Below are 144,179 nucleotides of genomic sequence, written 5' to 3'. Positions count from 1 at the left end.
GGAAAGACGTAGGCTGGGAATCAAGGCAGGCTCTGCATGGAGCAAAGCAACAGGACGGGTTAAATGGGCTGAATGGTGCTTATTGATTCTCCCTTCTTAGGCTCCAATCTGAAGCTATTTTCTTAAATGAATCTGGCTGCAGTTGAGATTTAGTAAATGAGCATTGGGAAGAGAGATGGCTTATTATTGGTGTTCCATTCTCTGCACGTCAGTAAAGCTTCTCCTTTTTAGTTCTCCATTTCTTCATCCTCCAGGTTGGAACTCACATTAGTCATAATGTGCCAGCTTGGGGGAAGTAAAGAGCAACCCCCAAGGAATTGCAGAGCATGTACAACAAGGAGAGCTCTCGAGAAAAGAGCTGAGGGGAGCTGCTTTAAATGTAGCATTATTTTAATTCTGAAGGTATTTAAAAATATACTGTCTGCCCTCTCTCTGGAACCCATACAAAACACAGGTTACAAATGGGGTTCTGAAGGAAGCATTTTATATGGCTTCTCTATTAAGTGGTAACTATAAGAAATATGTATTTTTAGAACAGATTTGTGTGAAATAAAATAGTATGCCATATCGTATGTATCTCTATATAATTTTACTCCATTTTCTGTAATTAATAGTTCCAGATTAATGTCTTGAAGCATTTCTTAGTTATAACCCTTTACTTTGCCCCAACCTGATTTTAATGTGCCCCTTCAAAGATAAAATATCTCCTTTTATACACAGGTTATAATTCATTTTGTTAATACAACATCATATTGACAGAACTGGCTGCTTGGTAAATTTTTAATCCCTCATCAGCTTACAATATTTCTGTAACCTTCCTCCTCACATCTGTGCTGCCTACTCCATTTCCTTACTGTATTTATGGAGGCTTCGTTTCACAATCTTGTGAATGTTGAGAATCTATGGTGATGCTTTGTCTGTAACAATAAAAAATACTAACCAGTCTCTCATTGCTGATTTTGTGTAGAAAATACCTTGCATATAGAAATTTGACTGATAAATATGTTTCCTTTGTAGTATTCAACACTTCCAGAATATCAGCCTGCATACAGATTTTGAAAGTTACCATGGCAATGTGGTATTGAAGTGAAATATCTTTGTAGTTTTGTTTTTAAGGTGTTACTGCCGTGAATTTGACAAACCTTGTTGAAAATGTTCACAGGAGGTTAAGGGCTTCACTCCTTTCTGCCTTACTCAAAAATGACCTATTGAAGTCTGGGTCTCATTCTTTGAAAATGAGAACCAAACCTATAACTGGATGTAGCAGTCCTCTCAATTACAGTCAATGTCTCATTCTGGTTAGTGCACTCAACTAACATGGGTCTGATTCCAGAATACAGATGCCTTTCACCTACCTTGTGTAAGGAGACAGAAATTCACTGTCGCCCCAGGCTCCCAATATATTAGCTCTGCTGCTACGTTGCAAATGTTGAGTTCCCAGATTGGAGAGGGGGGGGGGGGGGGAAGGAGGAGGAGAAATTCGATCCAAGTTTAACATATTTTTAAGAATATTTTTGCAGAGTTTGAATCTAATATTTTCTATCACAAAACTCCACACAATAATAGAAAGAAGCAATCAGAGTTCAAAATCATTGCTACAAAGCCATATTCTTCATCAGAACTGATAGTTATATAATATCAGATATTATAATACTAATAATATTGAATTAAGTAACGTTGCATTTTCATGCAGTAAACAACATAATATGCTTTTGAATTATTTATTTCCGATAAGTCACTGTCTTCTATATCATCAGAGGTATTTATCATTAAACTCTGGAATCAGTTCAATCCATAGTGCGATTCAAACCCAAATTCCAAGTTGCAGGCTGCAGTATAATTCGTTTCTGAGTGTGGTTGCACAGAAGGATATCTGTTGCACATGCTGTGTCATGATGTGATGACAATTTGGCTACTAAAATCCCCCCCCCCCCCCACCCCCAATACAGATGGTTGGTTGCCCTCACACATCACATGTCGATGGAATGCTCAGATTCCGGAATTTGAAAACAAATGTTGAGTATAACTCTGGTTTCTGCAACCACTGCACGCTCAAAGACCATCTGCCTGCAAATTACTTTGTGCAGCATTAAGGCACCATTAATCTTTTTCTCCATGAATTTATGTATGCTTCCTTTCAGCTTGTATTTTCTTATGGATTTAAACTTATTAGGATGCATTTAGACTGTAAGTTTAGTGTTGGTGCAAAGCAATTCTGCTCCTCGCTATCTCTAATCTGGCAGTGTAAACCGGGAATCAGGACCTGACCTGACCTGACGCCAGGGCCAAGCAGAGTGTGAGTCCTTGGAGATGGTAGCCTCACACTGCTTTGGTTTGACACCACATGAAGTGTAAATCTAGTACAGTGTCACAACTGGTTTTCAAGATGTATGGGACTGTCTGGGTATATTGCAATTTAAATGTTTAGAGCAGGAATTCCCTTGTCCGCGCTTTAAACATTTACATTCCTAACTATTGGGAGAGAGCTCTGCATGTATCTAGGCTTGCAGAGTGGTCTCTTCTGGAAGGGTTTGTAAAGCTTCAGACAGGAGCCAAGCAATATAAATGCTGCTGTGCCTGGCTGTCTTTCTGCAGTTGCAGTGTAGGTTCACCTTTACACTTAGGACAAATTCGTGAATTTATTTTAGGCAAATCAAGTCACTGATTTTTAAGCTCTTGTGTAATCCACTATAATTGCGTGGCACTGTTAACTCTACCTAAATTGTCTTGATCCATCTTTCCCAGTATGTTACTGTGCTCAAATTCTTTCTGCCACCACTTCTCTTAAATATCAAACCAAGAGCTAATGTGCAGTTGCCGTTAAGCTGTGAAACACTCTGGTTCTGCATAAATATACAATTATCTTTCAACCACTGATGAAACCCTGTTTTTATGGAATAATCTGATTAAAAAAAATATCAGGTTGCTTTTATATTTTCTGTAACTTATGCTGTCTTACACTGCAACTACAATAAGACAATCAGAGAGGCAGGTAGGCTTGCAATGTACCCAGGCAGCCCCGTGCATCTTGTAAACCAGTTGTGACATCATACCAGATTTACAATCCATATATTCGAAGTACGCAGCGCTTTAGTGTCTGTCATGTTTACATTGTGGAATGGAATATGGAGTACCAGTGGTAACAGCTGAACAATTGCACATGTGCAGGCAAACAACAACAACTTGTATTTATATAACACCTTTAACGTAGTAAAACGTCCCAAGGTGCTTCACAGCAGTGTTATAAGACAAAAAAAAAAATTGCCACGCAGTTGTGTAAAAGCTCAAAGTTCATCTTTGAGGTTTCTGCCGATGGGTCTTCCCCAGTGTGCTGGAAAAGTCATGTCGTTCTTCCTATGGTCAAACTATGTGATCAGTCTGTCTGTCACTAGAGAAATTGCAACTTGTGTTGTTGGCTTTTGCCGTTGCCTCAATGTACCTCAGAGAGAAACTCGCTCCATCTATCTGTCTATCATAGTATTAAATATGGTATGTTCCATTCAAAAGTCCATGTTGACAGTGTCTATGGATTTCTCCATTTAACTGTGTCCACACGTGTTAAAACCTGCCTTGTCACATCTTTAATAGGATTGTCCCCTCAATGTGCCAGCCTGTGATGCTGCAGTTGCATGCTGTAGCCACTGGGTGGTTGTGCGAGCAGGCTCTGCACCACAATTCCTGGTGTTCCCGACAGCCATCTAAGTAAAGGTGAGTTACCAGGTAGGTTCTTAGACTAATTACAGTTTAATGAACTTGTACCATTCTTTTTCATTCTTAAATCGCTAGCAGACCAACCCTGGCTGCAAACCCATTGACCCAGAACACAAATTTTAATTTGACCATTGAATAATTGACTCCCATCATTCCATGAATATTTCCAGAGGCCTCTGGGTTAAAGCAGAGTTGTTACAAAGTAAAAACTCAAAAGGCAAGTTCAAACCATTTTGGCCCAAAAGGCACATGTAATCCATTCGGCCATTATTCCCTCACCTCACAAACTCATTTTAATTGTACAGCTGAGTTATAGTTTGTGGTGAAATAGACTCCCAGAACTACGCCTCTTCTCTGCTTCAAAGCCCCCCCCCCCCTCCCCTCCCCTCCCATAGCAGTAAATGTTGTCTCTAGAAAACTCCCTCAACCTCCCCCCACTCCCATTGAAAGAATGAAGAACCTGTCTGGTGGGCAGGAAGCAGAGAAAATTGGAGATCAGGCTGTAAGAAAATAATGTATCTCCCCACTCCCGTATTGGCAGAGAATTTAACATCTGGCAGTGGAAAGGGTAATCCCTGGGCGATAGAATTATCAACTCTCCCTGCCCCTGCAATAATGTTTCTCCCACCTTTACTCTTCTCTCCCCATCCACCTCCCTTCCATCCTCTCCTCCATCCCTTTACCTCTTCCTTTCTCCCTCCCCACCTTCCCCTCCCCTTCTCTCTGCTCCATTCTCCCTTCTCTCCTTCCACTTTCCACTACTCTTTCTCCCTCCTCTTTTCCCTCTCCCCTTTCTCTACTCGTTTAATCCTCCATTTCCCCCTCCTCTTTACCACCCCCTTTCTCCTCCTTCCCACTCCCTCCCCTGTCCCCTCCTCCAATTCCCCTTCCCTCCCAATTTTGACCCCTGTCTTTTCTCTGTTGGTCTCTCAGTGTTCAAGTGGAAAATGGGGATTCCTAGTAATAATGTTTTGTGGGAGATGGAGATCACATAGTGTAAGTGATTAGAGGATACAGGACAGTTGAGCAGAAAGTTGCAGGGAGGAATGACAAAGGGAGCAATAGGGGAATGGAATGAGGATAAGAACATAAGAAATAGGAGCAGGAGTCGGCCATTCAGCCCTTTGAGCTTGATCCGCCATTCAATAAGATCATGACTAATCTTCTCCCTCAACTCCACCTTTCTGCACTATACGCCTAGACCCCAAAAATTGATCAATCCTTGACTTGAATATAAACAACTGAGCATCCACAGCTCTCTGGGGTAGATAATTCCAAAGGTTCACAATCATTTCAGTGACAACATTTCTTTTCATCTTAGTCCTAAATAGCCGACCCCTTATTCTGAGACTGTGACTCCTAGTTGTAGACACCCCAACCAGGTGAAACATCCTCGCTGCATCTACTCAGTCAAGCCCGCTAAGAATGTTATATGGGGATATGGGTGATGGGAAAGGGAGCAGATACAAGGTGAGGGGAGACAATGAGCAGAGTGATAGACATCAGCAAGGAGGACAACTCCTCACTGCCCATCCCCCACCCTCGAGGAGTAAATAAGGGATAAAATGAATGGACGGAAGAAGTGGGAAGGAGGCAAAAAGAGGAAGATATAGGACTGTGGGTAGTTCGAAGGGAAAGAGGTACAGGAGGTGATTGGAATGAGGGGGGGGGGGTGATAGAAAGGGGAGGAAATAGTTGGAAAGCAAAGAGATAAGAATGCACAGGAATGCGGAGGAAGCAATAGTAATAGTGGGAGAGATAGAAAGAGTCTGGCTGAGGGCTCCCGGTCACATTTATCCCACAGCTGCCACCGAAATGCAGCTATTAGCCCTCAGCAGTTCCCTTCCCATCACATAATGTCAGACACCAGATAAGCAGAAGATGAAAGAGAGGGATAAATAAAAAGAAGTGATTGTGACAGAAACACAAGAAAAGAAAGGCACACAAGGTGAGAAGCAGGAACAGGAAGATGGGAGACAGGAAATGTCCTTGTGCAATGTGATAGATCCATCAATAGTTCACAATCTAGATTCACATTTATATATCACCTTATCACAGGCTTAGAAAAGACTCTGATTCACACAGATTACTGTTGTCATGTAGCTAGCTAACTTGCACACAGCAGGATCCCACAACCAGTAATGAAAAGTTTTCGTATCTTCACACACTTCTCTTGGACAATAGTGTGAAGGAGTGGAAGGCTTCGCAGGCTGCTAACAGTCTGACAGGCCACAACTTGAACACTCCTTCCATGGCCTATGACCAACTTTATAGGGTGATTAGTCCTATATGGCAGGAAGATTATATGGGCTCCCACAACCCATACAATGATGGGTGGGGCCAGCCACAACCACCGGACATGAGTATCCCACTGCATGTCAAACCAGAATTCAGAGCTGAAGCTCTGCTCCCCACTCGCCAGGACTGACTGGTCTTCAACAGTGCTGTGGGATCTCTGTAATAGCCCAGGTTTAACATAGAAACAGAAATTTACAGCGCAGAAGGAGGCCATTTCGGCCCATTGTGTCGCCTGATGAAAGGTCATCGACTCAAAACGTTATCATCATCGTGGGCGGTCCCTTATATCGAGGATGACTTGCTTTCATGCCAAAAAGGGATGAGTTCGCGGGTGTTTTGGTGAAGGGCCTGATGTTACAGATCCCGGGCTGCATGTTGAGGGGTGGAGGAGGCCTTTGCATGGATTTTTTTGGCGTGTGGTGGCCATTGCACACCTGCCGCTGCGCGGGCTTGGCGTTGCTGGGTCTTGGTCCAGTGGCTGGGATTAACCAGGACGACTGGAGACCAGCTTGCTGCACGGACCTAGTGCACACACACATCGCAGTGTGGGCTGGCCCATGCTGCCCCTAGGCCCTCCCCTCTTCTGGGCCCTGAACTCGTGCCTCTCCCATAAAGATCAGCACCTCTAGCACTCCCTCAGTACTACACTGAAGTGTCAGCTTAGATTGTCTGTTCAAGTCCTGTGGTGGAATTTGAACCCATAACCATCTGACTCGGTCACAAGTACTATCAACTGAGCCAAGCTAACACTAGACTCTATGGGCCTGAAATTCATCGACATACCGCCCACTCCCGCCCGCTTACCACCCAAAAATGCAAGTTTGGTCAAAAAACCGGTACATACCGCCGACATACCGCTCGGCAGAAGATTCATCGTTGACATACTAGCGAGCAGTATGCACACCGTCCAACATGCAGGACTGCCCGCATACTGCCCAAAAAGTACAAGTTTCATGACATACCGCTGACATACGACCGGAGCTGCATACCGTCCTGGAGCAGGTGGTTTTACTCGATCTTAAGTGGGTGGGAATTGGCAGTAGTGCTCGGTGCCGCCCTTTTGAAAACGGGAACAGTCAGCAAAAGTAGCACCTCAATATTTCAGAGGTGAACAGTGACTTTACAGTGGGAAATGTATTTTTATTGGTACTGAGTACATTATTAAGATAGAAGGCATTTGAGTTATATTTTTTTCATTGAAAATTCATTTCAGTTTATCTCAGGATAGTTGAGGAGATTCTGGAGATTTAGAAAGAATGGGGCCTGTACTATCTCAACCTGTATTGCTGATTACCTGTCTAATGCAGGATCCAGATGGGAGAAAGTTTATTGAGCAGAGTTATCGGGTAAAGGAGGAGGTCGCTGACAGACAATACATATATACATATGCATTGCGTTACATGCCCCCAACATTGCAGTACATCACATGAGCCCAACATTACAGTGCAATAAACTTATATTACATTACACGAGGCCAACATTACAGTTACAGTTACATTACATGACATTACACGACTGCAACACAGACCTGGGATTGTATTAAACTGAGCATCCTGTGTGGGTGGGTCAGCTCCGTCAAGGGTTCTTGCATTGGGGGTCTTCTGTACATCACTGATCTGTTGTTATTGCAGATGTCTTCTTCTGCAGAAAATGAAGTAAATGAAAGTAAAAATCTTCAATCGATTTAACATCGCAGACACACAGGTTCACACACACACACACACACACACACACATCAAAACACTGGATTGATCCTCTTGTCTTTGCCTGAAAGCTCAAATACATCACCGTAACCTTGGGATAAGTAACATCATCCATGTTACACTGAACCTACATTTACATGGTACATGGCACATGGTGGGTGCATAAATAAAATCATTACTTACTCTTGCTACCCTCACAGGGTCGTTCCACCTCTTACGACACCTTTCTCCAGTGCGCACCATGGTATTTGTGGAGGAGACAGCCTCCCTGATCTCATCCCATATTCTGTTGTATTCCTTTGGTGGGGCTTTCCACGACCACTCTTCGTTAAGTCGGAGTATTCCTCCATAATATTCTCCAGCAGGGCAGGTAGCTCCACCTTGTCAAAGGCGAGAGTGAGAAGGTGCAGCAAGGTATTTGAGGGTCAGTTGGTTTAATCAGAGATTCCAGAGTCAAATAATATTAATAACAAATAATAATTATACAATATCAACAATAATAGCATTTCCATTATATTTATATTTATTATATTTATTATATGATTTTTTATTTATCAAATATGTATTATATTACTGACCCTCGAATACCTTGCTGCTCCTTCTCACTCCCTCTCCCTTGAATTCAACTCTCTGCGCATGCAAGGTGACCCTTGACCCCCAAAATCGCGGGAGTAAAAGCATCTGTGGGAAAGAAAAGCAAAAAAAAATTGCGCATGCGCAGTGCAGTGCTGCACTATCCATCGACAAGAAGGTCGATCTTGATCAATTAGAATACTGCATACCGCCCGCTGCACACCGCTCGCATACCGCTGAAAAAAATGTCACCAAACTAGCGCTCTTCGGTCTCCGTGGTATTCCAGCAATTTTATACAATGCACCACTGGAATACCGCTGAGAAATGGGTGGACCTTATGTCCTGATGAATCTCGGACCCTATGTCACTGGAGATACTAACGCCATCTCATTTATATTAGAACGTTGTTGCTGCAGTTGGATTTGGTGCCCTGTGATAGGATGCAGTGTTAGCAAACAGTAGCCAGCAGTAGGACATCACCTGGTAAGCAAAGAGCCCCTGTCATCTCCCTGCAGAAATTGCCAGCTGGTCTCGAACACTTTGAGACTTGTTTTCTGACGTAGGTGAAGTGAGAAGAATAAACTAATGCTGGGTTCCAGATATTGGAAGAGTGCTCTGTGTATTAAACACAAGTTACCATGAGCCTGGAGTTCCACTTTAATTGATTGCAGAGCTGATATATAAAATAGCTTATACTAAAACGCACACTTTTAAATTGAGAAATCTTGGCCAAATAACTTCATAAAGGCCACAGAAAAATCTATTTAATAGTTTTCTCTAATATAACTCATTTGGACACAGCTAGGATCCTCTTGTATCATTTTGTGCTTCAGCAATTGAAGAAAGTCTTGTGTGTAAAAGGGCAACTTCTTCCGATCAAGAATTGTAATTGTTGAAATGAATAGAAATCAATAGCTGGGGTCATTTTCTGAGTACGTCATGGGAAAATCAATATGTACTGGGGGCAGGAGATGGTCCCCTGCCCACACATACTTTGGAAAATTACCCCGCAGAGCAAACAGAGGAGTATATCTTAATGGGGAGACTCCTTAGTGGTGTTGCTCCAACATAAAACTGCATTTCTCTCTACATACAGCCGAGCATTAATTCAATGTATGATTAATTCAATGTATCATTTACAGCAAAACTAGTGGTGCCATGAAGTGGAGGGAAGAAGCTTTGAGTGGCCCTCCTATACTGCATTCAGAATCTAAAGTGTAGGATGGGGAAAGGGATGGGACCACAGGTGCCAGATTGTTGCATGCCTCGCAGCAACTGGCGGAAGAGCAACATTGTCACAGGCCTGAAAGTAGCTTACAGAGGAACAGGAGTGGGCCATTCAGCCTCTCTCGGCCGTTCCGCCATTCGATTAGATCATGGCTGATCTGTACCTTGACTCCCTGTTACCACTTTTGAGCATTATCCCTGATACCTAATAAATATCTGTCGATCTCAGTCTTGAAAATTTCAAATGTCCCAGTATCCACATCCTTTTGGGGGAGAGAATTCCAGATTCCCACTGGCCTTCGCACATGTTCTCTCGGGAGGTGTACACTACCTTTCGCTGGAACCAGTGCTAATTCATTTGTTTAATTTCATCCACACAAGAAGACAAATTTCATGATGATGATTTTCCCCTAGGAACAGCTGATGATTTATGTGGCAAGGCTTGTATTACTAAAAGATATCTTGCTGCTTGATTCTGCTGGTCAATGCTGCAATATTTCAGTGCTGCTATCATCAGCCTGACTTCAGTGGCAGTGCTGTAATCTACAAGTGGAGTGACACTAACCCCACTAGTGCCTCTAGTGGCACTGGGAACAACTACAGGACAGAATAAAAGAAAGCCTTGCATTTATATAGTGCCCTATCGCATTCCTCTTTGGTGCATAATAGTTTGAAATGCAGTTACTCTTGTTATGTAGTCAAACGTGGTATTCATTTTACACAGAGCAAAATTCCACAAATTGCTTTGAGATGAATGGCGAATTAATCTGTCGTTGGTTGAGGGAGAAATGTGGACCAGAATCCTAGGAGGCCTCACAACTCTTCTTTAACAAGTGAGATGGGACCTTTAATGCGCACTTGAACCAGCGGAACATCTATATGGGGCTTCACTTAATATCTCATCCGGAGAATAGCCCCTCCAATACATAGTCCCTCAGCACTACATTGGAGAGTCGTCTAGATTATGTCAACAAAGCCTGAACTGGGTTTGTACCCATAACCATCACATTCAGAGAAGAGCGTTACCAACCGAGCAAAAACTGACACAAGGGATCAAAATAGCAACTGTTATACCTTTTGAACTGGTAGGTTATGAATTTTCAGACCCTCTGTTTTGATGACATTTTGCTGAACTTTATAACCCCGGCAAACAATGCCCTGTAGTCTTCCAACCCCAGATAGGGCTGTCAGTAACCATGCTAAAACCACTGAGTCAATAAACTGTGAGATGGTTGGGGAACTCTTTGAATTGCATTGTGCAATCCAATTCTGTTTTACTGCCACAAGCATTGGCATTTACAGAACAGTAGAGTGCTTGTTTAGGGAGTCTCGTGTTGGGCATGCGGATGATGTGGCCCGCCCAATGGAGCTGGCCGATATACAGTAGTACACCATCATACAAGTATATTTAGTATCTGCCAATGAGCTACTGAAGGCTGCATTACATATTTTTAACTTAATTTTTCTATCTCTGGGTGTGGCCGATGCTGACAAGGTCACATTTATTGCCCAACTTTAGTGGTCCTGAGTCAATAAATAAATATTTTTATGGTTCTATCAAAAGCCAAAATGTAGCAAGCTTGTTATGGGCTTCCAGGATTGTGACATACAGAGAATTATGGCACTCATCCCCTTGTCATCCCAGTCTCCTCACCATCATCATCATCCAACCCCCTCAACAGGAAGTGATGAGTTAATAAGTTGATTGATGAATGTTTTACAAGTACGTGCTAGCCTAGTACCATAATCGGATTCCTATGTCAGTCCAAGAATTTAACCACCCAATAGTTGGCATGGGGAAAGATGAAGACAGGGCCAGGATTCTTCGCTTTCCCCGTTCCACCATTGGAATAGAAACATAGAAACATAGAAACATAGAAAATAGGTGCAGGAGCAGGCCATTCAGCCCTTCTAGCCTGCAGCGCCATTCAATGAGTTCATGGCTGAACATGAAACTTCAGTACCCACTTCCTGCTTTCTCGCCATACCCCTTGATCCCCCGAGTAGTAAGGACTTCATCTAACTCCCTTTTGAATATATTTAGTGAATTGGCCTCAACTACTTTCTGTGGTAGAGAATTCCACAGGTTCACCACTTTCTGGGTGAAGAAGTTTCTCCTCATCTCGGTCCTAAATGGCTTACCCCTTATCCTTAGACTGTGACCCCTGGTTCTGGACTTCCCCAACATTGGGAACGTTCTTCCTGCATCTAACCTGTCGAAACCCGTCAGAATTTTAAACGTTTCTATGAGGTCCCCTCTCATTCTTCTGAACTCTAGTGAATACAAGCCCAGTTGATCCAGTCTTTCTTGATAGGTCAGTCCCACCATCCCGGGAATCAGTCTGGTGAATCTTCGCTGCACTCCCTCAATAGCAAGAATGTCCTTCCTCAAGTTAGGAGACCAAAACTGTACACAATACTCCAGGTGTGGCCTCACCAAGGCCCTGTACAACTGTAGCAACACCTCCCTGCCCCTGTACTCAAATCCCCTCGCTATGAAGGCCAACATGCCATTTGCTTTCTTAACCGCCTGCTTTAGCTGCATGCCAACCTTCAATGACTGATGTACCATGACACCCAGGTCTCGTTGCACCTTCCCTTTTCCTAATCTGTCACCATTCAGATAATAGTCTGTCTCTCTGTTTTTACCACCAAAGTGGATAACCTCATAGTTATCCACATTATACTTCATCTGCCATGCATTTGCCCACTCACCTAACCTATCCAAGTCACTCTGCAGCCTCATAGCATCCTCCTCGCAGCTCACACTGCCACCCAACTTAGTGTCATCTGCAAATTTGGAGATACTACATTTAATCCCCTCGTCTAAATCATTAATGTACAATGTAAACAGCTGGGGCTCCAGCACAGAACCTTGCGGTACCCCACTAGTCACTGCCTGCCATTCTGAAAAGTACCCATTTACTCCTACTCTTTTCTTCCTGTCTGACAACCAGTTCTCAATCCACTTCAGCACACTACCCCCAATCCCATGTGCTTTAACTTTGCACATTAATCTCTTGTGTGGGACCTTGTCGAAAGCCTTCTGAAAGTCCAAATATACCACATCAACTGGTTCTCCTTTGTCCACTTTACTGGAAACATCCTCAAAAAATTCCAGAAGATTTGTCAAGCATGATTTCCCTTTCACAAATCCATGCTGACTTGGACCTATCATGTCACCATTTTCCAAATGCGCTGCTATGACATCCTTAATAATTGATTCCATCATTTTACCCACTACTGAGGTCAGGCTGACCGGTCTATAATTCCCTGTTTTCTCTCTCCCTCCTTTTTTAAAAAGTGGGGTTACATTGGCTACCCTCCACTCGATAGGAACTGATCCAAAGTCAATGGAATGTTGGAAAATGACTGTCAATGCATCCGCTATTTCCAAGGCCACCTCCTTAAGTACTCTGGGATGCAGTCCATCAGGCCCTGGGGATTTATCGGCCTTCAATCCCATCAATTTCCCCAACACAATTTCCCGACTAATAAAGATTTCCCTCAGTTCCTCCTCCTTTCTAGACCCTCTGACCCCTTTTATATCCGGAAGGTTTGGTGTCCTCCCTAGTGAATACCGAACCAAAGTACTTGTTCAATTGGTCTGCCATTTCTTTGTTCCCCGTTATGACTTCCCCTGATTCTGACTGCAGGGGACCTACGTTTGTCTTTACTAACCTTTTTCTCTTTACATACCTATAGAAACTTTTGCAATCCGCCTTAATGTTCCCTGTAAGCTTCTTCTCGTACTCCATTTTCCCTGCCCTAATCAAACCCTTTGTCCTCCTCTGCTGAGTTCTAAATTTCTCCCAGTCCCCGGGTTCGCTGCTATTTCTGGCCAATTTGTATGCCACTTCCTTGGCTTTAATACTATCCCTGATTTCCCTTGATAGCCACGGTTGAGCCACCTTCCCTTTTTTATTTTTACGCCAGACAGGAATGTACAATTGTTGTAATTCATCCATGTGGTCTCTAAATGTCTGCCATTGCCCATCCACAGTCAACCCCTTAAGTATCATTCGCCAATCTATCCTATCCTAGCCAATTCACGCCTCATACCTTCAAAGTTACCCTTCTTTAAGTTCTGGACCATGGTCTCTGAATTAACTGTTTCATTCTCCATCCTAATGCAGAATTCCACCATATTATGGTCACTCTTCCCCAAGGGGCCTCGCACAATGAGATTGCTAATTAATCCTCTCTCATTACACAACACCCAGTCTAAGATGGCCTCCCCCCTAGTTGGTTCCTCAACATATTGGTCGAGAAAACCATCCCTTATGCACTCCAGGAAATCCTCTTCCACCGTATTGCTTCCAGTTTGGCTAGCCCAATCTATGTGCATATTAAAGTCACCCATTATAACTGCTGCACCTTTATTGCATGCACCCCTAATTTCCTGTTTGATGCCCTCCCCAACATCACTACTACTGTTTGGAGGTCTGTACACAACTCCCACTAACGTTTTTTGCCCTTTGGTGTTCTGCAGCTCTATCCATATAGATTCCACATCATCCAAGCTAATGTCTTTCCTAACTATTGCATTAATCTCCTCTTTAACCAGCAATGCTACCCCACCTCCTTTTCCTTTTATTCTATCCTTCCTGAATGGTGAATACCCCTGGATATTGAATACCCCTGGATGATCATCCTGGAGCCACGTCTCCGTAATCCCAATCACATCATATTTGTTAATCTTAGGATCCGATGCATTCTTGGCATCCTTTCTCAGTGCTTTTCCTTTTGAGATGCAACACAGAGAATGGGAAAGGATGATTCTAGTCCATATAGTCTTCCAAAACAAAAATTGCACAAATATTTAAATAATATGTTTTGGATTGCCAGCAACATGAGCTGCTAGCGTGCAGTATATCTGTCCTGTTGTGTCCTGCTGCTGTTGTTTAATTTATTTATCTCTTATCTGCAGCAAAAATTGGCTGTTGGGCCATATATCTGGAAGCCCCGATGTACTGAAATTCAATCATGAGTTTGTTGTCTGACTCGTATGATAGCTGTCTTTCTCATTTTTTTTTTACACATTTTTCCATTGCCTTCTCCCTTAACATGCAGCTGGGAGGGCCATTGTTTCATGAAAGTAAGTCACTGATATAAACATGGTTTATTTGTACCTATTAGAGTTCCACTCTTGGGAATATATGCGAGGATTTTGTATATTTAAAATAAAATCAATGTGCAAATACAGAAAGACAGAACTGCACTACAGCTGCAATGAAAGTCAATATACATTTTTATCAGATTTATTTTTCTCTGCAAATGAAGGATTTGTAGAACTTGTGTATATTGAAAAAGTAACACTTACAAGCCATGTGTAATGTTTTGTTTTGATTCTCAATGAACTTGTTTTGTATCTCTGAAATATGTGATAATATAATAGATGAATATGTTATTAATTCCACTTTTGCTGCACCCAGCCCGTAGTTTGACACAATCGGGGGGAAAAAAAATCAGATCTTTTGTCATTGTTTTAAATGACCCAGGTTCCCAAACATTTCACACATGGTTTCCCAAACAGTAATGCGTTTCAATTCAGGAGACAATTAATGAAGATATTGACTGATCTATAAGATGTTTTATTTGTTCCTGGGATGTAGTTGTCACTGGCAAGACCAGCATTTATTGTCCATCCCTAATTGCCCTTGAGAAGGTGATGGTGAGCCGCCGTCTTGAACCGCTGCAGTGAAGGTACTCCCATAGTGCTGTTAGTGAGGGAGTTCCAGGACTTTTACCTAGTGACGCTGAAGGAACGGCGATATATTTCCAAGTCAGGATAGTTTGTGACTTGGAGGGGAACTTGGAGATGATGATGTTCCCATGCGCCTACTGCCCTTGTCCTTCTAGATGGTAGAGGTCACAGGTTTGGGAGATGCTGTCAGAGAAGCCTTGGCGAGTTGCTGCAGTGCATCTTGTAGATGGTACACACTGCAGCCAACGTGTGCCAGTGGAGGAGGGAGTGAATGTTGAAGGTGGTAGATGGGGTATCAATAAAGTGGGCTGCTTTGTTCTGCATAGTGTCGAGCTTCTTGAGTGTTGTTGGAGCTGCACTCATCCAGGCAAGTGGAGAGTATTCCATCACACTCCTGACTCATGCCTTATAGATGGTGGAAAGGGTTTGGGGAGTTAGGAGTTGAGACACTCGCCGTAGAATACCCAGCCTGTTGTTACATGTGTCACCTCAAACTAGACTCCCATAAAACTTATCCAAATTAGTGGCAAATATGAGGTACGCAGAACAGTTTCAAGATCAGCTACACAAGCAAACAAAACAAATTTTATGGGGATAAACCCATTATCTGGCACAGGCATGATGGGCCAAATGGCGGCCTTCTGTGCTTTATTATTCTATGATTCTAAGTTTCCGCTTTAGGCGCAATCAGGAAATTGGGAGCAAGTTGCGCTTGAAATTGCACTGGTTACAATTCAAGTTTACGCGAAAATGTATTGCATAATCACAAACATAAAATCTTCCATGAACCAGCGTAATCGTTTTTTTTTCTTTCCATTAAACGGATTGATTGATGTAGTTAGGAGTGGTAACCTGGTGTAGTTTTATTAATACAGCTGAAAATATGTTTATTACAAAACATAAACATTTTTAATAAGAGTGTCTAGTTTGCCACCTGTGAGTAACCTGATTTTAAATCACTGAGAATGAATTAAGCAAACGATATTGAACCATTTGCTGGTTTTGTTGGTGTGTACTAGTCAGTTTCTCAGTAAATAAAATATTTTTAATATGTAAAAACTTTAAAAATGTGCCTTCTAGTGCCTGTGTGCCCAAGGAAACAAACTCAATTTGAAGAACCTCCTCAAACGGCCACAAATGGGCACAATCGATGGAAACTCACCATGCTCGTTATTTCAATCTGGGGCGTGGGCAGGGCCGGCTTCAGGCAAAATGATTTTTAAACCAGCGTTAAAGATTGTGGAAACTCCATTTTTGGTTGACGCAACTGACGTTTAAAAATTCACCGGCCTTTTGTGTTAGTTCAGCCGATTTCACTCAGATTGCATTGATATAACTAGCAGAAGCTCTTCTCTCTTTAAGAGCATAAGTTTAATTATGCACCATTTGTGACAATATGTGCAGTGCATTAACTACTCCTATATTAGAAGGCAAGCAGTTGTAATTTTAATATTGTGTCGTTAGATTGTTATGCCAGTATAAAGGTATAATTTTATTCTCAAACATTATTCAGCAATTCTGTAATTACAGGTGAGGTTTTCTGGTTGCAACATCACCATTAATGTTGTGTAGTCAATTCCACTGATACATTCACATATAAAGAAGCTTCCCTATAACACAGATGTAGATAAAGAATTGCAACCAATATTGGATAACTGGTGAGGGATTGGTAACATATAAACAGTTCTTTATCAGCTTAAAATCTCTAGTTGTAAATATTAGTTGTTATTTCTCAGACTTTCATCCTCTAGTCTGAAGATTGAACTCTCACTGGACGCCATTCCTCAACACATGACTTTTTGTAACATTCTCACCCCTACTCAAGAACTGTAGCTATGGTTACCAGCAAGGAAAATACTTAATTGTGATAGAGACCAGTCAATTTAAATCTGCAGGAACCAGATACCAGAAAGAAAAGAAAGACTTGCATTTATATAGCGCCTTACACGACCTCAGGATGTCCCAAAGCGCTTTAAGCCAATGAAGTACTTTTGAAGTGTAGTCACTGCTATAATGTGGGAAACATGGCAATCAATTTGCATACAGCAAGGTCCCACAAACAATGTGATAATGACCATATCGTCTGTTTTTAGTGATGTAGATTGAGAGATAAATATTGGCCAGGACACGAGGGAAAATTCCCCATGTTCTTCTTCAAAATAATGCCATCCACCTGAAAGACAGCACTTCCAACAGTGCAGCATTCCTTCAATACTGCACTGGCATGCCACAAAAGAACATAAGAACATAAGAATTAGGAACAGGAGTAGGCCATCTAGCCCCTCGAGCCTGCTCCGCCATTCAACAAGATCATGGCTGATCTGGCCGTGGACTCAGCTCCACTTACCCACCCGCTCCCCATAACCCTTAATTCCCTTATTGGTTAAAAATCTATCTATCTGTGATTGGAATACATTCAATGAGCTAGCCTCAACTGCTTCCTTGGGCAGAGAATTCCACAGATTCACAACCCTCTGGGAGAAGAAATTCCTTCTCAACTCGGTTTTAAATTGACTCCCCCGTATTTTGAGGCTGTGCCTCCTAGTTCTCGTCTCCCCGACCAGTGGAAACAACCTCTCTGCCTCTATCTTGTCTATCCCTTTCATTATTTTAAATGTTTCTATAAGATCACCCCTCATCCTTCTGAACTCCAACAAGTAAAGACCCAGTCTACTCAATCTATCATCATAAGGTAACCCCCTCATCTCTGGAATCAGCCTAGTGAATCATCTCTGTACCCACTCCAAAGCTAGTATATCCTTCCTTAAGTAAGGTGACCAAAACTGCACGTAGTACTCCAGGTGCGGCCTCACCAATACCTGTACAGTTGCAGCAGGACCTCCCTGCTTTTGTACTCCATCCCTCTCGCAATGAAGGCCAACATTCCATTCACCTTCCTGATTAACTGCTGCACCTACAAACTAACTTTTTGGGATTCGTGCACAAGGACCCCCAGGTCCATCTGTACCGCAGCATGTTGTAATTTCTCCCCATTCAAATAATATTCCCTTTTACTGTTTTTTTTCCCAAGGTGGATGACCTTATATTTTTCAACATTGTATTCCATCTGCCAAACCTTAGCCCATTCGCTTAACCTATCTAAATCTCTTTGCAGCCTCTCTGTATCCTCTACACAACCTGCTTTCCCACTAATCTTTGTGTCATCTGCAAATTTTGTTACACTACACTCTGTCCCCTCTTCCAGGTCATCTAAGTATATTGTAAACAGTTGTGGTCCCAGCACAGATCCCTGTGGCACACCACTAACCACCGATTTCCAACCCGAAAAGGATCCATTTATCCCGACTCTCTGCTTTCTGTTAGCCAGCCAATTCTCTATCCATGCTAATACATTTCCTCTGACTCCACATACCTTTATCTTCTGCAGTAACCTTTTGTGTGGCACCTTATCGAATGCCTTTTGGAAATCTAAATACACCACATCCATCGGTACACCTCTATCCACCATGCTCGTTATATCCTCAAAGAATTCCAGTAAATTAGTTAAACATGATTTCCCCTTCATGAATCCATGTTGCATCTGCTTGATTGCACTATTCCTATCTAGATGTCCCGCTATTTCTTCCTTAATGATAGCTTCAAGCATTTTCCCCACTACATATGTTAAACTAACCGGCCTATAGTTACCTGCCTTTTGTCTGCCCCCTTTTTTAAACAGAGGTGTTACATTAGCTGCTTTCCAATCCGCTGGTACCTCCCCAGAGTCCAGAGAATTTTGGTAGATTATTACGAATGCGTCTGCTATAACTTCCGCTATCTCTTTTAATACCCTGGGATGCATTTCATCAGGACATGGGGACTTTCTACCTTGAGATCCATTAGCCTGTCCAGCACTACCCCCCTAGTGATAGTGACTATCTCAAGGTCCTCCCTTCCCACATTCCCGTGACCAGCAATTTTTGCCATGGTTTTTGTGTCTTCCACTGTGAAGACCGAAGCAAAATAATTGTTTAAGGTCTCAGCCATTTCCACATTTTCTATTATTAAATCCCCCTTCTCATCTTCTAAGGGACTAACATTTAATTTAGTCACTCTTTTCCGTTTTATATATCGGTAAAAGCTTTTACTATCTGTTTTTATGTTTTGCGCAAGTTTACTTTCGTAATCTATCTTTCCTTTCTTTATTGCTTTCTTAGTCATTCTTTGCTGTCGTTTAAAATTTTCCCAATCTTCCAGTTTCCCACTAACCTTGGCCACCTTATACGCATTGGTTTTTAATTTGATACTCTCCTTTATTTCCTTGGTTATCCACGGCTGGTTATCCCTTCTCTTACCGCCCTTCTTTTTCACTGGAATATATTTTTGTTGAGCACTATGAAAGAGCTATTTAACAGTTCTCCACTGTTCCTCAATTGTGCCACTGTTTAGTCTGTGTTCCCAGTCTACTTTAGCCAACTCTGCCCTCATCCCACTGTAGTCCCCTTTGTTTAAGCATAGTATGCTCGTTTGAGACACTACTTCCTCACCCTCAATCTGTATTACAAATTCAACCATACTGTGATCACTCATTCCGAGAGGATCTTTTACTTGGAGATCGTTTATTATTCCTGCCTCATTACACAGGACCAGATCTAAGATAGCTTGCTGCCTTGTAGGTTCTGTAACATACTGTTCTAAGAAACAATCCCATATGCATTTTATGAATTCCTCCTCAAGGCTACCACGTGCGATTTGATTTGACCAATCGATATGTAGGTTAAAATCCCCCATGATTACTGCTGTTCCTTTTTCACATGCCTCCATTATTCCCTTGATTATTGTCCGCCCCACCGTGAAGTTATTATTTGGGGGCCTATAAACTACGCCCACCAGTGACTTTTTCCCCTTACTACCTCTAATCTCTACCCACAATGATTCAACATTTTGTTCATTAGAGCCAATATCATCTCTCACAACTGCCCTGATATCATCTTTATTAACAGAGCTACCCCACCTCCTTTCCCTTCTTGTCTATCTTTCCGAATTGTCAGATACCCCTGTATGTCTAATTCCCAGTCTTGGCCACCCTGCAACCACGTTTCTGTAATGGCCACCAAATCATACCCATTTGTAATGATTTGTGCCGTCAACTCATTTACTTTATTTCGAATGCTGCGTGCGTTTAGGTAGAGTGTTTTAACACTAGTTTTTAAACCATGATTTTTAGTTTTGACCCCTCCTGCAGCCCCTTTATATTCATACATATTGTCCCTTCCTATCACCTTGTGGTTTACACTTACCCCAGTGCTACTCTGCTCCTGCCTTTTTCATTCTTTCTTGGGATCCTGTTCATCTGCGCTCTCACCCACTCTAACTAGCTCAGAGCCCTCTCCTGGGTTCCGAATACTCCTCGCATTGAGGCACCGAGCTTTCAGGCTTGCCTTTTTATTACACTTTGACCCTTTAGAATTTTGCTGTATAGTGGCCCTTTTTATTTTGTCTTGGGTTTCTCTGCCCTCCACTTTTACTCATCTCCTTTCTGTCTTTTGCTTCTGTCTCCATTTTGTTTCCCTCTGTCTCCCTGCATTGGTTCCCATCCCCCTGCCATATTAGTTTAACTCCTCCCCAACAGCACTAGCAAACACTCCCCCTCGGACTTTGGTTCCGGTCCTGCCTAGGTGCTGACCGTCCGGTTTGTACTGGTCCCACTTCCCCAGAACCGGTTCCAATGCCCCAGGAATTTGAATCCCTCCCTGCTGCACCACTGCTCAAGCCACATATTCATCTGAGCTATCCTGTGATTCCTATTCTGACTAGCTTGTGGCACTGGTAGCAATCCCGAGATTGCTACTTTTGAGGTCCTACTTTCTAATTTAGCTCCTAGCTCCCTAAATTCATCTTGTAGGACCTCATCCCTTTTTTTACCTATATCGTTGGTACCAATGTGCACCACGACAACTGGCTGTTCACCCTCCTTTTTCAGAATGTCCTGCACCCGCTCCAAGACATTCTTGACCCTTGTACCAGGGAGGCAACATACCATCCTGGAGTCTTGGTTGCGGCCGCTGAAACACCTATCTATTCCCCTTACAATTGAATCCTCTAAAACTATCGCTCTCCCACTCTTTTTCCTGCCCTCCTGTGCAGCAGAGCCAGCCACGGTGCCATGAACTTGGCTGCTGCTGCCCTCCCCTGATGAGTCATCCCCCTCAACAATACTCAAAGCGGTGTATCTGTTTTGCAGGGGGATGACCGCAGGGGACCCCTGCACTACCTTCCTTGCACTGCTCTTCTTGCTGGTCTTCCATTCCTTATCTGGCTGTGGACCCTTCACCTGCGGTAAGACCAACTCGCTACACGTGCTACTCACGTCATTCTCAGCATCGTGGATGCTCCAGAGTGAATCCACCCTCAGCTTCAATTCCGCAACATGGTCCATCAGGAGCTGGAGGCGGACACACTTCCTGCACATGTAGTCGTCAGGGACACCGGAAGTGTCCCTGAGTTCCCACATGGTACAGGAGGAGCATATCACGTGATCGAGCTCTCCTGCCATGACGTAACCCTTAGATACACTTAATTTGGTGACAACAATGGTAACAGGTTACTTACTGAAATGTAAAAAAAAAAGAAAAGCTACTCACCAATCACCAGCCAATCACTTACCCCTTTGGCTGTGACGTCATCTTTTGATTTCTTTCTACTTCGTTTTTGCTTTTTTCTCCCGGCTGGAGCTGTACAAGCTGGGCCTGTATAAGCCTCCCAACACCACGCTGCTCCCGCCTGCCGCCACCTGAGGAACACCCGCTGGGCCTTTATAGGCCTCCCAACACCATGCTGCTCCCACCTCTCACCGACTGCCACCCTAGATTTTTGTGCTCAAGTCTCTGGAGCAGGACTTGAACCCACAACCTTCTGACCCAGAGGCGAGAGTGTTACCCACTGAGCTATAGCTATCACACAATGTCAATAATAATGCTTAATGCTTTAGTGCCACAGAGGTTATAGTTGTTTTGTAACCTAAGACCATGGTCCAGAACTTAAAGAAGGGTAACTTTGAAGGTATGAGGCGAGAATTGGCTAGGATAGATTGGCGAATGATACTTAGGGGGTTGACTGTGGATGGGCAATGGCAGACATTTAGAGACCGCATGGATGAAGTACAACAATTGTACATTCCTGTCTGGCGTAAAAATAAAAAGGGGAAGGTGGCTCAACCGTGGCTATCTAGGGAAATCAGGGATAGTATTAAAGCCAAGGAAGTGGCATACAAATTGGCCAGAAATAGCAGCGAACCTGGGGACTGGGAGAAATTTAGAACTCAGCAGAGGAGGACAAAGGGTTTGATTAGGACAGGGAAAATGGAGTACGAGAAGAAGCTTGCAGGGAACATTAAGGCGGATTGCAAAAGTTTCTATAGGTATGTAAAGAGAAAAAGGTTGGTGAAGACAAACGTAGGTCCCCTGCAGTCAGAATCAGGGGAAGTCATAACGGGGAACAAAGAAATGGCGGATCAATTGAACAAGTACTTTGGTTCGGTATTCACTAAGGAGGATACAAACAACCTTCCGGATATAAAAGGGGTCAGAGGGTCTAGTAAGGAAGAGGAACTGAGGGAAATCTTTATTAGTCGGGAAATTGTGTTGGGGAAATTGATGGGATTGAAGGCAGATAAATCCCCAGGGCCTGATGGCCTGCATCCTAGAGTACTTAAGGAGGTGGCCTTGGAAATAGCGGATGCATTGACAGTCATTTTCCAACATTCCATTGACTCTGGATCAGTTCCTATGGAGTGGAGGGTAGCCAATGTAACCCCACTTTTTAAAAAAGGAGGGAGAGAGAAAACAGGGAATTATAGACCGGTCAGCCTGACCTCAGTAGTGGGAAAATGATGGAATCAATTATTAAGGATGTCATAGCAGTGCATCTGGAAAATGGTGACATGATAGGTCCAAGTCAGCATGGATTTGTGAAAGGGAAATCATGCTTGACAAATCTTCTGGAATTTTTTGAGGATGTTTCCAGTAAAGTGGACAAAGGAGAACCAGTTGATGTGGTATATTTGGACTTTCAGAAGGCTTTCGACAAGGTCCCACACAAGAGATTAATGTGCAAAGTTAAAGCACATGGGATTGGGGGTAGTGTGCTGACGTGGATTGAGAACTGGTTGTCAGACAGGAAGCAAAGAGTAGGAGTAAACGGGTACTTTTCAGAATGGCAGGCAGTGACTAGTGGAGTGCCGCAAGGTTCTGTGCTGGGGCCCCAGCTGTTTACATTGTACATTAATGATTTAGACGAGGGGATTAAATGCAGTATCTCCAAATTTGCGGATGATACTAAGTTGGGTGGCAGTGTGAGCTGCGAGGAGGATGCTATTAGGCTGCAGAGTGACTTGGATAGGTTAGGTGAGTGGGCAAATGCATGGCAGATGAAGTATAATGTGGATAAATGTGAGGTTATCCACTTTGGTGGTAAAAACAGAGAGACAGACTATTATCTGAATGGTGACAGATTAGGAAAAGGGAAGGTGCAACGAGACCTGGGTGTCATGGTACATCAGTCATTGAAGGTTGGCATGCAGGTACAGCAGGCGGTTAAGAAAGCAAATGGCATGTTGGCCTTCATAGCGAGGGGATTTGAATACAGGGGCAGGGAGGTGTTGCTACAGTTGTACAGGGCCTTGGTGAGGCCACACCTGGAGTATTGTGTACAGTTTTGGTCTCCTAACTTGAGGAAGGACATTCTTGCTATTGAGGGAGTGCAGCGAAGGTTCACCAGACTGATTCCCGGGATGGCGGGACTGACCTATCAAGAAAGATTGGATCAATTGGGCTTGTATTCACTGGAGTTCAGAAGAATGAGAGGGGACCTCATAGAAACGTTTAAAATTCTGACGGGTTTAGACAGGTTAGATGCAGAAAGAATGTTCCCAATGTTGGGGAAGTCCAGAACCAGGGGTCACAGTCTGAGGATAAGGGGTAAGCCATTTAGGACCGAGATGAGGAGAAACTTCTTCACCCAGAGAGTGGTGAACCTGTGGAATTCTCTACCACAGAAAGTAGTTGAGGCCAATTCACTAAATATATTCAAAAGGGAGTTAGATGAAGTCCTTACTACTCGGGGGATCAAGGGTTATGGCGAGAAAGCAGGAAGGGGGTACTGAAGTTTCATGTTCAGCCATGAACTCATTGAATGGCGGTGCAGGCTAGAAGGGCTGAATGGCCTGCTCCTGCACCTATTTTCTATGTTTCTATGTTTCTATGTTTCTATCTTTTTGCCAGTGGTGCATCGAATACAGGCACTGTTTATTTTTTTCCTGTTAATTTTAATCAGCTTTCTGTACAAAGTACTAGCGTGTAATAGTACTGCTGAACTCATTGCTAGGACATCAGAGAGTAATGGCCTTGCTTCCATTGCCTTCTGATCCCACTCAATGTGCACCATGGCATAATCAAGACTAATTAGCTCTGACTCGCAACAATTATTTTTAGCAATGGCTGCTTTCTAGTAAATCACTTTTAACAAACGCGGTGCCTCAGTGATGTTCCATATTACCAACAAATTGATCTCCAGGGATCAAACGTAAGAGCGTTTTTTCTTCACAAGTACAACAGTAGGCATCCAGAGATAGAAGGATCTTTTCATGGAATGATTACTGCAACATAATCAAATAATATAGCAGAAAAAGCAGTATCAGTACAGGTATGAGAAAATTATTCTGCATTTAGGATGTTGAAGTACAACACTTTATGAATATGCTAAATGCTTGATTTGCATTCACAATGGATTCAGCATGCTCTACGTTTTTCCCAAGCCTGGTTAGCATAGGCCATCCGCATTTGTCTGATGTAAGTCAATCTTGCGGTGTACGTAACAAGTTAGATGTGGAAGTAAAATCCCCCAATAATTTAGTGGATAGAGGCTCGACCTGATGTGGCCCCAAACAATACAAATGAGAAAGACCCAGGTTTGATCGTCGGTCTGTGGTGAGTCAGCTGCTAAAATGACCCTCAATGCCTATGTGCTGAGGAGGGGTAAAATTGTCCAATTTTCCTGCTACAGATTGCTGCGGACTGGCCCCAGCTGCAAAGTACACAAGTTTGCACTTTGGATAAAAACAGGATCGGTCTCGGCTGTGATGCCCCCTGTGTTGAATAACTGGTCAACATGCACCATCTGGGCTCACACATGAAGCATTACCATTTAAGTGAAGTACTGGAGGGTTGACAGGACCTGAAAAATTATACCTCAGCAATAGTCAGTGTCTTCAGGGACCAGTAGAGAAAGCTGGAGAAAGTAATCTTGCAGGATGAACTAATCTAAACTCACTCCACTTCTGTTACTCAAATTAGGTCAGAGTACTGTAATGATTTATAAAGATTTATATTTTTAAATTGTGGACCTGTTTCCAGACAGATTTCACATATGCAGGCATAGCGTATGTCAAAATATTAATATACTATAAAATCATTCAGAAAAATACTTTTCCCCTATCACTAATGTATACCATCAATTCAGAATATCATTACCAAATCTCAACACAAGAATGGCACAACATGATTATATGGGATTATATATATAATTGCCACCACCACATTTGTTAAATTCAGTCCTTCAGACATTAAAGAATTAATTGATCTATACGTTCATTATTTCAGAAAATAATTTACAATTTGTTGCAATCTGTGAATTTATACCATAAGTGCAAGAGCACAACCAAGTCATTATATCAATTTACTTCCACATCCTCAAGTAATTTTTATAACTAACATACTTTCTGATAGTTCCCATAATCATTTTAATGTTGAAACAAGTATTCCAGTCCCTCATAAAAAGTGGCTCAAATGGTTTTAGTCTTTAGCTGTTTCAATACAATAGAAATAATATCAAATCATAGAGTATCCAAAGTGTTGGTTTAGTAAACTTTCAGATTACAGGTCAGAGGTTAAGGCCCACTCGGGTTTGCTCTGGGGGTAGGTTTTCTGCTCACTGCCAGGCTAATTGGCAGGGCTAGGAAAAGTGCCCGGGAGTATATTTTACTTAAAAGGGAAGATTCACCATCAGTCATTTTTTTCAAAATTAAACAGTCAGCAAACATTATGAAGCAGAATTTGGTCTTGGGCGGTGGTGTTAAATGAACGGTGTCGTATCAGCCATCCATTATATGCCCCACCCGATATTCAGTCAATGGAACTGTCAGTCTGGACATGTTATAGGCGGCCAATTTGATACCACCTGTTCAGCGCTAATGCCCCAGGCAAATGTCTCGCCCAATGATTCAGGGTTCCTTAGGTTTTCTTGTCTGTTTGTGTTGATTTTACCTGTGTATAAATATGGATGGCTTTGCCATGAGTTCAATGTAATTGGCCTTTATTGCAAGGGGGGTGAAGTATAAAAGCAGGGAAGTCCTGCTCCAACTGTACAGGATGTTGGTAAGACCATACCAGGAGCACTGCATACAGTTTTGGTCTCCTTATTTAAGGAGGGATATACGTGCATTGGAGACAGTTCAGAGAAGGTTCACTAGGTTGATTCCTGAGAAAAAAGGATTGACTTATGAAGAAAGGTTGAGCAGGTTAGGCCTATACTCATTGGAGTTTAGAAGAATGAGAGGTGATCTTATTGAAACATATAAGATACTGAGTGGGCTCAACAAGGTGGATGCAGAGAGGATGTTTCCACTCGTGGGGGAATCTAGAACTAGGGGGCATAGTTTAAGAATAAGGGGTTGCCCATTTAGAACTGAGATGAGGAGGAATTTCTTTTCTCAGAGGGTTGTAAATCTGAGGAATTCTTTGTCCCAGAAAGCTGTGGAGGCTGGGTCATTGAATATATTTAAGGTGGAAAAAGACAGATTTTTGAACAATCAGGGATTATGAGGAGTGGGCAGGGAAGTGGAGCCGAGCTCAAGCTCAGATCAGCCATGATATTGAATGGTGGACGGAGCAGGCTTGAGGGGCCAAATGGCCTACTCCTGCTCCTAATTCTTGTGTTCTTCTTAATTCACAAAGTTGAAATGACTTTGAAGCACTGTGGGTTAATTCACCTTCTTGTGCTATCAGGCTCAGCAACTGCTTTTTGTTCGACCCCAGGTGCTGAGATGAATTTATAGCTTACACAAAAAAGTATATATTTTTTTTAATCAGAAGGAAGGCATGGTGTGAAGCAGTAAATCAGACGTCCTAGGCACTGTCGGATTTTAAGTCCCTTTTCTAAATGCGCCTCCTGGTGGAGTGACCAAGGAATAGCAGCCGTGCAGTCTCAATGGCACGATCCCTGAGTGTTCACAGAAAGAGCGGCTCAGGGAATCTGAGCTGTAATGTTGTTAACCTATTTCCAATCCATACTCCCATGTGTGGCTTCCAGGCTGGGAGCAGAGGATTGTGGAATAACTCCGACAGTGTTACTCGGGGCGTGAATCACTTGGATGGAATATTAAGAAGCTGTGGCAATCAACACTATTAATTACAGCATTGGGTGGGTCTTCCTTAAACGGGGGGCGGCGGGGAGGGGGGCAGTGCGGGAAGAAGGTTTATTATTCAGGATCTTACAGGCTCAGTCATTTTAACTTTGTTACCAATGGTGTTCTTTCACTTGTATGAAAAAGAAAACCCATCACAAGTCACCGCGTTTGCTGCGGTGCTGAGTTAGGAGTGTGTCACACAGCTGAAAGAACTCCCATAACTCAGTGTCACTACTCAGATCTCGTCCATATTGAACAGGTAACATAATAGCAACATCAATTGTCAGCATTGTCCCCGGCAATAAATGGCTGCCGCACTTTAATTACAAGCGCCTTGACCTGTAGTCTTGCGTTAGAACTGGAGCATTGCTTGACAAATGAAAGTTGTGGCTTTAAATATCAAATGGAGAGAGATGCTGGCCGACTGGTTCGGGCAAGTCATTTAAAGGGCTATTTGCATATTCTTCATTTTGAAGGGTGGAAGGGGAGGCTAGACAAGCATATGAGGGAGAAAGTAATAGAGGGTTATGCTGATAGATTTAGATGAGGAAAGGCGGGAGAAGGCTCGAATGGAGCATAAATACATGGACTGGTTGGGCTGAATGGCCTGTTTCTGTGCCGTATATCTATGTAATCCTCTGAAACGTTACACTTACTGCAAATGTAATGCTATCTTCACCGTGGAGAGACTGCAGAAGATTAGATTATTCTCCTTAGATTAGATTAAATTAAATTATTCTCCTTAGATTTTCCTACATTACAACAGTGACTACACTTCAAAAATACTTCATGGCATTAAAGCGCTTTGGCCCTGAGGACATGAAAGGCGCTCTAAAAAGTCTGTCTTTTAGTGAAGAGAAGTTAATAGAGGTGGTGAGGGCTTTCGATAGAGTAAATGTGCAGAAACTGTTTCCATTGACAAGAGGGTCAGTAACCAGAGGACACAGATTGAAGATAATTGGTAAAAGAACCAGAGGGGAGGTGAGAATTGTTATTTATGCAGCCTCCGATTATGGTCTGGAATACACTGCCTGAAAGAGTGGTGAAAAGAGGTTCAATAGTAACTTTGAAAAGAGAATTAGATAACTACTTGAAAAGGAAACACATGCAGGGCTATGGGGAAAGAGTGGGGGGATGGGACTGATTGGATCGCTCTAGCACAGACCCGATGGGCCGAATGGTCTGGTTCTGTGCTATATCATTCTCTGATATTGGGTCTAACACATGTTGGACTTGGTCTAATACGTGATGGACAGGAACTTTCACATGCTTTGTTGCTAGTGGTTAGATGTCAATGAATGAAGGTCCGACCCTCACGATTACAGACCAGTATTTGTGTGGAAACCCAGAGACAGCTGATCACCATCTGCTTTTATTTCCCAATGAAAAGAATACCTTGAAGGAGCTCGAGCCCGTATGCATGGGCGCCGTTTGCTCGCTTCTGCATGGTGTTCCTGTATCTGTGCTTAACCCACCCGGCCGTGGGGAAACCACCCGTACCATTGAGAATCCCTGCAACAAATATCTTTCAACAGACACACTATCGATCGGAGCTAAAATACAGCACTGGGGTTCCAACTTTATTTCAAGTATGCAATTACAAATAATATACTCGCTCACTAGAAGGTCTAACCAACACGCGGGAAAAAGCTAGACGTGACCATGACCCGAGGACGTTTTTTAAACGAATTGGAGCTGTAACTTGTTAATAAATGCATTGATAACAATATTCAGTGAAAATACATGACTGGCTTGCGCTAGAGACCCTTGGGTTCAGGGCTGATTCTGAGGGGGTGGCTGGAGGAGTGCACGCGTTGATTGCTGCATTAATGGAAGCTCTGACATTTGGGATATATCACGGAGAAAGAGACAGCTTTGTTCCCGGGAATAGACTAAATGAAGGATAGGTGGCAGCCGAACACAGCGGCGATTCGCACACCATCTGAATGGCCAGCACCCGAGAACGCTACAATCCCGGGATTAAATAGCCCCGATTTAAATAAAATCAGAAATTACACCTTTGACTATGTAACCAAATAATAAATGGATCTATATATATATATATATATGTGTGTGTGTGCGCCTCTCTACCTCGGTAACAGCCGCACTGTTTCTAGTATTTAAGAATAGTCCACGAGTGTTTCCGGTGCTTGCTGGAGCTGTTCCCCAGTGTGGTGCTGAAACCAAGCTCTCGGGCAGGAGATGTCAGATGCACCTCACTGTGCACACGCAGCAGCATCTAACGTCTCTGAGTACACCGCCGGATCAGTCTTATTTATGCAACTCCGAGTAGGAGTAGTTGTTGTGTCACTGCTGACCTGTGTTTCGCTTGTCGAGTAACAAGGTCTCGCCATGGTTTCATAGCATTGCGATCACTCGGCCAACGGTAGTGCTCATTAATATGCAATCACCCTAATTGGTGTATGTTCTGAACAGAGTCACTCTAATTGTTATTGCTAACTCTGATAATCATTCTCATTAAGTTAATTGTAAATGTTGTTTAATGTGTAACGAATGAAGATGATATTCTATTGTGTAGTTATTGGCCTCTGAGCCCTCAACAATACACAAGTTAAAGAAAGTTTGAAAGTATGAATTTACACACGTAACAGATCTAACTTCAGAAAGAGCAGTGGTTTGTGTGGAAAACCCCCCATCTTGCTCCTCGCCCCTCCTCCCTCCCTCTCCTCTGAAAATGTTGCTACCCTGGGCTCTCTTGGCTTCTGAAAGACAGGACAAATACAAAAACAATATTCGCACTGGAAGATCCAGTATATATCCACAGTCTATTTAATATAGGTCCAACAGTAAACGTCGAAAAGAAAATGCACACTTAAACTGTGTTAACCCTTAGACCACCCAGAAACAGACAGTGACATTCTCCCCACATTGTGACGGAGCTGCGTGGTTTTCCAACGCACTGTGTTTTTTGTTTCTGAAGGAGTTCAGGACACTGAAGGAGAAGTGCTAGATAGTTACGGGGAAACAGTGTTTTCCCTGCAGGATATTAGTAATTAGCATACAGCTCGTAGGTCAACAAATACCGAGATACAGAAAAGATACAAAGATCTGGCTGTCTCGCAAACCTTCTGAGATGCTACCATGAGCTCCACTGAGCTGGGAAAATTTATGAACTACCGTTCACAAAGTACAGAAGAACCCAAGGCTATTAGCTCATCAACAATATAACAGTCGAACAATAAGTGCTTTTTTTTATATAAAGACAAAATTGTGCCAGTAGAAAACAATTAGTCGAGGACGGTGGATGAGTTCCTGTTTGGCTATATATTAAACAGACAATGAATATGCACATATTTCCATTCTGTTCTCAAGCAATCTATACTTCAGTCTGTGTTGGGTATTATTCAGATTGACACGCCGGATAGGTAGCTATTTTGTCAGGTGTGGCTCAATGTAGCACTTTCCCCTCTGAGACACAAGGTTGAAGTCCCACTCAAGACACCTGAGCCCATAATCCAGGCTGACAGTTCAGTGCAGGCCTGAGGGAGTGATGGACTGTCGGAGGAGTCATCTTTTGGATGAGAAACGAGGCCTCTTCCCTCTTCGGTGGATGTAAAAGACCCATGGCACAATTGAAGGGAGGGTAACCTTTATCCCTCAAACAGATTATCTGGTCATTATCACATTGCTGCTTGTGTGAGCTTGCTGCGCACAAATTGGCTGCCGCGTTTCCCACATTACAACAGTGGCTACACTTGGCTATAAAGCGCGTTGGGGGCCCTGATATTGTGAAACGTATTATATAAATGCAAGATTCTATAAGTGCAAGTTCTTTCTTTAATGCAGCCAATTGTCTGACATTAACTGGAGACTCATCGCCGTGTTTAAGTGTCACCAAAACAAGCTACTGTGCACAGAAGCAGATTGCCATTTTCCTAATTATTCACTCTCTCATAGGGATGCATCTACTTACACAAGCCCAGAGAATTTAAATGCAAGCTCTAAGATTTAGGACTTCCGAGCATGGGTAGAGGTTCTTCTACTGTTTAACTGCCTCACAATGCTTATCTATGTTTTGATGCATTGATTTGCAGGAGGACAGTCTCATCATTCCCACATCTATCCCTTTAGATCCCATCAATGAGCCAAGCACTCTAGACCACCCTGGACTGTCCGAGACCTCTGCCATGGGGGATTGACTGACCTGTGCTCACTGAGTCCCAGAGATCTTGCTTTGGGTCAATATGCGACTGATCCAATGTGTGCATATGTTATCCGGGGCTGCAATGTTCTTTATGCGAAAGTTTGATCCTGTGAGCAGTGGCTCTGAAGTTATTATAAAGTACAACCCCCCCCAAAATAGACGAAGTGGATCCCTCCGCGCGGTGACCAGGCGCCCACGTGCTCAGCACCACTCTGTTCCGAGCGCCGCCTCCGCCCCACGGTGAAGTCCCGCAGAGGCAGCAGCTGCGAGAGATCAGCTCGCATCAGATCGGCTGAGCCATCGAGCTGTTTGAGCGGAACATTTCCCGGACCCGAGAGCGGATTTCTAACACCAAACCCGACTGATGTGAGAAACGCAGCGTTGTAAACAAGATGGGGATGTTTGGAGTGATTGTAGGAGCTTTGCATTACCTGGGGCTCTATGTGCAACTCTGTGCTTCTTCACAAGGTGAGAATCAGCACTTGGCTATTCTGTTAGAGCAGGTTAAATCCGAGCAGCCGCGAAGACTACCTTTGCACTTAGAATTACAAAGCGCAGGCATTGTATCTTATTCTTTCACAGTGCTCATGAATTACTCCTAGCCACGTAATGCAAATTAAAGTTTCGACTGTTATCAATGAATATGTTCATTTTGAATTGAGGCAGGGTGTATGGTTTAAGAATATTCCTGTTCAGGGGGGCTGCACTGCGCGATTCCATCGGTTTATTTATTTATATGAAGCACAGTCTCCAGAATTACAAGGTAGGTGAAAGTCTGGATTGAGGCTGCACCTCACTATTGAAATTGTATTTTTTTGTTACAATTTGTGTCTTCCATCAGACAGAAGACAGAATAATAAAATCAAATTGTTGGATTTTATTCAGAATAAAACTTCCTGCTCCCAATAGGATTTTAGCACAGGCTGTGGTAAGTAACTGTGGAATATATATAATTAATAAGCACTCCACTCTCAGCATTCTAGTGTGCCGTATGCACTCCCTTTAACCCATGCTGTAGTTCTGTTGTATTCTAAGTATTTAGAAATATGATTAACCCTTTGAACACCAATGAAGCATTCTGTGCAATGTCCGAATCAATAATACTTTTTGTAGTTTACAGTGAATGGCCAAGGTTTTGCCATTGTAATAATTAAACTTCAATAGAGTATTAATTCAGTAAGTACAAGGGGATCCTAATATATCATTATGTTGGAATAGATGAGCACTATGCTTATAAGCAGTTTGCATACAATAGGTCTGGTTGTATCAGTTCTGACTGTGAGAGGGATGCAATCAGAGAGTAACAGTTTGCTTAGATCAGGAATTTTCTTGATATTTTTGTATGCTCTATGTGAAATCAGTTGTAGATTTTTTTTTAAAGTTTGTTTCTGAGTTGTTTAAGGCTTAACACAGTTTAAGTGTGCATTTTCTTTTTGACTTTTACTATTGGACCTATATTATAAAGACTGTGGCTATATACTGGATCTTCCAGTGCGAGTGTTGAATTCTGTGGGTATTTTCAGTAGATATAATACTGGTGATAATCTTAAGTTACCAGTAGCTGGGATCATTAAACATTAAACATCAAAACTAATAGAAGCTAGTCTATAAACATCCACAAATCTGAGGTAAATGTAATTCAGTTAGATCAACACAGAAAATTGAAATTTTAATATAACAGACACCTGGGATCTTTTTACAACACTACCTCAGCATATAACAGTTGGACTAGACCCAGCTCAGGAGGGGAAATAACCTTGCAAAGTTGGATTGTTTCAGCTGGATGTGGTGACTCACAACCAAGAGAATTAGGGCTAGTATTTGTTTTGTACCATTTTTGTGGGCTATTGTGTGAGATAATATCTATTCTTTTCAGTTAAGCTTTAAAAAGTAATACAACCTGTACAAACGCAAGACTCTTCAGATCACTGCTGGGAACTTTTATATGCTGTGGAGTGACTGGGAACAATAATATATAACTAAGAAATATCTGTTCAGATTTATTAAATTAGCACAACTTAAATTGTAGTTTTCTTAGGAAATAGAGACTGGATCAGTCAACCAGGTTTGGAAATTTAATATGTACACTTAAGACCTGTATTATAGTGACAAATTAAGGTGTGAATTGATAAAGATTGTACTAAAAAATGTAAGTAAATTGTAATGATTTTAGATTCAAGCATGAATTTTAAGGAGGCAATGTCAAAGCAACAAATCAAACCCGTGTGTTTAAAATGAGTTAACAATGTGATTAAATAGGTCATTACTTAAACCCTTCAGAAATGAGAGTGACATTTCAAATCTGCATCAAAAACATATCAAGCTCCCTTTCCCTATCTCTCAGCATGATTAATGGTAATATAGTAATTAAAGGAACATTGCATTTCACTTCGGTCCTAACTACTTCTAGATAAGGGATGGTAGAGGTTACAGGTAATTCAGTGACATTCCTTTTATTGGAACAAGCCGACCGCAAAACACCATCCTCCACTGCTCCCATTTTTCATACCCAAAACTCTTCTTTTCAAACCCTTTCCATTGTATTGATTGTTCAAATAGTCATTTTGGTTCTTGGAATAATGTCCAGTGTGCACCAAATTCAACTTGCTGGAATTGGCTTTGCTGAGGAGGCTCAAAATGTCTTTCATCAAAACCATATTATATATAAATACTGTTGCCTATTTTGAAACCTTCAAAACCAAATAAGACAGATATACTATATTGTTTATGATGCCTGTTTCCAGTGTTGAACAATTAAACTTTTTCCTAACATTCGAAAATACGTAAATGACGGACAAGAACTGAGCCACTGGTACATCCAGCCTATCCCATATAGTTGTAATTCTCTATGCATCGTGATACGGACACTCCCTAATCATCCGGAGCCATGTAATCTTCTGGGTGAGGTGAAAAACCAGATAACATACCATGCCATCTTTTTGAATTTGTTTTTCAAATTTAGATAAATTGAAAGATTATTTCATGTCATTCGGTCTTAAAAGTGATAAAAGCTGAATGACTCTCTTGCAAATTGAATAGAACATTATTGAAAGCTCTTCCTCTTTTCCTTTCTTCCCTGCCCAGCTTAATGTTATAAGTGATATATATTAGGGTAGGCTAAACCCAACTCACAATAGGAATTTGTGAGTCCAAAGCTGTCCATACTATAATGTTAGTTTGTACTACAGACCTCATTACTCAGGGAAGCTCCACACTCTATCTATTAGACTTGGCCAGAGAGTGCTTGTTGTTTCCTTGGATTGGTTTACACTGGATAAAGAACAGTTTTCCCATTCACAGAAAATTAATTCGTCACCATGATCACCCTAAAACATGCTTAAAAATGGAAAAAAATTAAAGATTCTAAATATATTTTTAATTTACAGGCAGATATTTAGTGTTAAAATTATATATTCATTTTGAAAGATAAGATTTAGGATATTTCATGGAACTGTAAGATATCGGTAAAATCTGCTTCATAGCCTTCTGTTCTGTTTTTCTTTTTTTAAATTATTATTGGGACAGGAGGGAGACAAGTTGTGGTGCTTAATGGCAAAGTGAGGATGTGCCCTGCTGATAAAAGAAGAACAAATGTCCAGTGCATCGATAACACAAGCAGAAGCTGAGAGAAGTTCAGATTAGAAAGAGACCATTTTAACTCTTAGCATTGCAGGGACAGATATTTAATTACAAGATATTTTACTATCTGTGACGATAGTACAACCATAGGCCCGGCTCATTCATCTACACTTTGTCTTTTTGTCCATGGTATAAGACTCAAAATCATTTCTTAGAGCTGCGTGGTTTAAATAATGCTTTTTCTTCCTCCCCAGATACATCAAATATCTTTCCACAGGTTTACACAAATATTATTGGGGAAGAAAAGCAATTGTTTAACTCCTGTTTGAGCAAATTTTGTTCTAAATCAATCATTTTCTTAACATGCTCCCAAACCAAGAATGAAATAATAGAACGTTTAATGGAACATATTTCAATGGTATTTTCCCCCTAGAAAACAGGTATGAAACTAAATGTAACATATGACATCTGGATATAGTTTTGGAGAATTAAAAAAAAAAAGTATTTTAAGGGCGACTTAAATACATTTTAATTAACAAAATACTGTAAAGCTCTGTTATTCTGTGGCAAAATGTATTTTGTGCTATTTATATATGATCCATCTAACAGAAAAGATGGTTTGATGCAGAAGACATAAAGTGATGAATCTCTTCTATACGCAAATGCATTCCATCTAACGGAAAAGATGGTTTGATGCAGAAGACATAAAGTAATGAATCTCTTCTATACATAAATAAAGTCCAATTACTCGAGCCTGTGAAATATTACTGGAACTGAAGTATTTAATTTTACAGCCTTAAATATAATGCTTACCAATAGTACGGCCGACCTTAGACTAGAATATATCAGTGAGTTGCCCAAATACCATGTGATATATGGAATTCAAACTGATCAACATATCTATAGCATAGAATGTGTGAATCAAATGTAGTAAAACCACAACAACATTGTACCTTTAATGCAACAAAGCTTTCCAGAATGGCTCATGATACGGAGCAACGATAGAAGAGGATTTAGGGTTGGTGACCCAAAGAGTTAGATTTTGAGGAAAGTTTTCAAAGAGGAAAGAGAGGCACCAAGGGAGAGGGGTTCAACAAGAGTATTGCAGAATGTGGCACCAAGATTGTTGAATACTCTGACTGAATTGCTAAGTAGCATATTATTTATGGAGCTGTACCATATATGTGTTTACAAAGAAGTAACAGCCTGGTAAAAGATCTGAAATATTCTCATTGTAGTTTAAAAGTAGAATTCAGGTATTGATTAACTTACAGTTCAGTAAATAAACTGAGAAACTGTGCCCCTATTTTCAAGTTAGTACAAATGTGTACTTTGATCTGTTGAAATTGATTGTCATGTAACAGAGAAAGTGGATATTATATACTTTAGACATTTGGAATACTCTTCACGAAGATCTATAATAAATGGAGCATATTAAAGTCCGCTCTTCAAAGTTATCAACTGAAAACAAAAGTATTGTTAATGTTGGTGTAGAATTCATTTCTGAATGGAATAAAGTTGCACACTGTATTAATTTGGTTTCATTTTGTCCAAGTCAGTTCTGTTTACTGTGGAGACGTCACTCGCTGATTTACAAAAATCCATTACGTGATGAGTGTTGTCGCAAACCTTAAAATGTCAGTCATTTTTATTTGCAATTTTCTGCAAATATTTGATGAAACTCCCTTTTAACCAGACTACAAATGTCTGCCACGAATCACGGGAAAAGAGAAATGGGGAAATCATTACTGCATTCCATTCTGTATGTTTTCAGCTACATTCTGATTTTGTCTATTTACTTCATATATTCTGGAACACTTATGTGATGGAGAGTCAGTTAAAGGATCAATTGAAATGATCGATTAATTTATGAGAGTTAATATAAGGGATTGCTCCAATCGTTCATAAATGCACGTAGGAATAGTTTAGTTTTAACATATTGTGGGGAGATTTGCACTGTTGCTATGTGCAGCAAAATGATAAATGGGTTTACAAATTCATTACACATAGCAAAGGAAACCTTTCCCTAATGTCCTTACATCAATAGCATTTTTATAGCTTATACATGAACAAATACATTTTCTTAATGGGCACAGACTACTTTTCTTCTTAGATTAAAATATATCCATATCATCTTTTGTATTGTGATGATGTATTTGTGGACAACAACACCTTTTTGAATTGAAATCTAGGTCACAGAGGTGAAGTAACAGTGGACTAACCCATTGTGCCATCTAATTCCTGTGTTCATCATGTGCTTTCATCAACCAATTTAACTGTATGGCCTTTCCATCCCTCTGTAGGCAGATAACCAGCGCGACACGTATAAATAATTAACAAGTCATCAATGGCTCATCTACTGCGCTCCTTAAAGTCTGCTCAGGAGGGATAAATAATTAAATTTAGGGTGACTATCGCAATCCAAAATAGAGCATGTTACGATCTAGTCAAGAATAAAGGATGACGTTTTGGCTCCATTACCTAACATAAAGAAATAAGATACATACTGGAATAATGGTTTAGCTATTATAGGGAGCAAAACCACATTACAGAATTTAATAGAACAGTCAGACTCTTTCATTCTAATTTTTGAACATCTTATATCAGGTCTGAGAGCTAAAACCTCGAGATGATAGAGACACAAAACAGCTTGCACAACCTAGTCAGAAGGATTAAAGAAACCACTGTGCTTGTAATAAGACTTAATCACAATGAATGCAATGTAATTTATATTAATTAATTTTAAAACAGTAATTATGGATGAGTGCTGTCAGTATGTTACTTAATGGGAAACTGCAAAATGCTGAAAATCTTCCAATTATGAGTCAAAACTTAACAACTCATTAGTACACTCATCTTCCTCATGCAAGGAATGCATTCTATATTCAGCAATTCCCATTGTGTATCCCCAACTTTAGAGAAGGGGGGATTGTGCAAAAAACTGTGAAACGGCTCAATCCTGTGCTGGAGCATTATGTGGAGAATTTTAAAAAATGTCATCAAAAACTAAAATAAACCAGGACAGAAAATGCTGGAAACACTCAGCAGGTCAGGCAGCAACGTGGAGGGAGTAAGAGTTAATGTTTCAGGTCGATGACCTTTCCTCAAAAAGTTCTGATGAAAGGTCATCGACCTGAAACGTTGGGGGAAATTTTTAACTGGAAAAAATGGTGAGTTTGGAGTGTGGGAGTAGTTAAAGTGTTAAAAATCGGATTCCCGACCCCCCTCCAACCCGCCCTCCTCCAGTTTTAATGGGGGCGGGCAGCCAACCCGCTGCCAGAAGACGGGACTTCAATTTAAATATTACAGTGAGGCTTGAAGCCTCTTTAAGCACCATTTTGTTTTTAACTCTATCTTGACAGGTTTTACATACTTCGTAAAACCTGGCAGTTGCAGCAAGGCAAGGACTGCTGTATCCCGGAAGTAAATGCATTTACACTTACCTCCTGGATCCAGGGTCCCTGCCTAGCCCACCCCTCGCGATCAGAGACTCCCTCATGAGGCCTCCGATCACCTTCCCATCTCCCAATCGATCATCTTGAGGCCGGCCATCAGCTGCGATCTGATTTCCCCCCCCCCCCCCCCCCCCCCCACAACCAATGATGGCCGGCCCAACTGTCCTCAGCTCCCCCACCGCCCTAAACCACTCCCCCATCCCCCCCCCCCCAGCCTCCGGAGGACGCAATCATCTTCACCTCACCCACCACTGATCCCTCGTTGGCCACGACCATCCTCCTTTCCCCCCCCCCCCCCCCCCACCCATCAATAGCCGACATGTACCCCCACACAATCTCTCCCTCCCTCCTCTGTGCGGCCTAGTGCCTGCCCGCAGCCAGTCAGCCCCTCCATCTGGCTAGCTGTGGGTGTGAAACAGAGGCTTCAGTGCAGATCACATCCTGCCGTTAAAGATGGCAGGGCCTGGGGAAACTTGGCCTCCCGGGTTTCCGCTTGCATTGGAGCCCCCCCCCCCCCCGCCCTTCCAGCCCGAAAACTCAGTTTCTCTCTGCACAAATGCTGCCTGACCTGCTGAGTATTTCCAGCATTTTCTATTTTTATAACAGATTTCCAGCATCCAGAATATCTTGCCGCTTTTGTGCTAAAATAAACCAAAATGATCTATTGTGACTTGATATTTATCCATAAGACTCTCAAAGATCCCAATATCATGTTTCCAGAATCTTTGACTGATTCAGTGTCGGGTTGGGAGAGTTATATTTTATTTCAAACGTTAGTGTTGATCTCTTACCCAACACCAGAAACAAGGTCAAACCTATAGCTTTCTACAGGCAACATTCAACATGGATAATTCAAAACATACAAAAATATTTTTTCTGGTCAATTGATATTGAACATTTCTGAGAAAGATTATAGTTAGGACATTCTTAAAGTACAGGGAAAATACCCTATTGTTTTGGGCACAGTTTAACCAGTAATTTGCCAAAAAGACCAAGTCAGAGAAACATAAGCTGGTAGAACACAAATAAAATGTGATATTCCATTTACTGTAATGTGATAGATACTATTGAGTAATGTTACAACATGTAAAATAAAAAAAAGTCTTGTATTTATATAGTGTCTTTTATGACTACAGGATGTTCTGAAGTATTTTGCACCCAATGAAGTACTTTTGAAGTGTAGTCACTGTTGCAATGTAGGAAACATGACAACCAATTTGTACACAATAAGGAAACCAGGCAGAACTCCCCTGTTCATCTTCAAAATAGTGTCATGGGATCGTTTAGGTCTCGGAGCCTCAGTTTTACCTCATCCAAAAGACGGAACGCCCCGATAGTACAGCACTTCCTCAGTACTGCACTGAGTGCCAGCCGAGGTTTTGTGCTCAGGTCTCTGCAGTAGGACTTGAACCCACAGCCCCATTTGCAGTTGCTCCTTCACTATAGCACTGCTTTGTCCTACATCTCATAAGTAGATATTATACGAATGTTCCTCCAATAGAATAACCACATTAAACAACACTCAGACTGCAAGACATATTTTGAATAGCTGAAAAGGATTTCATATGGAGAGTCTGCTGTGATCGCACAAGGGATCAGTATAATTTTGGAAAGTTCATAGGATACACTCTTCAAAAGGAAATTGTTAATTTCAACTGTGTGGATAAAGGTGGTGCAGTGAACCATAGATCTAACCAGTAAGAACACATTCATACAATAAATGGTAATGCAGGACTGACCAGGTGAATTCTAAAATGATAAAACTCATAAAATGAGTTAATTCTTAATATTCAGCATTTAAGAACATAATAATTAGGAGCAGGAGTAGGCCATTCGGCCCCTCGAGCCTGCTCCATCATTCAATAAGATCATGGCTAATCTTCTACCTTAACTCCACTTTCCTGCACTATCCCCATATCCCTTGAGCCCCTTAATATTCAAAAATATATCAATCTCTGCCTTGAATATACTCAAAGACAAAGCCTCCACAGACCTCTGGGGTAGAGAATTCCAAAGACTGAAGAAATTTCTCCTCTTAGTCCTAAATGGCTGACCCCTTATTCTGAGACTGTGACCCCTGGTTCTAGATACCCCAGCCAGGAGAACATCCTCCCTGCATCTACCCTGTCAAGCCCTGTAAGAATTTTGTATGTTTCAATTAATCTCTCATTCTCCTAAACTCTAGAGAATATAGGCCTAGTCTACTCAATCTCTCTTCATAGGACAATCCCCCCCATCCCAGGAATCAGTCTGGTAAACCTTCATTGCACTCCCTCTATGGCAAGTATATCCTTCCTTAGGTAAGGAGACCAAAACTGCACACAATACTCCAGGTGTGGTCTCACCAGGGCCCTATATAATTGCAGTAAGATATCTTTACTCTTATACTCAAATCCTCTTGTAATAAAGGCCAACATACCATTTTATCATCAATAGATATCTCTGGTGTGAGACAAATGGTTAAACTCTGGAAATTCAAATAACTTTTGTAATTCAAATTGATTTTTAACAAGCTATGTATAGGTTAAAAATCTGAACAGTGTTTTGAAACTACCACTGAAAGGTAAGACAATTAAAACTTATGTCTTAAGCAATCATCATCTTTAGCAGTCTGGGCTGATTTGTAATGCTAAAGTGCCAATGAGAAATGGCACGCCATATACCCAGATATACCTTTCCGAGAAATTGCAGCACAGAAAGAGACCATTCAGCCTATTGTGTCTGTGTCGGTGTTAGCCCTCCCATCTCCCAACAAAGCTATCCACCTTTCCTTGTTGAAGCTATCTAACCCTGTTACCCTACTCTTTGCCTATGTCTTTAAAATATTTCTTCAAGTGTTCTTAAATGTTATTATTTCAACTTTCATAGTTTCTTATGGTAAAGCATTCCATATCTCTAAGTGTAAAACATTGTTTATATCCCATGATTCCCATAGTAAACGGTCCTGGTGACTAAATCACCCATTAGTGCAGATAATCTTTTACTATTGTCGCTTTCTAACCGTTTCATCAGTTTGAACACTTCTATTAATTTCCTTATTAACTTTTCTGCCCAGTGAATAAGACCTAGTGGCAACTTCCTCATGATTCTGACACCTTGGAATGCTCAAAACTGCTCAGAATACTCCAGTTGTGGCCGAACCAATGTTCCATACAGATCCATGGACACTTTCTTGATTTTGTATGCAATATATATATATATATATAAATCAGTTTGCTTTCTGTATGGTATTTTCCAACTGTAATACCTATTACTCATACAGTGTACTTTTTAAGTAGGATCATTCTCGTGAGATGGGTTTGCTGTCCTATCAAAGCAGCAGTGTTGAAATCAAGGACAGATACATTAATATGGTAACCTTGTATTGTATATATATTTTCATGGAGACAGATAGGCTTGTGTTCCAGAAACAGGCAACACATCATTTAATCTATCAGATTACTCATGGCAGACTCATTAACTGACTTGATTTCAACTGTACCATCCTCGGTAGGAAGAGGAAGCAGTCTACTGCCATATTTCACAGTGTGGGACAATTTAAAACCAATAAATGCTGGAGATGTGAAAGTAATATTGGCATCTTCATATATATTTATTTGACATGTTCTAAAGTGCACCAGCTTTGAATAGAAATAATTCAATCCCTCTCACTGATATGTGAAGTTAAGATTCCCAGATGCCCAACAGCCATCTTGTTTGTCCCTAGTTCAAGCTACAAATCTTCAGCAGTGATTTATTGATGTCCTATTCCTCAGTGCTCGAGGAACTGTCCTGCAGATGCATAAAGCCAACTAATCAATGTTGGAAATGTGATGGAACAGGTTGCCCACAAATCTTTGCCTTCTACCTTCAAGAGAAAAAAAACACAATTACATAAGTCTTGGAGCCTTTTCTTACTTTCTTTATCTTGGGATCAACTAGTGACATGTCAAAAATCATCTTGTTGTATTAACTTAATTGAACCATGTGCTGATAGAGCTCCAAATCTATTTTTCTATCTGAATTCAGTATTGATATTGTATTGTAATTCTGCAATAATGGATATGTGCGCTCAACTTGCATTTTAACACCAAACCTTTTATCTGCTACAGTGATGTAATATAGTGAATAGAGAATTAGTCGGAAACTATGGTGCAGCAGCCTTATAACAGGAAATATGATAATTCAGGTCTAATGGTCACTCTTTATTTTTTAATTAGAGTTAAAAAGTCTTTCTCGTGAAAACAGTCTGAAAATATTTGCCAGTTAGTTAACTTTTTCTCCAGGAAAGCAATATATCCTGTTGCATGAATTTCCTGTATGCAAAGTATTTATTTTTAATCTAAGAGAGCCCAATTAAGATCAGATCTGAACAAGTTATAATCAGTTCCCCTCATGCATAAATACATTTTTACTGCAGCGTAATATTTTGGAATAACATTAATATTAATTTCAAGGGACTAAAGGAAAATCTTCAGTAAATTGACTAAAGACAATAAAAAATGTAGATGAGGAGAAGTGGAATACCTTTAAAGACATACTATTGAGCATACAGTATAAAGACATTCCAAGGCTTAGGAAGCACTGACAGAACAAAGATGATCTTAAATGGATAAATAAAACAATATAAAATGAAATAAATACAAAAAATTCACTAGATGTAATTGTAGATAGAGACGTGAAGGAAACCACAAGGACTAATGCAGGAAACATCAAAAAAATGTAAAAAGGCAGTCAGAGGGGTAGAGAGGAAAGTAGAAATAAACATAACCATAGAGTTCAAACATATCAGGAAGAAATGTTTCTAATATTCCTGGGTACAAGGTATTCAGGAACGATGTGGAATTAAAAAAAGGAGGAGGGGTAGCAGTTTTGATTTAAGGAAAATATTACAATGCTAGAGAGAGAGAATGTCCTAAAGGGGTCAAAGACAGGGGCCTAGAAATTAGACAAGGCTCGAAAACAGGTGTGGGGATCGCAATGCATGATCAACCGTTCCTTCAGATGCAGGCAGCATACAAATTTTGTGCTGCCTGTTAATTTAAATAACAGTAGCTTGCAGCCCAGTGCTTAACATGCTGCTGAGTGGCCGCACTCCTCAGCAGGTGGGCCAAGCTGGTGTGAGGCTAGCTCCACTTAAAGCTCGCCTGCACTACTTAAAGGCCGTCTGCACCTCTTAAAGGGGAGGTGTCTTCTCGCTGTAGTAAGTGCTGGAAGTGGCTGGGGAAGAGAGTTTGAGCAAGAAAATGACATACCAATGGTGCAACAAGGCAGAGTGTGGGCTCCAAGACATTCTGACGCAGCACTAAGGACTTTGTGCGGGAGGTGGACAAGAGGAGAGAAGCCCTGTTTCCACAGGGGGCCCACAGGCCCTCCAGATAAACTCTGTGAAGGTAATGGAAGCAGATTGCCACTGTGGTCAATGCCAGCGGTGTAGCCCCAAGGTCCTGGATGCAGTGTCGCAAGATATCTAATACCTCACACGAGTGGCCAAGGTCAGTGAATTCATCCTCAAATGCCATATCCTTACAACCGAACCACTAGGCTCAGACACTGCTCAATTCACCACCACCCCCTACCCCACTTCCCTCAACCACCAACAATTTCTGTCAATCATGACACATACATTACAACAGTGACTACACTCCAAAAGTACTTAATTGGCTGTAAAGCACTTTAAGACATCCGGTGGTTGTTTAAGGCATTTTATAAATGCAAGTCTTTCTTTCATATCTGACATTCATAGCTTCAACTCACCCTCACACACTTAGCACTGCAGCAAGCCTCACACCCACATCTCACAGCTTGTACACACTGCCAGCTATTCACCCAAGGCAGGCACATGGTCCACACTCACCGACACACTTCCCGCTCTCCTGCAAGACAACATGGCAGCAGGGGCTACCCACAGGGATACAGGCGCGCCTGCATTACCTAACCCCCATGGAGGAGAGGGTGTTGGAGATTATTGAAGCGGTCTTCGCTGAGCCCATGGCCAGCGGCGGGGCTGAAACAATAGAAGATGACATTATCCTCGTACCTAATTCTTCTTCTCGCATCCCAATTCCCCTTTGTCCCACAATCTCTTCTGATTTACAAGCTGCAGATGGTGTAAGCATGCACCTCCTACTTCTCCATCACTCCACCCGCCCCCCCACCCGGACCCCAGCTCATTGTAACCCTACCCTTGTGCCTTTTTCCTTTCAGATGGCCAAGAACTGCAACCTGACCAGGCAGTGGTGGAGGAGCAGGATCTGCAAGAGGAAAAAGGCAGCGAAGCCGAAGACTCAACACCATCATTCAATTGCACACTCGCAGACACTCCGCATACATCGGAGGGGACAGGTTAGATATGGGATCTGCATGTGGAGAGGCGCTGGGCACGAGTGGCCTGCAGCCAGGACCGGACGAAAGTTGTAGTTGTAGGAATGATGCCTGCTTGCCAGAGGGCGAGGTTGCACACCAGTTCTGCTCCGATGAGGACTTCGATGGGGCGGCCTACAGAAGAAGGCTGACGAGTATGCACAATGAAATGCTTGGTGCATTAGCAGGCCTGCCAGAAAGCCTGTGTTTTTTCACAGAGCTTGGAGCCCAAACTTTCATGGAAATGCTGGGCGACTCCTTTAGGGCACTAGTGGACCCAACCATGATTCAGCGTCTGATGGACGATTTCTCAGCTTCCATTGCAGCACAAGCAGAAGTCACCCAATGTCAGAATGCTGCAGTGGAAGATCGGACTTCTGTCATTCAAGCTCAGCGTGCTGCAACGTAAGCTCAGACTGCTGCCATCGAGGCTGCGATTACCAGTGTTGAAAAGGTGTTGCAGCAGTCCAGCAATCTGTCCTCCCAACAGATTAGTAGGAATGCTGAGGCGCCACCCCGGGGGAGCGGCAGTGGCTCCTTAGAGCATGATCCTGCTGTCCTCGCTCAGGATGACAGCATTTGTGCTCCCACCACTGCCTCTCCGCCAGTGCCCTTGCTTTTGCCTGTCTGCCAGCCAGCCCAGACTGCTTTCGTCCATGCCGAGATGGTGCAGTCTGCAGCCGGGCCATCTAAGGCCAGAGCTGCTCGACGTCATCTGCCAAGGCCGCCTGCACTCTTCCCCCACTGAAAGTCTGCAGCCTTCCATCGGCCATGCTGCAGCCATTGGGGTGGCACTGCGTAGGAGCACTGGGACAGACAAAGGCACACGGAACACAGGCACTAAGGGAATGCACAAGGGTAACTAGTTGACTTTGGTATGTAGTATTGGATGGTTTAATTTATACATTTTGGTTTGGAATGTTTGTTTTGTGATGGCTTTTGTATCATTGTGGCCAAGAGGACGCTGTGATGGTCAGTTACAGAGGGACGGTAAGGTATGGGACTGTTGGTGAATGGCCAATTGGGGTTGAGGTCACTGGTACCATAGTTGAATGAGTTGATCATGGACAGCCCAGGGAGAAAGGGGCTGTGTTTGTTGCTTCTTCCTTTCCTCCTCCTTCTCTTCCTCCTCCTCCTCAGCTCTTTGCCTTGTATGTGGTGGCAAGTGCTGTGCCCTCATGATGGCGAGATTGTCGAGCATGCAGCAGACCACAATGAATATTGAGACGCACTCTGGCAAGTACTGCAGGGCTCCTCTAGAGTGGCTCAGGTAGCAGAAGCATTGTTTAAGCACACCAATGGTCTGCTCTATCAGATTCCATGTGGCAGCAGACTTTCGTTATATGCATGCTACCCATGTGTGCTCAGGTTACACCAGAATCATGAGCCAGGTGGTCAGCGAATAGCCCTTATCACCCAGTAGCCACCCTCTGGTTTGTCACGGTAGCTCAAATGCGGATGGTACAGTGAACTGCCGCAGAATGGAGGCATCATGACTGCTGCCAGGATAGCAAGCATTGACCTGCATGATACATTGAGTATGGTCACATGCCAGCTGGACATTGAGGGAGTGGAATCCCGGATACGGTACATCTCTGAATTCACATGCGGCGCCCACAAAATGATGTCTGCAGTCAATGCAACCTGCACCATGAGGAAGCCTGCTATTCTGGCAAGGCCACATACTCAATCTGCCTGCTTTTCTCTAGCGAGAGAGAATGAAATGCATTCACCTCTCTTTGCATACAGAGCCTCAGTGACCTCCCTTATGCAACAGTGCATGGCAAACTGGGAGATGTTGGAAATGTTGTCTGCTCCAGCCTGGAAGGAGCCCGACACATAAATTCATGGCCTTGCTCCCCTTCACAGCCACTGGTGCAGCCATCCTCGTCCTGCACTGAGGCAGATTTCAGTGAGCACCTCCTTAGTGAAGCGGAGACGTCGCATACACTGTTCCTCACTGCGGTTGAGGTAGGAGAAATGCTCCCTGAAGATCCTGAGTGGATATGCTGAGAGGCTTTCTTCTCCTCCTCTCCCTTCGATCAGCTTGTCCTTCTCTGTGTCACCTCTGCTCATTCTTCCTATCATGCTACAGGCCAAGGGGATACAAACTACAGCACCCAAGTCTGGGAGCAACTGGGTTATGAACATACGAAAAATGACGGACAGGTAAAAACCATTTGGTCCATCAAGCCTATCACACACAATTGCGATACCTTGTGTATCACAACATATACCTTCTACCCAACCCGAAACCATGTGATGATCTGGAGAGGCAAAAAAAACAGATTTAAAAACCCAGGCCAATTTGGGGGGAAAAAATCAGGGAAGTTCCTCTCCGACCCATCTCGGCAATCGAAACTAGTCCAGGAGATCACGCTGGCCATTAAATTCCCTTCTGTAAGAGGTAATCTCCGCCGCAGCCAGAAAAAAATCCAGCTTTGGCTTGAAGGAATTGGTGAGTCTGTATCCACCACATGAAATGGCAGCTTGTTCCAGAGGTCTACTATTCTCTGGGAAAAGAACCACCTCCTGACATATAACATGGATCTAGCCATATACAACTTAAATTTGTGCCCCCTGGTCCCACCTAACCTATTTAATTGAAATAAATGGTCAGCTGGAGCATGATCTAATTCCATCATTATCTTATAGACTTCAAATCATATCCCACCTAAGTCTCTAAGGTAAAGAGTCTCAACTCTTTTAATCTATCTTGATAACTAAGATGCTTTAGACTTGGAATTAGTCTATTGGCCCTTTTCTGCACCCTTTTCAGAGCCTAATATCACCCAACATGTGAGGAGATCAAAACTGGACACAGTATTCCTAGTGCAGCCTGAATAAGGTCTTGTACAAGGACAAAAAAGAACACCTCGTCTTATACTCACTTGTCTTATGGATATACTCCAACACTCTATTTGCTCTAGCTATCGGTGTACCTTTAGGGATGTATGCACTAGAATGCCCAAATCTCTTTCTATCTCCACCATCTTTAATGCCTTTCCCTGGAGGGTAATAGTCTGAGCAGAAGCTTTGAAGTAACCTGCCAAACAACTCCTTGGAGACTTCAACTTCAAATAAGATAACAACCCACAAAACACTTCTACAAACTCGCCAAGAGCCAGTAGAAATCAGTCAGCAACTAACCTGAAAGCAGTTGATGATTTAAATAGCATTGATGGGAGGGTCCTTCCTGCTGCTGAATGCATGTTCAGCTGTGCATGTTTAAAAGCAAGCATTAGCTCCAGCGTTGAGGTTGAAAATGGCAGCACTGGTGTCAAATCAGCATTACACTCTGACTGATGTTACAATCTCCATACTCTGCATACTTCTGGCGCATGCTTCCAACGCTTGACACCAAATATTGTCCAGCCTGGACCAGAAGTGTGCGCATGGCTCAGAAGTTATTTTGGAATCAGAATGGCACCTGTAGCACTGAAAAACCTGGCACTACAGAGACGAATTTAGCGGCCAGAATCTATTTAGTTGGAGTTAAGAAACAGTAGAGGAACTGATACATTACCTGATGTATTTTATATGCTGTGATTATCTGCACGAACATATTTGCGGCCTTTGCGCATTCACATGGTATCCTGGAGCTGCGCATGCGCAGTTGATCCCCTCTGCGCATATGCACTGTTTACCAAAGCCGCGCATGCGTAGTACCCAACAGTTGCAGCCTGCACCGTAAGGAGAAGTTCAATGGAATCGTTGGTGGCTGGGGGGCGGGGGGATGGGGGAAGAGAGAGGATCGAAAGGGGTGAGAGAGAGGGGGGAATTGGACGGCGGAGAGAAAGGATCAAAAGGGGAGCGAGAGGAGGGAATCGGGGGGGGGGGAAAGAGGGGTTGGGGAGAGGGAGAGGGGATCAAAGGTGAGAGAGAGGAGATCAGAGGGTGGAGAGAGAGTGATGAGGGGGAAAGAGTATCTGAGAGCAGGCATGAGGAGGCCAGGAACGCGGATGGGGGGGAGGGGCAATAGGTCAGGTACTCGGGGGTGGGGAGAGGTCAGGAACTTGGGTGGGGGGGGTGCAGAGGTCAGGAACTCGGGTGGGGGGGGTTATAAAGTGCACGGCAAGCACAGTGGGGATGGGGGGAAGAATATGATCTAGGTCTAAGGAGTGGGGGGTGGCGGGGGATGAGAGCAAGAACGTGATCCAGATGGTAAGATGGATCACGTTCTTCCAACCCCACCCGCCCCCTACATTCTCCCTCTCCAATAGCGGTAGATTTCTCAGAAGGCTCAGTGCGTGTGTGGCAAGTGACATCGCTAGACTGGGTGAAATCCAGAAGTCATGACACTGTCACTATTCATTTCATACCCAATAAACCTGTTAACAATCCATGACCCACACACAATGCCTCATCTATGGGGGTGGGGGGAAAATGATCAGGATCCTTGGGGAGAGGAATGTCAGGAATTTGGATAGGGGGAGAAGGTCAGAAACTTTGTGGTGGGGGAGGAGGGAGTTCAGGAACTTTGGTAGGGAAGGTCAGGAACCTGAAAGGGGTGGGGGAGGCGGGGAGGGGGGAGGCGGTGGTGGGTGCAAGGTCAGGAGGGAAAAAGTGATTGGCAAAAGAACATGACAAAAAACCTTTTAGGATTTGGAATGGTCTTCCTGATGGGACGATGGATACAGATTCAATAGTTGCTTTTAAAAAGGAATTGGATAAATACATGAAGGAGAAAAAATTGCAGAGATACGGGGAAAGAGCGGGAAAGTGTGACTGACTGGGTTGCTCTTTGAAAAAGCCGGTGCAGATTCGATGGGCCGAATGGCTTCTTTCTGTGCTGTACTATTCTACTTCTAAGGAAATGTTTTCAGTCTGGTGTTTCTGCTCATAAGTTGGCCTCTCCATTTGTTCGGTTTAATTGCTGCTTCCATTATCTGCTCTAGCTTTGCAGTGTTGAGTTGAAATAAGTGTTACAAGTTAGCTAGATACTTGGTGATCTCAGCCTTGGTGCTCTGGAAGATGCTGAGTAAAGGCTAGGCAAATGAGGAGTGAAAGTAGAGGTATAGTGATGTTAGGCTGTTGCTACCTGACATCAAATAACAACAGAGCACCATGCCTGTGATCTTTTTCATCTGAACCTACAGAGGGTGTTGAAGTTACTCCATCTTGCATGTCTGGACCATTTTACCTATACAATATTCCAAGTAAATTCTTGAATAAATGGGTTTTCTTTGGTGGGCCATTAAGGAGCAGGAGCTAGAGTCTGTAGCAATTCATAGCTTCAGAGCGTTAGATAATTCCCTAGAGGCTGTAATGTGCATGGAATGCTTGTGATGGGTAATTTATGTTTAATATTACATCAAAGAAAAAATTAAATACAGGTACTTCCTGGCCTTTAATATAATTGTGCAGTCTATGCATAGAGAATCAAGCACCGACGAGATAATGTAAGATGCGTAGTGGTTATTTGTACAGGATATATTAATGCATTGTTCACAACACCCTTCTGTACTATGTTTAATTGTGTATGTGTAACCAAGCTGCTGTGGATGTTCTTGGCAAGGGTCGCAGTGCTTAGTTGAGGTGAAATAAAACATTCACAGTGGCATCTGAAGCACTTGTAAACAATAAAGGCTATAGGTCACTCGACTTAACAGTAGCGCAGTGCAAGCCCTTGTAAAGGGTTTTACTACCAAGCAAAGCTGAGATTCCGTACAGGAAAGCAACGTTGTTAGAAGAAAAGATCTTTAACTCATCCCCTGTTTTTCATTAGGATCGAGTCAAATGGAAACCCAGTTTCTGCTTCTGTCAGGTCTTATGCTTACTTTTACTGAATTCTCATTGGGAAACATGCATTTATTGACCAGAATTCCTGATTGTTGTTTTCCCTCAAATTTACCATCTGTGTCTTTGCCCTTCTGTCACACCTCGTCCCTTTTCAAGAAGGGAAAAGTTCTTTGAGTCACTTGAATTATAACTAGGCTTCACGGTAGGCTGCTCAGATGTTGCAGTCATGAAGGATGCCGGGAGTATGCATACTTCCATGTGTCACAAGAATGACGGCAGGTTTCATGTTTTGACAGTAGAAAGTGATGCCAGAATCATTTATTTTCATCGTGTGATGTAATTCATCCTTTGTATTTAATTGAAATACAAGCAGTAAAACTACCAACATTTCACAAAGCATCTATTAATTATGCATCTGTATATTTATTTTTAATCAATAAAACTGCCTCAATAACAAAACTTTTTTCTTAAATCCTAAGGGCAATTACAGAAAATGCTGGAAATACACAGTAGACCAATCCGTGTCTGAAGGGAAAGGCCAGCCCTTCACCAGAACTTGCTATTCCTGACATGCTAATCTGGAACATTCTCTCTTTCTGATAACCTACTGTGTGTTTCCAGCATTTTCCATTTTTACTTCAGATATTCAGCATTTGCAAGTTCAATTTGCCAAGAAAATAACATCCAAAGATAAGGAATAGCTTTTATTAGAAATTCATCATTTTCAGTGCTGGTCTATGCAATGAAACTGACAATTATGTAAGGAGTAGTTACTTTTTAAAAAATCAGGAATAGTCCTATTTAAAAGAACCTTACTCTGACGTGCAATTTGTATGAAGCAGGATTAACTTTAAAGAGATAATATTTACTACTGCGTTTCTCATAAAACCAAAATATTGTATTTGTATACTTACTAGTGTCTCTAATCTGTGAACGGTATGTTGTGCTTTAGTACAGCTGCAATAGCAGATCATTTGCACAGAGCTCCCCTGATGTGGGAACAGGCAGGACCGTCCAATCATGAATGGAACCGAATTTCACAATGTCACCAAATGTCTGACTGCTTCTAACCAGTCATTTTAATACATAAAACATGGAAACAAAGAACAAATGAGAGACACCTGTAAATGCATAAATGTCTGTCTTTATAGCAGTCAGGATTTCTGGACAATTGAGAGGACCAAGCATTCCTTTAAATGTGTTAGCGAGTTAGTGATTTCAAAATGATTTCTTTTCCTTTGTACATTGTTTGAGATGTAGTTACTTGACGCAACCTAAGTGGAGGAAGAGCATCCGGGAGGGCGTTGAGCATCTAGAGTCTCATCACCGGGAGCATCCAGAAACCAAGCGCAGGCAGCGGAAAGAGCGTGCGGCAAACCAAGCTCCCCACCCTTCAACCACTGTCTTTCCCACCTGTAACACAGACTGTAATTCCCGTATTGGACTGTTCAGTCACCTGAGAACTCACCTTTAGAGTGGAAGCAAGTCTTCCTCGATTTCGAGGGACTGCCTATGAATGAATGAATGAGTTACTGAAAGCCATTTCTGAAGGATGTTTCCATTGTCTTGGACTTTTGTCAGCTGTAGTAACTGCCAAGTTTATCACAATGCTTAATTGCATTTCTCCCTTAATCAATTGGCTGGCAGACTGAAGTATTTGCTCTGCATTATCTATTGTGGGTTTGTCTCATTCCTGAATGGACTAGTTGTACAATTCAGCTGTCGTATAGGTATTTGATAGATGGTTGATGTTCAGCTATAAGTAACACAAGACATCAGAAAGTCTATTTTTCATATTATGATTTCAAAGTCCTCTTTATGCTTTTGGTATATTCAAGTTCAATAATTTTAGGAAAATGCCACGCATGATCCTGAATCTATTTTAACTTCAGCAAAATGTAAGTGCCAATTTTCAATTTAAAAAGTCCCAGCAAGAGCAGTTAATATGTCGAATAACTTTGTCAAAAAGGAGCTGGATATATATTTGGTTAGAAATGGATTGAGAGATTACAGAGTGAGATAATCAAATGCTCCTCATGAGATAAAGAGCCCCTGTGATACAGGTTGCTTTCTGTAGGGCTGGGTTGAATAAAAGAAATAAAGACTTGCATTTATATCGCGCCTTTCATAACCACCGGACGTCTCGAAGCGCTTTACAGCCAGTGAAGTACTTTGGAATGTAGTCACTGTTGTATGTAGGAAATGCGGCAGCCAACTTGCGCACAGCAAACTCCTACAAACAGCAATGTGATAATGGCCAGATAATTTGTTTTTGTTATGTTGATTGAGCGATAAATATTGGACAGGACACCGGGGATAACTCCCCTGCTTTTTCTTCAAAATAGCGCCATGGGATATTTTACATCCACCTGAGAGTGCAGACAGGGCCTCGGTTTAATGTTGTATTCGAACGATGGAACTCCCTCAGCACTGCACTGGGGTGTCAGCCTAGATTTATGTGCTCAAGTTCCTGGAGTGGGACTTGAACCCACGGCCCTCTGACTCTGAGCCAAGTGTGCTACCCCACTGAGCCACAGCTGACACTGTAGGATGAAACATAATAGGAATAGATTGTTTTGCTTGTTTCCTTTGGGAACCAATTAGTGTTTATGCAGACCATTCTGCCCAGGAATTAAATGGCCGGGATATAATTCACAATGCTATGAACGGTACATGATCTGTGGAAAAAGAACACTTGGCAAACAGAATAATTATTGCTCCGTTAATGCTTCTTATTATTATTATTATAGTTTGTATTAATAAACCCTGACTTGTTGCATTCCACAGATGTTTTCCTTGAAGAATTGGAAATGTGTGTCACCTCAGAACACAATATTGAAAATGAGTTTGCTGCTGTCATCCTATATTTTGATATTGGATCTTTTACCTCCCTATAAATTCGCAAACACAGTCTGTGAATTTATATGGAGGTGAATGATCCAATGGAGCAGATTCTGGTTTCCAGATAGATCACATGCAAAGCTACTGAGAGCCTTTCTTGTGAGTAGGAATTACACATGACATTAGCCTAGAGACAGTATCCCACTGCCAGGAGATATCAGCCGTGTTTGTTGTAGATAGTTGGAGTTCAATCCTGGAACAGGCATTTCAAGCCATACTGGACTGTGCCCATTCTCTCAGCAGCTAACAAAACGACACATAGCGGAGAATGAGATAAATACTTCGAAACTTTTTTTTTCAATCTACTCAACTGAATAAACGTAATTGATGCTAGAGTGAAATAATCTGTTTGCAAATAAATTAAACAGCTTTATTAGAAATATTATTTGAACCAGAATGTACAATAAAATACTGGCAAGGATTTCTGTTTCAATTTGTATCAGATACATTAATTTATGGTGGAATGTATATTATCATTTCTGTTAGCTCGCATGCTAAAGGCCGAGATTAACTTTTTTGCAAAAGATATGAACTTGAAGAAAATGTCTGCAGACTGTGTCTATTATGCCTGTTATCTTAAGAGAAAGACATTTTTTTAATCAATGGCTTAAGTAAAAGAGATAGTAGCAATTTTTAATGGATTTCTAATGGATTCATAATCAGTGCCTGAGTGTTTAATTACTCTGAATTAATCCTTATTGTATATCCTGGCAGGTGGGAACAGCTTTATAGACATTCCTTTATTCCACAAAGTCTAATGCGGGATAGCTCGATACTTTGAGGTATGAGATGGCAGCACCCATGGTGAAACAGAGGGGTCAGATCATTGGCGTGTCACAGAGTCAGGTTGCACTTTAATAATAACAACTCATCTATTATTACTTTGGAGGAGATGGATTATTGACCAATGCAATACTGATGGAAGGAGAAACAGGTTATAACTGAAAACATAAGAATTTAAATCTTTAGTGATTGTTTGGGTGAACAACTTGTTAGTCTAATGTGCCCAATATTGCATGTGTCTGTAACCCACTTGGCCATGTGTTGCAGAGTGAATCACTTATAGAACAATCAGCTGCAGGGTGTCTTGGACTTGTGTAAATCAATTGTTTGATTTTCCATGACTGTATATTCTGCTGAATGCAAACGTGTGAATATGGTTATGTTGAGCATAAACGCTAACACCATCAGCTGCTGATGTAGCTGTGGTGGCTGGTGTGCAATGGCCACCACACGTTAAAAAAAATCCACGTATTGGCATCTTCCACCCTTCAATATGTAGTTCTCGACCTGGAATATTAGGTCCTTCATCTGTGAACTGTGGTGTGGAAGCAAGTCATCCTCGATACGAGGGACCACCTATGAAAGACAGACAGACCACATTCTGTATTGATTCAAAGTCACAGCTTTACACCCACCTCTGCCAGTGGAACTTTCAGACAATATTGTAACCTGAGACTCTGCTCCTTGTATGCAGAAGTTCAAAGGCACAATGCTCATCGGGTGGAAAGGGCTATAAATTAAAAATATGTCTTTTGTGCTAAATGTAAAATGTTGTGGAGTGGAATACTCTCCACTGCAATAGCGGGCCCCTGTCCTTAGCATTGTGTTAGCTGAGCTCAACTGGGGTGACTGTAAGGACGATACAATGAGCTTCCATTATCTTGGGCATGGAGGGCAGACAATTCACTCTTAAATCACTATCCAGGGGCCCTGCTGGAAAATCCACAGGGTGGAGATAAATGAGCAAGGTGATTTAGCCAATCTCAGTTTATGCATTCAGAAAGAACCAATAGGTCTCTGCAGTGAAACCTCCACTCACAGTCTCCTGCTGTTTTTTAAATGATTCCACAATTTGTCTCGAGTACCCTCCCCAGAAGTCCAGTACAACTGTTTATCACTCTCTGTGTGAAGGAGAATTTACTGATATTAGACCTAAATTTGTCTTTTGCCAATTTGAACCTGTGGTCCTTTACCCCACAGTCATAATTCAGCTTGATTTAGTGTTACAGATGTCCCTTTTTATACAGTACTGTCTTGCATACCTCCTACGAGATCACTTCTAAGTCACTTTGTCAGGGTTAGTTTTCTGAAGCTAAGGATCAGCCTTGCCTCCAGGGATTGAATATTTTGTCTCTGTGGGACCAACTTTGCTCCTGATAGTCACTTCCATTATTTTGCCTCGTATTAATGTAAGACTGATGGATCTGTAGTAGCCTAGTTCTGTTTTCTCCTGTTTCTCACTTTCGCCATCAACTCCTTACAAATCTTAGGAAGAATTTGAAGTATAATTAAATGTAAGATGTTGATATTAAGTTAGTTAGTTCATAAATGATTAAACCCATAGGAGATCCATTTGCTGGGGTTGCGGTTAGGAATTCAGACCAAAACATCTATCCAAATTGATGTTTCCTGCATACCACAACATATTGAGACAATGGAGGTTCATTGAAAATGTTAGCAGGAGAAGGCCATTTAGCCCCTCGAGCCTATGCTTCCATTCAATAAGATTATGGCTGATCTATGGCTTAACTTTTTATACCTGTCTTTGAGCCATATCCCTCAATAATTTTGGTTAACAAAAATCTATCAACTTCTAATTTAAATTTAACAATATCATCAATTGCTGTTTGCGGAAGAAAGTTCCAAACTTCTACCAACCACATTCCAGGAAACATTTTCACGTCATATATTGGAATGGTTCCATTCATTTGAACACAGCATTGGTTGGTTGCCGGGAGCCACATTTAAGGGGTGTGATAGCCAGTTTGACTGGTAGCTCAGCCAGCCAATCCCCAGACACTGAGAGCTGTGGATGGTCAGAGGTCGTCTTTAACTTCCTTTCCAGCTAAAAAAGGACGCACAGTCTGCAAGAATGGGCTGAAAACAGTCACAGAGGCTGATATCCTTCATTTTATGCTCAAACAAGCTCAACAAATATTGACTTGTAAGAGTGAAGCTAAGTCTATAGCAGGGCGAAGTTTGCACAGAACCGGAGGTGTTCCTCCTTACATATTCTTGTGGAGGGAGTCAAAGCATGCAGGGGGATCCTCTTCCCTGCTAATGGGTGGAAGAGACCTCCCTAGGAGACTAAGAGAGCCTGGCTGGAGATAGTATAGGAGATCAAATGCAGAGATGTGGTGAGGAGGACCTGGGTGTAGTACCGGAAGAGCTTCAATGATCTCCTGAGATCAGGAAAGGTGAGTGCAAAGCCACACTCAACTTCATCCTGCTCTGCCTCTCATCACATCCCCAGCACTCTGCCTCCCCAACCCTGCTCCTGTACACCATTTCTCATACCAACATATGTTGCATGTCTACCTATCCCTCTCTATCTGCATACTCACATCCACATAGGACTAATCACCCCTCACACTCAACCTCATCCGAATGCAATCATACTAACTAACAACACACAAGGAGGAAGGAGACCACTCTGCATTGGCATTGGCACCACACACCCTTATGATCACCCTCTAAAGATGTAACCTACACATTCCTTACACTCATGCCATCAGTCTCACTCAAACATCTCTTTCACTCCTTGCAGGAGAAGAAAGGACACACGGGGAGGGAGAAAACCGGAAGTGGCCCTCCATCCTTCATCACGTTGACTCCAGTAGAGGAAGACACCCTGGAGGTCTCAAGCGGTGGTAGACGGAGAGTGGGGGATGTCTCAGCAACCTGGTGACAGAATTACATATCATACATCCACATGGCATACAGCAGTCACTCATTTGGGGACTGATGTCAGCAGACAGTGAATATTCATCATGTGCGTAATGGTATCTTGATATTACATTTCTAAATCATCTCTTTACTCTCCCACAGGTCCAAGAGCCCCCCTCCTCCCCCCCCACTGTCCAGGAGGAAAAGGAAGACGACGCATCAGTGGAGCCTCCAACCTCTGAGGGAAAAGCGTCACCAGGCATAAGCGCACCCAGCACCAGCATAGACATGCACACTTCGGCAGATTCTATGCGAGATAGAGTGGAGTTGTCACTTGGTATCTCACAAGTCACAAGTGAGTAATAGGAGACCAGGGCAGCAGTGGAGACTCCTCACTGGAGGGTGCAGGACGCTCCCAGTTCTGCTCAGCTGCATTCAAACATTGAGCCTTGGGCACCATCAAGAAAGAAGTACAGGAAGAAGTGCAGGAGGCTCTGGCAGGTTTTGCTACCGTGATGTCTGTAAATGTGCAGAGAATGGAGGATTCTGTCTCCAACATGAGCATCACCGTGTCTCAGGCAATGGCGACTGTTGGCTCTTCCATGGATAGGATGGCCACCTGAATGGAGCAGCTAATGCACCACTCACATGAGCACATGCTATCTATGGAGAATAGATGACAGAGACTGATAGACCTCTCTAGGAGGGATGGCAACATAGACTCAGGTCCTCATGGCCCTACTGCTGTGCAGCAAGGTGCTCTCCAGCTCTTTGCTAGCAGCGAAGTGCAGGTGACCCATGAGAGGGATGATGGTGAGAGGGGACATAGAAGTGGGGACTCCTCTCAAAGCGCTCACACTTCTCGCCCGTTGCCTCCCCCTCAGTCAGAGCCCCAGATGCCTCCTTGGATCACGATGGCTGAGTCTGCCCCTGCACAATCTTTGGCGGGCCCAGTACAGGCTCCAAAACCTACAGGGCATCTGCCAGAAGTGTCTATGGAGTCGCAGCATGGAAGTGAGCAAGCTGTCTCTATCTCAGCTGAAGCTACAAGGGTAGCACCTTGTAGATGCACGCGTAAGTGACAGATAACTCGGAAGTAGAGGGTAGAGGTAAGCACATGGGTGTTTAAAGAACTGTATCTATTAAGGTTCCGTTACTCTTATTTTCACCACTTTCCGCTCATGCCCAATTTTGTCTGCTTCTTTGGAAGTGGCTTAGTGAGTTGGAGTGACTGGTGAGACATAATGTTACCTCCATCAATGGCGATCAGTGTGAAAGGAATGACTTGGCCATTGTAGGGATGCTTTATAGGGTTGCTACGGGGAGGGGATGGTGACGATGGGAGGAACCTGCTATGGCATGTGGCAGCCATATGGTTATGATGCAGGAAGTTAAGTAAATCTGGCTATGATGAGGCCATCGCTGGCCTCCTGGGCAGCAATGTGCTCGGGTGCTGGTGGCATCTGAACCTCAGGTTCCTCCTGTTCCTCTTCCTTTTCTTTCAGCTGAAGTAGCTGTGCGTTCAGAGCCTTGCTCCTATGTTGTGCAGGGCGCAGCAGACCACGATGATTCTGGAGACACTGGCTGGTGCATATTGAAGGGTTCTTCCAGATCTGTCAAGGCAACTGAAGTGCATTTTCAGCATTCCTATTTTTTGCTTTATGACACATCTGGTGAGATGTGGCTTTCATTATATCTCTCCTCAGCCTCAGCACTTGGCCTCCTCAAGGGTGTCATAAGCCACGTCTTCAGTGGATAGCCCTTGTCTCCAAGCAGCCAGCTGGAAAGTTTGTTTGGAGGTGCAAAGAGCTGAGGGAGGGTGGACTGGCACATGACGAAAGAATCATGACAGCTGCCAGGGAATTTGGCACACACATGCATAATCGTCCTTTTATGGTTGGAGACTAGCTTCACATTGAGGGAGTGGAAACTCTTGCAGTTGCGAAAGACTCCTGGGTGATGATGGGATGCTCTGATGGCCAAATGTGTGCAGTTGATGATGCCCTGCACCTGTGGGAAGCCCGTCAGAGTGGCAAAGCCGAGTGCCCGCTCAATAACACTGGTGTCATCATTGGAAAAGTTGATATAATTGGTTGACTTGTCAAACAGAGCATCGGTGACCTGTGTGATGCATCTGTGGGCGGCTGACTGAGAGATGCCGCAAATGTCTGCTGCAAATCCCAGGAAGGAGCCTGAGGTAAAGAAGTTGAGGGCGCTGGTAACTTTGACTGGTAATGCGTGTTCACCAGGTCCTCTGGGCTGCAGATCTTGCTCCAGCATGCTGCAAATGTTTGAAACATAAAACATAGAAAATAGGTGCAGGAGTAGGTCATTCGGCCCTTCGACCTTGCACCACCATTCAATATGATCATGGCTGATCATGCAACTTCAGTACCCCATTCCTGCTTCCTCTCCATACCCCTTGATCACTTTAGCCATAAGGGCCACATCTAATGCCCTTTTAAATATATCTAACGAACTGGCCTCAACAACTTTCTATGGTAGAGAATTCCACAGGTTCACAATTCTCTGAGTGAAGAAGTTTCTCCTCATCTCGGTCCTAAATGGCATACCCCTTATCCTTAGACTGTGATCCCTGATTCTGGGCTTCCGAAACATCGGGAACATTCTTCCTGCATCTAACCTGTCCAATCCCATCAGAATTGTATATGTTTCTCAGAGATCCCCTCTCATTCTTCTAAATTCCAATGAATATAAGCCTAGTCGATCCAGTCTTTCTTCACATGTCAGTCCTACCATCCCAGGAATTAGTCTGGTGAACCTTCTCTGCACTCCCTCAATAGAAAGAATGTCCTTCCTCAGATTAGGAGACCAAAGCTGAACACAACATTCTAGGTGAGGCCTCACCAAGTCTCTGTACAACTGCAGTAAGACCTCCCTGCTCCTATACTCAAATCCTCTCACTATGAAGGCCAACATGCCATTTGCCGCCTTCACCGCCTGCTGTAACTGCATGCCAACTTTCAATGATTGATGTACCATGACACCCAGGTCTCGTTTGCGATGACTTAATGCGATAGCTTAAGCATCCTTTGGCACTGCTGCTCAATCATGTTGAGGAAGCTCATCCTCTCCCTGACCCTGTGTTGGGGGTATCGGCTTTGGCGCGGTGCAGCCCTGCGCTGATGCCCTCTGGCCTGTGCAGCATCAGGTGGTTGAGAAGAAGTTTGTTGGTGGTGGTATTGTTGGTAGTGTTGTTTTTGGTGCTGCAGGTATGCCTGCTTCTGCTGGTCTTGGGGCTCATCCTGATCCAAATCTAAGGTGAAACAGTATAAAAGGCAGCCATGCTGATGTAATAGATGGCAGGACAAGTAAAGATCAGAGAAGTAATCTGTCAATGGTGTGAGAGTTAGTAGCAATGAGGTGAGAGTGGTTTCCGAATTTGCTGAAAACACTTGCAAACTCTAGACACCTAAATCTGTGCTGAAAATGCACTCAGCAACAGTATTTCCCTTAGAAACATAGAAAATAGAGCAGTAGTAGGCCTGCACCGCCATTCAGTATGATCATGACTGATCCTCTATCAACACCATATGTTCCCGCTTTCTCCCCATACCCCTTGATGCCTTTTGTGTCTAGAAATCTATCTATCTCCTTCTTAAATATATTCAGTGACTTGGCCTCCACACCCTTCTGTGATAGAGAATTCCACAGGTTCACCACCCTCTGAGTGAAAAAATTTCTCCTCATCTCAGTCCTAAATTTCCTACCCCGTATCCTGTGACCCCTTATTCTAGACTTCCCAGCCAGGGGAAACATCCTCCCCGCATCCAGTCTGTCCAGCCCCACAGAATTTTATATGTTTCAATGAGATCCCATCTCATTCTTCTAAACTCTAGTGAATACAGGCCTAGTCGACCCAATCTCTCCTCATAAGACAGTCCTGCCATCCCAGGAATCAGTCTGTTGAACCTTCGCTGCACTCCCTCTATGGAAAGTATATCCTTTCTTGGGTAAGGAGACCAAAACTGCACACAATACTCCAGGTGTGGTCTCACCAAGGCCCTTTATAACTGTAGTAAGAGATCCTTGCTCCTGTACTCTCATCCTCTTGCAATGAAGGCTAACATACCATTTACCTTCCTAACTGCTTGCTGCACCTGCATGTTTGCTTTCAATAACTGATGTACAAGGACACCCAGGTCCCTTTGTACATCGACATTTCCCAAGTTATCATCATTTAAATAATACTTTTTATGTTTTGCCTACCAAAGTGGATAACTTCACATTTATCCACGTTATACTGCATCTGCCATGTGTTTGCCCACTCACTCAACCTATCTAAATCGCCTTGCAACATCTTTGCATCCTCCTCACAACTCACAATCCCAACTAGTTTTGTGTCATCAGCAAACTTGGAAATATTACATTTGGTTCCCTCATCCAAATCATTTATATATATATATATATATTGTGAAATCTGGGGTCCAAGCACTGATCCCTGTGGTACCCCACTTGTCGCTGCCCGCCACCCCGAAAAAGACCCATTTATTCCTACTCTCTGTTTCCTGTCAGTTAACTAATTTTCTATCCATGCCAATATATTACCCCCAATCCTATGTGCTTTAATCTTGCACACTAACCTCTTCTGTGGGACTTTATCAAAGGCCTTCTGAAAATCCAAATACACTACATCCACTGGTCCTCCCTTAACTATTCTTTCAGTTACATCCTCAAAAAACTCCAGTAGTTTGTCAAACATGATTTTCCTTTCATAAATCCATGTTGACTTTGTCTAATCCCGTTGATATTATCTAAGTGTGCTATTATCACATCCTTTATAATAGATTCTAGCATTTGCCCCACTACTGATATCAGGCTAACTGGTCTGTAGTTGCCTGTTTTCTCTCCCTCCCTTTTTTAAGTAGTGGGATTACATTTGCTGTCCTCCAATCTGCAGGAACTGTTCCATAATCTATAGAATTTTGGAACATGACAACCAAATCATCCACTATTTCCATGGCTACCTCCTCTAGTACTCTGGGATGCAGATTATCAGGCCCTGGGGATTTATCGGCTATCAGTCCCATTAGTTTCTCCAGCACTATTTTCTTACTAATAATCATTTCCTTTAATTCCTCTTGCTCACTAGACCCTTGGTTCCCTAGCATTTCTGGGACATTATTTATGTCCTCTTCCGTGAAGACAGAACTGAAGTATTTATTTAATTGTTTTGCCATTTCCTTGTTCCCCATTATAAATTCTCCCATTTCTGACTGTAAAGGACTTACATTTGTCTACACTAATCTTTTTTTTATGTACTTGTAGAAATCTTTGCAGTCGGTTTTTATGTTCCTTGCAAGTTTACTCATTAGGCTCAATTTTGGCTGTTTTTTTTGGAGTAACTTGGTTTTTCTGGTGTAACTTAAAAATCCCCATTTTCCCCAATCAATTTTCACCAGCATAACTGAGTTAGTTATGATTTTTTTAGGTTAGTTTTTTTTTCTCAAAAGGGGGCGTTACCAGCCACCTACACTAGTTCTGCCCATTTAGGCAACTTTGGCCAACTAATAGTTACTCCATTTATACTTAGGCCAGCATATGTGGCCACTTCAGAAAACCCTTGCGGAGAGTTAAAGAAATCAGCGCAGGTAGGTACATCGGAGGCCATTTGGCCTGGGATAGGGGAGGGAGGCAGAGAGGACCTGCACCTAAAACCACCAAACCTTGCAAACAAAAAGTACTAAGAATTCAATAAGAAATAAAAAATTGAAGTAAGTCCTACCTTCATCTTCAAACTCTGCCCGGGAAGGCAGCGGGCCGGCCGGTGCGGGAGGCCACTTGGCCTGGGCTAGGGGCAGGACAATGCACTGGGAAGCCACTTGGCCTGGGCTAGGGGTGGGACAATGCACTGGGAAGCCACTTGGCCTGGGCTAGGGGTGGGACAATGCACCCGGAGGCCACTCGGCCTGGGCTAGGGGCGGGACAATGCACCCAGAAGCCATTCGGCCAGGACTAGGAGTGGGACAATGCACCGGGAAGCCACTCGGCCAGGACTAGGGGTGGGCAGGAGAACTGCTCGAGCTCCTGCCTGCCGGTGAGTTCTATCAGTTCTCTGACCCACCCCTAGCTCAACAAAGGAGGCAGAATAAATGCAGACAACTTTACCTAAAGGAGCTCAGCAACACATGGAGGAAGAACATCGCCACGCTCTGAAACTGACAGAGAGACCGACTGTTGTTGCAGATTCACAGCGCTACTGCTCATGCGCACACATCACCAGCGGACTCCACTGCTCATGTGCAGACGTACTGGCACATTTTCTAGTGCAGAACGTTGGCTCCACCCCTGACTCGACTGGCCACACTGCGCGCGACTGCAGTGAAGAGGCCAGACAGCGGGCAAAGTGGCAACAAAATTTCTCAGCGCACCTCAGAACGTAGAAAAGCGGCGGAACTCCAGTAAGTGCGCCAAAAAACAGGCTCGTCTAAAATTGAGGCCATACTCTATTTTTCCCCTCTTAATCAATCTCTTACGGCTAGAACCCCCACTTTTGTGCTTATCGCCCAAAAATGGGCGTTATTTCCGGCGTGAGCGGTAAAAAAGGGTTTTCAGATCGCCGGCTTCTCGCCCATTCTCAAAACATTGAGTTTACATTTTTGAAAATGGGCGTTGCCGCGAGCGATATCAAATGGGCGGTAGCGTTAAATTTTTCTGACTTTCTGCCGTAAAGTGTCGCCGTCCTTAGCAATGGCATGGCAACGCTCGATTCCCGTGAATCTGGAGGTCAAGGGTTATCATGACCTGCGCAGAAGAGGAGACAGAGAGAGAAGGCGCTCAGAGGCACTGAAAGCTTGTGTGGCTATGGTGTGTGCTTGTCTGGCTGTTGTGGGAGAATAACGCAGATTCACCAGCAGCAAAAAGCCCACTAAGCACCAGGAACATAGTTGGCACCGAGCTTTTATCCAACAAATGACATATAAAATAGAAGGGATGGAGGATACCCTGGAGCTGGTAGCCAGGAACACTGGTGGCATAGGGCTCTCAGTGGTCCCAGATCACCGCACTGCACCCCAAGGTGACGCATCCCCATTGCCAACCATATATGAGAGCCAACAGCAACATTTTGCTTATGGCTCGGAGCACGCTCCCATCTCGGGACAATCCTCTCCTGTCCAAGCAGCGCTTTGGCAGTCACCCCCTCCCCCCCCTCCCAATGAAGCGTTGCCTGAGGTACACCTCGGCCAGGCAGCTTGGAGGCAGGAGAGGAAGGGGAAGGGGTAGAGGTGGAGAGGAGAAGCAAGGATGGGGAAGGGTTGGTTTGTACAGAAATACTGATGATTTCACAGACTAATGTTCGGTTTAAATGTTTTTTATTTAACAATACCTTGCTGCACATTGGCTCAGATAGCTGCACCATTACACGCTGGTGATTCCTTAATATCAAAGGGTATAATCACACTTAACTTCAATCAACGTAAACTTTATCTGTCACCAAGGTGGAGCGCACCATGATATATGACCCGCACACCCAGCAGTGTGTCAGCCTTGTAAATAACACCGACGGTCTTTCAGGCAAAGTGATCATTGATGAGCACCTGACGTAAGGCTCTTGTAGCTATCATGCCACCATGGGCCCTTTCATGTGGTCTACAGGGAGGTGGGGGCATGACTTCAGCACCAGCCTGATTGTCTGGGCCGATGTCAGCGTCCACCTCCTCGTCCTCTTCTCTCTGGTGAGGTGGACTGTCAGACTCATCAGGCAGCTCTTGTCCCCTCCTGATAGCCAAGTTGTGTTGAGTGGAGCACACCACCACGAATTGAGCTACCTGCTCAGGGTGGTATTGGAGCTCAACTCCTGATTGGTCCAGGCATCTGAAACGCAGCTTCAGCACTCCAATGGTTTTCTCCACGATATTGTGAGTTGCTCTGTGGCTCTCATTGTATCGCCTCTCGGCCTCGGTGCGGGTGTCACGCAGGGGGAGTCATCAGCCAGGTGGCGAGGCCATATCCTTTGTCCCCAAGCATCCAACATTGACCTTGTGGCTCATTGTTAAACAAATCACATATAGTGCTCTCACGCAGGATGTGCGCTGCATGGATGCTGCCCGGAAATTGAGCTTTCGCTGCCCGGAAATTGAGCTTTCACTGCCAGTATAATTTGCTGGTGGTCGACAACCAGCTGGACATTCAGGGAGTGGAATCCCTTGCGGTTCCTGAAAACCTTAGCATCCTGAAAAGGTGCCCGCAACGCGATGTGAGTACAGTCTATTGCTCCCTGCACCTTGGGGAAGTTTGCAATTCTGGGGAAACCTAGAGCCCTCTCACTCTGTGCCTCCCTGGTCATAGGGAAGTTGATCAAATCCCTCCTGCGTGTGTACAGGGCTTTAGTGACCTGTCTAATGCAGCGATGTGTAGCATGCTGAGAAAGTCCGCAAATGTCGCCAGCTGAAGCCTGAAGAGAACCCGAGGCATAGAACGACAGTGTCGCGGTAACTTTGACTTCGACGGACAGTGCCGTTCTGATGGTACTGGCAGGCTGCTGGTCTGCCTTATCAGCTGGCATACCTTCGTGATAACTTCTTTGTGGAAGCGCAGTCTCCGAAGGCAGGTGGTGTCGGGAAAGTCGAGGTAAGAATGCTTCTCCTTGTACTTGCGAGGGGTGTAATGTTTGGTGGTCCTCATCTTTCTGTCACTTCATACGCTGGGCACATAATGCAGTGCAGCGTTTCTTTGGCGATGTCGACTCTTCTGCAGGTATTTGGTCACCAGAGCTCTCTTTGCAATCGATTGTACACAAAGAAGGAATGTCCCGACGAGCACACCTCTTCAATTCCAATAGGTCACAGTGTGGTCAAGATGTTTGTAGAGATGTTCACATCAACTCCAATGACCTGCAGAGTACATCTGAACTCCGCCGAGGTTGAAGCACATCAGCCTTTTAAAGGTCGTGACATGTGATCTACAACATGGCGTCCATAACGCTGTGATTCGTCCCGGTTAGTTCCACTTTTTGTGGCCGTTTTTTTGAGCGAGCGATATTGTGGATGATATGTGTGCGAGGTGGTGAAATTGACGATGGACGATCTCCATGGCCGCTAAGTTGGGTAAAAATGCTCTTTGACAAAAAGCAGTCGGCGGGCGCTAATATTGAATCTCTGCATTATTTCCGTGCGGAAAGTAACGCTGGGCGATATTATGGGCATTGAATTCGCCCATCCTGCTGATTCTGCCAAAAAAAAGTAGGCGGGCAGAAATATATTTTCTCCGTTAAGCCCATTGGGAAAATAACTCTCGCCGATAAATCTCCTTAAAAAGCCTGTCAGTTTCCATTTTGTGCCAAAATGGGCGATATCTGGGCGTTATATGTCATTTCAGCGGTAAAATGGGCGTTAAGTGGGCATTAAGCAGGCAAAAAAAAGTGGAGGTTCTAGCCCTTGGTCTTTTTTTTGCTGAATTCTAAACTGCTCCCAATCCTCAGGCTTGCTACTTTTTCTGGCAACTTTGTATGACTCCTCTTTGGATCTAATACTATCCTTAATTTCTTTTGTTAGCCGTGGTTGGGCCACTTTTCCTTTTGTGTTTTTGCGCCAGAAAGGAATATATAACTATTGCAATTCATGCATTTGTTCCTTAAATGTTAGCCATTGCCTATCCACCGTCATGCCTTTTAATGAATCTTCCCAATCTATCATAGCCAATTCATTTGCTAGTGCTGTTGGGGAGGATTTAAACTGATATGGCAGGGGGATGGGAACCAATGCAGGGAGACAGAGGGAAACAAAAAGGAGGCAAAAGCAAAAGACAGAAAGGAGATGAGGAAAAGTGGAGGGCAGAGAAACCCAAGGCAAAGAACAAAAAGAGCCACTGTACAGCAAAATTCTAAAAGGACAAAGGGTGTTAAAAGAACAAGCCTGAAGGCTTTGTGTCTTAATGCAAGGAGTATCTGCAATAAAGTGGATGAATTAACTGTGCAAATAGATGTTAACAAATATGATGTGATTGGGATTACGGAGACGTGGCTCCAGGATGATCAGGGCTGGGAACTCAACATCCAGGGGTATTCAACATTCAGGAAAGATAGAATAAAAGGAAAAGGAGGTGTGGTAGCATTGCTGGTTAAGGAGCAAATTAAGGCAATAGTTCGGAAGGACATTAGCTTGGATGATGTGGAATCTATATGGGTAGAGCTGCAGAATACCAAAGGACAAAAAACGTTAGTGGGAGTTGTGTACAGACCTCCAAACAGTAGTAGTGATGTTGGGGAGGGCATCAAACATGAAATTAGGGGTGCGTGCAATAAAGGTGCAGCAGTTATAATGGGTGACTTTAATATGCACATAGATTGGGTTAACCAAACTGGAAGCAATACGGTAGAGGAGGATTTCCTGGAGTGCATAAGGGATGGTTTTTTAGACCAATATGTCGAGGAACCAACTAGGGGGGAGGCCATCTTAGACTGGGTGTTGTGTAATGAGAGAGGATTAATTAGCAATCTCGTTGTGCGAGGCCCCTTGGGGAAGAGTGACCATAATATGGTGGAATTCTGCATTAGGATGGAGAATGAAACAGTTAATTCAGAGACCATGGTCCAGAACTTAAAGAAGGGTAACTTTGAAGGTATGAGGCGTGAATTGGCTAGGATAGATTGGCGAATGATACTGAAGGGGTTGACTGTGGATGGGCAATGGCAGACATTTAGAGACCGCATGGATGAACTACAACAATTGTACATTCCTGTCTGTCGTAAAAATAAAAAAGGGAAGGTGGCTCAACCGTGGCTATCAAGGGAAATCAGGGATAGCATTAAAGCCAAGGAAGTGGCATACAAATTGGCCAGAAATAGAGAACCCGGGGACTGGGAGAAATTTAGAACTCAGCAGAGGAGGACAAAGGGTTTGATTAGGGCAGGGAAAATGGAGTACGAGAAGAAGCTTGCAGGGAACATTAAGACGGATTGCAAAAGTTTCTATAGATATGTAAAGAGAAAAAGGTTAGTAAAGACAAACGTAGGTCCCCTGCAGTCAGAATCAGGGGAAGTCATAACGGGGAACAAAGAAATGGCGGACCAATTGAACAAGTACTTTGGTTCGGTATTCACTGAGGAGGACACAAACAACCTTCCGGATATAAAAGGGGTCGGAGGGTCTAGTAAGGAGGAGGAACTGAGGGAAATCCTTATTAGTCGGGAAATTGTGTTGGGGAAATTGATGGGATTGAAGGCCGATAAATCCCCAGGGCCTGATGGACTGCATCCCAGAGTACTTAAGGAGGTGGCCTTGGAAATAGTGGATGCATTGACAGTCATTTTCCAACATTCCATTGACTCTGGATCAGTTCCTATGGAGTGGAGGGTAGCCAATGTAACCCCACTTTTTAAAAAAGGAGGGAGAGAGAAAACAGGGAATTACAGACCGGTCAGCCTGACATCGGTAGTGGGTAAAATGATGGAATCAATTATTAAGGATGTCATCGCAGTGCATTTGGAAAGAGGTAATATGATAGGTCCAAGTCAGCATGGATTTGTGAAAGGGAAATCATGCTTGACAAATCTTCTGGAATTTTTTGAGGATGTTTCCAGTAGAGTGGACAAGGGAGAACCAGTTGATGTGGTATATTTGGACTTTCAGAAGGCTTTCGACAAGGTCCCACACAAGAGATTAATGTGCAAAGTTAAAGCACATGGTATTGGGGGTAGTGTGCTGACATGGATTGAGAACTGGTTGTCAGACAGGAAGCAAAGAGTAGGAGTAAATGGGGACTTTTCAGAATGGCAGGCAGTGACTAGTGGGGTACCACAAGGTTCTGTGCTGGGGCCCCAGCTGTTTACACTGTACATTAATGATTTAGATGAGGGGATTAAATGTAGTATCTCCAAATTTGCGGATGACACTAAGTTGGGTGGCAGGGTGAGCTGCAAGGAGGATTCTATGAGGCTGCAGAGCGACTTGGATAGGTTAGGTGAGTGGGCAAATGCATGGCAGATGAAGTATAATGTGGATAAATGTGAGGTTATCCACTTTGGTGGTAAAAACAGAGAGACAGACTATTATCTGAATGGTGACAGATTAGGAAAAGGGGAGGTGCAAAGAGACCTGGGTGTCATGGTACATCAGTCATTGAAGGTTGGCATGCAGGTACAGCAGGCGGTTAAGAAAGCAAATGGCATGTTGGCCTTCATAGCGAGGGGATTTGAGTACAGGGGCAGGGAGGTGTTGCTACAGTTGTACAGGGCCTTGGTGAGGCCACACCTGGAGTATTGTGTACAGTTTTGGTCTCCTAACCTGAGGAAGGACATTCTTGCTATTGAGGGAGTGCAGCGAAGGTTCACCAGACTGATTCCCGGGATGGCGGGACTGACCTATCAAGAAAGACTGGATCAACTGGGCTTGTATTCACTGGAGTTCAGAAGAATGAGAGGGCACCTCATAGAAACGTTTAAAATTCTGACGGGGTTAGACAGGTTAGATGCAGGAAGAATGTTCCCAATGTTGGGGAAGTCCAGAACCAGGGGACACAGTCTAAGGATAAGGGGGAAGCCATTTAGGACCGAGATGAGGAGGAATTTCTTCACCCAGAGAGTGGTGAACCTGTGGAATTCTCTACCACAGAAAGTTGTTGAGGCCAATTCACTAAATATATTCAAAAAGGAGTTAGATGAAGTCCTTACTACTAGGGGAATCAAGGGGTATGGTGAGAAAGCAGGAATGGGGTACTGAAGTTGCATGTTCAGCCATGAACTCATTGAATGGCGGTGCAGGCTAGAAGGGCCGAATGGCCTACTCCTGCACCTATTTTCTATGTTTCTATGTTTCTATTCCTCATACCATCGTAGTTTCCTTTATTTAGATTTAGTTTCAAATTGGACTACTTCACTTTCCTTCTTAATAAAGAATTCAATCATGATATAGTCACTCTTCCCTAAAGGACCCTGCACAACAAGACTGTAAATTAACCCCTTCTCATTGCACAATACCCAATCTAGGATAGCCTGTTCTCTAGTAGGCTCCTCAACATACTGGTCTAAAAAACCACCTCGTACACACTCCAGAAATTCATCTTCCACAATATTATTACTAATTTGGTTTGGCTGTCTATATATAGATTAAAGTCACCTACCATTACTGTAGTACCCTTGTTACATGCATCTCTAATTTCCTGTTTAATGCCGTCCCCTACATTACCACTACTGTTGGAGGCCTATAGGCAACTCCCACCAATGTTTTCTGTCCCTTGGTGCTCCTTAGCTCCACCCAGACTGATTCTACATCTTGATTTTCTGAGCCAAGTAAGCAGATGTCATGTGGCAGTATTTAGTGTGCTTTCATGCTCCGCAATGATGACCTCACTCAATGGCCACTGAACTTCTACCTCAGTTTGACAGACGGGGTTCCCGAGCTGCGTGATTCCTGTGGTCATGTAGTGAAATTCAAAGGTCTGGTTAAAAACACTGTTAAGGGCCTGATAACAAGGTTATAATGACGTAATTTAGGTTGCCCACCTCTGCCATTCAGGTCGCTGCCATGCTGGCTAACACACCATAGTTAAAGGCGCGAGGAGGCGGGATGACTGCAGGTTCCCGATGTGCTCCGCCCCACTTTTACTCCCCATCCACCTCCAATCCCGCACTCATGGAAGCATGAAAATTCCGTTCTCTGTTACTCTATGGTGGATGAAGTTTCTATCTTCTGCTAGTAGGCATGTTCCTGGTATTCCTATAATGTACTTCTCCACCACCATTGCCTCAAGCTCCGGACTCTGATTCCTAATGCCTCTGGCAGATGCTGGCTATTCACACTCTGAATCTCCCATTAATGCTCATTCTCTTGGCTGATACAAGAAGAAGATGACCAAGACCCACAGAGCTGTGCCCCTGCAATATTCATTGCTGTGAAGAGAGGAAGGGAAGAAAAGTATTATTATTTGTAAAAATTCTTGTTACCATCTTAGCCATGCAATAAGATAGAAAAGTTTCTAAAACTGGGCACTAAGATGAAAAAAGTCTAACTACTTAAATATCAGAAATTTAACAACCAAAATATTTTAAAGATAAATGTTTCTGTTGCTGTTATAATAGAAAGTGTTGGAGCCACAGATCAGTGAAATTATTGATCTATCACAAGTTTGTTTTCGTGATGTAATTATATGAAGGTGCCATTGGGAGAAGTCGCAAATCCTGTAAAAAGTCACTTTGTCAAAATGTATTTTCTTATCAGCTATAAACAGTGTCTTAAGTGTTCCTTCATTGGGATTAATTTTGTATTAAAGTTAAAATCCTCTGTTATTAGGTATGGGACGCAGGAATTCCCTGCCGGACGTTATCAGAATACAAAGGATTAACTCAGAATTTGGAGAATTGCCAAAGTGGTCAATTTAAAGAAAGGCTTTTAAAAGTCATTTGTAGTTTAATGAGCAGTAGCTGTTGGTAGGCTAAGGACAGCTTCTAACTCATTAGAGTCAGAGGATAATCTGTTAGGTCGTTAACTAATTTTTATTTGGGTGCAATTAGCAAGGCTGCTGGTGTTTGAAGGTGCACGTATCTTGGCTGGGTTTTGGAGGTGATGCCATTATTTACATCTTTATCATTGACGTATCCAGCAACATCTCTCTCCATCCTTCTGTCTGTACTAGGGTGCTTTTATCCATATGCATTGTTGCCTGTATATATGTTGCATTAGTATAGAAGTAACAATCCATCGCTGCAATTTTCATCATCATTTTCTTGTCTCTCCCTAGTTTGTTGATACTACTATGCTCATTGCTGCCTTCTTAAGCTTTAAATATACAATCCAGCATACAAATCCTCCTCCCTGCTTTTTTATTGTATTCAAAATTAAGATTCATCACACCATCTCCCACTCTGAATCATTCTCACCCAGGACCTCAAAACTGTGGACCTCCTGATTTCCCTCAGTTTTTCCTTTCCCTAAGGTATACAGGTTGTGCATACTCTGCCCATTTTTCTTTAAAATTTGCAATTGGGGTCGTGTCTCTTCCCTAGATAGAGCAGGAGTGCTGGGTACACATTTGAAAGCCTGCCTGAAAGTTGATCCAGGCGGGCAAATGCGTATACTGGGTACCAACCTGACTTTCCAGTGCTGGTTGCCCGTTTTGTAGGCGAGATGGCTGTTACTGAATTTACTCAGTATGGCCACCAACATCTAGAGTACATGTAAAGGAGATTGTAAAATTCCCACCTGGTTACCGAGTGCATCATCATTTCTGATTGCCATCTCCTTTTCCATTTACTTCATAGTGAGAATGGATTGTAACACTTTCACTTGAATGACACAGCATGAATAGCACACCTCATGCACCCATGTCAAACAAGCTCACCTTAAAGGACAGGTTCGCCTTTATGTAATGAATTATTTCAGTAACAGTAAAATGCACCTGATTCCCTCTTGAAGGTGTTATTTTCTTCAATTAATTTTAAGTGCAAAATATGGAGAGATTCATAAATTAAATACTTTAGTGCCTGTTAGCTAGTGGAACCATCATCCACCTGATGCAAATTCCCTCCAGAAGAGCAATAGTAAGCTTTTTGTGTTTAACACTGTGGCATATGTTACTCGGGAGACCAAGTCAGGTTGTGGAGGACCAGCAATGTGTGTCTGTCGCTTTCTCTCCCAACACAAATTCTGATCGTGGCTCGGAGTTCCGGCGGGACACCCTCCATGGAAGTCCAGGACTATTTGTTTTCAGGAATCACAGGGGGAGGATTTCCTGTGTGCCACATGTACTGAAAACATAAATACATTCTTTATAAATGCATTTATAATTTTGTTATAATTGGGAAAAGCTTCTGGAATTACTGGTAATTCTTCGGTGACTAAGATATATCGTGGTGTTTATGTGATAATACTGATTTCTGAAGGTTACATGGGGTGATTGAGTCTGTGACATACACGGGTCATGGATGATTAGTACTAGTACAGACTCAGATTTGGATGGGGTACAGACACTGCAGGAAACTAATAGTCCTCTGCAAAGTTGGGAGATTTTACATCCTGACTGAGCCATCAAAGGGATTTGGAATTAGGTTGATAGATTGACTTTCTGTGAAGGGAATCTTTAAAGGTGCAGTTCAGACATATATCTTGATGAGTACCTGGGGCACCAATCTCGCAGATTGCACTATTATTTCTGGAGCTAGTTCTTTATGATCAGTGTCTGCTGCACCCTTGATTCTCTTCTCCACATCTATAGTTAGGCCTCTTTGTACAACATAGTGAACCATGAAGCATAAGGTGTTAAACTTGGAGACCTTGGGGTAACAGCATTGAATCTTCATCTCTCAAGCCATATAAAGTATGCTTCAACCACCAACGGTGGTTGTATGGCGTCATGTTATCTATGCTCTGCTTCTGTTGATGCTTGGTGCAGGGGTGTCATTAGCCAATGCTGATGAGGGTAACGTTAGTCTCCCAGGAGATATCTTTGCACTCTGCCTCCCTGTCAAATAAGATGATTGTTACAAGATAAATGCATTATGGAAGCAGCTGGGGAAATAGTCATAGACATGCATGATCCTTTTCTCACAGTTTCAGGCCAGCTTGAGCTTCTGTTCATATATGCCACAATATTATAGGTAGGGACCTGAACGAATATATGGGTGCAGGAATAGTGAATGTGATGAAGTTGTTGGGGGAGAAATTGGCTAGCCTTGCGCACATTTTTCGGTGATATTTTGCCGTTTTTTCCGGTAAAAGGTACTCACCTAAATTGGCCAAAGTTAACGACTGGCGGTTTTGAAATATCGCCGAGAAGCAGATCGGCGACGTGCAACACCAACAAAAAGCAACCTCTTAAAATTGGCCATTCGGTGAATCCGTACTCAGGGTGAAAAAACATCACCTGAGAAAAGCCTGCGTTGAAGCACCAGAAACAGCGGTAGGTATGAAGACCTACAAAAAAGATAAGTTGACGTTTTTATTTTTTAATTCTATTTCAGCGATTCATTAGTTAAGTGTATAATGCATGTTTTCTGATTTTTTTTATTTTTGCAATTTTTTTTGTGTTTTCTCCCCTCCCAGGGCCTGTATTTTTGGCGGTGATAGGCCTTGGGCTAAAGTTGGCGAAGACCGTGGTTTCCACTGTGAATCCTCGTGCAACGCCGATTTTTCCTGTTGGGCGCAATTTTTTTGCCCATTTTACCCCCTTAAAAAAAATGGCAACGTTTTTGGTGATATTTTTTCCGAAAAATGACAGGGGAAAAAAAAAACGATATTGGCAAAAACTGAATTTCTAGCCCGTTGGCTCTCTTGAATAAAGCACAAACTCATCTCCTTTATGTGTCACGGAATAGTAACCAATGCCCCCACCAGTAGCCTTGGAAGAAGCTGGAAGAGGAAATTATGATGTTTATGACTGCTGTCAGTGTTGTTCAGATTGCAGATGTTGTCTGGATTTCTTGCTGTAGGAGATCACATGATGCCCGAATTATATGGGCAGAAAGAACGTATCACCATGCAATAATGCAATCTACCAATATGGGTCATTCTCCCCTTAATTGGCACTGATTTTAAGTCCACACTGTGTGCTTTGGTGCACAGATATGATCTCCTGCTGCCAGCAATATGAAGCACAACGGACAGTGGTTGGGATCTGTGTGCTGAGCCACACTTCGATTTTGCTACCACTTCTCCCCTAATTACTGCCACTGTAATCCTTTAAACCAGCCGTGATTTCAAGGCTTAGATGTTGGTAAAGGGAGTGGCAGCATTTAACGGTAGTGCCACGATGGGAATGGAGGGAGATGTTGAAAACAGTTAATGGTCGGCATAAGACTGTAAACTACTGGCCTTGGAAATGGAAGTAACCGAGGCACAGGATTAAATGTGAGGAAATAAAATGGAAAATGCTGCAGCTGGGCCAGTTCTATCTCTGGAATTATAGGTTGTTGCATATTTACTGATGGATGGGTCTTATCAGCTATCAAAGAAATATAAAGCACGAGGGATACACTGGGATGTCCCATAAAAGGATGTAATTGAATAACAAATGAGTCTTAAAGGTGTTGTTAAGTAATTTTATCTATTGCAGTCTAATTTTCGAGTTCTCATTGGGCTGTATTCCAAATCCCCCTATATCCCAATAAACTGTTAAAAGACCTGCTCCTCAAAATTACATGGTGTAACTATTAGAGTATAAACACTTAATATGTTCATGTGAATTTCTTCACTATTTTAAAAGATTCACTATTTTAACCTGTATAAAATAAAAAGGTTCATGACTTTCTTAAAATGTTGGACAAAGATAATTCATATGATTGTATGAGGCACCTGTGCACTTCGATATGTACAGTTTAATTCCAAGGCTCAGTGTTGATTTTCCCAGTTCACTAAATTTTTTGAAATGACATTGTTTTCACTCATTTTAAGTATTTCCATTCTTTATATTAACTTATGTTAAAAACATTCTTGACACTCAGTAACTAAAGGCCTGGAGGGCAGCATTGTTCATATTGGTCCAGAGTTCATGAAGATATCAGTACTTTTATCGCAATAAACAGGCACTGACTTGGTCACTGAAAGGGGAAAACAGCTGGAACAAATGTGTACCATTTTTGTCACAATGACACTGCTTACAAGCAATACAAACCGAAAATGCTGGAAATACTCAGCAGGTCAGGCGACATCTGTGGAGAGAGAAACAGAGTTAACATTGAAACCTTGAGCCTGACCTGTTGAGTATTTCCTGCGTTTTCTGTTTTTTATTTCAGATTTGCAGCATCCGTGGTATTTTGCTTTTGTAGCAACACATCTGCGCAGAATGGTCTTAAGCAGAGTGCACCTAAACAGAGTGTAAAAGTTGAGAATTTGGAAAGCGTGGGAATTCGATGTAGAGGGGCAAGTAGGTACTGCTTTTTGCCGACAATATTTGTAGTGGTTTGTGTTGCAGGTAAATATTTAATTTAAACTACCTATAACGTAAATTAATTGGTTACAAAAACAAAACTATAAGCTAAGTTAATTAAATACATGGGGCTAAAAATTGGGGGGCTTAACGCCGCCCGCTTTCGGCAAAAAATGGCAAAAGAGCGCAACTGCCGTTTGGCCACGATGCTGAAAAAAAGCCATCACAAACCAAAGATTCCAACCCAACTTTATACATCTATCCATCCAATATGACATCATGGAAACAATTCATCATCCTATGCATTCCCTTAGCGATTGTCTTGTGCTTGTCTTTGCCTATCCTACTGATGTCATGCAGTGCTACCCCAGTGGCTGCAGCATGGCTGGTTTCAGTGGAGGACATTGCAAATGGCCTTACTGGACGACCTCGAGGAGCTGCTGGCTGGGAGTGTCAAATGAATAATCTTCACTCTTCACTCTTCTTGGTCAACCACTGGCTGGTTCGGCTGCATTTCTTGGGTGTGTGAAATGAGGAAGGCACAAGGGTGGAGTTGTGGTGAGGGAAGGATGGGAAACCAAGAGGTGCATGCCAGAAGGAGGATAAGGTATGAGGATACCAGCATCTTTTATCCTTTCAGCCCCACCGCTGGCCAAGGGCTCAGCCATGCCCAAGAATGGCCTGCACTGTCTCCTCCAAGGGAGTGAGGTGAGGCTAAGAATGGGAGATGTGGCTCATGATTGGGAGAGATTAGTGATACGTGAGTGATTGGGGGGGTGGGGAGTTGTACATTGAACAGTGTGTGAGGCGAGTGGTTGAGTTGGTAGAAGATGGCTTTTGAAGATGCATTCACTGACCTTGACCAGTATTATTGTGTTCCTAACACAGATGAGATTGCACACAGGGAGGTAAAAGTAACAATGACCTCAGTCTTTATTAAGACACTCCAGAGCGAGTAACAGGCCTTAGGGGCTGGCTTATATACAGTGCTCCCAAGGGATGCTGGGATCCCTTGGGACTTCAGGGGATGCGCTTCCTGGTGGCGGAACATGGGAGTGCATGCTTTACAGATACACAACATCACTCCCTCCGCCGCCCCCCCCCTCCCGTCCCCCCAAAGTCAAAGTGAAAACTATTTACAAAGTGAGTTGGTCAGGAGACTTTTTTTCCCTGGTGGACCGCCTCGGTACAAATGTCTGTTCTGGTGTGTTGGCTGTGTCCTCGCTGGGCTGGCGTGTTGTTGGCCCTGCAGGACTCTTGGGTGAGCCTGGCCTTGCTGGGTTGTTGGGCGTGATGTGTTCGATTTCCTGGTCCAGTGCGGTGTCGTTGACCCTTTGGGTGTGTATTGTGGGCTTGAAAAAGGTCGTGTCTGCTGTGGATTGTTCAGGGCAGTCTGTGAACTGCAGCCTCGTTTGGTCCAGGTGCTTTCTGCAAATTTGTCCATGGTCTAGTTTGACTACAAACACCCTACTCCCTTCTTTAGCTATCACCGTGCCCGCGATCCACTTGGGACCATGTCCATAGTTTAGCACATACACAGGGTCATTCAGATCAATTTCCCATGACACAGTGGCGCTACCATCATTTACATTTTGTTGCTGCCGCCTGCTCTCTACCTGATCATGCAGGTTGGGATGAACCAGCGAGAGTCTGGTTTTAAGTGTCCTTTTCATGAGTAGCTCAGCCGGGGGCACCCCTGTGAGCGAGTGGAGTCTCGTGCGGTAGCTGAGCAGTACTCGGGACAGGCGGGTTTGGAGTGAGCCTTCTGTGACTCATTTAAGGCTCTGTTTGATGGTTTGTACTGCCCGCTCTGCCTGCCCATTGGAGGCTGGTTTAAACGGGGCCAAGGTAACATGTTTGATCCCATTGCGCGTCATGAATTCTTTAAATTCGGCACTGGTGAAACATGGCCTTTGTCACTGACCAGTATGTCAGGCAGGCTGTGGGTGGCAAACATGGCCCTCAGGCTTTCAATGGTGGCGGTGGCGGTGCTTCCCGACATTATTTCACATTCAATCCATTTTGAAAAAGCATCCACCACCACCAGGAACATTTTACCAAGAAACGGGCCCGCATAGTCGACATGGATCCTCGACCATGGTCTGGAGGGCCAGGACCAAAAACTTAGTGGTGCCTCTCTGGGCGCATTGCTCAACTGAGTACACACGCTGCATTGCCGTACACAGGACTCTAAGTCAAAGTCGATACCGGGCCACCACACGTGGTATCTGGCTATCGCTTTCATTATTACTATTCCCGGGTGTGTGCTGTCGAGATCCGAGATGAACGTCTCCCTGCTCTTTTTGGGTAGCACTGCGCCGTTGCCCCACAACAGGCAGTCTGCCTGAATGGACAGCTCGTCCTTTCGCCGCTGGTACGGCTTGATTAGTTCTTGCATTTCAACGGGGATGCTGGCCCAGCTCCCATGCAGTACACAGTTTTTTACTAGGAACAGCAGAGGATCTTGGCTGGTCCAAGTCCTAATCTGGTAGGCCGTGACAGATGATTTATCATTTATAAATGCTTCCACGACCATTAACAAATCTGCGGACTGTGCCACCATTAACAAGTTTGCAGACTGCGCCATTTCCACCCCCGTGGTACGCAATGGTAGCCGACTGAGAGCATCTGCACAGTTCTCGGTGCCTGGCCTGTGGCGGATGGTATAGTTATACGCTGATAGCGCGAGTGCCCACCTTTGTATGCGGGCTGAGGCATTAGTATTTATCCCCTTGTTTTCAGCGAACAGGGATATGAGGAGCTTGTAATCGGTTTCCAGCTCAAATTTGCGGCCAAACAGGTACTAATGCATTTTCTTTACCCCGAGCACACACGCTAATGCCTCTTTCTCAATCATGCTGTAGGCCCTCTCGGCCTTAGACAAACTCCTGGAGGCATAGACGACAAGTTGCAACTTCCCCGTAACGTTTGCTTGTTGTAATACACACCCGACTCCGTACGGCGACGCATCACATGCTAGCACGAGTCTTTTACATGGGCTATACAATACAAGCAGCTTGTTGGAGCGTAAAATGTTTCTGGCTTTCTCAAAAGCAATTACTTGTTTTTTTCCCCATACCCAGTTCTCACCTTTACACAATAACACATGTAGGGACTCTAAGAGGGTGCTTAACCCCGGTAGGAAGTTACCAAAATAGTTGAGGAGTCCCAGGAATGACCGCAGCTCCGTGATGTTGTGTGGCCTGGGCGCGTTCCTGATAGCCTCTGTCTTGGTGTCTGTGGGCCGAATGCTGTCCGCCGCGATCTTTCTCCCCAGAAACTCCACTTCTGTTGCCATGAAGACGCATTTCGATCTCTTCAGCCGCAGCCCTACGCGATCCAGTTGCTGGAGGACCTCCAGCTTTTGTAGGTGCTCGACGGTGTCCTGACCCGTGACCAATATGTCGTCCTGAAAAACCATCGTGCGTGGTACCGACTTTCGTAGGCTCTCCATGTTTCTCTGGAAGATCGCTGCAGCCGACCGAATTCCAAACTGGCATCTGTTGTAGATGAACAGTCCCTTGTGCATGTTGATGCAGGTGAGGCCCTTTGAAGACTCCTCCAGCTCCTGCGTCATGTAGGCTGAAGGCAGGTCAAGCTTGGTGAACGTCTTGCCTCCTGCCAGCGTCGCAAATGGGTCGTCTTCCTTAGGTAGCGGGTATTGGTCCTGTAGCGAGAAACGATTAGTAGTTACTTTATAATCGCCGCAAATCCTGACTGTGCCATCACTTTTGAGTACTGAAACAATTGGGCTGGCCCACTCGCTGAATTCCACTGGGGAGATGATGCCCTCGCGTTGCAGCCTATCAAGCTCAATTTCCACTCTCTCCCTCATCATGTGAGGTACCGCTCGCGCCTTGTGGTGAATGGGTCGCGCCTCTGGGACCAAGTGGATCCGTACCTTCACCCCGGAAAAGTTTCCAATGCCTGGCTCAAAAAGGGAAGGAAATTTATTAAGAACCTGGGTACATGAGGCCTCATTGACATGTGATAACGCTTGGATGTCATCCCAGTTCCAGCAGATTTTGCCCAGCCAGCTCCTTCCAAGCAGTATGGGGCCATCGCCCGGGACAATCCAGAGTGGCAGTTCGTGCACTATGCCCTCATAGGTGACCTTGACCATGGCGCTGCCCAGGACAGTGATAAGCTCTTTGATGTACGTTCTAAGTTTTGTGTGGATGGGACTCAGGGCTGGTCTGAGTGCCTTGTTGCACCACAGTCTCTCAAACATCTTTTTACTCATGATGGATTGGCTAGCACCAAAGTCCAGTTCCATGGCTACGGGTAAGCCATTCAATTTTACGTTCAGCATTATAGGTGGACATTTTGTCGAAAATGTGTGCACCCCATGTACTTCAGCATCTGTCTCTCTCTGAGGCTCAAAATTGCTTTGATCCACCATGGACCAATCTTCCTCTGCCACGTGGTGGTTAGCAGGTTTTGCAGAGCTTGCAGCTCATCCGCAAGCTTGTTGGAGGTCCCCCATTGTTCCACAGCTCTTGCAAACATACCCTTTGAAGCAGCATGAATAGGCTGAATGAAAGCCTCCACAACGCCAATAAGGTGTGAATTGCCTTGCATTCATCCTTTGTTGCGGATTCTGAGTCATCTGGGTCACCTGAGGCCTGCTGGCAGTTGCAGGCTCGTGGTTTCTGCCCTGTACATTTCTGCTCACAAACACAGTTTCAGTTAATTTATGAACATTTCTCGCACTTATGTGCTGAGAGATTTGTTTGGTGTTATCACTGGTGGACATAAACGCCTGTGCTATCGCAATGGCCTTACTGAGAATCAGTGTCTCTACAGTCAAAAGTTTTCGTAGGATGGTCTCGTGGCCAATGCCCAGTACAAAAAAGTCTCTCAGCATTTTCTCCAGGAAGCCATCAAATTGTCCAACAAGTCGCCTTAGCTTGACGATGTAGCTCGCCACTTCCTGACCTTCAGATTGCTGGTACGTATAGAACCGATACCTTGTCATCAGCACGCTCTCCTTTGGATTACGATGCTCCTGAACCAGTGTACACAGCTCCTCATACGACTTATTTGTGGGTTTCACTGGAGCCAGAAGATTCTTCATGAGGCTGTAGGTCGGTGCCCCGCAGGCCATGAGGAGGACCGCTCTCCTTTTTGCAGCGCTTCCTTCTCCAAACAGCTCGTTGGCTACAAAATACTGGTCCAGCCGTTCGACATAGGCTTCCCAGTCCTCACCCTCTGAGAACTTCTCCCGGATGCCCACAATTTGCTGCATCTTTGCATTGGATTCGTGTACTCGTCGCCAGTTGTTGTGTTCCTAACACAGATGAGACTGCACACAGGGAGATTAAAGTAACAGTGACCTCACTCATTCTGGAGTGTCTTAATAAAGACTAACAGGCCTTAGGGGCCGGCTTATATACAGTGCTCCCAAGGGATGCACTCCCTGGTGGCGGAACATGGGAGTGCATGCTTTATAGATACACAACAAGTATGAAGCTTCTTTGGGCATTGGAGCTAGGTAATGGGGGAAACATTATTGGGAGTAATGCCCTCAGTAATGTAGCACATCCTCCTTTCTGGGGGGCCTCCTGGCCCTGTGGGCAGAGGACCTCTCTTGCAGTGTTGACTCCCTGCACAAAGCTGGAGTGCTGCGTGTGAGACACAGGGTGCCCCTTCCCTGCTGAGCCATTTGTGTAAGTGCTGAAGCATTTTTACCATTTTATGATGTTCGAAAGGGAATTCAGCTTTAAGTGCTGAAGACTCCTACTTAGGGCTTCTTTAATGTAAAACATTTTTTTTGAAAGGCAGTAATGGCTGAAATTGCGAACTCCACAGCCTCACTCCCAGAGGCTGTAAGATGCTGCAACGGCACTTCAAGATGGAAACTTTGGGTTGGATGCCTCCACTAATGCCTCCAGGAGGGTGTTACATGGCAAGTTAGCGCTGCGCTACAAATCTCAGCCCCCAGTGCGAACGTCTGCCCGGTAGCGCTGCGGCCATTTTCAGGGACCATAAACCCGAGGCCATGGTGACAGCGGCAGCTTTCTATTGATGCCCAATTTCTCCCACCGCCAGTCTCCTTACCTAAGGAAGGATATACTTGCCTTAGAGGGAGTCCAATGAAAGTTCACCAGACTGCGTCCTGGGATGGAGAGATTGTCTTATAAGGAGATATTGAGGAGACTAGGGGGCTGAAGTGCAGGGTCTGTACAAGGCCCGTTTCCGCTGTTTTGCAGCGACCATGCGGCGGAATCGAGTGGCTACCGCGTTGCAGTCCATTGGCCGCTTCGTCCACATTTAGATCGGGAATTTTTTGGCCTGTCCCCACTTCCGCTCCGCTGATGATGACCACCGCAAACCCGTCATCAAAACGCGCACTGCCGCTATCCCACACCTACATATTAATCCGCCCCAAGTTTAGGTTTAAAAAAAACCCTCGAGCCACTGGATGGTGCCCCCGACAGTTTTTTCTGTCAGGGCACTTTCTCCTGCCTGTGTATGGCCCGGCAGCATGGCGGCCCTTCAAGGGTAGGACCCACTGCCTCGGTCACCATGTTGTTATTTTTGGCAGCCAACTTCCCGATCGGTCGGCCAAATATTGCCCCCGGGTTCAGTCAGGCCGCCAACGGACAGCCTGACACCCCCTCTTGGATCCAGGCCGCTGATCCGGCCAAAACCTTCCCTGGTGGCCCAGTGGCCGAAGCTAAAAACTGCCCAATTCTCTCCCCTTTAACGGAGGGAAGAGAGCGCGGTGAAGCACACGCACAGTGACGTCACCACCGCTCCGCTGCTGAGTGACAGTGGCGGAGACTCGATCCCACCCCAACTTCCTCCCCTCAGTCTGATTTACTGCCACACTTCCACCCCGACCATGACCGAGTTCCGGTCCAACGTCCAAAAAAGTACAAAGTGCTGAAAATCGATCCAAAGGCTGCCTCAGCGACCCCGGCAGAAAAACCAGGTAGGAAATTGTTGGTGCGCCAGCTTTTTGCCGTGCCTGAATTTTAGCCCCATAGTCTATATTCCCAGGAATTTAGACAAATGAGAGGTGATATTGAAACATATAAAATTCATAGATGGCTTGACAGGGTTAATGCTGAGAAAATGTTTCCCTTGGCTGGGGAATCTAGAACACGGGGTCACAGTCTCGGAATAAGGAGTCAGCCATTTAGGACAGATGAGAAGAAATTTCTTCATTCAAAAGGTTGTGAATCTTTGAAATTTTCTACCCCTGAGGCCTGTGGATTCTTAGTCGTTGAATATATTCAAAAAATAAATGGATAGATTTTTGGATATTAAAGGGATATGGGGATAGTGCAAGAAAGTGGAGTTGAGGTAGAAAATCAACCATGATATTGAATAGCAGAGCAGCCTCGAGGGGCCGCATGGCCTACTGCTCCTAATTCTCATGTTCTTATTTTCACAATGTAGTGATATACTTTGATCTGATTCATATAAGTGTTTAAAAATACACTAAATATCTTTTCATAAAGACAGTTCAGTTCCTCTTTAAAATAATGTTCGTGGTATATTAGTTTTATTATGACTATAGTTATCAAATTTGGTTTATCTACTTGTACTTATTATGCACAAAAATGTACAAGTTGGCCAGTTTAATCCTTTGTGCTTTCAGTAAACCCTGTATTCTCGCATGTCCAGCTTACAAAATTTTAATAGTTCAAGAAACCTATTTGGATCTACCATAATAGCACTAAAGCAAAAAATGTACCCATTACATTCCATCTGCTTTATTTAATTTTCAAGCTAAGATATAATGCTGTCGACATTGGATGGAAATCGAGCACAAAGAAAAGCAACCTTTTAGAAATTGAATCTCAATGTTAATTTATCATTACATGGAAAGATGTTACTGACTCCAGTCCTGTGTCAAATCTGAATGTGTTTGAAAAAAATGAGCATCCAAAGGATAATGACTTCAGGGAGATGCATTGCATGTAACAATTCTTCACCTGGGAACCAATGACACAGTCGTTCGTAGGCACGTGTTCCAAGTCTTAATGTTACCATTTCCTCCTAGGTACATGTGTCGTGCTTTGGCAGCATTTTTCTCTTCACTAAAAGAATTTTGAAATTGAGTTCCGGTTAAATATTATGTTTTAAAGCAAGTGAATTTGCACAGGTCTAAAAACAAAGCCACAAATTGAAAGTATCGGAGATGTGTATTGAAGCCAAACAGGCTAGTATGTGAAATGTCGCAGCTCACGGCCTCGTTCATGCAGATGCAATAAGGATCTATTGCTTCATCTCAGGTCCATTAGCCAGGATGGCCCCCATTCATTTTAGCACACCCACACCTCATGGCGGGGAGAAGGCTGAGATGTATTGACAGGCTTACTGCTGAATCACTAATAGGGAAGAAGTCATCCAGGGGGAGGGCTGTAATGCTGGAAACACATGGGGCGCTGGCTTTGAACAGAGGTCTGTCAGTCACAACCCTTAGCCCGCAGCTGGAATATAAAAATGCAGAGGCGAAATACCACGGATGCTGGAAATCTGAAATAAAAACAAAGTGCTGGAAATACTCAGCAGGTCAGGCAGCATCTGTGGAGAGAGAAAGAGAGTTAATGTTTCAGATCAGTAACCTTTCGTCAGAATGCAGGTCAGTTTTTGTTTTTAGAAGATGTCTGAAAGAAAGTTAATGCCAAAAACATGTAGATCGGCTCATGAAATATCCTGAGGGTGGGTTAATGAGTTTTTCCCATGTTTTTGAGGAGTGGCGTGATGTTGAGGTAAGTAAGTGACATTTTCCTTTAACTTTTACTCTATATGGTTACTTGCTATCTGTAAAATAAAGCAGCTTAATGATTCACATCTGGCCCAGTTTGACCAAAACCCCAATTTTGAGCTCTTGCGGGTGACGAGAGCGGGGCATGCGGGGAGGGATTAAAATTGCAGTAGTGCCCTTACTTTGCATTCGTGCCACCCCCCCCTGCTCACTGCAATTTTAACTCACAGATTTCGGGAGGCTTCAGAGATGTTCACTGCACACAGGCGAGGGCCTCATAAATATTCAAATGTTGGGGTCCGATGATGTCACTCAGACCCCAGTATGATTTTAACTCTGGATTGGGTGAGTCGCAATGAGGGCCAAGTGACGCCATGGAACCCTGGCGCCATTCATATTCTTTCAGTCACATTTTAAATTAAATCATCTCCTTTAAAGTACTTTGCTGTCTCTTATCCTTTATCTGTAAAGCTGAATGCTGGCAATCACTTACACAGTGAATGGCAGCAATATTATATTAGAAAATCAGGGCAAATGCAGTCCATTAAAAGAGGGTCTGATTTAACTTTAGCTGCAGTTTCAGGACATACTTGATACAGTCGAATGGAATAAGATGGAGGGGACAGGCACACTGTGAAAATTGGGTTTGGAAGTTAGCAGAATAAGAAAAACATAACATTTTGATTTGCATTTAGTTTATTGTGTTCACTCTCACATTGATAGAAACTTAAAGGAGTTTGTCTTGACAGTTTAAAGGTACCTTTGATGAGAGAAATTCTACAGTTGTCCAAGGGTTGGGTCAACCTTTAAGAGGAAGCGAGAAATCTGAAAAGTGAATGAACAATGTCTTGACTACCATAAAACCGTTTAAAGCCGGTTAGCGTTCATCCTGCAGGACATTTTCAGTTACTTGTTGGGTCCTGTAAACTGTCATACATTACGTTCAGGTTTTTGGTGAGCATTTATCCTGTGGCACTGCCCCATCCTCCCAATATTAGACCTTCCTAGGAACCTTGCATGCTTGCTGATGGGGGACAAGGGATACCCCCACAGATGTGGCTCACGACAGTACTTGGCAATCCTCACCACTCCTGAGTAACACATGCCAGGGGACCACCGGGACCATATTGAACACACTGTAGGGAGGATGAACCAGAGGTTCAGGTTTGTGGACAGCGAGGCTCAATTGTTTCTCAATCACCTTTGAAAGAAATTGAAAGCGCAATATCCAGTTCAGATCACAAGACAAGAATTGTTACATTCCCCCCCCTCTCCTCCCCCCCCCCCACTCCCCCCACCATATAATTAGATATTGGGCAGTACGAGTCTACTGCTGAACATAAGACACTCAGACCATTTAAGGAAGTGACTAGCACCACTGTACCGGAAAGAATATCTAAAGCATTCCCTAAACTTATAGCAAAATGTATAAACAGAACAATGGGCCCAAGTTTCCACACGCGCCTAGAACGGCGCAGTCCCGACCTGGACGCCCGTTTTTCGCGCCACAAAGTGCGCCTAAAAAAATCCTCCGTATTCTCCACCTCCCTGCAGGTCCTCTGGCCCTCGGCGCAGCGCAGCACGAGCTGTAGGGGGGCGGAGCCAGGTCCCTGCGCTGAAAACAGTGCCGGGACCTCTGCACATGCGCGCTACAGTGGGCACGCAAGTGCAGTAGCTCCATGCGCCGAACTGTGTGGGAGGGGCCCGAAGCACGCAGCCCCTAGCCCTGGCCGAATGGCCTCACTGGGGCTGCGTGAATAAGGCTCCTCCCACGGCCAGCTCCTGCTTCCCCCACCCCCCCCCCCGACCAGACCCGACACCCGCTCCCCCACCCCCCGCCTCCGGAACAGACCCGACACCCGCTTCTCCCCCCCCCCTCCCCCCGACCCGACCGGCGCTCCTGTTCCCGCTCCGCCCCCGCCCCCCCCCGACTGGACCCGACCCGACCCGAGCTCCTGTTCTCGCTCCGTCCCCCCCCGTCCCCCCCGACTGGACCCGACCCGACCCACGCTCCTGTTCCCGCTCCCCGCCTCCCCGCCGAGACCCGACCCGACCCGCGCTCCCGCCCCCCGACCCGACCCCCACCCCTCCCCCCACTGGACCCGACCCGACTCCCGCTCCCGCTCCCGGACTGGATCCGATCTGACCTTCCCCCCCCCCTCCCTCTCTCTCCCTACTCCCCCCCTCTCTGTCTCTCCCTCTCCCTCTCCCTCTCTTTCCCCCCCCCCCCACTCCCCGACCCAAACCGAACCCCCCCGACCCGACCCAACCCAACGCCACCTACCTGTAAATCTGGTGCTGGGGACGGGCCCTGCCCGAAGTCTCGGGCCAGCCCGTTCAGCCTTCGGTCCCGAAAGGCCTGCCTGAAGCACTTTCACACAGGTAGGAAGATGATTTATTTTTCTTTGCTTATAAATGTTCAGGTTGGATTTATTTGTATAATATTTGTATAAATATAAATAAGGATTTATTATAGAATTTAATGACTTCCCTTCCCCCCCCCTCCCACCTCGTTCTGGACGCCTAATTTGTAACCTGCACCTGATTTTTTAATGTGTAGAACAGGTTTTTTCAGTTCTACAAAAATCTTCACTTGCTCCATTCTACTTTAGTTTGGAGTACGTTTTCACTGTGGAAACTTTCAAATCAGGCGTCAGTGGCCGGACACGCCCCCTTTTGAAGAAAAAATTCTGTTCCAAAGTAGAACTGTTCTACCTGACTAGAACTGCAGAAAAAAAAATGTGGAGAATTGCGATTTCTAAGATAGTCCGTTCTCCACCAGTTGCTCCTAAAAATCAGGTGCAAATCATGTGGAAACTTGGGCCCAATATACTAAGAAGTCATAAATCAGGTTATATAATAGAAAGCAGCATTTTATATTTCAATAGAACACCTCATTATTTGAATGAGGTAAAATGGAAAACATTCTTTTCTTTTCTAGGATTGAACTACAGTATAATTAGGAAGGGAGAAATGAATAGATGCTTCTATTAGGTACGCCCACGGCAGCTGGGGTTACACTACAAATATTGGTACTTGTCCAATGTTATCTACATTTCATGTCATTTCTCATTACTCATTACGTGCATCTTCTAGGCTGATGTGTTCAACACTCACAGAAAATCAGCTGCACTTGAAGGATAATTATTGATGTTACTGAAAGCATTCTTATATAATGTGAAAGTGGGCTTTCATAATGGAAGCTTAGTAAAACTGTTAAATTCACTGGAGGTCAGATAAACAACACTGGGATTTCAAAGGAATCTTTGCTTTAATGGGTTTGTTGTTCCTCCGCAGCACTGCGTTTTTTAATCAAGCGTAGACTTTTAAAAGGCCCTTTGCAGAATCTTTTTGTTTCCCATGCTAATGGATTTTTTTGGAAATGCTTCTTAATAGCTTTGTGTGCAGATCCTTTTGTGTAAAGTGTCATTGTCGAGGGCTAACAGCACTTTGTTATTCAAGCTTTGATTCTGAGTGTTGGGAGAGGGCAGCAAATGATCACTTTTCATTTGCTGTTGGGTGCACTAAGCATGCTGGAGCAGCTAGGTACAGGTGGGGAGGATGTTGCCGTTATTGGAGTGATTTGCTGGCTATTTTTACTGTTGGCCATTCATCCATTCAGACGAGACAGGCCATCCAGATACTTCTACGCTGTAAATTGAACATCAACTGTCGTTTTTTTTCCCGCAATTGTGCCTCTGGATGTGGAGTTATTAATTCTTGAGGTTTTCACCAAATTTCGAAAAGCAAAATAAATCTCGGACCTCAAATCAGGATCCCACTCCTTCTCAATCTTGAATGTATCCAACAGTAGTAGATTGGAGTTGGTGTAGTCTGAGTTGATTGACTCCAACCCGTTGAATTCCAACCCAGATCAAGACCACTGAATTTTGAGATGCCCCAACAGCAACAGCATTTGATGTGACTGCCCAACAAATGGATATTGTTGGACAGTCACACATCTTCCCACTGTCCACGGCCCCAAATACTCCGTCCAGGTGAAACAGCGATTTACTTGCACTTCTTTCAATTTAGTATACTGTATTCGCTGCTCGCAATGTGGTCTCCTCTATATTGGGAAGACCAAACGCAGATTGGGTGACCACTTTGCGGAACACCTCCGTTCAGTCCACAAGTGTGATCCCGAGCTTCTAGTCGCCTGTCACTTTAATTCTCCATTCCATTCCCACTCTGATATCTCCATCCTTGGTCTCCCTCACTGTTCCAATGAAGCTCAACGTAAACTCGAGGAACAGTACCTCATCTTTCATTTAGGCACTTTACAGCCTTCCCTTTTGTTCTTTTCTCTCCTCCCCCTTTCAGAATCTATTTATTTAGAACATTCGAACATTTCGAACATTCGCCAGTTCTGATGAAGGGTCTTCGACCTGAAACATTAACTGACCCGCTGAGATTTCCAGTATTTTCGGTTTTTATTTCAGATTCCAGCATCTACAGTATTTTGCTTTAGTAAAAGGATATTTGTGTTCACTGAATTAGAGTAGAAAATTCCAAACCCACTTTGAGCTGTATTGAATTTTAATCAATCCCGCTAACCGAATGATTCAAGCTATTTATTTGAGCGCATAATCTAGGCTGACACTTCAGTGCAGTAATGAGGGAGTGCTACACTGTCGGAGATACTGTCTTCAATGAGACTTTAAACAGAGGCCCCGTCTACCCACTCAGGTGGACCTGAAAGATCCCATGGCACTTTTCGAAGAAGATCAAGGAAGTTCTTCCCTGTGTCCTGGCCAATATTTACCCCTCAACCAACACCACCAAAAACAGATTATCTGGGCATCATTTAATTGCTGTTTCTGGGAGCTTGCTTTGTACAAATTGGCTGCCGTGTTTCCCACATTACAACAGTGACTGCTCTTCAACAGTACTTCATTGCTTGTGAAGCACCTTGGTCCTGAAAGGTGCTATATAAATGCAAGTTCTTTCTTTCATTGCTTCTGTTACATTGACCAAAACACACAAAACTCAAACTATAGACTTCAGTAAATCTTCAATTACAATCCAAAGTATGACGAACACCAATAAGTATGAATGGAGCAACCTAACCGATGAACCAGCAAAATACTGAATTTCTGAGTAATCAAAAAATGGAGAAAAAAGTGCTGTCTCTAAACAAGTCGGTAACTTTGATTTTTAGGCTCCTTTGTCTCCGACCTGTTTTGTCAAATCAGCTGCAGTTTGTCCAATTGCAATGAAGGGAAACGTGAAATTGACAGTGAAAAATGACAAATAATTCTGGCGTGTACTGTGCCTAGATTGCGTGTAATTACAGTCTCAAACTGCATTTGATGCTGATATTTCTGATTGCGTTTTCTGAAGTGTAAGGAGCAGCACATAGCCAGTGTTCTGTGCAAGAATAATTTTTAACTTGTAAATTAGACATTAAATTAAAAACCTTTGTATTTCCTTCAGGTTAACTGAATGCGCTCAGCTTAATATGCCAAGTTACATAGAATATGCAGCACAGAAACGGGCCATTTTTCCCAACTAGTCCATGCCGGTCTATATGCTCCACACAAGCCTCCTCCCACCAGTAATGTAACAGTCTACTGAGTCTCATTGGCCTAAATTTGGCCAGGAGTTGCTCTGTTTTTTTTGGAGCAACTTGATTTTTTTGGAGTATCTTAAAAATCGCAATTCTGCACATTTAATTTGCGCCAGTGTAAGTGAGTTAATTAGGATATTTTTTAGTTGAGTTTTTTTATTCAAAAGGGGGCGTTACCAGCCACCTACACCTGTTTTGGCCATTTAAGCCAGGTTGGACAGCTAATAGTTACTCCAAACTAACTTAGGCCAACGTATGTGACCACTTGTGGCCCGCACAGAAAACCCTTGCGGAGAGTTAAGAAATCAGCACAGGTAAGTACATTTAAAGCACCAAGCACTAAACAAAGCACAAAAATAAGCATTCAATAACAAATAAAAAATACAAGGAAGCTGAGAGGACCTGCACCTAGCACCAAGACTTACAAAGCACAAAAAATAATAAGCAATTAATTAACAAATAAAAAATAGAAGGAACCCTGAACCTAAAGCACCAAGACCAAAGTAATAAGCAATCAATCAATTAATAACAAATAAAAAATAGAAGTCCTACCTTTATGTGAAGGGAAGGCAACGAGCCGCCGATGAGGGAGCCTATTCGGCCAGGGATGGGGCGGCGTGCTTTGGGCCCCTCCCACACAGTCTGCAGAGCACACTCACAGAATCTGGGTGTGAGGAGCTACAGCGCATGCGCACATACTCTAGCGCGCATGTGCAGAGGTCCCGGCACTGTTTTCAATGCTGGGACCTGGCTCCGCCCCTGAATCCAGTTGCCACGCTGCACCACCATCGAGGAGAGGCTGGGGAGCGGCCAAACTCGGCCTACAAAAGCGGCACACCTCTGGTGAGTGCTCCAGAAATCTGTGCTGGCCAAATTTGGGCCCAATACCTCAACAGTTACTTGCATGTGTCCTGCAATATCTTGATTTATACTGATTACGACCTTCCTTATATAAAAGTCTTTGGGCTGGATTTTGGGCTTTTTGGATTTCGGGTCGTTAATCACGGCGGGGCGTTAAAGTTAGCACCTGAAAATAGTTTGCGCTTCCGACTGCAAGGTTCAGCGAAAATCTAAGTTGAAGGAGCATTGGTGCTAAGTCAGGCATTACACAATGGACTTTGTGTGCCCAAGCTAAAACTTGCGACAGTAAAGAAGTTTAATTATTGTTTAGTGCCCTGCAACATAACGTTGTATATTGTATGGTTTTATTTTGGTGGGGGCTGTTTTTATGACTTTGTTGCAGTAAAATTTATGACTCCTCATTTGCCATTGGTGTCCTGTGCATCATTCCAACGTTCACCGGAGATGTGCCTTTATGGGGGCACATAGCGTGTCCAGTATTAGCTCCATCCCTCAGTTTCCTCCATTTAGGAGAGCTGGTCCATTACGAGCTGGCGACTTGCGAGTGTTGGTCCGGGAGCAGCATCTCCACGCTGCCTCCCCCATGAATGGTGTAGTTATTCAATGGGGGCCTCGCCAGGCTCCTCTTCATCGTCCTCCTCCTCCTGAGGTGGGCATGCAATCCCCACTGGCAATGCCTGGCCCCACATGATGGCCAAGCTGTGCAACATACAGCACACCACAATGAATTCGGATACCTGTTGAGGAGAGTATTGAAGACTGCCTCCAGAGCGGTGCAGGCATTGGTCTGCCAGTAAGAGATGGCATATCTCTGTCAACACTACCTTTAGAGACCTCAGAGAGCTGGAGGTCTAAGCGTTGGTGCCTGTAAACCTGTGGGGGATAAGTTCTTCTCCCCGGACGTCATCGGCCTCTCATTATCCATGGGCCGACATGGCCAAGAGTCCTTCCTCCAGCTTGACAGCACCTGGCAATAGCATGAAGCATGATACGCTGGTGAACTAGTAATGCCCCCATTTAATTTTCTCACTGAAGTTGTAAGGGCACTGTAATGGCAGATAAAAGTGAAGTTTGTAAGTCAGAGCTTCACACAGTATTATGTGCGCAACTGTTGTAGTCAATATGACCTGCGATGTCGGCTCCTCATCCCTCCATTTAAAAATGCTGCCAATACCGCCTGCCACACCCTGGGACCGCCTGGTTTTTTCAGGCGTTTCCTGGGGCGGGCGTTAAATGAGGCGTTAAGGCCGAATGTTCCATCCGGGGTGCTAGCGCAGCGTTGCACGACGATTGATGTCATCATCTCGCTAAAAAAGGAGGGCGGGGCGGTAAGTTTTTGCGCCAGTGCAAATCATGAAACTGACCAGCTCACGAAAAACATCCGTTGCTTCTGTGTCTCTATCAGCTGAAGAAAGGACATTCCTTCGAAAGGTGGAGTGGTCCGATTACATATAAAACAGTAGACATTTCAGAAGGTGTTTGAACTCCACAAACACCCCTCTGCCGCTTGCGCCACTGCCTTACTGCCGACAGAGAGAGGGGACTGTCACCAGCCTAAGTGTGATACCCATAACTCTTGCACCTTCATGTGTTTGACTGTTGTTAGGTTGTGCTCTGCTACTGAATCTGCTCTTCAATATAATTCAAAGTGAAAAACTATTGTGTTCTTAGCTGGAGCAATGTTGTATAAAACCAGGAGATAGTTGAGATTTTCTTAATTCTAACGTACTGTACTTGCTGAAAAGTAAAACAAATTGAGCACGTGCACTTGCTTATTACAGTTAATGTGGACAATCAACTTGGCCAAATATGTAATCTGAGGAAAGATGTTAGCCGAGAAATTAATGCTGGCAATATTACAAACTGGTAGCATTGGCTTCTTCTGTGTGATATTTTATTGAAGATGTTTAACCATTTATCTTGCCTCCACTGAATAGTGGGTTACAGAATGTCATGTGAATGCATTACGTGTCGCTTTATATCGCCAGCAGTAATTTCTAGGCTGTAGCCTCTTAATTAGCAATGAAAAGACAAAAGAACTGAGCGGACGCAACTCACTGCATTCTGATTTCCTTTTTACAGCTCTGTTTACTGAGGTCCCTCACGATGTCACAGCCAGAGCTGGGCAGGATGTGGAGATGGCTTGCGCTTTCCGGGGTAGCGGTTCGCCATCCTACTCACTGGAGATTCAGTGGTGGTACATCCGAAACTCCAAGGACTGGACCGACAAACAGGCATGGAACTCCCACCAGGTACCTGCACCATGTGTTATGTATTTAACCCTTTGTAACCTGCATCACACCTGACCACCAGAGGGCCCACCTGTTGGAGTTCCAAGGGATCCCAGCATCCCTTGGGAGCACAGTATATAAGCAGGCCACCCACGAGGTACCTGCACTCTGGAACCTTAATAAAGGAGCTAAGGTCACACTTGCTCATTGCACACAGTACTCAGTCTCACCATTTATTATGAGTGTAACACCATGCACATTTGTATCCAAGTTATTTAAGTACAAACAACCTTAGCATAATAAAATGTCCCAAGGCGCTTCATGGGAGCATAATCAGACAAAACTTGACACTGAGCCGAATAAGGAAATATTAGGACAGGTGGCCTAAAGCTTGGTCAAGAAGATGGGCTTTAAGGAGGGTCTTAAAGGAGGTAAGTGATGTGGAGAGGTTTAGGGAGGGAATTCCAGAGCTAGGGCCTAGACGTCTCAAGGCACGGCCACCGATGTTGGTCTGAGTTGGAGGAGTGCAGAGATTTTGGAGAGTTGTAGAACTGGAGGAGGTTACAGAGATGGGGATGGGAGAGGCCCTGGGGGGATTTGAACATGAGGTGCTGCTGGACTGTGAACTAGTGTACTTACAGCAAAATTACTCCGTGCATAGACTCCAATAAAGACTCAGTAATAAGCCCCAACATCTGATCATTCACATCAGCCATTCCTGGTGATGGAGAAAGCACAAATGGGTGTCAGTGTGCAATGATGACAGGATAATCTTGACATTTTGTAATGTATTGTTAAATAATTTGGAATATTTATCACAGTTTAAAAAAATATGTAAACTAAATTTGCATTTCAGACAACATAACCTAGGCAACAGTAATTCTTAAATTACATTTCCTTCTGGATTTTACCCGTCTCTGTCCCAAAGGGCAATTCACAGTCACATCAAATGCCCCTCCATGATTGGTGTGGAGGACTGCACTTGTAAGCAAAGCACTCTATTGCCACCCAGTGGCCAGGTCAAGAACAGACATAACTTCCCACTAATGGACAGCCAGGTCTGGGTTCTCAACCAACCCACAACTCTTTTGGGGGACAAAATAAACAGTTAGATCAAGTGCCCCCCGATCTGGGGGACACTCCAGACATTTTTCAACTGCCCTTTTTATTTATTTATTTATTTTTGGGGGTGGGGGGGGGTTTTGGGGGTCAACCAACCCACAACCATTTGTTCTGGAGGGCAAGGACATTTATCTACCAATGCTACATTGCCATAAAAGAACTTTCAAGGTGTTGAAATATACTAATGATGGGAATTTATAGCCATCAAGATCAAATCTTAAATCCAAAACGTTGCAGGGTTATGGGGAAAGAGCAGGGGATCAGGACTAATTAGATATCTCTTTCACAGAGCCGGCATAGGCATGATGGGCTGAATGGCCTCTGTCTGTGCTGTATGATTCTATGATTCTAAGATCACTGTACCTTCAGACCTTTTGGGACCAAAAGAATATCAACTGCAACAAGAGAGTTTGAAGAATGTTAAATTGATAGCTTGTAACTTTTCACCCAATTAGCTTCAGGATTAGAAAGGAAGTCTTGAGTTTTTTCTTCTTGGAAGAATTACATAAGGTTAGTCATCTCATTCAGAGGTTAAATTAAAGGAGGACCTATTAAAGTATTATTTAAATGAGCAGATTTGAGAAACCAGCTGTGTTGCATCACAATTTTTCTGACATTAATTCAGCCAATCAGTCGAGTGAATGAGCAACTGTACTAAGGGACCAACCTGGCTGAACTAGTCTGATTGGACTACACTCAGTGCAACAAGAAGCCTGGATCCGACTGGATGCAATGTTTGTAGCTCCACCATATTTTCACTGGCTCCATTGTCATTATGATTTTTTGTCTTGGCTGATCTATTGTAAATACTCAAATTGAGGGAGAGGAGTAATTCTGCGACATATTTTGTCTCTATTGGGAGCAGCACATATTTCTACATTTATGAATTAATATTGGAATTACACCATAAACAACACTTCATTATTTTGTAAAAATGAAATATTTATATGGCATGTTATATAAACACAAGTTGTTTATGTTGTAGTTCTGTAGCAGCTGCCCTACATGACATTCATTGCCTCCATGTGAGTGAATACTATTTCTGCCCCACACCACACAACACTCCCCAAAGTAACCATAGCAACCAACAATCAGCCTATCCACAGTCCAGTGGTGCAACCTGTCATCCTGCGGCTTTTACCTTCTGTCCATGTAGACATTTTGAAATGACTCCTGTTTTACATTCAACATTTGAAAGCAGTGGAACAGAATTAAAACACACGAGTACAGTTAGAATAAGTGAGGGTTTCAAGTGGAATGTGGAAGATGCTAATCTGCCTCACAATCACGTTGCTGGTGATTGTTGTACAGCTTTCTTGCTCTTTTCATTTTGTTGCTTTAAACGTCAAATTACACATACACTCAGTTGTAGTAAAGGCGGAATCAGGTCTTTTATTCAGACATTCATACTAAACAAACCAAGTATGAAAGTTACTGAGACATTTCACAAAGGCTGCTCTTCCAATTTCCATGGCTGCTTGTGACACACACCTTCCGAGATTCCAGTGTCTAGTATCCAACGTCTGTGTGTCAAACTCTCATCTTTATACCAAAAAAGCCTTTGAACACTTGTTTCCTTGCATAGTCCATACAGACAATTAACATGCAGACGATGTAGACTCAAATGGCATTGTCCTGAAATCATGGCTAACTGCTTTCTGAATTACTATACACAAACAAGATCGTTTAACATACAGAAGATGTCATCAGATTATTATTTGCATAGTAACAAGGTACATTCAAATACAGACAATGTCATGAATTACTATACACAACTCGGAGATTATTATTCGCATAGAAACAAGTTATACTCAAATACTCAACATACAGATCATCTAGCAGCCTGTTTCTATCAACAAGAGCAGGCATTGACGACGAGATCCAACACCGCCTCCAGTGTGCCGTCGGCCGCCTGAGGAAAAGAGTATTTGAAGACCAGGCCCTCCAAACTGCCACCAAGCTCATGGTCTACAGGGCTGTAGTAATAGCCACCCTCCTGTATGGCTCAGAAACATGGACCATGTGCAGTAGACACCTCAAATCGCTGGAGAAATACCACCAATGATGTCTCCGCAAGATCCTAAAAATCCCCTGGGAGGACAGACGCACCAACATTAGTGTCCTCAACCAGGCTAACATCCCCAGCATTGAAGTACTGACTACACTTGATCAGCTCTGCTGGGCAGGCCACATAGTTTGCATGCCAGACACAAGACTCCCAAAGTAAGTGCTCTACTCGGAACTCCTTCACGTGGTGGGCAGCGGAAATGTTACAAGGACACCCTCAAAGCCTCCCTGATAAAATGCAACATCCCCACTGACACCTGGGAGTCCCTGGCCAAAGACCACCCTAAGTGGAGGAAGTGCATCCTGGAGGGCGCTGAGCTCCTCAAGTCTCTTCGCCAAGAGCATGCAGAAATCAAGCGCAGGCTGCGGAAAGAGCATGCAGCAAACCAACCCCACCCACCCATTCCCTCAACGATTATCTGTCCCACCTGTGACAGGGACTGTGGTTCTTGTATTGGACTGTACAGCCACCTAAGAACTCATGTTGAGAGTGGAAGCAAGTCTTCCTCGATTCCGAGGGACCTGATGATGATGATGATTAATCCAATCTTGAATCTTCCAATGTTTAACCCTTTCGATATCTCCAGACCAAGCGAAGCATTTCAGAAATGTGGGCTTGTGCTCCCACAGTGATCATCATAGGCAGTCCCTCGAAATCGAGGAAGACTTGCTTCCACTCTAAAAGTGCGTTCTTAGGTGACTGAACAATCCAATACGGGAATAGCAGTCTCTGTCACAGGTGGGACAGACAGTCGTTGAAGGAAAGGATGGGTGGGATTGGTTTGCCGCACGCTCCTTCTGCTGCCTGCGCTTGCTTTCTGCATGCTCTCGGCGACACCTACATTCACAAGCCTCTTGCACAATTTAGTAACTTGATGCATTTTCTTTTCCTCACAAGCTAATGGATAAATGGAATAGTCCTCAGAGAGAGAGTAGCGAATCCTGGGTCAATTAAGCACATTTACAAAGGAACAGGAACAAAATCTGGCAAGAAAAGAGGGTTAAGGGTTTTAGAAATGTTAATAAATCTGTTTGATTCACGTATATTTTAGGAAGACCGGATTCTGGAGAGCCAAGTTGGTGGGTGGGTGAGTTTGAGGATGGGATACGTGGACTGTTAAAAGGAGCAGAATTGATGGGCCAAATGGCATTTTTCTCATCACAGACTTTCTGTGAAATATGTTCTACAATTTGGCTGCCTCATTCTGTTGGATTTGGTGACAACTCCAAACCAGTTCTCATGACAAATTCATCACCGATTGTTGTTCAAAATAACAAGATTCTTCTAAATTAAAATACAGAAAAATCAAAATACATGAACCATAATTCTTTGTGACTTTTAAAAAATGATGTAGAGACTTGTTCCCTAAGTAGTTCATGCAGATAAAGTACAAACCTTGAACAAATAGATGGAATGTCATTAACTTGATGAACTGATATTAAAAATTGAAGGACACCCCTGGCTCTTGAACTACATATTCTGTGTCCGTGTGATGTGGTTCTGCCTTCACATTGTCATAAAGCATCACCCAGGAGTGAAGTTGCTGAAGTGCTTTTCACAGTGTGAGATCAGTGTAGGAAGATACACCCATACCATTTCTGGTTTGACCTTGCTGACATCCCATTTTCTATTTACAGTTTGGATTGTATCTACATGATCTGCTTCGGAAACAAAACTCACCATCATTTTTAAAAAGTCATAACAGAACTGGACTTGCTGCAAAGTGAAATTATAAATTGTAAATTTCATTTTTAAACAATTTAATATTAACCGAGAGCAGACTTTCTTTGATCACATTAAAATTTAGCCTGCATTTGGACGTCAGTGAGAAATCGGTACATATCTTCGCACAGCTTCCTATTCCATATAGCAGTATATATTGGGTCATTCTCCGTAGAGGTGCAAACCTGTAATATAACCAGGGTATAATTATTACCCAATTCAATAGAACACAGTTCCAGGCACTGATGCATTTTATAATTTTACTCATGAAATAAAGGGCCGAGAATGGCGATGAGGGACCACGGTGACAGTCACAGTGGATGCTATTTGTGACTTTGTTTCGGGCTGTTTTAGTGCCTGTGGCAGGGTCACAAACCTGATTGGAGAGATTCAAACATGGAGTTGCAGGAAATGTGGGCACGAATTTGGGAGGTGACAACACGTTCACGGACTTTGGGGACGGGGTGGACTTTTTCAAGGACAGAAGGGCCAAGGGTGAGTTTTTTGAGGAGGCGAAGGTGGTGATGCCAGGTTTGAAAGAGAGAGTGACAGTACCAGAGGGGAGGGAACCATTGACAATGTCAGCTAGCATGGGGGGGCCGGAAAAGGGAGTTGGGTGGTCAGCAGTTTAGTGGTAATGGGATCAAAGGAGCCGGAACTCACAGGAGACCGAGAATCTGCCACAAAGAGAGCTCGACAGGGTGCCTACCTGGGACGATCAGTGTCAAATGTATGGTACTGCTATAAAAGGCAAAGTAGAAGCTTCATATACTCCATGGGCGGCGTAGACCATGCCAAGGAGGAATTTGAAAGAGATCTGGTGCTATTAGTTGATTCATCCTCTCACCGTGTCAGATTTTCCTTTCAGTACATGAGTGTAAGAGTTTTGTGGGGCAGAACTGCCTATCGCAAATTCAAGTGCAAGCTGCTCACAATGTTCTGTCCATTAACTTTGGAATATCTGTACTACTGTGGACAGTTCTAGTCACCACAAACGGGGCATCCACGCCCAGAAACAGTGCAGAGGAGAGCAACAAGGCTAGTCCTCAGTGTCAAAGAAGGCAGGAGTAAAAAACTAACAATTTATGGCTCATTAGCCTCAAGAAGTAAAGCTGCAGAGGGCACTTCATAGATATTAGAATCATAGGGCCCGAGTTTGGTCGACTTACCGCTGGTTTCTGCCGAGTTTTCTGGGCAGTCTCCATGTTTTCTGGGCGCTCTCCCCTCCAAGCGAGTTTGGTCAGGTCCTCATGCTGGCGGGGAGGGAAGATCGCTGGGGAGCGTCCGCCTGCTGACTCCCCAGATTGGTCCGGGCAGCCCTCCGCTCCAGCAGCAGAAGAGACCATCGGGTGGAGGCAGGTCTTACCTGAACAGTAAGTATGAAGACCTGTAAGAAAAGGTTAGTGCGCTTGTTTTCTTCTCTTTTGCAGCGATTTTGGTGGATGGGGTCCTCTGAAGGATGTGTAGTATTTTTTTTTCATGTGTTGAAAAATATTTTATTTTCCCCATTCCCCATTCCCCATCCCTGGGCCTTACTCTAACTTCGGCTTTACTTTGCTGAGGATCGCATTTGCCGCCCAGAATATGACCTACCGTCCACTGCCGCCTACAATCGGCGTGTAAGGCCCATTTTTTCTGCCGGGCGGTTTTCCCCATATTTTTCCACCAAACTTCCGCCCAAAGTACCATCAGGATCTTAGCGGTCCTCTCGATGGTACTTGGGCGGAACTTAGGTTTGACCAAACTCGGGGCCCATAGAAATTTATAGCATGGAGGGAGGCCATTTCGGCCAACGTGTCCATGCCAGCCAACAAAGAGCTATCCAGCCTAATTCCACTTTCCAGCTCTTGGTCCATAGCCCTGTAGGTTATGGCACTTCAAGTGCATATCCAAGTACTTTTTAAAAGTGGTGAGGGTTTCTGCCTCTACCACCTTTTCAGGCAATGAGCTCCATCCTCTGGGTGAAGAAGTTTTCCCTCAAATACCCTCTAAATCTCCTACCAATTACTTTAAATCTATGTCCCCTGGTTGTTGACCCCTCTGCTAAAGGAAACAAGTCCTTCCTCTTCACTCTATCTAGGTCCCTCATAATTTTATACACCTCAAAAGGTCTTCCCTCAGCCGCCTCTGTTCCAAAGAAAACAAACCCAGCCTATCCAATCTTTCACATATCTAAAATTCTCCAGTCCAGGCAAAATCCTCATAAATCTGCTCTGTACACTTTCCAGTGCCCTAGAAATAGTGGATGCATTGGTGGTCATTTTTCAAGATCCTATAGACTCTGGATCAGTTTCTATGGACTTTAGGGTAGCTAATGTAACCCCACTTTTTAAAAAAGGAGAGAGAGAGAGAAAATAGGAAATTATAGACCTGCTATCGGTAGTGGGGAAAATGTTGGAATCAATTATTAAAGATGTAAAGCAGCGCATTTGGAAAGCAGTCCCAGGATTGGTCCAAGTTAGCATGGATTTATGAAAGGGAAATCATGCTTGACAAATCTTCTCAAATTTTTTGAGGATGTAAATAGTAGAGTGGACAAGGGGGAGCCAGTGGATGTGGTGTATTTAGACTTTCAAAAGGCTTTTAACAAGGTCCCACATAAAGGATTAGTGTGCAAAATTAAAGCACATGGTATTGGGGGTAATGTACTGACGTGATAGAGAATTGGTTGGCAGACAGGAAGCAGAGAGTCGGAATTAACGGGTCCTTTTCAGAATGGCAGGCAGTGACTAGTGGGGTACCGCAGGGTTCAGTGCTGGGACCCCAGCTATTTACAATATACATTAATGATTTAGACAAAGGAATTGAATGTAATCTCCAAGTTTGCAGATGACACTAAGCTGGGTGGCAGTGTGAACTGTGAGGAGGATGCTAAGAGGCTGCAGGGTGATTTGGTGAGTGGGCAAATACATGGCAGATGCGGTATAATGTGGATAAATGTGAGGTTATCCACTTTGGTGGTAAAAACAGGAGGGCTGATTATTATCTGAATGGTGACGGCTTAGTAAAGGGGGAGGTGCAACGAGACCTGGGTGTCATGGTACATCAGCCATTGAAGGTTGGCATACAGGTGCAGCAGGTGGTGAAGAAGGCAAATGGCATGTTGGCCTTCATAGCGAGTGGATTCGAGTATAGGAGCAGGGAGGTCTTACTACAGTTGTACAAGGCCTTGGTAAGGCCACACCTTAAATATTGTGTACAGTTTTGGTCTCCTAATCTGAGGAAGAACATTCTTGCTATTGAGGGAGTGCAGCGAAGGTTCACCAGACTGATTCCCGGATGACGGGACTGACATATGAAGAAAGACTGGATCGATTAGGCTTGTATTCAATGGAATTTAGAAGAATGAGAGGAGATCTCATAGAAACGTATAAAACTCTGACAGGATTGAACACGTTAGATGCAGGATGAATGTTCCCGATGTTGGGGAACTCCAGAACCAGGGGTCACAGTCTAAGGATAAGGGGTAAGCCATTTAGGACCTAGATGAAGATAAACTTCTTCACTCAGAGTTGTGGGCATGTGGAATTCTCTGCCACAGAAAGTTGTTGGGGCCAGTTCGGTAGATATACTCAAAAGGAAGTTAGATGTAGCCTTCACGGCTGAAGGGATCAAGGGGTATGGAGAGAAAGCAGGAATGGGGTACTGAAATGCATGATCAGCCATGATCATATCGAATGGTGGTGCAGTCTCGAAGGGCCGAATGGCCTACTCCTGCACCTATTTTCTATGTTTCTATCACATCTTTCCTGTAATGTGGTGACTAGAACTGCACACAGTACTCCAGCTGTGGCCTAACTAGTGCTTTTAACCTAGTTTTAAAACTAGTGTTCTAATGAGTTAAAGAAAGAAAGACATGCATTTATATAGTGCCTTTCCTGACCTCAGGATGTCGCAAAGCGCTTCACAACTAGTGAAGTACTTTTTGAAGTTTAGTCACTGGCACAGTTTAGTAAACACAGAGCAATGTTTTCCGATACACCAAGACAGCAGGAGGAGATGACACACTTTAGGGTTGTGAAAGAAAAGTTTAGGACAGATGCCAGGAGTGATATCTTTACACAAGAAATATTCAACAGTTGGAGTTGGTTTCCAGGAACAGGTGACTAAGGTTAGGACACAGGACGGATCTAAGAAACAACTTGATGCTATAATGATAAAACTGTAGGCTTGGTTTTCAGGAAGGATGATGCCAAACAGACCAAAGGGTATTTAAAAAAAATCTGAACTGATCATTAGCAGCCTATTTTCAGCAGAGCTTGTTGCTGGATATGCTAGAAATTACTGCTGCCATGTTTCACTATTGTTTTTCATGCCTCAGCTCCTTTGCACTTTTCTTACAACTTTGCTGAAAAGCTCCCCGTGTCACTGACATTTTGAAAACCCCCAAGATCCTGCTCTATCTATGCTTGTGTTAAAACACATCAAGCTTTTGTTTGCTGAGTGTCATTTCAAGGCCTGCAATTTTTTATTATACTGTATGTTGTTAAATTAAGGGTCTTCTCCATAATTAATGAGTTGTTTGAAACAGGGGGGGAGGTAGGATTTTCCTGCAAGTGGGTCACATGCAGTAATAACACTGGTATCGGAATTTCTCCTGCTCTTAAGTAGCAATGGAGGGAGCCAGCAACAGTGGAGAAATGTGCGGCACAGCGAAAGGTCTGCAGCAATGCCAATCCCTTGGTGAAGTTGGTCTTTGCTCTTATCTCTGACATACTAGACCATGAAGCCTGAAGTCATTGTTATTAGAATAGGCCTGGGTTATTATCCTTGGTCTGTGGGCCAGACCTCGACGGATCAGCCTTTAGGTTGCAATGACATTTAATAAACTGCGTGAGCTTTTCTCTCACACTTCGCACATCATCTCAATCTCCCGATGTGCCACTGCCTGTAGCATGCTGCAAACTGTCTGATCGCCTTTATTTAGTATGCAGAGTGTGAAAAAAGAACAAAGCCTTATGCATTACTTGGAATACATAATTAAATTACATGACTGGCTTCATTCTAATGAAGAAGAACTTTAGCGAACTGTCTGAGGGTGCCTGAGATTGCTTCTCTCCTGTTTGGGGCAAAGGCTCTTACTGAAAATATTGATCAGTCATGAAAGTGCTGTGCTTGTTCTCTCTCTCTCTTGTATATCATCTGTCTTCTTTTTCTTTTAACAGATGAAAGCTTCTACTCATGAGGAGTCTGGCAAGGATGCAACAAAAATCAGTGTGAGTTGCAGTAACTTTCCATCACCAGTTCATAGCCGCTATTGTGTCTAGTTATAGCACCAATAACATGCAAAGCTTACAGATGTTTATTTGCATATTAAAAAGGAATTAGAACAGTCCAATAAAGGACTTTAGGATCAGTTTAATTTGTGGCCCTCAGTAATCTATCAAATATACATCTGACAATGATGGTTCACCACCACCTTCTCAATGGCAATTAGAGATGGTCAGTAAATGCTAGTGACGTCCACTTCCCATGAACGAATCAAATATATATATATATACCACACAATAATTGCCCTTTGTCTCTGGTTTCCATTAAAGTCAGATGTTACAGGTGTTACCGGTGAGCTGATGAGCCAAGTGTTGTGGCTCTGGACTCTCATTTAAGGCCCAAGTGTTAAACATCTAAGTAGGAAATGTATTCCAGCTTGATTCCTTCAAATAAGTTAATTTTGCTCACTCATGCCTTGGCCATTAGATGGCGCACTTCACGGAGGTGGAGCCCTCTACCTGGCAAGGAGGAGCTAGAAAGACTGCCTAATCCTGAACATGCGCATGTACCTGCTGGCAATATTGGTGGCAGCTCCATATAACGGTGTGTTTGGAGCATCCCACTCTTGCAGTTGAAGGAAGGCCCAGGGTGTCTCTCACTATTGTCCATGATCACACCCCTTCAAAGGTAACAGGAGATGGATGCCTCACTCAGTCCTCTTCCTGGAGACTGTTGGACCCAGCATAGATCAACTAACGCCCATAATGATGACTGCCAAAATCAATATTTTCATTCGAGTAAGAGTGTCACGTCATAAATGTCAGAATGACGGTGAACAGTTTACTGCAGTTCAGGAAAATCATCCAGTGGAAAGTGAAGCATGATCGATATGGCATTGATCTCTCTCTCTCTATCTCTCTCTTCCCTTGCCCAATATTAAAGATCAGGTGGTAAAAATGTGGCTTGGACGGTAACGGAAAACTAGCCGCATCGCGTCAGCTGCCCGTCATAGACTTCAAACAAACTGAATAGTGGCTGGGTCTCCATTAGGCTGCCGATGCCATACCGCCCGATTTGAGTGAACACTCAAGGTGGATTCCTACCCTCTGATGTGTAACTTCCCTGGAAAATGAAAAGTAGTCTCTGATAGCATTGTCTGTTATGCGGAGTTAATTTCACAGTCTCCATTCTGTGGGTTGAAATTAATGATTGACTGACAGAAATGCCAAGTATCAATATCAGGTTTGCATTTATTGTTGGAATTGCTCCAGTCTAAAACCTACGATTAGATTCATTCCGATTCCAACAGAAAACTCAAGGGAAAATCAAACAGCTGAAAATGCTGGTAGTTTTATTTTCTTTCTGATGCTACTTCCCCCGCCCCCGCACCATCTTTAAACTGCTTTGGCCTATGCCTTGCTCACCTGCTGCTGGTTAAGAAGGCGCTGGAGTTTCCTCTGCCATTGTCTCTCTGTAAGCAATGACCAGGACCTGGTGTGTCAATGACTTGGAGTGACTCACTTTTTAAAAATTCATTCACGGGATGTGGGCATCACTGGCAAGGTCGACATTTATTGCCCATCCCTAATTGCCCTTGAGAAGTTGATGGTGGTGAGCCGCCTTCTTGAACCGCTGCAGTCCGTGTGCTGAAGGTACTGTGTGGGGAAAAAATACCCCGCGCCCCTATTTGCTCAGCATCTCCCACCTGTGACAGCCCACTCACGATCAGGGTCACATGATCCCTCGTCTAACCACCGCCCACCCCGCAGCGTGCCGGCAGAAGCCAGTGAGGTGGTTAAACCAGGGCGAGCTTCGCAACAGAAGAGAGAGGCTGCTCGGCCTCTAGTAGCTACAGCTGGTGGTGTTCCTGTGGGGATATGAGTGCTGCAGACTGCATCTGCTGCAGGGAGAGAGAACCCATTAGCATAATGGTATGTCATTGTATATGCAAGAAATAGGCTCCGTGCGTTGAGGCGAAAATCAGTTTTAATCACAGTGTGTCCAGTTATTACCTTTTTTAAGATGCTTTGATACAAATAGATTTTTACACATTCAAGACCCCGTGTCCTTCACTATGAAAGAATGTTAATCAAGCTTCCCATTCTAGCTAGTAGATGGTGTCAGGGGCTCTTGTCTCTCTGCAGGTACAAGCTGCTGCAACTCAAAGTATCAGCTTTCCCTGTTCCCGCTGCTACGTTGCTAGGTGAGTCTAGCGCAGCCAGTCTGACATTGCCCTGGACACTCGCACTGCATGCAGCATATTCACACAAACTTGCTCTTGCCACAGCATGAGACAAAAATCCCGCTTCCCCTGATGTGAGTGATGACATGGACAGCAAGCCGTGAGGTAGTCTGTATTCCCTCATCCCACAGTGATCCATTTCAACTTGCATTTACATCCCATGCTGCTTTTATCCTGAACCTCTGCCCTCGTCGGCAGGGAGAATTAATGCTGGTTTCCATTTCATTCAATGCCAGGCATAATACAGAGCCGCTTGCCTACACACATCATTATGCAGCATCTTTTGGGTACCAGAGCTCTCCACTATAAATGAGAACCAAAGCCGTGTTACAGCAGGAATGGCATCAGTGAATAAATCCCAATACTTTCTGAAACATGTCTTCGGGTTTAGGAATGCAAGCCACAAGGGAATGCTGATAAATATGACTCTGGGAGCATATTTATCAGCATTCTTCAGGAGAAAAAATAACACATTGGGAAAGTTTTGTGGATATCATAGAATCATAGAAACTTACAGAACAGAAGGAGGCAATTTGGCCCGTCATGCCAATGCTGGCTCTTTAAAAGAGTAGTTGTGCTTAGTCCCAGTTTTTTGTCCGTAATGCTATAAGTTCCTCACCCCATGTCCAGCTTCCACCACCTTTTCAGGTAGTGTTCGCAATCCCGAGAATTCACTGAGTTAAAAAAATTCTCCGCATCTCCCCTCTGGATCTTTTGCCAGTGATTTTACATCTATGACCTCGGGTATTGACTATTTGCAAGAGGGAGCAACCTTTATCTACTCTATCAAAACCCCTCATCTTGAAAACCTCCATTATATCACCTCTTAACCTTCTCTGTCCTCAGGAGAACAGTCCTACCTTTTCCAACCTCTCCTCATAACGGAAGTCTATCATCCCTGGTAACATCCTGGTAAACCTTCTCTGTGCCATTTCTAAGGACCTTATATCTTTTCTGAAGTGTGCTGTCCAGAATTGTCCACACTACTTCAGCTGTGGCCTAACCAGTGATGTATAACATTCTAGCATGATCTCTCTGCTTTTATATTATATTCCTCTATTTATAAACCCAAGTAACCCATATACTTTTTTAATCACCAACTTGTCTTGCCACCTTTAAGGATTTGTGTATATGGACACTAAGGTCTCTCTGCTCATCGACACTTTTCAAAATCGTGCTATTTATAGTATACTGTCTTTCCAGATTAGTCCTCCCAAAGTGCATCACTTCACACTTCTCTGCATTGAACTCCATCTGCTATGCTTCTGCCCATATCACCATCCTGTCTGTTATTCTGAAGTCTACAACTATCCTCATTACTGTATACTGTATTGCCAATTTTCCTATCATCTGCAAACTTTATACTGCTGCTCCCTACACCCAAGTCTAGGTCATTTATAAAAATGTAAAAGAGTAATGGACCCAAAACTGACTCTTCAGGAACACCACTGCAAGCCACCTCCCAGTCTGGAAAAACATCCAATCAGCACCACCCTCTGCTTCCTGTCACTGAGCCAATTTCATATCAATATCACTTCTTTCCCCTTAATTCCATGGGCTTCCATCTTCTTAACAAACCTCCTTTGTGGCTCTTTGTTGAATGTCTTCTGAAAGTCCATATATACATCTATTGCATTACGCTGATCAAACTTCTCTGATCTCTTCTCTGTGAACTCATCAAAGAATTCAATTAAGTTAGTCAGACACGATTTGCCTTTATCAAATCCATGTTGGCTCTCCTTAATTAAACTATGCCTTTCCAAATTAAACTTTATTTTGTCTCTGATAATGGTTTCCACTAACTTCCCTACCACCAATGTTAGGCTGACTGACCTGGTTTATCCTTCCCCCCCCCCCCTTTCTTGAATAGTGGTATAAAATTAGCAACCATTCTATCCTCCGGCACTACTCCTAATTCTAAAGATTGTGACCAATACTTCCTATTTCTACCTTTGCTTCATATATTGTATCTGTTACAAAGTAAAGTTGGCTGGGCAGCCAAAGCAAAAGCATTTGGCCTGAAAATTGGATTGCTCTGTGCCCATCTTTCAGAGAAAAAATAGGCGCTGAATGGTCCAATATTGCGTGCAGGGACTTTGCGCCCAATATGCGGCAGTGGACATATTGGACCATTCGACTTATAGGCATCTATCGCAGCCGTCTGAAAGCAGTGCTGGTCCAATTTAAATATAAGAACATAAGGAAATAAAAATTAGGAGCAGGAATAGGCCATTTGTCCCCTCTAGCCTGCTCAGCCCATCAATATCATGGCTGATCTTCTACCTCAACTCCACTTTCCTGCACTATCCCCATATCCCTTGATTCCCTTAATATCTAAAAATCTATTGATCTCTGTCTTGAATATACTCAAAGACTGAGCCTCCACAGTCCTCTGAGGTAGAGAATTCCAAAGATTCACCACCCTTGGAGTGAAGAAATTTCTCCTCATCTCAGTCGTAAATGGCTGACCCCTTATTCTGAGACTGTGGCCCCTGGTTCTAGACACCTTAGCCAGAGGAAACATCCTCCCTGCATCTACCCTATCAAGCCCTGTAAGAATTTTACATGTTTCAATGAGATCATCTCTTATTCTTCTAAACTCTAGAAAATATAGGCCTAGTCTACTCAATCTCTCCTCATAGGACAATCCCTCCGTCCCAGGAATCAGTCTGGTGAACCTTTGTTGCACTCCCTCAATGACGAATATCCTTCCTTAGGTAAGGAGACCAAAACTGTACACAATACTCCAGGTGCAGTCTCACCAGGGCCCAATATAATTGTGGTAAGACATCGATGCCAAAAAATTCGCCTACCTTTCGCCTGTTTTTTTTGTGATATTTAGCTGTTTTTGGCAAAAAATGGTGAACCGAGAAATTCGGAAAAGTCTTGTGCTGGCGGTTTTTAAATACCGTTGGGGAGAGGACCGCTGGCGTGCAAGACTTGAAATAGTGCTTTCGACAAAAATTTGGCCCACAGCCAAGTTAGGATCTGAAAAAAACACCCGGGAAAAACCTGCGTTGCAGCCCTTGAAACAGCGGTAGATATGAAGACCTGCATAAAAGGTAAGTTAAAGTTTTTATATTTTAATTTGTTTGCAATGATTCGATAATTAAGTGTCTTGTGAATGTTTTGTAATTCTTTATTTTTTGTTTTTTGTAATTTTTTTGGGGGGTGTTTTCTGCCCTCCAAGAGTCTCTCCCGCAGCGATATCGGCCTCGGAGAAAAGTTGCAGAAAATTCGCAGTTTGCGCCATGAATCCTCGTGCAATACCGATTTTTACCGCTGGGCGAACCGAAGCCCAAATTTTAGGCCTCATAGCGGTAGCGGAATCATAACGGTAATTTTGGTGACAAAATACCAGTATCACCAAAAATTTAATTTCTAGCCCCTTTACTCTTATACTCAAATCCTCTTGTAATAAAAGCCAACATACAATTTGCTTTCTTAATTGCTCGCTGAACCTGCATGTTAACTGTCATTGATTCATGTACAAGGACACCCAGATCCCTCTGAACACCAAAATTTCCCAATCTCTCACCAGAGTGGATAACTTCACACTTCTCCACTTCCATTTGCCATGTTCTTGCCCACTTGCTTAGCCTGTCTATATCCCCTTGAAATCTCTTTGCATCCTGCTCACAACTTACATTCGCACCTAGCTTTGTATCATCAGCAAATTTGGATATATTACATATGGTCCCCTCATCCAAATCATTGATATAGATTGTGAATAGCTGGGGCCCAAGCACCCCACTGGTTACAGCCTGCCAACCCAAAAATGACCCGTTTATTCCTATTCTCTGTTTTTTGTCCATTAACCAATCCTCAATCCATGCTAGTATTTTACCCCCAATCCCATGAGCCCTAATTTTGTTCAATAACCTCTTGTGTTGCACCTTATCGAATGCCTTCTGAAAATCCAAATACATCACATCCACTGGTCCCCTCTTAGCTATTTTGCTTGTTACAACCTCAAAAAACTCTAATAGATTTGTCAAACATGATTTTTCTTTCACAAATTCATGTTGACTCTGCCCAATCCTATTATTATTTTCTAAGTGCCCTGTTAGCCACATTCTTATTAATAGATTCTAGCATTTTCCCTACTACTGATGTCAGGCTAACTGGTCTGTAGTTCTCCGTTTTCTCTCTCCCTCTCTTAAATAGCGGGGTTACATCAGGTACCTTCCAATCTGTGGGAACCGTTCTATTTTGGAAGATGACAACTAATGCATCCATTATCTCTATAGCCACCTCTTTCAAAACCATGAGATGTAGGCCATCAGGTCCAGGGGATTTATTGGCTTTCAGTCTCATTAATTTCTTCAGTACTATTTTTTTACTAATAATTTCTTTCAGTTCCTCATTCTCGCTATACCCTTGGTACTCTACTATATCCGGGAGGTTTTTTGTGTCTTCTTCTGTGAAGACAGGCACAAAATATTTGTTTAATTTCTCTGCGATTTCCTTATTCCCCATTATAATTATGCCAAAATATGCAAAGAAGTGTCCTGTGCCTTTTGCAAGACCCTCCTCCCATATAGGACAACAATCTGTAGAGCTTGGGCTGCATGATCCCTGGCAGGTTTCTGTTTTATTTATCTAGCGGCCTAATCAGTGGTCCTTAAAAGACACACAAAGGTAAGTTTTTAAAACCTACCTGAATGTGGAGTTGGGTAGAGCAGGAGTGCTCCTCTCAGCCTCACAATGGGCCCAAATTTGGCCCACCCGATTTTTCGCCGCACTCACGTGAGATGCACCAAATTCCTACGATCCAAACGGCACCAAAAAGATGTCCCCGGATTCTGGCCCTCTGCCGACTCTCCCGGGACTTGGCGCGGCATGGCAATTCAATTGGGGAGCGGAGCTAGGGCCCTGCGCTTAAGAGTGCCGGGAGCTCAACTCATGCGCACTGGAGGTTTCGCACGTGCACAGTAGCTCCTCTGCAGCGTGGGACCCTATGTCCCGCCCCATCCCAGGCCGAGTGGTGTCATTATGCGTGCCGGGCTGCTGCATGTCATAGCGAGAGTCCCGCACCTATCCCCGACCGAGTGGCCTCCCGCAACGGCCGGCTGGCCGGCCCGCTGACTTTCTGGGCTGAGGTAGGACTTAAGTTTTATTTTTTATTTATTATTGATGGTTGCGCTTTGTTTAGTGAGAAGAGTTTTGATTGGGGGAGGGGGGTGCGGGGGCGCGGAGGGGGGAGGAGGAGAGTTTTGATGATTGGGGGGGGGGGAGCGGGGAAAAGTTTTGATCGGGGGGGGTCAGTTTTGATGGGGGTGATAACTGTGTAGCCAGTAATTTTAATGAGCTTACTCAAGACTTCCCTTAACCCTGTTGATGAAAATACTTTCCTACATAAGAACATAAGAATTACGAGCAGGAGGTACTTCTATTTTTTATTTGGATATTTTGAAAAAATTATGGAAATATGTTTTGTCTCTTTACTTCTTTTATTTTTGTAGTTTAAGCTTCCATGAATGCTTCTGTTGAATAGTAAATTAACTTTGCGAAGTTTGTCAGTCCTGTATAGCTGTTTGATCCTATTCACATACTTCAGTCAAGTCATTAAGTACCTACCTGCACTGATTTCTTAACTCTCATTAAGGGTTTTCTGTGCGGCTGCAAGTGACCATATACGCTGGCCTAAGTTAGTTTGGAGCAACTATTAGCTGGCCAATTAAATGGCCAAAACGGGCGTGGGTGGCTGGTAACGCCCCCTTTTGAAAAAAAAAACTCAATTTAAAAAAAAATCCTAACTAACTCACTTACACTGGCGCAAATTGAATGTGCAGGATGGGGATTTTTAAGATACTCCAGAAAAATCAAGTTGCTCCAAAAAAAACGGAGCAACTCCTGGGCAAATTTAGGCCCATTGTAACTGCTCACCCTTCGCACTTACCGCAAGCCTTCAGCAGGCATCCTAGGCGGCCTATTTTGCACCTCCTCTCAACCTGTGAATGGCTTCTTGGGGAACGACTCAGTTCCTGCAGTACACCGGTCCCCTCCAGATGACACAAGGGGACCAATATTGCCTGGTCCTCTTGCCCATTACTGCAGTTCTTGCCGCCATTCCGTTCATGCCCAAAAACAGGCGTGAATGAATTTCCAAGCCTTTGAGTCAAATTCTCTGGGCTGCCCCTGAGGCCATGATCAAGAAGGTGGTCTCCCAGGTTGAGGCTAATCACTTTGGGTGTACTGATGCCTGGGATTTCTACAATGCGGGGAAACTCGACTGCAGGATTTGTGGTAATGGAGGATTGTGATCCTATCAAATAGAGAATAGGTTTGGCAAAATGAAGCTTAACCATCATCATCATCATCATCATCATTATAGGCAGTCCTTCGGAATCGAGGAAGACTTGTTTCCACTCTTAAAATGAGCTCTTGGGTGGCTGAACAGTCCAATACGAGCACCACAGCCCCTGTCACAGGTGGGACAGATAGTCGTTGAGGGAAGGGATGGGTGGGACTGATTTGCCACATGCTCCTTCCGCTGCCTGCGCTTGATTTCTGCATGCTCTCGGCGATGAGACTCGAGGAGCTCAGCGCCCTCCCGGATGCACTTCCTCCACTTAGGGCGGTCTTTGGCCAGGGACTCCCAGGTGTTAGTGGGAATGTTGCACTTTTTCAGGGAGGCCTTGAGGGTGTCCCTGTAACGTTTCCTCTGCCCACCTTTGGCTCGTTTGCCGTGAAGGAGTTCTGAGTAGAGCGCTTGCTTTGGGAGTCTCGTGTCTGGCATGCGAACGATGTGGCCTGCCCAGCGGAGCTGATTAAGTGTGGTCAGTGCTTCGATGCTGGGGATGTTGGCCTGGTCGAGGATGCTAATGGTCTGGGCAATACATTGTGATCTGCAATACCTTACTACCCTCCAGTGGCCAATCTGTGCATCACCTCCATATAAAGGATTGTTGGATTCTGTCACATCTGTGATGAGTGCTGGATCCGTGAAATCTCAAGATGCAAATGTTTTGGAAGGGTTTATTCTGATATCAAATTACAACTATCTTAGAATTCCATGAGTTTAGAACAAGGATAAGTAGAAATATTCCAAGCAAGTAGCAGCCAGTATGGTGTGTGATTTTAAAATTAATGCAGCTTCAGAATTAAAATCTTGACACTGTGCTTATTGAAACAGCAAAATGAAAAAAGCATGCCTCTGTAATTAAGTTTTCACAAGACATAGCTGAAGTCTTTATAGTATTAATGAAATAGTCAATACAATACACCACAGTACATTTCTGACGTAAATGATTACTAAGTGTGAAAGATGCAAGAAATCAGTAGTAGCAATATTAATATTTTTTAATCAATTGAAATGTCAATGACTTCATTATGAAGCTTGCGAATAACAAATTGTTCTGAAATTCTGTACACCATGGATTTACCTTTACTATGTGACTCATTTTCACATCATAACACATCCAGTTAGTAGGAGATGTGCATCAACATATGCTCTGATACTACAGCATGACTCCTAAATACATAAGCTTGTTAAGAATTCAGATCAAGGTTCAGCACCATTGAAAAGTGTTAGCACATAGATGTATTACACAGAGAATGAGCAACAGAAGGCATCTGCAGGGTACATTTAATGTAACAACAAAAACTTGCTTTATGTAGCACCATATTAAAATCTCCCAAAACACTTCACAGGAACCATATCAAACAAAATTTGACACCAAACCACATAATGAGATAATAGAACAGATGATCAATAGCTTGGTCAAAGAGGTAGGTTTTAAGGAGTGTCATAAAGGAGGAGAAAGAAGTGACAAGGTGGAAAGGTTTAGGGAGGGAATTCCAGAGCTTAGGGCCCAGGCAGCTGAAGGCACAGCCGCCAATGGTTGCAGGGTTGGAAAAGGTTACAGAAATAGGGAGGGACAAGGCCAGTGAGGATTTTGAAAGCAAGGATGAGAATTTTAAAATCGAGGCCATTATACCAGGAATTTTATGCTGGTCTACCAGTAGCATCAGAGACAAATCAGTAGTGTAAACCCCAGTGAAAAAAATCCTTTTATTCTTGGATTTGGTCATTTCATCCCAGTATCTTTCTAGGCCTGAATTTTCTGCTGGCATTAAGCTGGGTCCCTGGCTTAACTCTAGCGGATTGGGCCTGCGTTTGCTTGCCACATTCCAAAGTGATGGGGCCGTGGAATAGGTAGCCCAACTATGGGCATATCCAAAAGGCATATCAAATTACAGGAATGTGTCGTCCGACACATTACCTGCCATTTGTGCCCTAGCATTGCTGTGAACGCTGATGGTGTCCTGAGTTGCTATGGCCAGGCGGAGGAGTGATTCCAATTTTAAAGGTCCTGGGGGAAGAGTTGAATCAATTGTGGGGTGATCGACTCAATTGCTCGGCCCCAATGAAATTTAAATGTTAGGATAAAAGAAATTGGCCTTCTCTTCAGCTGGCCCCAGTGTCATTCAGCCCCATTATGTGACTTTACGCTGAGGTAGGCTCCCCAATGGGAGCTGGAATCCTGCTGGGAGTCCTAATATGGGATAATGAATGTGACCCAACAGCTCCCATTCCCATTGAAGATGCACCAGGACTCTGCCAACATCTAAGATCCTGGCCAAGTAAATATTGGGTTGGATTGTAGGCTTTTAGGTTTTCGAGACGATAATGGCGGCGGAGCAGGTAAGTTAGCGGCCGGGAATAGTTTGCGCTTTGGTATTTAAGTTTGTGCAGCTGGGCCCAGCGTCAGGGGGTGCAGTGCTAAGGGAGGCGTGTACACCTCTCGTGGTGCAAGGATGGGAAAATCCCAAGCCAAAGAGCCAGGCCGGGAGCGTTCCGTGAGCCGTCTGGTGGTGGGGGGGGGGGTGGAAAAAAATACAAAAACATTCCCAAAACATTGCACACGACACTACAACACAAATCTCTGATAAAATTAAAAGAAAAAACAATCATACTTGCCTTAGGAGTCCATTACTCACATCTTCACCAACGGGATCGTAGGACCGCCCTGATTTCCCAGGCGATCATTGCGGGCGCACCTCTGGGTGGACGGGTCAGGCGGGTGCTCAAACTCACGCTGGTATCGCAACCAGGGCCGCTGCACACCCGGGCGCATCTCTTCCGGGCGGTGCTGCTCAGCGCCGCTGCAAAACCCGACCGGAAGATCGCGGCGGGTACTGAGGCCCTCACCAACGCCATTGGCGCTGCTCCAGGGCGAAATCTGGAGCGCAGATGACTGGAAAATCCAGCCCATTGTGTGTTTAAAAACAGTAATTGTGGCATTATATAGAATTTATAGCACACACAGTGTCCATTCGGCCCAGATGGTCTATGATGATGTTTATGCTCCACATGAGCCTCCTCCCACCCTATCAGCACAACCTTCTATTCCTTTCTCCCTCATGTGTTTTATCTAGCTTCCCCTTAAATGCTACCTAGCTATTCACCTCAACTGCTCATTGTGGTCTTAAGTTCCACATTCTAACCAACCTCTGGGTAAGGAAGTTTCTCTTGAATTCTTTATTGGATTAATTAGTGACTATCTTACATTAATGGCCCCTAGTTTTGGATTCCTTCACAAGTGGAAACATCTTCTTTACATCTACCCTATCAAACTCCTTCATAATTTTAGAGACCTCTATTAGGTCACCTCTCAGCCTCTCTTTTCTAAAGAAAAGAGCCCCAGCCTGTTCAGTCTTTCATGATGGTTATAACCTTCCAGTTCTGGTATCATCCTTGTAAATCATTTTTGCAGCTTCACCAATGCCTCTATATCCTTTTTGTAATATGTAGGCCCGAACTATGCACATCAGGACTATCATGGTGTGTTTGTGTCCCAGCATGTGTATACAGTGTGCAAATGCAATTGTATTGCGATTCGGATGTCTGCAGATCCCAGACTAGTGATTTCCCTCAGTTATAAAAATATACACCAAAACTCAATATTTCGGACTCATACTGAATACTCCTAGCTACATTCCCCATGTACATTGATGATAACAACAGCACTGGTGACATATGCTTAACCTAGGTTACAAAGGTTTCAATCCACTCAAAGGCTCGTAGCTAAGCTCAACCACTGTTTTGACTGATGCGGACAAACCTGCTTGTATGCAGTTCTGATTCTATGCTAATATTTTCTGACAAATGGAGATTTCCTATAAGAAGGGCTATGCTCTAATGCAAATTTAACATCCCGCATACATGTCTGGAGGCTGACGGACTGAAGTTGAGGCGAATATAAAGATGTCTATAATCGAATTTCCCCAATATAAAATGTTAGTTTTAACCAAAGCAGGTTTTAATTATGTAATAGCTAAACAGCTACCCATAACTTTTCCTGAATTTCTGATAACTTTACACAAACTTAATAATCATTAAAGGAAAATGTATTTCATTTTAATGCACCGTCTTTCAGAAGTAGAAATGCTGCCAAGATCCTTTCTTGCTTTTCATCGCACTCTCGTCCTCCTACACATTAAGTGTTGTACACTGTGGGTTGGCAGACAATAAAAAGAAGTGACATGAATCGAGCTATCAACAGGCAGGACTCCCCAAATCCCTGATCACTTCACAGTATCTACCACCTTAAGAGCCTAGATTTAATATCTCTCCTAGCAGAGGTTGAATGCAGTGAATTAATGTTACTGGTGACAGACAATGCATTTAAATTGATTTAACTGAGAAGCTAATGAGTTTGGGGTAAGTTCACATTGATCTGTTTACTCGGCTCATTATATTTTTTATTATCTGTGAACTGTGGTGCTTGCTTGAGGTCAGAGTTTTAGCAAAATGATGTGGGTACAGGGAACAATTTCAAGACTTTCTTGCATACAAACATTAAGGTGCAAATCTGAAATTAGAAGGCTCCTTGCAGTGACCTTGACAGAAGCTAAAATATTGGCACATGTATTCATCAGACTCTCCTTGCAGAATATCACTTTTTAAATCTGTATTTTGTTAGTGAATTCTCCAGAATGAGTGCGAACACAAGCTACAAGGACACATTTAATTGGTTTCTGACAAAGTATGTACATACAGGAAAGCATCAAGCAAATACAACAAAATAAATAAGATTGTAGATTATGGGGATAGTAGAATCAGCTGATCAAATAGTTCAGGGCTGTGGGTGGGCAAAATGCTCTCTCCGGGTGGGGGGGGGGGGGAGGTTAAATGATGTTGACGCAGGGATGGATGAATATCATGGAGTTTAGCTTAATTACATTTGAAAGAGAAAGAGAAAGAAAGACTTGCATTTATATAGCGCCTTTCAAAGCCCGAAAGCACTTTACAGCCAATAAAGTACTTTTGAAGTGTAGTCACTGTTTTGCTGTAGGAAACACCACTTAACTGGGGTTTAAACTCCCCCATGCATCGACAATCTATCTTTCTCTTGCATACGAGTGATTACTTTAGCTTGCTGCCTATGTCTACGCTTCCTACAAACTGCACATGTCATTATCAGCCAGCATATTGCCAAAATCAGTTGAACTGTCACCAATATGTGAGAAATGATACGTATCCATGGATGGATATTAACGTTCAGTCCCCAGTTCCATGCCATCTCGTACCAGGGGGTATGTTGAAGGTCTTTTGCAATGTCCTTGCCCAGTTTGCGCAGCTCCTGTTTGAGCACGTGATATAGTTTTATGCTCGCCAGCAGAGGATCCTTAATGCCTCTCAGGTCCTCGGGCAGGTGGGGTATTGGTGCAGCCAGTTCACTTTCATATTGGTACAAATCTTGTTTAATTTCATCAATCAGGTTCAGGGTAATAGTTTCTCGAGCATGTATATACGTCATTCATGCTCGTCCTATTGTTACCGGTAGCCTCGAGGTGAAGCAGAAGTTGGCGTTAGTGATATTACATTGATAAATACCATAGTTAGAAGTTGGTTGGTTGGTTACCACACAGTATTCCCCCTTTCCGCGGTAGGCTGAGTGGGTGTGTTTGGATTCTGATGGGCTTATTTCTAAGACACACCCAATGGTTTGATTCAATCCATACCCATCCTCACTTCTCCGGCCTACTGGATGTGGACATATAGTTAGGCTTCCTACCCTGCGGCACCCTGATAATGAGACCCCTCTCATTGTTCCATTCCGATTGATCACATATTGATCCATTGGGTAATACCACATGTAGTTCTTACCCCGGATTAGCCCCAAGTTAGCCCCAGACTCCCCCTTCGCCATTACTGGAATAATTAGGACCATCCCCACCAAGGCAGAATGTGAATCTGTGCATTTGCCTATCACTGGAAAGACTCTTGTCATTCCTTTCCTGGTGCATGTGTCCAGTGACCCTGGGTGCTGTGCTAGGCGGAACAGGTGGGTGCTGTTAATCCAGTCTGGGACTTCGCCCCTGTGTATTTGGTCCAGGTTCTCCCTGACCTGACCAATCATCCATCCCCCGTAAGCGTGGCAGAGATCTCGCTGAACCTCTACCTTTTCCGCATTGAATTCTCAATCAATCAGGCGTTTAATGGTGGCAGCATGGCCCTCCAGGACTGTAATCCCTTTGACTTAGCTCGCTGCTGCCCCATCGCCTTCCCGAGCAGCCCCTTTGGCTGCGTCTGTCTGCCTCTGCAGCAACTTCCTGATTGCGTCTTTAAGGTTTTCTGATTGTTAGGCCATATTCAATACATAAGGTCCTATTGTACCGTATCGCGACGCCTAATAATGTGGGTTGGGTTCCCTTACACCCGCAAAAGTTTTTGTCTGGTCCGAGGGAAGTCTTTGCACCCTCTTGCCGGAATATACCAGTCAGGTAGACTCCATTTCAAACTTGAGTCTTTTGATAGTCCGGGTCTTCATAATTCGGATGTAGCTCATCACCTTCAGCCTCAAGTTTTGAATTCTGGCTGATCATCCGGCCCCGTGCTGTTTGCCACAGGGGTGAGTGCCAAAGTATAATCAGTATCCTGTAAAATCAAACTTTCCCCAAGATGGGGTATTCTGTTAGCCGTTTCCACCATCCTACTCCATTCATATCCACATATACACACATGTCCCCACTGATCAATATCTCGTATGGTCCCGACCACCGCGGCGTGAATCCGGTTCGTCCCGGTAGCCCCTTAACCATTACTTTCTCCCCCACTTGGGGAAGATCTACCGGGGACTCTAACTCTTCTTATTCGTCCCGACCTGCCTGTCGTTCTCTTACTTCCTGGCTCATATCCTTAAGTTGCTTACTTAACTCCATTACATATCTCCTAATCTGATCCCGCAATGGGCCCACATCGGACCCTCCTGTGATTATACCTTCGGGCAATCGCATTGCCCGACCAGCCATGAGCTCATATGGAGTTAATCCTGTTGTCTGATTAGGGGTTGCCCTTTGTCTCATCAGGATAGCAGGCAGCAGCTCAGCCCAAGCCTGTCCGGTTTCTTGGATGGCTTTTGGCAGAGCTGTCTTTATTGTCCAATTCATCTGTTCTACCATCCCCGAACTCTGCGGGTGATAGGGGATGTGAAATTTTTGTTTAATGCCCAATGTAGTGCATAGTAATTTTACCACCTGTCCTGTGAAGTGGGTTCCCTGATCGAAGTCTATTTGGGTGGGGATGCCCCAGCGGGGAATCACCTCCTCAGCTAAAATACGAGCTACTGTGGTTGCAGTACAGTTTCGGGTAGGAAAAGCCTCCACCCACCATGTAAATAAACCAATTATCACTAGACAGTATTTCTTTACTCTAGAGCTTGGCAGTGGTCCCGTGAAATCAATTTGTTTATTCTCCCATGGCCCTTGCGGCCGTGATTGATGGGCCATTCTAATTTTAATGGCCTTTCCTGGATTATGCTGGACACATGTAATGTATTGCTGATAACAATGTCTCGTCCCACGCCTGGCCACCACCAATCTCGAGAGACACTACTGATCATGGCATTTCGCCTGGCATGGGTTAATGCCGTGGTGCAGTTCCATGAGCATCTTTCTTATACAAGTGGGGGCTGCCATCTTACCGTCCTTTCTCCACATGGAGTCTGGATCTGGTGCCCCTCCCTGATTTTTTTCATTCTGTCTTTTCTTCATCACTTACATCTGCATGCAATTTTACAATGTCAATATCTTCTTTAGTAATCATACTACTTACTGATTCCTCCCTCACTTCGGACGAAACTGTTGCCTCCTGCGCCGCCTTATCCGCAGCCTCATTGCCTCATTACCACTCTGGACATCGTCCACCACTTTCTGGTGGGCTTTGACCTTTATCCACCGCCTCGGTGGGTTTACTAGTCGCGTCGAATAGCAGCCTAATTCGGCCTTCATGTTTAATGGCCTCCCCGTCTGAGGTGATGAATCCTCCCCTCCGCCAGGCAGTCATGTAGTCATGGACTACTCCAAAAGCATAGTGGCTGTCTGTGTAGATATTTGCCCGCTTGCCTTCAGCTAATTGGAGGGCTTCATTCAGGGCAGTGAGTTCTGCCACTTGTGCGGAAAGTCCTCTGTCCAGTCCCCCACTTAGGACGGTGTCAAGTGCTCCATTGACCACCGCCCACTCTGTATGTGGGGTCCCTTGGATATATTTGCAGGACCCATCTACAGAAAGGTTTAAATCGGGGTCCTCAAGTGGGATCTCACTTATATTACCGGGTTATTCTTCCCACTCTCGGGCATGGCACTCATGGGGTTCACCCGTGACCAGGAGACCCTCTACAGGGTTCTCCCCTGTGTCTCATACTATTTTCACGGACTCATCATGGGGGAGTAAAACTGCCTCCCATTTAGCCCTGCGTACATTGGACACGGATCTTAGTTTCCCGGTGTTGAGCATTTCTACCAGAGTGTGTTCAGTGTTGCAGTACAATCTCCCCGGTCATCACTACCGGTTCACTGACTTTCACTGCCCACGTTGCACAGTCCAGAGCTGCCACACACCAGGACAGACCGACTGCCACAGGTGACTGTTGGGTTGAGTAATAGGCTACAGGACGCATCCTGTCTCCATGCATCTGAGTGACCACTGCCCCATAGAATCCTTCCTCATTTTCGCAGTAAATGTGGAAAGGTATGTCCATGTTCGGGAGTCCCAGGCCAGGTGCAGACATTAAGGCTTCCTTTAGATTACCATATGCTGTTTCCTGCTCCGGGCCCCCCGCTACACTTTCTAGGGAGGGTTTCCCCCCTTTCACCAGTTTCTGTATTGGTTCTGCAATTGCTGCGAAGTTGGCTATAAAGTTTCTGCAGTAATTAAAGAGTCCCAGTACTTTCCGTACCCCTCGGACTGTCTTTGGGCGGGGCATGATTCTGATAGCTTCTTTCCTATCTTGAGACATTGTTCGAGTCCCTTTTGATATCTCATGTCCCAAATATTGTGCCGCTGTCTGTCCAATCTGGGCTTTCTTGGGATTGGCTTTAAATCCCACCCTTTGTAGGGTTTCTAAGATTTCTATGAGAGCGCCCGTGTGTCCCCTACAGTAAAGGCAAACTTGTCCTGTGATTCTCGAGCCAGAGGAATGGACCAAAGTCCATTGGCTATGTCAAGCACTGTGAATATCTTATGTTCGGGTTTCAATCCATTAAAGATTGTGGCTGGGCTGGCTACAATGGGGTGCTGACGAGGTATCACTTTATTCAGAGCCGTGTAATCTGTAGTCAGTCGCGTCTAATAGCAGCCTAATTCGGCCTTCATGTTTAATGGCCTCCCCGTCTGAGGTGATGAATCCTCGCCTCCCCCAGGCAGTCATGTAGTCATGGACTACTCCAAAAGCATAGTGGCTGTCTGTGTAGATATTTGCCCGCTTGCCTTCAGCTAATTGGAGGGCTTCATTCAGGGCAGTGAGTTCTGCCACTTGTGCGGAAAGTCCTCTGTCCAGTCCCCCACTTAGGACGGTGTCAAGTGCTCCATTGACCACCGCCCACTCTGTATGTGGGGTCCCTTGGATATATTTGCAGGACCCATCTACAGAAAGGGTTAAATTGGGATCTCACTTATATTACCGGGTTATTCTTCCCACTCTCGGGCATGGCACTCATGGGGTTCACCTGTGATCAGGAGACCCTCTACAGGTATGAGCCGTCCGGCTTCTTTACCGGCCACATGGGTTAATTCATGGTGCGCTCAGCTTCCCGGAGTATGCCACTGTCCAGCAGATCTTGTACAATTTGTTTGACTGCCTCCCTGGCTTCAGGTTTAATTGGATATTGCTTATGCGGGGTGTGCTCAGGTCCCAGGACAATGATTAGGTCGGTTTCTACCAGTCCACAATCTTGTTTGGAACGTGCCCACACTCCATCAATTTGCAGACACATGGGGCCATACCCTTTTAATGTATCCCTGGTCAGGAGTTGTACGCTCCCCACCTTCGTATGGTTGTCCAATTTATTTTGTTCCCCGAAGGTAGTAGTTTTGTGCCCATTTGGGCTTCTTGAAACTATTTTCTTCCCCTGGGGATCACTCAATGCTCGTAATTGTTCTAGGAGGTCGATTCCTAATATTGTACCCCCATTATTGGGACAAACATAAAATTTTGAAGGGATTAGAATCCCTGCCACGTCCAATAATATTACTTCGCTTGTGCCCTTGTGGCAGATCCTCCAATCCCTGTGATTAGAACTGTCCATTTGGTTGTGGGTAGGGGGATATCTGTCATTGAGACAGAGGCGCCAGTATCCTCTAACATGTCACATTGCCGGCCCCCTAACAATGCTGTAATGTGGATCCGAGGATCGCCTTCGCCCTCAGCAGGGTCCTCTGGCTTTCAGTCCCTTGCCAGGTCCTTGAGGGCCTGGAGGAGCTGATCCTTGGTCATGTTCTGGGATTTGGGTGGGCTACCCTGCGGTGTGGGTCTTTTCCCGCCCCCGCCTGGCGCCCAACACTGAGTTTTGTTGTGCCCCATATTCTGGCAGTTGGTGCACTTGAGACGTGGACTCTTACAGTTCTTGGACATGTGTCCGGGTTTGCCACAATTGTAGCAAACTCCAATGGGTCTTTTGCTAGATGCCTCCTATTTCTACTTTATAAGAACATAAGAACATAAGAATTAGGAACAGGAGTAGGCCATCTAGCCCCTCGAGCCTGCTCCGCCATTCAATAAGATCATGGCTGATCTGGCCGTGGACTCCGCTCCACTTACCCGCCCTCTCCCCGTAACCCTTAATTCCCTTATTGGTTAAAAATCTATCTATCTGTGACTTGAATACATTCAATGAGCTAGCCTCAGCTGCTTCCTTGGGCAGAGAATTCCACAGATTCACAACCCTCTGGGAGAAGAAATTCCTTCTCAACTCGGTTTTAAATTGGCTCCCCCGTATTTTGAGGCTGTGCCCCCTAGTTCTAGCCTCCCCTACCAGTGGAAACAACCTCTCTGCCTCTATCTTGTCTATCCCTTTCATGATTTTAAATGTTTCTATAAGATCACCCTTCATCCTCCTGAACTCCAATGAGTAAAGACCCAGTCTACTCAATCTATCATCATAAGGTAACCCCGTCATCTCTGGAATCAGCCTAGTGAATCGTCTCTGTACCCCCTCCAAAGCCAGTATATCCATCCTTAAGTAAGGTGACCAAAACTGCACGCAGTACTCCAGGTGCGGCCTTACCAATACCCTATACAGTTGCAGCAGGACCTCCCTGCTTTTGTACTCCATCCCTCTCGCAATGAAGGCCAACATTCCATTCGCCTTCCTGATTACCTGCTGCACCTGCAAACTAACTTTTTGGGATTCATGCACAAAGACCCCCAGGTCCCTCTGCACTTCAGCATGTTGTAATTTCTCCCCATTCAAATAATATTCCCTTTTACTGTTTTTTTTTCCCAAGGTGGATGACCTCACACTTTCCGACATTGTATTCCATCTGCCAAACCTTCGCCTATTCGCTTAACCTATCCAAATCTCTTTGCAGCCTCTCTGTGTCCTCTACACAACCCGCTTTCCCACTAATCTTTGTGTCATCTGCAAATTTTGTTACACAACACTCTGTCCCCTCTTCCAGGTCATCTATGTATATTGTAAACAGTTGTGGTCCCAGCACTGATCCCTGTGGCACACCACTAACCACCGATTTCCAACCCGAAAAGGACCCATTTATCCCGACTCTCTGCTTTCTGTTAGCCAGACAATTCTCTATCCATGCTAATACATTTTCTCTGACTCCGCGTACCTCTATCTTCTGCAGTAACCTTTTGTGTGGCACCTTATCGAATGCCTTTTGGAAATCTAAATACACCACATCCATCGGTACACCTCTATCCACCATGCTCGTTATATCCTCAAAGAATTCTAGTAAATTAGTTAAACATGATTTCCCCTTCATGAATCCATGCTGCGTCTGCTTGATTGCACTATTCCTGTCTAGATGTCCTGCTATTTCTTCCTTAATGATAGTTTCAAGCATTTTCCCCACTACAGATGTTAAACTAACCGGCCTATAGTTACCTGCCTTTTGTCTGCCCCCTTTTTTAAACAGAATTTTGGTAGAATATTACGAATGCATCTGCTATAACTTCCGCCATCTTTTTTAATACCTTGGGATGCATTTCATCAGAACCAGGGGACTTGTCTACCTTGAGTCCCATTAGCCTGTCCAGCACTACCCCACTAGTGATAGTGATTGTCTCAAGGTCCTCCCTTCCCACATTCCCGTGACCAGCAATTTTTGGCATGGTTTTTGTGTCTTCCACTGTGAAGACCAAAGCAAAATAATTGTTTAAGGTCTCAGCCATTTCCACATTTCCCATTATTAAATCCCCCTTCTCATCTTCTAAGGGACCAACATTTACTTTAGTCACTCTTTTCCGTTTTATATATCTGTAAAAGCTTTTACTATCTGTTTTTATGTTTTGCGCAAGTTTACCTTCGAAATCTATCTTTCCTTTCTTTATTGCTTTTTTAGTCATTCTTTGCTGTTGTTTAAAATTTTCCCAATCCTCTAGTTTCCCACTAACCTTGGCCACCTTATACGCATTGGTCTTTGATTTGATACTCTCCTTTATTTCCTTGGTTATCCACGGCTGGTTATCCCTTCTCTTACCGCCCTTCTTTTTCACTGGAATGTATTTTTGTTGCGCACTATGAAAGAGCTCCTTAAAAGTCCTCCACTGTTCCTCGATTGTGCCACCGTTTAGTCTGTGTTTCCAGTCTACTTTAGTCAACTCTGCCCTCATCCCACTGTAGTCCACTTTGTTTAAGCATAGTACGCTTGTTTCTGACACAACTTCCTCACCCTCAATCTGTATTACAAATTCAACCATACTGTGATCACTCATTCCGAGAGGAACTTTTACTAGGACATCGTTTATTTTTCCTGTCTCATTACACAGGACCAGATCTAAGATAGCTTGCTCCCTTGTAGGTTCTGTTACATATTGTTCTAAGAAACAATCCCGTATGCATGATCGGCTTCTGGTGTTGGCTGGCTTCATTATCCAATTGGCATGCCCAGCTCACCAGTCCGTCATAGATATTTGCGCCAACTACCCCCATCTTAAGTATTTTCTGATGGTTGGCTGACAGGCCGTCTTTAAACATCTTTAAAAATGCCTGATCTGCCTTGGCTGGGGTTGACTGACCCGAGTATTCTTGATATGCGGTCCACAGTCTATGACCATACTCACTGCTGTTTTCATCTTTCTTCTGGCGGACTAACAGAATTAGTCCCCAGTTGGGAGCGGGAGCTCCAAAGGTGGCTTGGACTGCCCGGGTGAAATCATCGTACGCTGTCTGTCGGACTGCCCTAGTGGCATTGTTAAGAGGAGTCCTTTCACCATTTTTATAGTCCTGTCCTAAGGTCTCCCATTTAAGCCGTGGACATTTAGCCCTCACTACCTGATGTACATCCCTCTCATGCATCTCAATGATGTCATACATTTCCCTTAACAGTCTCCAAAATTCAGAATTGCGTGTTTTTCCTTGAGAGAAGGTAGATCCTTGAGGATTCCGTGTTTCTCCAAAGGGGTAAACGGTATGTATTTCACTGTTACTTGATGGCCAGCCCCTTGTTTTGTGCCAGACAATCGCAGCGGAGCTGCAGGAAGCTTAGTATCATCTTCTAGGTCATACTTGGGTGCCATAGCTCCTGTCTTTTCATAAGAAGTGGGTGCCTGCGGCTTCCCGCCTCATCCCTGTCGTAGTCTCCAGGTCTCCCAAAGAGCCCGGACTCACAACAACGCCCATTAGTTTCTCTTAGTTTCTTTACTTCTTCCCTTGATTGCCTTAATTCCTCAATTTTGGGTTTCATCTTGTCACTAAATTGTCGCAGTATAATTATACCGGCTTTCTGGGCTCTCTTAGTTTTCTCTTTTTCCCACCAAGCCTTTTATTCAGCTGGTTCTTGTGACGGGTCCCACTCATCTTTTAACATTTTGTCGATTAACCTTTTCCGGTCATCTGCATAGAATTTAGTAAGGGAACTGTCCGAACCCCAGTCTAATCCTTTCCCCGATGCCATTATATGATCTGACGATCTATGTCACCTGTCTGATGACTTGACGTCTCTCCAATCGGTAATTTAATCCAACCTCTATCTTAAATCTTCGCCTTATTTCACCGGTATAATTTCTGTGCCACACAGTTCTTATCAATGACTTTAAACTAAATCAATTACTTTAAGCTAACTTATCATACTCACGCGCCAACAAAAATTTGTTCTTTAGCAGACTCTCTCAGTTCGGAATACCCGGTTGACAGACAGTCTTGTCAGAGAGATCATGTAATTTTGGAATGGTACTTTAAACTTACTCACTCCGACATGTTCTACCAATGGTCGTCTGTCCTATCCTCGTTGCCAAATTTGTTGTGGAACCAAAATAAAGGCGCAACACAAGTCTGATAAAGAATCAAAGATATGTTTATTTACGAATACCTATAGCTTGGCCAAGGGAGCATGGCTTAGAGTTCCTCAACTCTCCACTAGCCAACTCAACTTTGGCTTCCAGCCGTACAGCATATAAAGCCGAAAACCGCAATCCGTCATCAATTACTTTGGGGGCTTTTACATTGGGGGCTTTATATTTTTCAGCTATGAAGCAACAAGCCAGGTTTCCTGTTATTCAACACCTAGCCTAACCGCAAGTCAGCATCCTGTTATTTATGAATTCTATGTTTATCTTTGTTAAGCTTGCCACCACATCCTCTTGCAGGTGACCTACTTAGTTGTTGCTGGCATGACATGTTTTTCCCCTGTTCTACCCAACCTGCAACTCTATATTACTACTTGCCAATTTCTGAACACATTTCCCAGACAGCAACACTTATCACTACGGTGGGTTTCTAAAATTCCCACTTCAGTAGCCAATTTACAAACACCATTGTGATACTGACCAGATAATCTGTTTTTTAGTGATGCTGGTTGAGGGATAAATATTGGGCAGGACACCAGGGAGAACTCCCCAGATTTTCTTCGAAATAGTCCCATGGGATCGTTTACGTCCACCTGAGAGGGCAGGCGGGGTTTTCTGTTTAACAGCTCATCCGAAAGACGGCAGGGCCGAAATTCAGCCTCCCAAAAAGGCCACTTACCGCCAGAAAGTGGCGGCCCGGTGGGGGAGTCGAGAAGCCGCCGACTTCCCATCCAGTGGCCCCCACGATCGAAATTTAGCTTGGGGATTTTTCTGGCGGTCCCCATTTCTATCCTGCTGCTGCCAGCCATCCTAAGCGCATCATCAAAGCACGCACCGCCAATTTCCCGCACCTCCATGGCACCCCGTGCAAAATTTAGCTGCAAAAATCCATGATCCGCCGCGCGGTGTTCCGACAGCTTTTTCTGTGGGTGCACCTGGCTTTCATTCTGAGAGCTATGGCAAGGGGAAGATGCACTGCCACAGCTGCCATGTTTTTTTTTTGTCGGCTGACTGTCAGATCGGGTCGACAATTATACCCTCAGATTCGGCCGGGCCGCAAACAGACAGCCTGGCACTCCCTCTTGGCAATCCCGCTGGCCCGGCTGAAACCCTCCCTGGTGGCCCAGTGGACCGAAGTTTCAAAGTGCCAAACGCTCTCCCCTTTAAGTGAAGGGGAGAGCGTGGTGACGGACACGCGTCAGGACATCATCTCCACTCTGCTGCTGACTGACAGCCACGGAGATGCCTTCCCACCTCCACTTCTGCCCCTCGAGTACTTACCGGGCTCACCTCCGCCCCCATTATGACTGACTTCCAGTCCACTGCAAAAAAAAAAGGACAAAGAGCTGACTATCGATCAAGAGTCGACCTCATCCTATCCGACGGTGAAAACACTTAAAAACCGGTAAGTGGACCAGGTTTGTAGCGGGCCTGAATTTTGGCCCCGCATCTCCAACAGCGCATCTCTCCTTCAGTACTGCAATGCAGTGTCAGCCTAGTTACACAAAATAAACGAAGTGGGAATGGTAGAGTTTGTGATAGGCTAGGCTATGCAATGTTTATAGAAGGAATGGGCATGATTGTGCAAAAATCATGTCATCGTTCCATGCTTCTGTGTGCAGGAGCGGGTTTTATAGCATGATAGTTGATGCATTGTTATCAACTTATCAATGCTTTTATCTGGCAGTGGAAAACATTTTTTTTTATATAACTTGCATGAAGCCTGCAATCAACGTTTGAAATGACGTCTTGTGAACATCAGCATATAAATCCTTAACGTATTTGTATTAATAGAGGCACTTTTCCATTTATTTTAAATGGGATAATACTCCCATTAAAATTGGAAAGAAATTTATACAAACATGTAACTATGTTAATATTCACACATCCTTATTTCAAGTTCTACACTGTAAGGAGTTTGAACTGCCGCAGAATTAAGCAGCTACCCACATAACGATAGTTTCTGCACCATGTAGTTCATTGTATGTGCACCATTCTTGAATCTTGAGAAGTGATAGGAAGCTACATAAATGTAAGTTCTTCCTTCGTACAACAGTGCAAACCTTCCCAGCAGTCGGCATGTCCAGATTTGAAGAGCTATGGAGGTGGGCTTTAGTAACATTGTTTTAAAACAAATATTTTGTTGGGGAAATACTAAGATGGTAACTAACTGAACAAAGCTGCACTGAGTTGGAAGAGAACCACTTGGAACGCTGATTTCATAGAAACTTTCTTATAGGGAATCCGCAACGAACAAATTCCATTTGCCTTCACAACTAAAATAATTAATGCTAACATGGATTTAGTTGAACCAAGATTAAATCGCGTTCAAGTAATTGAATTGTTCCCACATTACAACGGTGACTACACTCCAAAAGTACTTAATTGGCTGTAAAGCGCTTTGAGATGTCCGGTGGTCGTGGAAGGCGCTATATAAATGCAAGTCTTTCTTTGAATACCCTGTGACGTCTAAGGAAGTTAACAATAACAAGTCTTACCCATGTTACTTTTAAATGGACTGTATTTTATTTCTCATTAATTTCTCCTTTCTAACCCCTTTATCAAGCCATTGTTTGTCTTTTCCATTCCTTCTAGGCTGTGAAGGTAGTTGGAAGCAATATCTCTCACAAACTGCGGTTGTCCAGCATAAAAACTTCAGATGAGGGCACTTATGAATGCAGAGTGACTGATTACAGTGAGGGCAAAGCCAGGCATCACAAAGCCAAAGCCTACCTGAGGGTCAAGCCTCAGCAGGGCCATGAGATGCAGCTGCATGGAGCCTCCGTACACATGCAGGACACCAAGGTGCCTGGAAACGACATGGGGACTCACACGAATCTCGTTGCTAAATCCGCATCCTTTTCCAACAGCCCTCAAACTGTACGAGCCATAAAGGAACAAGCCTTGGATACTGACTGTGAACAGAATGATCTGTCTCTTGATGCTGATCGTATCCACTGTGTTTAATAGAACGAGCTGTTGTGGAGAGTCAAGTGTTTGTATACTGTATAGAAGGAGTGCATGACCAGCTTCTTTGTGGGAGTATTTTGGCAAAAAAAAAATCTCTAAAACTATAGTTTAAAGGGGGAAACCCAGCTTTTGAAATATTTTCCTTATTTGATATATATAATTATTGGAAGTAAAATGTTGATTTCACTACATCCATCGGGATGTTGATATGTGTTCAGTATCCTATATAGAAACATCTATCTACCTAATAACTCAGTAGAAACAAGCTCAGATCAACTTTTTACTATATGTTTATCAGAAAGGTACAAAACACCCAGAGATAGTACAGAATAGTGATAAAAGATCTCTTTTTATTTTTAATTTGCAGTAGAACAATTATCCATCTTTTCAACATTAGTGGAAGTGTCTTTCATAGAATCATAGAATAGTATAGCACAGAAGGGGACCATTCGGCCCATCGAGTCTGTGCCGACTCTTTTGAAGAGCAATCCAGCTAGTTCCCCCTCTCTTTTCCCATACCTGTGCAATTTTTTCTCCTTCAAGTATTTGTCCAATCCCTTTTGAAGGCTATCCCTATTGGGCAGTGCATTCCAAATCCTCCTCAGTCTCTTTTCATTTAACAATTGAAATCTCATCTTCACCTAAATATTCAAACCCTAATTCAAAACTTTGGCAACTAATAACTGCAACCCCATATTACCTGATCAACTTCAACCTTATCTTTGCCTAACAATTCTAATTCCATCATGAACAAACCCCAATATCATTATTACCTTATAAACTTAACCTTAACTGAACTAACAATCCCACATCTACCTTTACTTGAAGAATCCCAATGTCATTATCCAGTAAAAGCACAACTATTCTCATGTAACCTCAACTTCATTGTCACCTAGAATCTCTAACTCTGTCATATCTAACCATCACAACCTTATATTCCCCGAAGAACTACCACACTGTCTCTTCATATCTATCCATCAAATTTAATAATCCCAAACTTATTCCCTTTAACTATCCTTTCTAATCTCACCTAAAAGCCCCAGCTTCGTTTCACCTGATAATTGCATCTCATTTTACTTTGAGGACCTCAATCTGCTCCCACCTGACAATCCCAATCCCATCTTTGTCCAATATTTCTATTAAATTCTACCGAATAATCCAAACATCCATTGATCCATGTTATTGCACCAAATTACATCTAAAATAATTACCTTAGCTCAAATCCCAAACTAATTTTACAATCATTTAAACCACATACCATGAACTGTTCCAATCTCCTTTTACCCAATAAACCCATCCTCATTCTCGTCTAACTTTAACCCATTTCACCTTTTAACCCCAACCCACAATGCCCCTATCCCAACATAGTTACAAATCAGTACCCAGCCTTCCCTGTTTCTTCCTACATCAACCTCATTCAATATATTTTACTTCATTACAAATATATTCCTTATTTCAACCTCATCTAGAAACTTCCACTAGAATGTTGCAACCTCATCTAACAAACTATACTGCAGGAAGTAATAAAAGATGACTCCTCGACAACCTACAATAACCTGAAATATGGGCTAAATATGGTGTAACATTTAACATACCTTTTAGAAATGAAAAACAGTGAATATCATTGAATAGCACAACATAAACAGTTGGACATCTGGTGGATTTGCTGCTCCATTACTCTCTAAATTCAGATAAAATACAAACTATTTTGATAGATTTTACATGAAAAAGTTTAAAATATAGACATAAACCACCCCTTTTATCCTTTGCATATACTGACTGGGAGCAGTTATCGACTGAAATGTGTATGTGTTGTGCATTATTAGTGTGCCCACAAGTGTTTATGTAAAGTCCATCAAGAGGGGTTGAATTGGAATGACGAGCAACTTGCTTTTGTGCTCTATGAATAACTAATCATCTTGATAAAATACAATGGTTTATGGGCTGTATCTAAATATCTTCCAGGAAATCTAGATCATCTGATTAGATATTGTCCTCCAATACTGCATGGGTCTACCAGGTCTCATTGGTTTGATACATCACCTGACTGAACATAGCTGGTACTGTGCAATAGAACACTTGGCTGTAAATAGAGCTTCATTTTGTGACTTTCTCTGATATCAATACTTTTTTATTTGATTGTGAAACATTGAAATATTTATGTAAAAAATCTAAAATAACTGATTTATTTGCAAGTTTTTTTTTCAAATCATATATGGACATACTTCATTAAATCAATGAAAAACAACAGATCTTAGGCACTGAGAGTGCCAATAATACATTTTATACTGTGCCAATTATTTGGGCCCCATTTTCCCAAACGGGGCCAAACAAGAACTAGCTTTGTGCTTAAGTGACTAAAACAGCAGATCTATTATGCCTGCAGACATACAGTGCTCTTACCGAATCTGAATATAATCAGTTATGTGTTGACAAATCTGCATCAATGCTCGTTATCCTGCCAGAAGTATGGACCAAGCAACACTGCAAATGGTTCCCAGCCCCTTACCTTCATTGGCAGTAAATTGCTCTGCAAAGTACTGACATATATTACAAATACTTCGCATTTTGGAACCCATTTAATGAGCAGTGAAGTGGGCCGATGCTCGAAGCTTTAAAGCCCATTTAATGAATCGTTCAAATGGTCCATTCAAACTGAACAGCTGCCAGTCTGTACAGATGAATTCTCTTTATGCGAGTAAAATAAAATCCAGAAGGGAGCGGGTCATTGCACACAAATCATATTTTTTAAGTATTTCTTTAGTCATGAAGTAGCTATGGAAACATATTATACAACAACAGAGCTACAGCTACTGAGCCATTTAATTCTGCATTTTATTTTGACCATTTGTAGCAGAGCCTCTCTGTAAAATGATTTTGCTGAATGTGATTAATAAAGACAAGAACATGAACCGAACATTGTCAGCTTTATTTATTTTGTTTACATTTTTTGAGTGATACAGAAATGTTGCAACTTTCTCAAGCCAAGAGAAATTCAGCAAGTGCTAAGAACCAGCTGTACGTTTAGGAGCTACATGCCCCAGTTGATTTGACATGGGTGTTTGGGACTTTTTTGATTGGACCAATAAGAGTTATTCTGAATTGGCCCAGTGTCGCCTAACAAGAATCAATATAAATAAGTGCCCCTTTTAGGGCACCACTATTATAGTAAATGAACGAGAGGTCCAATTAAACTAATATGCTTAAAATAAAGCAACAAAATAAAAATTGGAACATCATTATTGGCATTCATATGACATTCTATACCCTGCCATGCCCACTGGTCAACATCTATTGTTTGGTGTTTGTGCCTAATATCTGTACACTTGAGTGACTCCGTGAGAAACAATGGCAGACCCTCTCTGCCCATCCCACTCAATTCCATTATATGCCATACATTTGCTGATGACTCACTGATTAATCAATTATAGAAAATTCCCTCTGTATATAACACACCATCCACTAAACTTTTTACATATCCAAAGTAGATCATTATGTATGGAACAGTAGCTAGCTTGTAAGATGTTGAAGTTCTCTTGATGTCATGAACACTCATAAAGTTTCCAGGATTGAATTACAGCCTTAAATCCCCGTTATGTTAGATATAAGATAGGACATAAAGCAGGCAAATTCCCTGATTCCATATACCCAGCAGGGAGCCACAGTCAAAGGAAGTACAGATTGCAGATGTGGCTAAACACGGTAGATCCTATTCTCTGACCTATGCGCCCTTAAAGTGCAATCCCCCATTGGGAATGTGGAATCAGAGAATTTATCCTATAGAGAATAGTGTATATCTGGGAGTGAGTAAAAGGAGGGATTCAATTGCGATTGAACCTGTGAGAGAACGGTTACAGTGTCATAGAATCATAGACATTTACAGCACAGAAAGAGGCCATTCTCTGAATTAAAGATTTCAATCTTCAGAGTTTTTATTTTTTACAATTACTAGTTGATCTGCTGTGTTATCGACATAGATAAAAAGTAATGAGGTGTGAAACACCTTACCATATTCCGGCCATGAAGATGAGCCCTTTTGAACTGAGATTTACTTTTTTGACTTTGGCAGGGAATTTCAATGTTTGGCTGCTACAGAAAGAGTGCAAGTGAAATTACAGAGCAATAAATCACTCTAAGCAACATCCTGGGCAGCAGAAACCTATCCCACCTGGAAGCAATGTATAGGGCAGAGTGTGGAAAAGAAATCAGGTAAATGTGGCAAAGGGTTGGGAGGGAATGAGTTTGGAAGTAGTGTACTGGGGTTGGGATAGGGATTCAAGAGTGAGTGGGCAGCTCAATTGGTGGTGGACTTGTCGACTAGAAGAGTTCTTGGGAGAGTTGGCTTGTGCCATGGGAACATTCAGTTTAAGAGGGGTAGGATTGGCGAGAGGGCATTGACAAGGGGAAATACTTGAAAGGAAGGGGTAAAATATTGTCCAGGGCTTAAGAGCACTGGGTGGGGAGGGGTGTGGCTATGGGAGTGTGAAATAGTGGCGAGGTCTTCGTATCGGAGGAAAATGTAAAAGACAACTAAAAATATTTCTTACTCTATATAGAATAATCCTTGTTACAGTGCTATTTTTCAGGAAATATTTTTTTATAATACTAGTTAATCTCTTGTGATGTTGCACGTGGTAAGTAGGAAGATACTTATTTGGGCAGATATGTCACCGAACTAGCACTCCAGCAGTTGTGAGTTCAAATCACATCATGGCAAACTGGGTTTGAATTCAAAAAAGTTTGTGGGCTAGCACAAGAAAAATAGCCATGAAAGCTTCTGGGTTGTCATTAAAAAAAAACAACTGGTTCACTAAAGTCCTTCTGGGAAGGGAACCTGCCACCACTACCATGTATGGGCTACATGTGCTCCAGTCCTACAATATATAGATGAGTCTTAATACCCTCAGAGCAACTCAGGTGGGCAATAAAATACTTCCTCGCCCCATGCCATTCACATCCCCAAAACATTTTTTTTAAATGAGTACTGAGAAAAAAAATTTCTGGAAACATTTTGAGCAAATTATAGGAACCCAGATTACTCAATCACAGGGCGGCTAATTAAACATAAGCAACGCCCTTTATTAACGTGAACATAGGAATTTAAGGTGGAGAAAAGTTGAGACAAAAAATGTGGTAAAAACAGAACAACAGGAAATCAGGTTCTATAGGTAGGAAGTGCATGCAGTCATAAGAGTTTTTAATTATAGATAGTTTAAAATTCATAATTTTAGTTTAAATTTAATGTTTTGGAATCTTGCTTTAAAATGATTCACTCCTATTGTTCGTAGAATAATGAGTCAGTTCTTTAGATTTAAAAGTAACGATGAAAATAATACAAAAGCTTAAATATTATTTCACTTCCGAGGCCACTTTCAGGATTATTAACTTTTGGCCTCAGTGAAGATGCTGTCACAATACTGCCAGCAGCAGAAAAATATTTCTTCAACCATGAAGAAAGTTCTAAGTCTTCAAACATGTGATCTTGACGACAAAATAAAATGGGCGGTCGGTATTATTGAATCTCGGCGTTAATTACGTGTGGAAAGTAATGCTGGCCGATATTATGGGCGTTGGTTTCGGCCATTCTGGTGATTCCTCCCAAAAAAAGTGGGCAGGCGGTAATATTTTTTCCTGCGTTACACAAATGGGGAAAGTAACACTCGGCGATAAGTGTCCAAAAAATGGGCATCAGTTTCCATTTTGTGGCTAAATGGGCGATATCTGGGCATTATACGTCATTTCAGCATTAAAATGGGCGTTATGCATGCAACAACCATTTCCGGCTGCCATTAACCCCAGCCACGGTGGCACTGGCAGCTTTTGTGCCGGTCACGAATTTCTGGGCCCAAATGTCTGCCTGTTCAGGTGCATGTAAAAGAAATTCCCATGGCACCATTTGAAGAGCAATACAACAGTGATTGGCATCATTTGAAGAGCAAGACAGTTCACCTGGTGTCCTGGCCAACATTTAATCCTCAACCAACAACACCAAGGCAGATTAATGGACATTTATCTCCTAGGTCCTTGCACAAATTGCAGCCATGTTTCCCTGCATAACAACAGTGAGTATACTTCAAAGGTAATTAATTGGCTGTAACATGCATAGGAATGTCATGATATATGAAAAGCGCTATGTAAATGCAAGTCCTTTCTTTATTATTGTACTGTTTAATACTCAAATTTTAAAGAAAAAAAGAACTTGCATTTATATAACACCTTGCATGACCTCAGGATATCCCAAAGCACTTCACGGGGGTGATTAAGTACTTTTGAAGAGTAGTCACTGTTGTCATGGAATGGAACGCTTCAAGGACACCCTCAAAGCCTCCTTGGAAAAATGTAACATCTCCACCGACACCTGGGACTCCCTGGCCCAAGACTGCCTAAAGTGGAGGAAAATCATAGAAACATAGAAAATAGGTGCAGGAGTAGGCCATTCAACCCTTCGAGCCTGCACCACCATTCAATATGATCATGGCTGATCATTCACCTCAGTACCCCTTTCCCGCTTTCTCTCCATACCCCTTGATCCCCTTAGCCGTAAGGGCCACATTTAACTCTCTCTTGAATATATCCAATGAACTGGCATCAACGACTCTCTGCGGCAGGGAATTCCACAGGTTAACAACTCTCTGAGGGAAGAAGTTTCTCCTCATCTCAGTCCTAAATGGTCTACCCCTTATACAAAGACTGTGTCCCCTAGTTCTGGACTTCCCCAACATCGGGAACATTCTTCCCGCATCTAACCTGTCCCGTCCCGTCAGAATCTTATACGTTTCTATGAGATCCCCTTTCATCCTTCTAAACTCCAGTGTATAAATGCCCAGTTGATCCAGTCTCTCCTCATATGTCAGTCCAGCCATCCCTGGAATCAGTCTGGTGAACCTTCGCTGCACTCCCTCAATAGCAAGAACGTCCTTCCTCAGATTCGGAGACCAAAACTGAACACAATATTCCAGGTGAGGCCTCACCAAGACCCTGTACAACTGCAGTAAAATCTCCCTGTTCCGATACTCAAATCCCCTAGCTATGAAGGCCAACATGCCATTTGCCTTCTTCACTGCCTGCTGTACCTGCATGCCAACTTTCAATAACTGATGAACCATGACACCCAGGTCTCGTTGCACCTCCCCTTTTCCTAATCTGTCACCATTCAGATAATAGTCTGTCTCTGGTGTTTTTGCCACCAAAGTGGATAACCTCACATTTATCCACATTATACTGCATCTGCCATGCATTTGCCCACTCTCCTAACCTGTCCAAATCACCCTGCAGCCTCTTAGCATCCTCCTCACAGCTCACACCGCCACCAAGTTTAGTGTCATCTGCAAACTTGGAGATAATACCCTCAATTCCTTCATCCAAATCATTAATGTATATTGTGAAGAGCTGGGGTCCCAGCACTGAGCCCTACGGTACTCCACTAGTTACTGCCTCCCATTCCGAAAAGGACCCACTTATCCCGATTCTTTGCTTCCTGCCTGCCAACGAATTCGCTATCCATGCCAGTATATTACCCCCAATACCATGTGCCTTGATCTTGTACACCAATCTCTTGTGTGGAAGCTTGTCAAAGGCCTTTTGAAAGTCCAAATACACCACATCCACTGGTTCTCCCTTGTCCACTCTACTAGTTACATCCTCAAAAAATTCCAGAAGATTGGTCAAGCATGATTTCCCTTTCATAAATCCATGCTGACTTGGACCGATCCTGTCATCGATTTCCAAATGCGCTGCTAGTGCATCCTTAATAATAGATCCCAACATTTTCCCCACTACTGATGTCAGCCTAACCGGTCTATAATTACCCGTTTTCTCTCTCCCTCCTTTTTTAAAAAGTGGTGTTACATTAGCTACCCTCCAGTCCATAGGAACTGATCCAGAATCGATAGTCTGTTGGAAAATGATTACCAATGCATCCACTATTTCTGGGGCCAACTCCTTAAGTACTCTGGGATGCAGACAATCAGGCCCTGGGGATTTATTGGCCTTCAATCCCATCAATTTCCCCAACACAATTTCCCGCCTAATAAGGATATCCTTCAGTTCCTCCTTCTCACTAGACCCTCGGTCTGCTAGTACATCCGGAAGGTTATTTGTGTCATCCGGGAAGGTGCTGAATACCTCGAGTCTCTTTTCCGTGAGCAAGCTGAAGCCAAGCGTCAACAGCGGAAGGAGCGCGCGGTAACCCAGGCACCCCACCCACCCGTTCCTTCAACCACCGTCTGCCCCACCTGTGACAGAGACTGTAGGTCCCGCAGTGGACTCCAGTCACCTGAGAACTAATTTTTAGTGTGGAAGCAAGTCATCCTCGACTCCAAGGGACTGCCTATGATGATGATGATGATGGAATGCAGCAGCCAATTTGCGCACAGTAAAGTTCCACAAGATAAACAATCAGGTAATCAGTTCTGACGAAGGGTCATCGACCTGAAACATTAACTCTGTTTTTATCTCCACAGATGATGTCTGACCCACTGAGATTACAAGATTTTTCTGTTTTTATTTCAGATTCCAGCATCTGTAGTATTTTGCTTTTGAATCAGTTATTAGGTGTTGGCTGAGGGATGAATAATGGGCAGAGCTCCAGGAGAATTCCCCTGCTCTTCTTCAGAATAGTCCCATGGGATCTTTTACATTCACCTAAGAGGGCAGACAGGATTACAGAGATCAATTGAGGAAGTAATCGGGATGTATTTTTACTGCAGTGTTCATTTCCTTGCTGTACTGCGAGTGAAAGGTTGGCAGTGATGGTGAGCAGAGAGCAGTTTAGCGGCCTGGGGACTCAGACTGGTTGGGGAGGTTGAGTTGTACAATCTCGGGATTGCTACCAGTGCCATGTGCTAGTCAGAGTATGAATCGCAGGATAGCGCAGATGAATATGTGGCTTGAGCAGTGGTACAGCAGGGAGGGATTCAAATTCTTGGGGCATTGGAACCGGTTCTGGGGGAGGTGGGACCAGTACAAACCGGACGGTCTGCACCTGGGCAGGACCGGAACCAATGTCCTAGGGGGAGTGTTTACTAGTGCTGTTGGGGAGGAGTTAAACTAATATGGCAGGGGGATGGGAACCAATGCAGGGAGACAGAGGGAGACAAAAAGGAGGCAAAAGCAAAAGACAGAAAGGAGATGAGGAAAAGTGGAGGGCAGAGAAACCCAAGGCAAAGAACAAAAAGGGCCATTGTACAGCAAAATTCTAAAAGGACAAAGGGTGTTAAAAAAACAAGCCTGAAGGCTTTATGTCTTAATGCAAGGAGTATCCGCAATAAGATGGATGAATTAACTGTGCAAATAGATGTTAACAAATATGATGTGATTGGGATTACGGAGACGTGGCTCCAGGATGATCAGGGCTGGGAACTCAACATCCAGGGGTATTCAACATTCAGGAAGGATAGAATAAAAGGAAAAGGAGGTGGGGTAGCATTGCTGGTTAAAGAGGAAATTAATGCAATAGTTAGGAAGGACATTAGCTTGGATGATGTGGAATCTATATGGGTAGAGCTGCAGAACACCAAAGGACAAAAAACGTTAGTGGGAGTTGTGTACAGACCTCCAAACAGTAGTAGTGATGTTGGGGAGGGTATCAAACAGGAAATTAGGGGTGCATGCAATAAAGGTGCTGCAGTTATAATGGGTGACTTTAATATGCACATAGATTGGGCGAGCCAAACTGGAAGCAATACGGTGGAGGAGGATTTCCTGGAGTGCATAAGGGATGGTTTCCTAGACCAATATGTCGAGGAACCAACTAGGGGGGGAAGCCATCTTAGACTGGGTGTTGTGTAATGAGAGAGGATTAATTAGCAATCTCATTGTGCGAGGCCCCTTGGGGAAGAGTGACCATAATATGGTGGAATTCTGCATTAGGATGGAGAATGAAACAGTTAATTCAGAGACCATGGTCCAGAACTTAAAGAAGGGTAACTTTGAAGGTATGAGGCGTGAATTGGCTAGGATAGATTGGCGAATGATACTGAAGGGGTTGGCTGTGGATGGGCAATGGCAGACATTTAGAGACCGCATGGATGAACTACAACAATTGTACATTCCTGTCTGGCGTAAAAATAAAAAAGGGAAGGTGGCTCAACCGTGGCTATCAAGGGAAATCAGGGATAGTATTAAAGCCAAGGAAGTGGCATACAAATTGGCCAGAAATAGTAGTGAACCCGGGGACTGGGAGAAATTTAGAACTCAGCAGAGGAGGACAAAGGGTTTGATTAGGGCAGGGAAAATGGAGTACGAGAAGAAGCTTGCAGGGAACATTAAGGCGGATTGCAAAAGTTTCTATAGGTATGTAAAGAGAAAAAGGTTAGTAAAGACAAATGTAGGTCCCCTGCAGTCAGAATCAGGGGAAGTCATAACGGGGAACAAAGAAATGGCAGACCAATTGAACAAGTACTTTGGTTCGGTATTCACTAAGGAGGACACCAACAACCTTCCGGATATAAAAGGGGTCAGAGGATCTAGTAAGGAGGAGGAACTGAGGGAAATCTTTATTAGTCGGGAAATTGTGTTGGGGAAATTGATGGGATTGAAGGCCGATAAATCCCCAGGGCCTGATGGATTGCATCCCAGAGTACTTAAGGAGGTGGCCTTGGAAATAGTGGATGCATTGACAGTCATTTTCCAACATTCCATTAACTCTGGATCAGTTCCTATCGAGTGGAGGGTAGCCAATGTAACCCCACTTTTTAAAAAAGGAGGGAGAGAGAAAACAGGGTATTATAGACCGTTCAGCCTGACCTCAGTAGTGGGTAAAATGATGGAATCAATTATTAAGGATGTTATAGCAGTGCATTTGGAAAATGGTGACATGATAGGTCCAAGTCAGCATGGATTTGTGAAAGGGAAATCATGCTTGACAAATCTTCTGGAATTTTTTGAGGATGTTTCCAGTAAAGTGGACAAAGGAGAACCAGTTGATGTGGTATATTTGGACTTTCAGAAGGCTTTCGACAAGGTCCCACACAAGAGATTAATGTGCAAAATTAAAGCACATGGGATTGGGGGTAGTGTGCTGAAGTGGATTGAGAACTGGTTGTCAGACAGGAAGCAAAGAGTAAATGGGTACTTTTCAGAATGGCAGGCAGTGACTAGTGGGGTATCGCAAGGTTCTGTGCTGGGGCCCCAGCTGTTTACATTGTACATTAATGATTTAGACGAGGAGATTAAATGTAGTATCTCCAAATTTGCGGATGACACTAAGTTGGGTGGCAGTGTGAGCTGCGAGGAGGATGATATGAGGCTGCAGAGTGACTTGGATAGGTTAGGTGAGTGGGCAAATGCATAGCAGATGAAGTATAATGTGGATAAATGTGAGGTTATCCACTTTGGTGGTAAAAACAGAGAGACAGACTATTATCTGAACGGTGACAGATTAGGAAAAGGAGAGGTGCAACGAGACCTGGGTGTCATGGTACATCAGTCATTGAAGGTTGGCATGCAGGTACAGCAGGCGGTTAAGAAAGCAAATGGCATGTTGGCCTTCATAGCGAGGGGATTTGAGTACAGGGGCAGGGAGGTATTGCTACAGTTGTACAGGGCCTTGGTGAGGCCACACCTGGAGTATTGTGTACAGTTTTGGTCTCCTAACTTGAGGAAGGACATTCTTGCTATTGAGGGAGTGCAGCGAAGATTCACCAGACTGATTCCCGGGATGGTGGGACTGACCTATCAAGAAAGACTGGATCAATTGGGCTTGTATTCACTGGAGTTCAGAAGAATGAGAGGGGACCTCATAGAAACTTTTAAAATTCTGACAGGTTTAGACAGGTTAGATGCAGGAAGAATGTTCCCAATGTTGAGGAAGTCCAGAACCAGGGGTCACAGTTTAAGGATAAGGGGTAAGCCATTTAGGACCGAGATGAGCAGAAACTTCTTCACGCAGAGAGTGGTGAACCTGTGGAATTCTCTACCACAGAAAGTTGTTGAGGCCAATTTACTAAATATATTCAAAAGGGAGTTAGATGAAGTCCTTACTACTCGGGGGATCAAGGGGTATGGCGAGAAAGCAGGAATGGGGTACTGAAGTTGCATGTTCAGCCATGAACTCATTGAATGGCGGTGCAGGCTAGAAGGGCTGAATGGCCCACTCCTGCACCTATTTTCTATGTTTCTATGAGGGTCTCCGATCGGGCATTTTTTAAAAGTAAGGACATATCTTGGTTTCTGAGTTGTAGTAAAGTTTTCTAACATAATTACGGGACCAGGGAAGGACTTTTTTAAAATGAAGGTTCGGCCTGCTGTGAACCTGTGTCAGGATCTGTGGTTGCGGGTGTTCACAAGGCCCGATAGAAGAGTTCTTGGAACAAGTAGAAGATGAAAGGGTAAGTTTATGATTTTCTTTCATAATTATTCTGTTTTTTTTTATGTACATTTAATCTTTAGTGCTATACAAGCAGATCCCCTATGGCTCGAAGTGGATCAGAAGTGACACTGTTGCAAGGGAGGAGTGCTGGAGTGTGGGAGTAGGGTAGAGGTATATAATCACCCATGAAAGGATTTGGAAAGAAATTGTGAGGACAATGCTCAAAGACAGTGAAGTAGATGGTTCTTTATGGTTCTTCAGAAGTTTGAGCCGATTGAGACTTGTATTTATCTGTAAAGAATACTGTGTACTTAGGATAAAGACACATTATTTATCTATATATGTATTAGTAGATCTCTTATAGCAGTGCTCAGGGCAAGTTGGACAATATGATGCTTTGTGATGATGGGAGTGTTATGCTATGTAATGTACAATGTAGTATTCGGCTGATAAGGTGAAACTGGGTTCACTTAAGGCCAGAAATTGTTAAGCAAACTGAACCTTTGGTTAATTAGAGTTTCAGGGGGAGAATTCCCCAGTGCCCCATTTGGCGCGGTCATCATCATAGGCGATCCCTCGAATGAGGATGACTTGCTTCCATACCAAAAGGGATGAGTTTTGCAGATATTTCAATGAAGGACCCGATATTCCAGTCCTGAACTCGAGGGGTGGAAGATGCCTGTGCGCGGATTTTTTTTAACGTGTGGTGACTGTTGCACATCAGCCACCACACGGGCTTGACAGAGCTAGGCCTTTATCCAGTGGCAAGGGTTGCCAAGGACGACTGGAGACCTGCTCTGCTGCATGGACCTAGTGCGCAGACATATCGCAGGGTGGGCTGGCCCGTGCTGAACCTGGGCGGTAATCCAGTTGGGGAGGGACTTCCTGCGCCCGGCACAGAAGTCCCGCCCCGGCTGTGAAATTGGGGTTACTACCCCTCACAGGAAGTGAAGCGCAATTTTGAGCATCCAACTTCCTGTTGGGGCAGTATTCGGGGCGCTACTCGGGTGGGATCAGCAGCACTACACAGCTTCTCCACGTAGAGTTGACATGTTTCAATACCCTTCCCTTTCCGTTAAAGGGGAGGGCCACTGTGCACTCTGGGCCACCAGAGCAGCACAGTTTCGAGGCCGCAGCCCGGCACTGAGACAAAGTGCCGGGCTGCATGATGGCGGTCCAGACCACACCATTGAGCACCAAGGTGGGCCGACTGATGAGTCAGCCAAAACGACAAAATGCTGGGCACTGCGAAGCGCATCTCCCCTTTAACTTCCATGCCGGGAGCGGAGAGCGACTCGGTTTGCGACCTGCGAGGCTGACGTTGACACCGCTCGTGGGGCACTGGCCAATTTCTGCCGCGGGGTGTGGCGCTATCATGTTCGCGCCACCCCTAACTTCTGCGCAATTTTGTGGGAGCTGGTAGCGCCTCCCCCCCCCCCCCCAACGAAAACAGGTTCATGTCCCCCGGAGGCGCTAGTGGGAGGCACCCAACAGGGGAATTTATCCCCTGTTTACATAAATAAACAAACTAACTGAACCAGGAGTAAAGTAACTTAACTGTGTCCTTTATAGCAATATCCAAAATGGTGTTCCAAACCAGCATGAACCAGAATGTTTACAGCAACTGTGAATAGCTCCTGCAGGGTCCTAATGCCTGTCTAGTGTCCTGTAACAGATAGAGTATGAACACAACAGCCCCCTCAATACCTGAACACAAAAGAATCTGAAAAAGGACATAGACAGGCTAAGTGATTGGGCAAAAATTTGGCAGATGGAGTATAATGTTGGAAAGTGTGAGGTCATGCACTTTGGCAGAAAAAAATCAAAGAGCAAGTTATTATTTAAATGGAGAAAGATTGCAAAGTGCTGCTGTACAGCGGAACCTGGGGGTACTTGTGCATGAAACACAAAAGGTCAATATACAAGTACAGCAAGTGATCAGGAAGGCTAATGGAATCTTGGCCTTTATTGCAAAGGGGAAGGAGTATAAAAGCAGGGAAGTCGTGCTGCAGTTGTACAGGGTATTGGTGAGGCCACACCTGGAATATTGCGTGCAGTTTTGGTTTCCATATTGCGATAAGATATACTTGTTTTGGAGGCAGT

The 144,179-nt window shown here is 43.8% G+C and overlaps 1 protein-coding gene across 1 annotated transcript; it reads left to right on the top strand.

Moving 5' to 3' along the window:
* Positions 1-32,180: 32,180 nt before the first annotated feature.
* On the top strand, positions 32,181-129,763 carry vstm2l (V-set and transmembrane domain containing 2 like). Its single transcript, XM_070895029.1, has 4 exons — positions 32,181-32,256; positions 93,530-93,699; positions 103,756-103,806; positions 129,392-129,763. The coding sequence occupies exons 1-4, from the start codon at positions 32,181-32,183 to the stop codon at positions 129,761-129,763; spliced, it is 669 nt and encodes a 222-aa protein (XP_070751130.1).
* The last annotated feature ends 14,416 nt before the right edge of the window (positions 129,764-144,179 follow it).

The sequence above is a fragment of the Pristiophorus japonicus genome, chromosome 12 (genome assembly GCF_044704955.1).
Source record: "Pristiophorus japonicus isolate sPriJap1 chromosome 12, sPriJap1.hap1, whole genome shotgun sequence".
NCBI classification, from domain to species: Eukaryota; Metazoa; Chordata; class Chondrichthyes; family Pristiophoridae; genus Pristiophorus; species Pristiophorus japonicus.
Note: the sequence above shows the minus strand (reverse complement) of the source record. Positions and strands in the feature narration are given on the sequence as shown.

Excerpts from the sequence above, each read along its gene's own strand:
- vstm2l (XM_070895029.1), top strand. The coding sequence starts at position 32,181 with ATGGGGATGTTTGGAGTGATTGTAGGAGCTTTGCATTACCTGGGGCTC. Across the intron at positions 93,700-103,755 it reads AGGCATGGAACTCCCACCAG|ATGAAAGCTTCTACTCATGA; the intron begins GTACCTGCACCA and ends TTCTTTTAACAG. Across the intron at positions 103,807-129,391 it reads AGGATGCAACAAAAATCAGT|GCTGTGAAGGTAGTTGGAAG; the intron begins GTGAGTTGCAGT and ends CATTCCTTCTAG.